General features: G+C 45.4%; 1 protein-coding gene across 2 annotated transcripts; it reads right to left on the bottom strand.

Moving 5' to 3' along the window:
• Positions 1-38,615: 38,615 nt before the first annotated feature.
• On the bottom strand, positions 38,616-106,636 carry PELI2 (pellino E3 ubiquitin protein ligase family member 2). Of its 2 annotated transcripts, XM_039712839.1 has the most exons (7): positions 106,440-106,636; positions 80,870-80,999; positions 72,378-72,446; positions 49,764-49,865; positions 44,728-44,925; positions 44,242-44,430; positions 38,616-40,792 (listed from the first exon to the last, which is right to left on the bottom strand). In XM_039712839.1, the coding sequence occupies exons 1-7, from the start codon at positions 106,514-106,516 to the stop codon at positions 40,211-40,213; spliced, it is 1,347 nt and encodes a 448-aa protein (XP_039568773.1). In that variant the 5' UTR covers positions 106,517-106,636; the 3' UTR covers positions 38,616-40,210. The 2 variants fall into 2 exon arrangements, with proteins under 2 accessions (XP_039568773.1, XP_039568774.1); XM_039712840.1 differs by lacking the exon at positions 72,378-72,446.
• Between the last annotated feature and the right edge of the window lie 37,543 nt (positions 106,637-144,179).

A 144,179-nucleotide genomic window follows, 5' to 3' on the forward strand; every position in this document is an offset into this window, starting at 1 on the left:
ACACGGGAAAGGGCATGGATATAACCATGAGTCTGGAGATGAACATTGAGATTGATTTTTACATGAGCAGATAGGGAGAGGACAAGGGGGAATGGTTTTGAATTGGCAGATGGCAGGTTTAGGTTGGTTATGATGAAATTCTTGACGCCTAAACACTGGTAGAATTGGGAATTCTCAGCCTGGAAAGGAGAAGTCTTTGTTGTGACCTAATTTCAGCCTTTCAGACCCTGAAGAGAGCCTGCAAGAGAGATGGAGAGAGACTTTGTCAATAGCATGAAGTGACAAGGCAAGCGGGAATGGCTTCAAACTAAAAGGGACAAGGTTTAGATGGGATATTGGGAAGAAATTTTTGCTGGTGGGGGTAATGGGGCCCTGGCAGAGGTTGCCCAGAGAAACTGTGGCTGCCCCATCTCTCAAAGAGAATTCCAGGCCAGGCTGGATGGGGCTTGGAGCAACCTCATCTAGTGGAAGGCATCCCTCCACATGGGAGTGACTGGAATGAGGTGATATTTAAGGTCTCTTCCAGCTGAAACAATTCTGTGATTCTGTGCAATGAAATTAGGTGTCCCTGCCCATGGAAGTGGCTGGAATCAGGTAATATTTAAGGTGAAATACCCTTCCAGCTGAAACAATTCTGTGATTCTGTGATGGATGTGCATTGAAATTAGGTCTGAATCACCACAAGGACCCTCTGGAGCCCAGCTGAGAGCAGATTCCTGCTGCCATTGGGAGCCTCTGTTGGGGCTGGGAATGTCCTCTCCATGCAGTGGAGAAGGGACAATCATTTACCAGAGCAGGTCTTTTCCCAAGGACCTCATCTCCAGTGAGCTCAGCCAAGGTAGCAAATCCCTTCCCTTGCAAGCCCCAACCCCTCTCCCAGGACCAACATCTGGGTGACAATCCCAGAAGGGAAGGAGACGTAGAAGATCCCTCTGTTTTCAGGAGACAGTGTTGGATGGTGGCTGCTTCTTCTGCAACTCTTCATTTGTCCTTTACAAGGTTCTGTGATTTAAGAATGTGTGTTAAATCTTCTGCAACAATCAATTCAAATATACAAGTTTGGCTATTCAAATTACTTTTCCAAAAGTACTTTAAAATGCATTAAGTTATTAATTGCCTGCTGGCACTTTAATCAAACGGGAAAATTGACATAGCCAGAGGCATGTATTTTTGTGGAAAGGAAATTTATTTAAGAAGAAACAGCGGCTCTTACTGCTTAATTTAAACTGAGAAAACTGTGGAAAATCAACTGCTATGGAAAATTAATAAAACATTTCCAGCTGCAAACAGTGACTAATTGTACAAGATGAAGACTGCCTGGAATTAATAACTTGCAATCTTCTGTGTGAAGAACCCCCTACCAGTTCAATTTACTGGGAGATTAAATTACTTCTAAGTTTGCCATATTAAAACAGAACATGAATAAAATGTTAGTGAAAGCACATCTATTATTTACTGTCTGTGATATGGATATAATTATTTCCAAACAACCACAATGTGACGTGACTGGCAATATTTAAATTATTTGCTAGCAAATGTAGTTTTACCACCTCGCTTCCTACAAAAACAGCCCAAATGGGTTTTTACAGATGGCATATTCCTGCCATGGGGAATTATCCCTTCATCCTGTGCCCCGTGGTGCCCAGCATCCCTGTCTTGCTGCTCTTTTAGCACCACCTCTTGTCTTCCCCCACTGTCCCACGAACTCCGCGCTTTGCTCGGTTTTTGTGTTTTTCCCCCTTTTCCAAGCTGACTGCACCGAGCACCCGGCGCCAAGGAGAGCTTTGGCGGTGGCAGAGCACAGTCAGGCGAATGTTTTCCCCGTGTGTGAGGGCTCCTTGCTGATCCCAGCGCAGAAAGCTCACCTGTGGAGACGGAGAGCTCACGCTTGTCTCTTTCAGAACGCGCCAAGCTCGTGGGGCGCGCAACCCCTTCCAAGGGAGCGGAAAATGGGGAGGTGAGCAAAAAAACCCAGGCAAAAACCCTTTTGCAAAAAAAACCCTTTTTGCAAAAAAACCCAAACAAAACCCAGCAGGATTTCCAAGAATCCTGTAAAGGAGCAGGAGGTGGGAGAGCTGCAGAGGATGGAGGAGTTGCCAGCCCTCAGGAGCTCCCACTGGGATGCCGCGTGGTGGCCCCAGTGCATTGGTAGGTGCTGAGATAATGCAAAGAAAGAGGTTGTGCAATGGTGTGGCTTAGGTAGGCTGGGTTTTCAAAGCCTGGAGTGAGCTGGGAGTGAGGAGAGACCACCTGGAACATGTTTGGGGCTGATGGGGTTGACCACATTCCCACTGCCCTGCCATGAGATGCAAGACTGCAGAGAGAGGACTGTGAGGAGCAGCTGAGGGAGCTTGGGAGGCTCAGTCTGGAGAAAAAAAGGCTCAGGTGGACCTTTTTGTTCTCTACATCTCCCTGGCAGTAGGGTGCAGCCTGGTGGGGGTCAGGCTTTGCTCCCAGGGAACCAGTGGCAGAATGAGAGCAAACAGCCCCAAGCTGCACCAAGGAAGATTCAGGTTGAATATCAGGAGGACTTTCTTCATGGAAAGGGTTGTCAGGCATTGGAATGGGCTGGCCAGGAGTCACCATCCCTGAAAATGTTCCAGAAAATACTGGACATGGCACTCAGTGCTCTCGTCTGGTTGACAAGCTGGTGATCAGTCAAAGGCTGGACTGGAGAGCATTGGAGGCCTTTGAAATGTTCCAGAAAATAATGAACATGGCACTCAGTGCTCTGGTCTGGTTGACAAGCTGGTGATCAGTCAAAGGCTGGACTGGAGAGCATTGGAGGCCTTTTCTAACATAAGTGATTATCTGATTTGTTGTGAAAAGACTTCCAGGATCTCACTATAAAACGGAGACCCCAAAGAAGACCCCAAAGTATAAAGTATGGTGTGAGAGGATGTTAATGGGCCATAGGGTGTCTTGCCCTCTGCTTGGAGAAGGCAGGAAGTGTGAAAAGACTTCCAGGACCTCACTATAAAACGGAGACCCCAAAGTATAAAGTATGGTGTGGGAGGATGTTAATGGGCCATAGGGTGTCTTGCCCTCTGCTTGGAGAAGGCAGGAAGGAAGGACTGTGTGGCAGCACCCCTGCTCTAGAGGGGGAAACTGAGGCATGGGGTGACCTGGACCAGCTCAGCTGTCTGGACAATCAGGCTTTGTGTGGAGTGTCTTGCAGTCACAGGCCTGGCAGAGAGACCACCCCATGTCCCTGTCTACCCATCCAGCCACCAAAGGGAGCTGATAGCCCCAGCAAAGCTCAGGGGACATAAGGACACAATAAAGTGCTTTCAGAACCTGCTAAAAAGGGATGAGAGCCATGGGGCTGGACAAACCACAGCAGGAGTCAGTCCACAAATCCTTCAAATAGAAATAAAAGATTCTGTCATTAAAGCTTGGCACAGACATGGTTAAATACAAGTGCATTAAGCCAAAGCTGCCCAGAGGGCAGTGTCAGAGAAAGGCAGGACCAGCCACCCTCTGCAGCTGCTGCTGGAGGTCAGAAGTTAAGCATGGAGTGGTTGGTGAATTCACACCTTTTATTCACCTCCATGGCTCTGCCAGGCCACTGCTTCCAGCCAGGAGTGGTCCTTTGGACCTTCCTGGGCTCCTGAGGAGATCCACAGCTCCATCATTTGTCCTCACCTCAGCAGGAACCATTTACTCTTGTGTTTAAAGGGATTTGGTCATGCTCTGTGGAAATAACTGTGCTGCAGGAAAGGGAAAGGGGCTCTGTGCTAACTGTGAGCACCTTTATTTGCTGTTTATCCCCACCTGTCCTGCAGTGTCCTTCCCAGCTGGAGGTGATCCCTGTCCCTCACACTCTCTGCCTGGAAAGTCTCCTGAGGAAGAATGCTGAGCCCAAGGAGAAGGCCCTGAAGAGGTGGGTCAGCCCACTGTCACACACTCTGGGAGAAGGAGCTCATGTTCACAGAATCCCAGAATAGTTTGGGTTGGGCCTTAAAGCTCATCTCATTCCCACCTCCCTGCCATGGGCAGGGACACCTTCCACCAGACCAGGATGCTCCAAGCCCTATCCTTGGGCAATTCCAGGGATGGGGCACTCAGAGATTTTCTGGGTACCTTGTGCCAGGGCCTCAGTACCCTCACAGGGAACAATTTATTCCCAATATCCCATCTAACCCTGTCCTCTGCCTGTCTGAATCCATTCCCCCTCGTCCTGTCCCTCCAGGCCCTCATAAAATCCTTCTCTGTCCACAGAGCAGTGAGGTGCAGCTCAGACCTGTTGGTTATCATAGAGAATGTGGGTGGAGATGGAGTTTCCCAAAGATGCTTTCACATGTCAATAATTGAGTGTGGCACATTTAATCGCCGTAGTCCTGTTGCTGTGCAAACCTGGGGGCCTCTCCTCCTGATGTCAGCTTAGACCTGATTTTCTAATTGCATTACCTGGGTAATTAGATAGAAATACAACAACCCTGTGCTGCGCCAGAGCGAGGATCCACTTCCTAACAGAATTAACCTGGCTTTAGTATGGAAAACTTGTACACATACACGGGCACATTCAACTTAACCTGGCTGTGATCACACAGTTTAGACTGTGGGGCTTGTTCCCTTCAAGAAATAGCTCAAAATCACACAGGTTTGGTTCCAAAGAAGCTGTAGTTTGAATTCAAGCAATTAGAGGTACCAGGCCACATGGAAACCACCAGGTTCCCACCATCCAGCCCAACAGCCCTGCCCAGCCCAGCTGGAGATGCTCCAGATTTGGGTGCACCAGACGCCAAGGAGCACTTCAGGCTCAGTGGAAGCACCATGCTGGGAAAGTCTTGGAGTGTTGTGGGTCTCCTGGCTGGGTCCTGCAGGTGTTTGGTGCCACAGCGTGTCCCCTGCAGTGGTGGCAGGACCTGGGGAAGATGGAGGGAATGTTACTGCATTCTGGTTGCCACCATGCCCTGCTGTCACCATGGCTACTGCCACCGTGCCTTTTCCCAGCCAGGGAGGAGAATTAGCTTCGCCCTGGAGTGGGTTCAAGAACAAGAAAGAAAAGAATAATCCTCCCCCCACCTCAACCCAACCCCAGCAGGGTGCAAATCTTGTAAAAACAAGTGGCTGTAACGCTCACCTGGAGACCTGGGGGGATTTGTTGGCCTGTGGAGATTTGTTGGCCTGGGGAGATTTGTTGGCCTGAATGTCCCGTCCCCTTCCCTCGTGGTCCATGCAGAACTGGATTTCCACTGGTCAGGGACAATCAGCACCAACCACGGTGTGACCAGTGAGGAGCAGGAGGGAAAAGGCATCTTCCTGCAGAGGGTGGTTGGCATTCAAAACAGGACCAGCTCCTCTTCCAGCCTTTCACTCCTGTCTAGGGCAACCTGGGTCTTTCTTTGCTTTGGAACTCCCATTTCCCATCCCATCTCACCCCTTGTCCCACCTGTCCCCACCACCCTCACCCACCCCACCAACCCTCCCCTTTTCCCTCTTTTTGTTATTCCCGCCCCGCCCTTTCTTCTTCTTTTCCCTTCTTTTTTTTTTTTTTTTTTTTTTTTTTTTTTTTTTTTTTTTTTTTACCCTAAAGAGCGAACAAAACAAAACAAGAAAAAGCGATGCCAAGCCGATCCTCTTAACCCAGCGTTCCTACCCCGGGGAGGGCCCCGGCAGCATCGAGGCACACGGCGAAAACCCCCACGCATTTTGTCCTGTTTCTTCAGAGCAACTCGAGCAAATTGAAAGCCGCGGAGGGGTGTGTGCCCCCAGGCACTTGGTAAATCCACTTCCTTTGTCATAACAAGAACAAATCCCACCTTTGAAGTTTTTCCTTCTTGTTACAAGGGGAATGTCTTTTGTTTAATCCATTTTAGCCTTTAATGCCTGACCTGGATCAATCCTGTTGGGTAGATTACACACTACTCACGCCGACTTTAAACTACCCTACAGGGATTTTTATTCTTCCCCCCCTTCTCCCCACCGCATTTGTGTGAGAATCTCAGCAATAATCGGCATTACGACTTTAGACCATCACTCACTTTGAAGGAGGAGACTGTCCTTTAACAAAGGGGAGGGAGGGGGAGGAAACCCGCAAATATCAAACAGATTTAATCAGCTTTGAGGCCTTTCAATCTCATATTCATACTGGATCTTTATTAGTTATGAAAATCAGTGCAGAACTTGGCTGGGCTCTGTGTCTCCGTGTTCTCCTCCCCTGCTTCATGCTCTGTTCAGGACTGAACATGCCAGTGCTGGTCCAGGGGAAATCCAGGGAAATATCCACCCGGGACTGCTGCAAACAACCTACCAGGGTGTCCCTCACCCACACCACACCTGAACTGCCTTGTTCTCCTCCATCCCATTGCTCATTCCAGTGGAAAAGGCTGAAAAATTCTGCCAGGAGGAGCCAGGTGGCCCCCGTGGTGACCATGACTTCCACAGTGGATGGGTATCAGCACAGAGGATAAATCTGTGTGTGAACCCATAACCATCAGCCCCTTAAACCTTTGCACCAGGACTTGATGTAGGAAGTGGTGACCCTCAGTTCTTGTCATCCCCTTATTTTTCAAGACAACCTTTAGCATGGGCTTCCTGTGTCCCCTGGTAATGTTCCCTGGTGGCTCCTCAGAGCAGGAATATCCTGTCCCAATTCCTTCTCCTGCTGGAAGCCTCTCCCTTCTCCTGCAGCACTGGGGCACGGGCTGTGCTGTGGGTCTTGTTGCCAGGTTAACCTTGGCCTCACTGCTGTTCCTCATGGTTTAAGGCCTTGTGCAGAGCCACAGGGCTCAGGCACATCCAGAGCTGCAGGAGGGCTCCAGAGGGGATCACAAGGAGCATCTCCCAACCCTCCCCAGCTGGTACCATTGGCCACGAAGTGGAGAAGATCTGAATGATCCAGTCCCTCCCCAGGAGCTCCCTGCTCTGGGAAGTTCCAAGGCAGAGGCTGCACGTGGTCCCCTCATCACGTCATTGCTCTTCCAACTCAAACCACTTTTTCCTTGAGTGCAGCTTTGACCTTTCCCCAAGGAACAGGAGAGCCAAATCCTACTCTGTTGGATTATTCCCAGCTTTTCAGAGACGGGGCAACTCAGAGGCATTTTAAAAGATTTTATTCCATTATCAGTCTCAATGAATAGTGAGACACAGGAGATGTAAAACTCAACCCCATTCTATCAGAAGCCAACCTATTTCCTGGTCACAATACCTTATAAGTGTTTTTCAGCCTATTAGCTTTTGCCACACAATGCTGCTAATACTTCTAACACCAATCACTTGTATTTTTACCCCATGTAGTCCTGCTACAATGCATCTTTCACAGTTCTAATTCTCTAAAATATCTGGGCTTTTTGCAAGGCCGTATTTTGACAGTTCAATCTCTCTCTCAACAATGTCATCTCCATTCCATGGCCTTCTAATCAGCACACCTTATCTCAGAGTTTGCTACACATGGACAAGGCTGTGTGAGCTTTCTGCCAGATTTTGAGAATCCCTTACAAATCCATTTCTCACACTATGCCAGGAGGCTCGTAGCACTTCTTCCCTCACCAGCTATGGCCAGCAGCACTTCTGCACTTGTTGAGACTTGTTTCTTGTTCAATCTCTCTCTCAACAATGTCATCTCCATTCCATGGCCTTCTAATCAGCACACCTTATCTCAGAGTTTGCATACACATGGACAAGGCTGTGTGAGCTTTCTGCCAGATTTTGAGAATCCCTTACAAATCCATTTCTCACACTATGCCAGGAGGCTCGTAGCACTTCTTCCCTCACCAGCTATGGCCAGCAGCACTTCTGTTCCTTCCCTCTGGACTCTCTAAAGTTGCTCACAAGGTTTTCAAGTCCTGAGCTGGACACAAGGCTTCCCTCATGCCTGGTAGGAGCACACAAGGCAGGACCAGGCCCTGCCAGGTCTCACATGTGAATCTCTTTATAATAAACTCCTCAAATAAGTTTTTCTTTGCTGTCCCATCAGCCTTAGGCTGTGATTTGTTCTGCCTTCACACCCAGTCCTCAATGATGCTGCTTTCCCATCTCTTCTCTATTTCATACTTGTGTGCCTAATTTTGCTCTCCTAAATGTACCCAGAAGCCCTGGGCTTTGAGAACCTTGTAACAGCTCATTTCTCACCTTGGTTCATCCAGGTCTGTTTGGATTCCGGCAGAAAAGCTCTGCTCTCTCCCCATCTCCAAAAGTCACAGGTGCACCAGCTGCCTTAGGCTGTGATTTGTTCTGCCTTCACACCCAGTCCTCAATGATGCTGCTTTCCCATCTCTTCTCTATTTCATACTTGTGTGCCTAATTTTGCTCTCCTAAATGTACCCAAAAGCCCTGGGCTTTGAGAATCTTGTAACTGCTCATTTCTCACCTTGGTTCATCCATGTCTATTTTGGATTCCTGCAGAAAAGCTCTGCTCTCTCCCCATCTCCAAAAGTCACAGGTGCACCAGCTTGGTGTCTCGTCCATCCAAGCATGGGAAGTCAAATAAAAGGGATTAAATAACCCAAAAATGCCAGCAACATCTTGTATTGCAGGCTTTAAATCTCCCATGCCTCTTGAATGGATGTTTGTGATGGATTTCTGCTCCTGCCTCATGGGTAGATGTGGAAACTGGGAAGACTGGGATCATGAGGACATTGAGGAGACTGATGAATGCCCAGACAAGATTTGGCTGATTCAATGACATCTCCCACCCAGCTCCCAGCCAGAAACCAGCCAGGGTCACCACAAAAACACACCCCAAGAGAGGTGGGAACCATCTGCTCCTGCCACCACCAGTGCCCACATTTGGGGCCACAGAACATCCACCAGGACCCTGCCACCTCACCCTGGGGGATAAAGCAGAGAGTGGGACCATTTTACAGCAAAAATACCTCCCTGGGTTAGAATGGCTGGGGTCAGAGTGCCAGGGTTACAGTACCCATTCCTGACAGCATCAGCCTGAGGGATAAAGTGGTTTTTCCTTGGTTTCCACAGGGCCAAGCCTTAGCAGTGGATGTAGCAGAGCATTTTGGCATGTGGAGCCAGTGGAGGGCTCAGGAAGGAGCCAGGGAGCCCCCAGACATCCCCCAGGACAGCCGAGTGAGGAACCATCTCCTTTTGCTTTTTATGAGATTGATATGCTTTGAAATTAGTAACCCTCCATTAGCTCTCCAAATAGCTCCGAATCATTAGGGTCAGTACGTCTGCACTCCTCAAAATGAGCTTTTACCTGAATTAGCATCTCAAAGAGGCAGGGCTCCCGTCCCCGGTTTGAATTCCAGCCTCGCTCCGCACATCAGGATGGGTTTGGTGGCCAATCCGAGCCCCGCATCCCAAATACATTCAGGGGAACCTGCTGGCTTGTTTAAAATGTTCTTTTTCCTTCCCATTCTTTACTAAATGCCTATTATATTAATGTTTAAAATCCATTTAAGTTCATCATGGGTGGCTTTGTGAAAGGACAGCGGCTCCATCACTGTAATTAGATGATTTATTGCCCTCTCGTGGTGACACGCGCTAACTAGAGAAGCTGTGATTTAAATTGGATGATCCTTCCAAGACTGTTTGAGTGAGAAATAAAGGGAGAATTATTAATACTATTAGAGAGCAGCGGCGTGTTCGTGCAAGGGATGTACTGTGCTAGGAGAGGGATTAGCCAAAACTTGCTGGTTTTGTAGCTGAGAGCAATTTTTCCCTGGTGTGGGACCAGCATTGCCCTCAGCCAGAGCTGGAGCAGGGTGAGCTGCTGGCACAGCCATGGGCAGGGTGTTAAAAACCAAGTGTTGGCCAAAATCACTGGGTTTAGCATTGGAGACTGTGAGGAAACCACCCCCCAAGAGGAATTGCTGCTCCATCCCAGCCCAGTGTCCCCTCTGCCCCATAAATTGGGATAACTCTGTCCTCCCTTCTTTTCAGAGGCTGCTGACCACAGGAAAAAAAAAAAGTGAAGAAGTTTAAATGTTTTTATTTTAATTTAAATATTGGTTTCTTTCTTCTCCCTGCTGATTAAAATACTTTAAGCACTCCCTGGGCTGACAGACCCTCTGAGCATGCAGCTCTCCTCATTCCCACTCTTGGGAGAGCTGGATGACTCCCAGAGCTCTCCCACTGTAAGACAATTCACCCCCAGTGTAAGTGAATCCACGTGAACATTTCTCACTGATTCAATTAAAACACCAGGCAGGCCTGAGCTGCAATAATTTGGTGTAGAAACCAAGTATAGACCTAGCCTGGAGCTGTTATTTAAAAGCCTGGGTTAATACAGTGTAAACCCATGAGCACATCCTCTTACGGTGGGGCTTAAATCTTTTAAGAGTGGCTTATATCAATCTAGTTTAAGTCAATTCCTCACCCAGTTAAGCTAAATTGAAAGAAGCACTCAGACCCCAAACACAGAGCTGGTGTTACCTAATCCCTGTGCACACGCTGCTGGGAGGGGACAGGGCACCAGGGCACAGAGTGGCACAGCTTGATCCCCACAGCCCCATCCAAACACCCCTCAAAGGTCCCCTTTGCTGCAGAACCATGCTGTGGCCCTGTCCCCACAGAGGACGAGGTCACCATTCCTTCCCAGTGAGCTTCACCCAAAAAATACAAATATCTGCTCGTCAAGTTTTGGAGAAAACCTCTTTTTGTGTGGGGCTCATTCAAAGCAATAGGCAAAGATTTTAAAAAAATTGTTTTCTGGCAGGAGGTGCAAGGGAAGTTTCAGAAGCAGTGGATGGATGTCCTGTGACCACCAGAGGTGTGTGTGCAGATGAGAGTTATAGAGTGGGGAAGGAAAAAATAAAGGAAAAAAAGCTTTTCTCCTACTTGGGAGTAAGCCTGGAGGCCACAAACTGTTTCAATGCCCAATTCCTTGATTTTTGTGTCATTTTGGGGTCAGCTGACTGGCACAATGCCCAGGAGCTCCCACCAGGAGCACTATGACCTGCACACAGGTAAAATTCCTTAAGGCCACTAAAGGAAATCGAGCCTTGATTTTGGGCACGGTCAAGGGAAGTGCCTTGGGTGGGACCCATGACCCCGTGGCCCACCAGCCCCAGAGGTACCAGGAGCCTTCATCCCTGCCCTCCTCACCCCCGAGGTGAGCAGCACCTTCCCAAAAGACAGAGGCCACCCTGAATGTTGTGACCTCCAAATTCTGTGTTTATTTGTGAAAATAAACGCAGAATTTGTGAAAATTTTTGTGTTTATTTGTGTCCAGCCACACAGACCCCACGCCCTCTGCATCTTCCATGGAAATGTGAGATCACCAAAATCCCTTGGAAGGTTGCCAGGAAAGCAGACCCCACTCTAAGGGTCTCTTTGGGAAGGACAAGAGCAGGTTTTAATCCATTTCACATCCACCCACGCTCATTTTGGGGAGTGATGATTGTGAATATTACAAAAAATCGCAAAAAAAATAAACCTTCTGCAGAGGTGACACAACGGAAGGAACCTGCCCTGAGCAGGTTCAATGAGTACGAAATAAATAAAAAGTGATTACAGATATCAACACTTCTCAGATACAGAGATTAATGAAGATCTGACTTGGAAAAACTCCCTTCTCCATGCACAGATGTCCCTTCCAGCCCATCATCCCAGCCACCAGGAGGTTGCAATGAGGTGATCCCTAAGATCCCTTCCCACCCAATTAATTCTAGGATTTTATGATATAATTTTATCCAAGAAATCATCTCCCCCTCCCTGGCAGAAAAGGGCAGGGGGAGCAGCCCCAGCAGGATGAAATCCTGCCTGTGATGAGCTGGAGGGTGCTTTTCCTGCAATTTTCAGCTGTCCTCAGCCAAAAAAAAAAAAAACAAACAAAAAAAACCAACTAAAAGCACCCCAGGGTAGCCTGGGTCCCTGCTCGATGCTCGATGCTCCCACCACTCGCAGTTATCCATGAGGTCGGTACTCGGGAAAAGAGCATCATTTCCCCGCACAAACAGCACCTCTGAAAGGAGGAGCATTCTCCCTGTCTCAGCTCCCAGGATGTTCCTGCGGGGAGCCGGCCGTGGGCATTAGATGGCAGCAGCGCTCAGGGATGGAGGAGCCGGGCAGGGACAGCCCTTCCCTGCACCTCCGAGGGCTGGGAATGGCTTTGGGTGAGCACCAAGGGCTGGGAATGGCTTGGGGTCAGCACCAGGAGCTGGGAATGGCTTTGGGTCAATACTGAGAGCTGGGAATGGCTTTGGGTCAGCACTGAGACTGGGAATGGCTTTAGGGCAGCACCAGGAGCTGGGAATGGCTTTGGGTCAGCACTGAGACTGGGAATGGATTTGGGTCAGCACTGAGACTGGAAATGGCTTTGGGTCAGCACTGAGACTGGGAATGGCTTTGGGTGAGCACCGAGGGTGGGAATGGCTTTGGGTGAGCACTGAGAGCTGGGAATGGCTTTGGGTGAGCACCAGGAGCTGGGAATGGCTTTGGGGCAGCACCAAGGGCTGGGAATGGCTTGGGGTCAGCACCAGGAGCTGGGAATGGCTTTGGGTCAGTACCAGGAGCTGGGAATGGCTTTGGGTCAGCACTGAGATTGGGAATGGCTTTGGGTCAGCACTGAGATTGGGAATGGCTTTGGCTTTAGGGCAGCCACTGAGACTGGGAATGGCTTTGGGTCAGCACTGAGACTGGGAATGGATTTGGGTCAGCACTGAGACTGGGAATGGATTTGGGTCAGCACCAAGAGCTGGGAATGGCTCTGGGTCAGCACTGAGAGCTGGGAATGGCTTTGGGTCAGCACTGAGAGCTGGGAATGGCTTTGGGTCAGTGCTGAGAGCTGGGAATGGCTTTGGGTCATGGCTGCAGATCAGAGGGGTTCGCTCCAGCCCTGCAGCACAGGCAGCACTTTGGGAAAGGAGAGGAAAGTGTTTTGGGAAGAGCTGTGGGTTGGCAGAGTTGTCCTGGATGCAGATGAGTTGCTGGCTGTGGCCTCCAGAGAATCTCTGGTGTCAGGAACAGCGTGGCCAGAGGGAGCAGGGCAGGGACTGTCCCGTGTGCTGGCACTGCTGGGACACCTCCAGCCCCGGGGACAGCTTTGGGACACTCAGGACAAGGACATGAGCATGTCCAGGGCAGGGAACAGAGCTGGGGAAGGGTCTGGAGCACCAGGAGAGGCTGAGGGAGGTGGAAAGGGGCTCAGCCTGGAGAAAAGGAGGCCCAGGGGGGACCTTGTGGCTCTGCACAGCTCCTGACAGGAGGGGACAGCCGGGGGGTCGGGCTCTGCTCCCAGGGAACAGGGACAGGAGGAGAGGGAACAGCCTCAAGTGGCACCAGGACAGGTTTAGGTTGGATATGAGGGACAATTTCTTCACTGAAAGGTCAGGAGTTGGCACAGGGTGTCCAGGACAGCGGTGGAGTAAAACAGGTAATTCCCACGAGCAGCCAGCCAAAAAAGGAACGTGCTGAGAAGTCTCAGTCCTGAGCTGAGAAATCCTCCAGCATCTCACCCTCAGGAGGAGCTGGGGGTGCTTTCCCCAGGCCCAGGTGTGGCGGAGGTGACGTGTCCACCAGCTCAGGGTGGCAGCAGGACGTGCAGGCACAGCTCCATGAGGATCCCCGAGCTGGCAGCTGGCTCAGAGCTGCAGGGCAGGAGTGCCCTCAAACCCTCCCGCGGGTTTGTGTGTGTGTCTCCTGGCAGAGTTTGGTTTCTGGAGAGCCCTGAAGGTGTTCGGGCAGAGCTGCTCAGTGAGAAGGTGCTTTTCAGTGAGAAGAAACAGGGGTTGCTCTGGGCAGCTCAAAGTGGGATGCCAAAAAGAAAAGAAAAAAAGTGTCAGGAGCCAAAATGTTGAGAGCTTCCAAAAGCCTGGGACAGACATCCCATGGGACAGAGCCTGCCACAGCTTTTTCCCAGGTCCCTGCAGCTCCCTCTGCTTTGTGGCAGGAGCCAGAGAGCAGCACTTGGATGGGTATTTTCACAAATAACCATGTTTTCACCCCCAGCTCTCTGGTTTTGTGCCCATCAGGAACAGATCATGACTTTGTAAAAAAAAAATTGGAGGAGGGGAAAAGGTGTCTGGGCTGTTGCTGCAGCAAAATCATGGATGTGGAAGGGGACTTGCAGAGCACAATATTTATATTTTTTATCTGACACAGCCACTCTCTCAGCCTCACATTACCTTATCTGCCATCCTGATAAGGGCCCCAGAGAAAAAGCCAGCAGAGAAATTAGCAATCACAGGCTGTTTTATCAGGTCTGCGTGACAAACACAGGCACAGGGAGCAGTGTGTCCTTTGGCCCCTCCGAGATAGGGGTGCCTGGAAACCACCAGGCTGTTTTCCCAAAGAGGTCAGAGACACGACGTGACTTTCAGTTTTGTTTTTCCTGGTCCCACCTCTGCAAACACCCAGCCTCACCCAAACTCCTGCAGGGAGCAGCAGGTTCAGGCCCAGAGGGAACCTGGCCATGAAGTGAATCTGGGAAGTCTTTGCTTCAGCAAAAGAAAAATCACTTTTCTTTTTTTATTATTATTGTTATTATTATTTAGAGATGGTTTTTGCTCCAGGAGCCTAAGGAAAGATGCTGATCCTCTGTGTCTGCTGTATTAAACCCAGAATGATTTGGGACCAAAATCTGGTTCCAACCCCCCTGCCATGGGCAGAGACACTTTCCAAACCCCTTCTCTGCAAATACAAACCCCTGATAGAGGAAAAAAAAACACAAAAAATTGGAGACATGGCAGAGAAAACCATGGATGGGATGACCCAGCCTCAAAGGCTGGGAAGCAGCCCTGTCCCAGGGCTGGGGCTGGCATCCCTGCAGAGTTTGGAAAAGCCAGCAGGCTTTTGAGGAAGAGACTGAGACTGAGACTTCTCTCTGACTGAGAGAGGTCAGCCAGATCAATACTAACCTAATTTATATTTAAAAAAAAATAGAGAGAGAAGAGCTTGCCTCTAACCTTGGCTGTGCCCTTTCTGGGTCTGGCTGATGAGGAGTGCCGGGATGTGCCAGGCTCCAGGCTCGGGGGATTTCGGGATTTGTCACAAGGGCAGCGGCGGGAGCAGGGGGTCACATTCACCAATGTGTTGGGGAAAAAAAAATAAAAAATCCTTAATTGCTCCCCCAAGGGCCGTTTCAGAGCTGCTGCCGGGCCAAAAGCGAGACTGAGAAGGTTCATTAAGGAAGTTGGCAGACAGATGTGCCCGAGTCACAGTCACAATGTGGTCCCTGACCTTAAAACAGCGAACCTGAGCACCGTGGAGTGGAAGGAGGGGGGGAAGAGCTTCGAATCTGCCCTTGTCCAGCAGGGAGGGAGCTGCAGACAGGAAGATGCTGTCGAGAAACGTGGATTTTTTTTTTTTTTTTTTTTTTTTTTTTTTTTTTTTTTTTTTTTTCCCGGGGGTTTTTTTTTTTAATAAATAATAAATAATAAATAATAAATAATAAATAATAAATAATAAATAATAAAACTTTTGAAAGAAAGGAAACTTTTGAAAATTAAATTTAGAATTAAAATTAAAATTTAAAATATGTTTCTCTTGATATATAAATATTTATAATATATTTAATATACTTATATATACATATTTATAATATTTATTTTATATATTTATATAAATTATTTTATATTTATATATTTTATATATTTATATAGTTATATATTTCTATTTTTTAGCAGTGCCAAGAGAGGGCAGCCTAAGCCACCACATCACTGCCTGGCTTTTCCCTAGGCTGTACACTGAGGTGTTAAGATGCAAGGAGCAAGGAGATTCATTTTTTTAAATTAAATTAAAAATTAAAATTAAGATATATTTATTTTTATATATTATATATTTATGTACGTTTATATATATATATTATATATTTTTATATATAATATATTTTATATGGATATATAATATATATTTATATTTTTATATAAATATTTTATATTTTATATTTTAAATAGATAACTATTTATATAGTTATATATTTCTATTTTATAATAATAAATAATAAATAATAAATAATAAATAATAAATAATAAATAATAAATAATAAATAATAAATAATAAATAATAAATAATAAATAATAAATAATAAATAATAAATAATAAATAATAAATAATAAAATTTTTGAAAGGAAGGAAACTTTTGAAAATTAAATTTAGAATTAAAATTAAAATTTAAAATATGTTTCTCTTGATATATAAATATTTATAATATATTTAATATACTTATATATACATATTTATAATATTTATTTTATATATTTATATAAATTATTTTATATTTATATATTTTATATATTTATATAGTTATATATTTCTATTTTATTATAATAACTAATAAATAATAAAAATTTAAAAGAATGCTTAAAAAAATAAAAAGGAAAAAAGGAAAAAGGGATGGAAAGGATTTTTTTAAAAAGGGGTTTTTGTGCTCACAGGGACGGGTCTTGGCTCCCTCATTGGTTACCCATGCAGGTAACCCTGGGTTTGGGGTTTTGGTCTCCCCCAGGTGCTTTCCTTGTGGAAAGAGGCTGATTTGCACATTTCCAGAATTCCTAATAACCATGGCACTGGATATTTTCCTTTCTGAAAGAGAACAGAACCTCAAGTTCATTTGTTTTCCCTTCTCACATTTCCCAACCCAATCTGGACACGGAGGATATTGAAGGAGGGTTGGAACTGGATTTTCCTTTAGGTCCCTTCCAACCCAAACCATTCCAAGATTCTATGACTCTGCATCCAAGCAAATGTTTGGAAATGGCCCTGGTGAAAATCCAGGGCACTGAGCTGAGGATCTGTCCCCCAGCAAATCTGAATTTTAAACAGACAAAGTAAATTAACCAGAAAGAAAAAGAATTGCCCAGAAAATTCCTTCACCTCGTTGTGGCAATTTAAAGTAGCATGAATGTTGATTTATTGATTAGGAGAGGTACTTACATTTATAAAACAGCAAGGGCTTGTCTGCAGTGCCAATAATGTAACACACACCTGATGGCTCCAGGCTGGCAGTCCCTTATCAGCACCTGAAATTCATCAGGAGGGAAGGATGAAAGGGGAAAACAAACCAGAAAACTTTATTTTTCCTGCAAAATTAAGCAGGCTAAATCTTCCAGCAAAACTGGGATGTCATGAGCCAAACACCCTGCAGAGAGCCAAGGAGTGAACCAGGATGGGAATCAAAGTGGGGATCAGAGGGAGCAGCGAGGTCTCGGGCACATCTGAGGCTTAGGGATCAACACCAACTCCAAAAATCCCTCAAACATCCCCAGAAGCAAAGAAATTTTCCCCAGGGATCCAGGTGAGCAACTGGAAAGAGGCAGAATTTCCCATCAGGAAAGGTGGGAGCAAGGAGCAAATCGTAGGGACAAGGGGTGATGCTTTAGGGCTGGAGAGGAAAAGCACAGAGGGTCTGTGAATAAACTTGGAATGCTCTTCCCTGGATCCAGTGGGCTTGTGTGTGTGTTTTGTGGCAGAATTTGGTTTCTGGAGAGCCCTGAAGGTGTTAGGTTAGAGCTGCTCAGTGAGAAGGTGCTTTTCAGTGAGAAGAAAAAGGGTTTGCTCCAGGCAGCTCAAAGTGGGATGCCAAAAAGAAAAGAAAAAAAATATCAGGAGCCAAAAGGTTGGGAGCTGCCAAAAGCCTGGGACAGACATCCCATGGGACAGAGCCTGCCACAGCTTTTTCCCAGGTCTCTGCAGCTCCCTCTGCTTTGTGGCTTGTCCAGGAGATCCATCACTGGATCAGAGGAGGAGGAAATCCAAACCAATAACCTGCTCAAGGCTCACTCTTAAGACAGGTGTAGGAATAAAGGCAGTTTTTCAGAATAGGATGTGGAAAATACATAGTTTCTGAAATTAATTTAGAAAATTCTGAATTAATTCAGAAAATAAATAATTTTCATCATGGACCAGGTGAAATAGGCAGCGTAGAAAGGATGTGCCTGGCCAAGGAAATCCATAGAATTTCCCCACAGTTTGATCCAACTCCTCACCAGATTGTCAAAGTAAGGAGAGAATTGAGCTTCTTGCACAAAATCTGCCCCTGGGATTATTCCAGGCTGGACCAAGAGAGCAGAGAAAGGCAGGAAAACCAGTCCATTTTCCCAGCCTGGTCAGCTGCCCTCTGCATCCTGTGGAGCTCCTGGATGGATTCCAGGATGGACTCTCATTCCCAAATGCATCCCTGGAGGATGGGATACCCTGTCTGCCACAGAAAAAAGGGATGGTGTTGTCTCAGCAGGAAAATCACCCACAAACTGTACAAGCCACAGTTAGTAAATTATTAAAACATCTGATCTCCGCAATGGGGATGGTGAAAATGGTTTGAAAAACAGGATATTTGGGCAGGGGGAGAGAGCTCTGAGAGCTCCTCCAGCATCTCTCTGGGGGCTGGGCCACAGGAGCCCTCCAGAGGAGCCCCAGATAAGTGAGACATCATTAATAAATGAGTGACAGGGAGATGGAAATGGAAGTGGGTGAATGAGCGAGCTGCTGGGGTCACAGATGAAACCAGCGCAGCTGCCGCCGCTGTCGGTGCATTAACAAATAAGGCCAGTGGCTCAGACACGCTAATGCTGGGAATAATGAAGCTTCCCAACCGATTAGAGCATAAATCACTTTTTTAAAGCATGGCCAGGCCCTCCCTGGCCATCGGGAGACAACATTCGCTGAATCCCTCGGGTTTCCCGGCAGAGCCGCTGCCCCGGCGCCCGCGGGGCTGATTCCAACCCTTGGGATGCACAGAGCCACCTCCATCCATCTGTTCCATCCACAGCCAGGATGTGGGAACGCCTGCATGGGATGGATGGGATCCCTTCTTCCTTCCCCTCTCACATCCCTTGTATGGCTGAGCCGACGGGGCTCCCGGGACGAGGGAAGAGATCTGAATCTTGACTCCATGTTTCAGAAGGCTGATTTATTATGTTATGATATATATTATATTAAAATTATATACTGAAACTATACTCAAAGAATAGAGAGAAAAGAATTCATCAGAAGGCTAGAAAGAACAGGAATGGAATAGCAAAAACTCCTGACTCCCAGAGCCCGAGCCAGCTGATTGAGTGGCCATTAATTAGAAACAAAAACATGCACCAGTCACAGATGCACCTGGGGGTGAACCATCTCCAGAGCACATCCCACAGCCATCAGACAGTTATTGTTTACATTTCCTTTCTGAGGCTTCTCAGCTAGAATAGGAGAAAAATCCTAGCGAAGGATTTTTCATAAAATATCATGGCTACACCCTTGGGGGTTTTATTTGGACCAGAGAGCAAAATAACCTGCTCCTGTAGAATTCAGGATACTCGGGAAAAGGAATTGTGCAAGATTCCATGGGAAGTCCTTTCTGCCCGCCTAGGTGGGAAAAACTCTATGGTAAGTCTTTCCAATGCTCTGGGGACTTCTCCAAGGGGAAAAGATTCAGATTCCACATGCTCCGTGTTTTTGGATTTTGGAAAGGAAGACAAAGCAGCTTGAGGGAGCAGCCCCAGGCTTACCCCGCAGGGTGTCCCTGGGGACCTCGGGGCTGGGTGCAGGGACACAGGGGTGGCACACAGGGGACGCTCAGCACATGTGGCAGGCTGGCACTGAGCAGCCACAGCTCCCGAATTCCCGCATTTGTCCTCCTCCTTCCCATCCCCATGTCCCCGTCTCGCCACCATCCATCACAGTGGAACTCTGCCATCCATCCACTTGGGAACTCTGATTCCACTTGGAATCAGAGTTCCCAAAGATTTGGGGTCTCTCCATTTTTGGGGTCTCTTCAGTGCTCCCAAATCCCAAAATCCCATTAGCTGAGGGAATTTGGGAACATCCCAAACTGAGACTTCAGGGGTTTCCGTTGTGGGATCAACAGCTCCCGAGGGTTTTGGGGTCTCTCCAGTTTTGGGAACAAATCCCAAAGTTTTGGGGTCCCTGCAGTGCAGCTCTCCTCATCCATCAGCTCCAAAACCAGCCAAAAACCATCCTCCCAGGGCGTTTTGGGGACAAAAACCCTGGGTCACCGGACACCCCACACCCCATGGCTGTGTCCCAGCTGCTCCCCGATTTCCCCCCTGCGCATCCCCACCTCCTCCATCCCCTTCCCTGGGCTCTCAGGCAAACGAGGAGATCCATAAGCTAATCAAGCTGCTTCCCCTCCGGGCTCGGTGGAGACACAGATCGTTATGGGTGCTGCTATTTTTAAATGCCCGAGAAGTGCCGGGATATGGCAGCAGTGGGATCATCTGTGATCCCGCATCCCTGAGCTGTGCCCCCGCAGCCCAGGGGGAAGAGAGGCACAGCCCGGCCCTGGAAACCCAAAATACCCGTGGGAAGGGGATCTTTGTGACCCTAGAGAAATCACCAGGAATGAAAAAAATGGAAGCTCCAGCTGCTGGGATGGGGATTCAGGCATCCATCCCAGCTGGGAATACTCTGAGCTGACCCTGAGCTCATCCTGACACTCAGCTCCTCTGCTCAGCCCCAAAACAACATCCCCCCAGAATTATTGTTATGGCCACACCACAAAACAGCAGTCAGAGCTCCTCCAGCCTGGCTAAATCACAATTAAACGAGGGCAGGCCCCAGCTCGGGGCTCTGCAGCTCCGGGATTATTGCAGGACAAGATTACAGATCCATCACATCCCACACCCACCATAGGGCTTAAGCACAAAGGCTCTGAACTCCAGCCCCTGGTGCCAGCAGCAGCCACGGTTCCACGGGCTGGTCTCTGCCAGGGAAAAGCAGCCAGGAATTCTCCGTGGGCAGGGAATGCTGGCAAGGCCACTGCCACTGCCAGATGGCAACAGGAGGGTGCTGGGCTGGGCACCAACAGGGGATGGTGTCAGATGAGGCAGAGGCCAGGAGCTGCTGGGGGATGTCTGTCTCTGGTCCTGAAGGAAGAGCTTTGCTTTCCCTGTTAAATCCTCTGTTTATTCCCTGTGTTTGTGTGTTGTATTCGCTGGTTCCCCGATGAAGGAAGGAATGATGAATCTGACTCCATGCTCTCAGAAGGCTAATTTATTATTTTCTGATACTATATTATATTAAAGAATACTATACTGTACTAAAAAATACATAAATTATAGTTAGTGAATGCTAAAAAGATAATAATGAAAACTCGTGACTTTTTCCAAAGTCCTGATACAGCTTGGCCCTGATTGGCCATTGAGTCAAAACAATTCCCAGCAGAAACCAATGAAACAATCACCTGTGGGTAAACAATGTACAAACACATTCCAAAGCAGCAAAACACAGGAGAAGCAAATGAGATAAGAATTGTTTTCTTTTTTCTCTGAGGCTTCTCAGCTTCCCAGGAGAAAAATCCTGGGCAAAGGGATTTTTCATAAAAGGTGAATGTGACATTTGTGTTCCCATTGAAAGGCAAAGGACCAGCCAGCCACACTGGTTTATTAGGGGGAGCATCATGGAGGAGCCTGCTCGGGCTGTGATTACCTGTTTGCAAGTGATATTAATCACTGAATCAAAAACTAATTATGTGGTTCACCAGTTTTCCCTTCTCCTTCTACAGCTCTGCCGTGAAACCCTTGGACTTGACAGACAGGGAGCCACAATCTGCCACTGCTGTGACACAAAATGCCTCCTCCTCCCAAAAAAGGGACAGACCAAGGGATTTAGGATGAGCCTGGAGGAGTTGTGGGAGCATTCTAGGGTTTCTATGTCAAACACAGAGCTCTCTGTGACGACTGGGATGTGATGGGAAGTGTTTAAAAATGCATATTCTGACCTAAAAAGAGCTCCTTGGGGCTGCTTTCTAAAAAATGCCCATCCTTGGAATCTAAAGGATCCCTCTGTTTTCCTGGTGTGCCAGGGCAGGTGATCCCAAAGGAGCTGGGGGCTGCTAGAGGGGAGCCCCAACAAAGCAACAGAAAGGAAAAATGGGAGAGAAAAAGAGAAAAGGGGAAAATAAAAAGGACGAGGGTAAAGGTAAGAGGGGGAAGGAAAAGGAGGAGGAGGAGGAGAAGGAGGAGGAGGAAGGAGAAAAAATGAAAAGGAGAAGGAGAGAAAAGGAAAAGGGGAAGGGAAAGAAGAAAGGGAAGGAGAAAAAGAAAAGTAAAAGGGGAAAAAAGGAAGGCTCAAACGTTTTGCAATCCTGGAAGTGAGGCAAGGGTGGGAGCAGCCACAGGAACCACTGGGGCCCAGCAGGGTCTGTGCACCTCGAGTCACCTCTGAGCACTCACCAAGGAGCAAGCCCAGAGCAGCACTGATTAAGTGGGTTAATTCCCATCCCTAAATGATTATTTTATCACAGCAGCAGCAGCAGCATTCCATGGCAAGGCCCAGGCCCTGCCTCCTCTGGCTGCTCCCCAGCCTTCCCCCCAAGAGCTCCAATCTAGGTCAGAGCCACGCTTTGCACGTCTTTCAATATTAAACAAAACTCAGGCGCTGCGAATAACTCATCTGCAGGGGGGTGGGGGTGGCTCCTGCTCCCATCCATCAGCTCTCTGGGAAAGGCAGCCTGCAAAAAATATGGAGAAAAGGTTGTAGGGCTAGCAGGGTCTCTCACACCTGGCAGAACCTGGAGGAGTAATACACCCTGTGAATATTTGGTGTATTGGAATCGTTAAGGTTGGAAAATACCTCTGAGATCCAGTCCAACCTTTCCCCCAGCACTGCCAAGCCCGCCCCTAACCCATGTCCCCTAACATGGCTTTTAACCCCTCCAGGGATGATTCAGTTTTGCTCAGCCTGGCACCACATGATGGTGGTTTTGCGGCAGGAAAAACCCAAGAGTTCATTTTCTGTGTGAGCTCCATGGGCTGAAGGAGGGGCAGAGCCACCTCCCCAGGCAAAGCTTTCCCCATGGCACGAGAGTGGTGCTTCCAGCAGTGCCAACCTTCCAGGGATCACATCCCCAGAGCACAGGGAAGAGCATCAATTCCCTGTTTCCATGAGCAGTGACACTGGAATTGCCATGGAAGGGCTGCTGGTGAGTGTTGGGATCCCCAAGGTGTGGCTTTGCTCTGTGCCCATTCCACAGCCTGTCCAAAATTCCAGACCTGATCAATCCAGCCTCAACTCAGTGCCTGTTGCACTCTGCAGGGAGAAGGACTCTCCTGTCCAGGCAAATGCACTGGCTGCTTTTCATCCTTTTGATTTATGGAGCTCGTGGTTTAAGAGATGTTCCTCTCCTCTCCAAACGGAGCAGGGCTGACAGCTCCATCCATCACCCGGCCTGTCAGGAGCCCAGCGCTTTAAAGAAGCTATTAAAGAGAGATCTAGCTGGTTAACAGTCATAACAGAGCAGGAATCAGAGAGTTTACTTACGTCAGTGCCTGCTGAAATTAATTTCCTTTTAATGACCGGGCACCGGAGGGAGAGATCACTGCAGGCTGGAGATGCAGAGAGAGCCCTGGCACCAGCTGTGAAACACCTTCCTGGGCCTGCTCTGCAGGGAGAATCTGTTTTCTTACTCTGGTAAAGGCTAAGGAACAGCCTCAAACACCCACAGCGCTGGGCTGGCAGAGGGAAGTGGTGGCACTTTCACTGTCACCCCCTGGGGAACCTCTGTGACCCAGGATGAGACACACTGGAAGTGGGCACCTGCAATTCATCAGCTTTAAATATTTCTGTGGTGGATCAGCATCACCTGTTTGGCTGTTTTTTCTCCTAAAATAGACGTTCACTGCTTATAAAATGAGTGTTGCCACCAATGTTGGAGATTAAAGTGGTTTTTTGCATGATTAACCCTTGAACTTTCCTCTGTAAGCCCTGAAATTCCAGTGTTAAAACAATTAGTGATGTAATATGAAGTTTATTGAGTATGCACAGCTAAAGAAAGAAACACGCTCTAAGTGTGATTATCTGAGTCCGACAGAAGATTGAAATTTAATGTAGGAACTGTAATTATCCAAAAGGAAGTCTATTACTCCAGGATAAAACTGTCAAAACAATGATGGGAGCTCCTACAAATCACACAGAAAATCAATAAAGTGAATTCTGCATCATAGCTTGAGAATTTGGAAATTACATTTTGACCTTAATTTATGATGCAGCCATTCAAAACATATTTTAAAAATGGGCTTAAGTGCTTCTTCATAATTAAAAATTGAACTGTTCCTGCTGGGTTGGGGTCACAGGAGGGCCAAGTGCTGCCGTGCTCTGTCCAGCAAAGCCCATCACATCCCAAAAGGCCCACCAAAACAACCTGGTGTGCCTTTATGGCATTTTCTACCCCAAAGTGGCCAGGCATCAGTTGTTCCCAGCCCTTAAAATGCTGCTTTGCTGTAGCAGAGACACTCACTGCTCAGGAATATTCAATTCCTTCAGAGCAGCAAAGTCCCTTCCAAGCTGGGATAGCGATGCCATCACCCCACAGCTAAATGCACAAGGGATGCTGAATCCACAGCCCAAAACCCCCAAAGGTTTGGCTCCACAAAAGCACAGAGTCACAAAAGCTCCTGTGGAGATTTTGGGATCCACAGGTGAATATCAGGATCTGCTGCCTCCATGGCCAGGGGCTCCAGGAGAGCTGGGGAGGAATTGTGGACAAGGGATGGAGGGACAGGACATAGGGAATGACTTCAAACTGACAAAGGGCAGGGTTAGATGGGATATTGGGAAGAAATCCTTCCCTGTGAGGGTGGGCAGGCCCTGGCACAGGGTGCCCAGAGAAGCTGGGGCTGCCCCTGGATCCCTGGAAGTGTCCAAGGCCAGGTTGGACAGGGCTTGGAGCAACCTGGGACAGTGGAATGTGTCCCTGCCCTTGGCAGGTGATGGAATGGGAAGGGATTTAAGGGATTTAAGGTCCCTTCCAGCCCAAACAATAAAATAATAATAATTAAAAATTAATAATAATAATAATAATAATAATAGACACAACATGAGGGCAAACAGCTCCTTTTGGGCAGAGATGGGGCCAAGTGAGGGGTGATGTGCCCAGTGGGGAGCAGCTGGGCACCGGGGGAAGCTCAGGCAGGCAGTGATGAATGGGCAGGGGGATGAAAAGCTACAGCTGCATTTATTACCACTGGTCATTTCTGACAGCAGAATGTTAATAAGAATACTAATAGTCAATATTTCTTTGGGAGAGGCTCCATCCATTTTTAGCAGATTGCTGCTCCCAGCAGATGAGCTCCTCATGGGCTGCTCCCTGTGGCTGCTGACACGATGTGATGAAATCTGAGCTCCTCCAGAGCAGTGGCACAACTTTATTGGGCTTTCAAAAATCCAATTTTACTGTGTCCAATATTGTGAGTTGATTAAACCTGATTTGAATCGACAAACGTCCGGGAGGGTGGGTGGTAGCTCACTGTGGAAGAAGGGAGAGAGTTTAATAAACAGGCTTGCGAGATAAAAATCTGCTTTTATTCCAATAAAACCCCCGTGTCAGAAAGCTGATGGTAGCACGAAGGGTGAGAGAGAGAGAGAATGAAAAAAAAAGACATTTCCAAGCCAGTGAAGACTCAGAGATACCAAGAGTACAGGAGATTAAAATGGAAAACCAGCCAGGATGGCAGGACCTGCTTGCAGGACTCGTGGGCAGAGTTTGGGGACAAGGTGCAGAGCTGGGGGTGCTGCAGGGCAGCTCTCCAGGGTTTCAGTGTGCTCAGGAAAAAGGTGAATTTTGTGAGAAAACAGCTTTTATTGAGCTCAAGGTAAGCTCAGCCTTTATCCCCACCTGCAAAAACCCAGCTGGGCTCAGGAATGGGCGGCAGCTTTGGCTTGAGGGGATGGAGCACAGCACCCAGAGCACTGCCAGTGCTGGGACACAGCCTGGGGGGGCCAGAGGGAAATGCAGGCACCCTCTGCTCCTGTCCTGCACCTCCAGCCAGCCTCGCTCAGGGTTGGGGTGCAGCTCCTGGGGTGCTGGGCATCAAATCCCACCCCAAACCCCTGTTCATCTCTCCCCTCTCCCCAGTGCAGCTGCCTGGCATCAGAAAATTTTGCTTTTGCTTTTCCCCTGGATGTGCTCTCCGTGTGCCCCTGCTCCAGCCCTAAAATCCTTCAATTCTGCAGGTTAAACTGCTTGATCCAGGAATATCCCCAGCTGGCTCCTGCCTTGCCTCTGTACTCCCTCTCCCATAAATCCAGGAATCCTTCACCGCTCAGAGCCCTGCCTGAATGTTCGCTGGCAGCAGTCAGAGCTCCATCAATTCCCTCATCCCTCTCTGCACAGCCACATAGAAACCCTTCCTCCATGCTTTAGGTGGAGGTTAAACACAAATTTAGGGGTTAAACACGAACTGAGCTCCCTGTGGGGGATCCTCTTCCCACAGCTCCCCAAAACCTGCTTGGCACCACCTCGATGGCAGGAATGTGCTGTGCCAAGCACAGGGGCTGAATCCATGGAAAACTGTACCTGGAGGTGAGGAAGGAGAAAATCAGTGTCGGATCCTGGTACTGAGCAGGTTTTACTGCCCTGCAAAAATAAATTTTCCTGCCCTCTGCAGCCGCCGCGTCCTTATTATTCCAGCGGCATCCGTGTGCCCCTGGCTCTCTCCCAGGCAGCTCAGGATCACAGCCAGGGCTGCTCCACACATTGCTGTGGCTTTTTTCACCAGGAGAATGTTGTCAAAACCTACAGGCTTTCTGCAGAAAGGTTTAAAAGGGTTTTTAAAGGGAGCGAGGATGAAACTGCTGTTGCCAGTTGTCCCAGAGAGACGAGTCAGGATGAATCCTCCAGGAGGATGCTCCTGGCTCTTGGGACAAACTGCAACCAGTGGGTCCCTTCAGGCCACCAAACACTTGGCTTTGCCCACATTCCTCTGCCTTGGCACCTGGTTTGATCAAAGAGGAGGCTTTTGGCTGTGTCCTGCCCCTGGATCTGGGCATCCACAGAATCACAGAATTCACAGAATTGAGGGCACCCCTGAGTCTCCTTTTCTCCAGGTGAGCACCCCCAGCTCCCTCAGGGTTTCCTCACAGGGTTTGTGTTCCCAGCCCCTCTCCAGCCTTGCTGCCTCCTCTGGACATGCTGCAGTGTCCCAATGTCCTTCCCAAGCGGAGGGCCCAGAGCTGGGCACAGCACTCCAGGTGTGGGCACAGCAGGAACAATGACCTCCTGCTCCACCCCCATCTCCCAGAACCACAGGAAAACACCCTCATGGAGCTCACCCTCTGACCAGACACATTTGGTGGGGGCACGGGGGTCCTGTCCCCTCAGTGCCAGGCACAAGGGCACATCTGCCCCACCCAGGACTCCCAGCCCATCCCAGTCCATCCCAGCCTGCAATCCCACCTCTCCCAGATCTAAATCGGATGGGAGCAGGAAGAACCTTGCATGGTCCACAAAAATTCCTCCCTGTGAGGGTGGGCAGGCCCTGGCACAGGGTGCCCAGAGGAGCTGTGGCTGCCCCTGGATCCCTGGCAGTGCTCCAGGACAGGCTGGATGGGGCTGGGAGCAGCCTGTGATAGTGGAAGGTGTCCCTGCCCATGGCAGGGGTGGAATGAGATTAATTTCAAGGTCCCTCCCAACCCAAACCCAACTATGAGTTTGGAGAGATGCAATTGGTACCAGCAGTTTTTTATTGCCCCCTCCCCACCTTTCCCCTCCTGTCCCCTGGACAGATTCCAGGCCACAGATCCAGATGGAGGCAGCAGCACCTGGGGAAGGAGATCTCAGCCCCAGGCTCCCTCCCAGCCTCACACTTGTTTTATTGCCCCCCTGGTTATCATAACCTCAACGTCCCTCCTTTCCATCCTCCCCCACCCTTTCCCCTCAACATCACATTTTCCCTCCATCACTTCCAGCTCCCTCCCCCTCTGCCAGAGAGCCAGGAATGTTTCCAAACCCCTCAGCCCTCCGTGGGTTTGATGTGCACAGTACCCAAATGTATCTCACTGAAACACATCCAGCCCCTCCAGGTACAAATCCCTGGGCTCTGGGCACCCACCCTGAAAGGAAACAGCAGAAATTCTTGCCAGGAGCTTCAACCCACAGCCCTGGCAGGGTTAAATGTCCCCGTGCCAACCCTGCCTGGCCCCTTGGTGCTCTGAGTCACAGGACAACACGGATGGACCACAGGAGAATCCCACTTTGGTTTATGCTTCACTTATAGATGGGAGAATCCTTCCCCAAAACCCACAGGTGTGCAACAGCTCCAGCATTTTGTGTGGTTTTGAAGCACTTGCAAAAAGAAAAAAAAAAAACAAACAAAACAAAACAAGAAAACCAACCTCCCCCCCCAAAAAAACCAAACACCACCACAAAACAAAATAAAAAAACCCCCAAACAAACAAAAAAACACGCAAAAAAAACAAAAAAAAACAAAACCCCGCCCCAAAAAACCCAAAACAAAACAAAAAAACCCACCACAAAAAAAAAAACCAAAACCAAAAAACAAACAAAAAAACCCAACACAAAACAAAAAAAATCAACAAAAAAACCCAAAACAAACCGAAAAAACCCACAAAACCCCCCCAACATTTGATGCCCATCTCCAGGGCAAACAATTAACAAAGGGCATTTTCAACCCCAGTTTTCAAACTACCCAAGCTTTCCTTGGTGGGGCACAGCTGAAGGGGAATCTCAAAACTTCCCTCTGCTGTTTTCTATAAGATGAGGCTTGAGCAAAACTTTTGATTTTTGGGATAAAGTTTCATGTTGGAATAATTTTGCTGCCTTAAGTGTTGCATTTTGGAAGGTCCATAATCAAATCCCTGGCAGGGAAGGGGAAAAATTAAATTACTCCCCTCAGATTTTGACCACAAATGTTGCAGGGCTCAGATTTTTCACCTCATCTGAGAGCCAGCCCCTGCCCAAACACATCAGGTTTTCCTGGGAAAGCTGCATTTTTCACCCACCACTGAGCCAACAGCCCCAGGTCCATCACAGCAATCCCAAATCCCTGCAGAAAACACAGATTTTTTGTTTTGTTTTGTTTTTGGGGGTTTTTTTGTTTTTTGTTTTGGTTTTATTTTTTTTTGTCTGGCAGGGAGGATAAAGAGGGAAATGACAGAATTAGCAACTCTTCTGGTGAGAAGGAGCTGTGGTTTTTTAAGGAACCAAACAGCATCCCTGGCTCCAGCATGGGCATGGGACAAAATCCCTGCCTGATAAGGAGATCCCCTCTCTCCCCCACATCCCTTTTCCCTCTTTGCCGAGTCCCATCTGCACAAAAGGTCACTCAGTTCACTTTTTTTTTTGTTGTTTATTCCCTTATTCCATTTTCCTGTCCCCAAATCCCTCAGCATTTTTGAGCCAAACCAAAGCCCCAGTAGGTTGGGTTATTTTTTTTAATTACTCATAATTAAGTGATTCTTGGCAGGGAGGATCATGGAAAGAGCATTATCCCACAGACAGGAATTCAGCTAGGAATTTCCTCTTAGCCTCCTCACCCTAAATACATCTGGAAAAACCTATAATCACTTTATTGCAGCAGTATTTCCTTGGGAATAGAGCACCCCAGGACCTTTATCACAAAACCAACAGCAAGGCCCCGAGCTGCACCTTTGGCTCATTATTTGCTCAGCTCCACTTTTTTTCCTGCCAAAGTCACCAGGAAAAACCCCCCAGATTCTTTCTGGGAGGGGTTTTTGAGCAGCCTGGGGTGGTGGAAGGTGTCCCTGCCCATGGCAGAGGGTTTGGAAGGAGATGAGCTGTAAGGTCCTTTCCAACCCAAACCGTTCTGGGGCTCTGATTCCCCAAGCTCTGAAGGGGAAATGAACCCCAAATTGCCCTCTCCTCACATCCCACAGCGCTTTAGGAAGACCAGGGGGGTCTCCTAAGGATGCAGGAGGCTGAACCAGCTCCCAGTCCCCTTCCCAAGCTCAGGACCATAATCCAAAGTGCTCAGAGGAGCAGTTTTCCAGGGTGGGCTGCTTCCCAAAACCCCAGCGCCCCTGGGTGGGGAAGCACAGGGTGCCCAGAGAGGTTGTGGATGTCTCATCCTTGGAACTGCCCAAAGCCAGGTTGGATGGGGCTTGGAGCAGCCTGGGATAGAGGAACTGGATGATCTTTAAGGTCTCTCCCAACCCAAAGCATTCCATGATTCCATGGAGTGGTCAGACATCAGCCTCCCTCTAAACCCCCCACAACCAAAGGAGCTGAGTTCACACAGCTCTGGCACCCTGAGCTGATTCGAGCTCATCACTCACTGGAGTTTAGCACCACTTTCCCAAATAAGCTCAAGAGAAATCCTGTACCCAGGACTGTCAGCTCTAAATATTCAAAAATCATGAGACTGCCTTCAAAGTCGGCAGATTTTTTTAAAAATCTCACTCATATATTCTACTATCCAAAATTGTCTTTTTTTTTTAATGTTCTATATTTGGCTTTCTTTTGATGTGTGTCCTCTTTGGGGTTATGTTTCCCCCTGCAACCAAGTGGGCTTTAAAAAATGGAAAATAAAGATAGCTGCAATTCTGATACATTCACACAGCTCTAGAGGTTAATCCTTAAAACAAAACAGGCAGGAGAGGTGGGAAAAAAATCAGGATGATGGCATAATAGCTGGTGGGAGCTCCAGGAATCAGCCCCCACATCTTGCCTGGAATGCAGGGTGCTCTGGGGGTCCATGTCCTGTGCTAAGGGCAGGGACAGGGACCAAGGTGGGGCGTGTGCCAGGTTCCTTCTTGTTCTGACAGGTTTGGATTTGCTGGAAAATCAGGAGCTGGCCATAAACCTGCAGGTAAAATCCTGGGAAAAAATTCTTTGGGGTGACAGGGATGCATGTGGAATGAGCCAGGAATGAATGAGCATCCCAGGAAGTGGAAAACAGGGACAAGGAGAACCCCCCTGTCCTGGGTTGTAAGGCAAAGTGTGTTCTGTTCCCATCTGTCAGAGCTGGGGCAGTCATCCTTTAATTTCAAAATTGTAACAATTTGGAGAGAGGGGTTTTTCATTTTCCATTTCAGGGGAGGCTCCTGCCTCCCTTAGCAGACACCTGGCTTTTCAAACCAAGACACCCCATTTCCTCCAGCCAGGATGAGGAAAAGAAAACCTGCTCTGATTCCTGCTCCCTTTGCTGAGGGAATTAAAGGAGATCCCCAGGCATCCCGGGGAATGCACCATGCCCCCCTTCCACCATATCCAGCGTCTCCATCCCCAAATCTGAGCTCATCCCAGGTGTCTGCCTCGTCCTCACTGCAAAACACTTTGCATAATCCGATTAAATAGGATGGCTGAGTTGCCTGGCACGGCACGGGAGCACCCAGCTAATCGCCAGGGAATAAAAACCTGCAGGGCTTTGATGGATGCTGGTGGATTCTCCAAGGAGAGGCTTTACCTTGTAAATCCTGGAATTGAGATTGGTGTTATCAATGGGGGGAAAAAAAAGACAGAAAAGTGAAAAGCAAATGTTGGGTGCAGAGTGAGAAACCTCCCAGAGCCATCACAGTACTGTTAATGACATCTAATTAATTAATTAATTAATTAATTGTGGATAGCAGGCAACTTCTGGAAAAGTAGAAAGGTGGTTTAGTGTGGATCCAGCACTGAATAAGGCAAAAGGAATCACCCAGGATTTTTCCCCACCAGGTGTCTGTCCCAGGTGGAAAAGCACAGGTATTAGTGCAGGACTCAGCTCAAAGGATAAAGAAATGCAAAACCAGCGGGCTCCACTGGGAGGATGTGCAGGAATAAGCACCAAACACGAGTGTTCTCCTTCCTCAGGAGCTCTACCAACAGCAGGGAATTGAATAGAGGAATTCTAGGAGGATTTTGAGTAGAGAAAAGCCCTGACATTGGAAAGCAGAGCTGCAAAATCCTTACACTCCGTGATCCTGAAGGTGTTTTCCAACCTGAGTGATTCCATGAGGGAATGGGGGAATTTGGCAGGTGGGGGGGGATTCCAGCCCCATGGGGTGGGGATCTGCAGCCAGGGGAGCCTCAATCCCACCAGGTTCAGCTGAGCTCAGCAAAAGCAGCAACTCCCAGCAGTTCCCAGGTGGGAAGAGGGGGATTGCAAGGCTGGGATGTGACCCCACACCCCAGTGTCCCACTGAGCAGCTCAGCAGCAGAGCCACACGCCCAGATCCAGCAAGGGAGCCTGAAAAGGCACAGAAAAAGCACAGAAATGGCCTTAAGGGCAGAGGAAAAGCTGAGTGGGAAGGACCACAAGGATCTCATCCTGCTTAAGGGAAAGAAGACTGACAGTGCTGGGCTGTGTCTGGGGGGACAGGCTCAGCCCAGAGCAGCTGTGGCTGTCCCTGGATCCCTGGAAGTGCCCAAGGCCAGGCTGGACAGGGCTTGGAGCAGCCTGGGATGGTGGAAGGTGTCCCTGCCACGGCAGGGGGTGGGATGAGATGATCCTTGAGTTCCCTTTCAACTCAAACCATTCCATGACTCCTCCAGGCCCACTCACAAGTAAGATTTGCTAAGCCACATCTAAAGCCAAATCAGACTCCCCGTGTTCAGACACAACTTGGACAAAGCTCAGCTTAATCCTCATCTGGACCCTCTCATCAGGGGAATTACCCTGGCCTGTTCTCCCTTCCTCCAGCCCTTCCCTGGCTCCTCACTTCCATTTAATCAGGGAGAAACAAAGAGGGGAGGGGATGCTCCACAGACCCCAGATGTGCCAGATGTTGCTCCCTGCTCTCCCTGCCCAGCTGAGCTGCATTTGTGACCTTGGCCCAACAGGCACCTCAGCCCCAATGCTGTGGCCCCTGTCCCTGCTCCCACAGCAGAGCCACAGCTGGGTCCCAGCAGCCTGGCAGGGGCACAGACACCATCCCTGAACTCAGAAACCCACACAGCACATCCCATTTCTAGCCCCTGGCTCCCTTTCTGTTCCCCTCCTGTCTTTGCAGAGGACAATTCCTACCAGAATTTTCAGATTTTGGCTCAGTTCAGAGGTCAGGCTCCTTTTAAAATACAGCATTTAAGGGCAATACTCCCCAAAGAGTATTTCTTTGCCTATATAATTATTGAATTATTTACAGGCACATCAAGGATTTCAAGCCCTGATGTAACTGGGGTTCTACAGAATTCCTTTCTGCTGTGAAGCCTTTTCTCATCTCAAGCCTGTCTTCAGACAGGAGTTTTCAGTGAGTGGAAAAGAAAAGAACTATCAGGCTCAGACTCCTCTGTCAAACTTCTGTCTGCCTTAGTTTTACATGAAAGAGATTTCTTAAGTTCCTCCTAAAAATATGCACCCATACAGCCTTGCCTTGAAAGGCAAAGAAAAGCAGGAGCCACAGACACCCTGGAAAGCTCTCACAAAGATGATTTCCCAGCAGCTCAGCTGCAGTGAGTGAGTAGTGAAATTTTACAGCCAGGTAACAGAGATAGGAATCGATGCTCCCTTCAGAAAGGAGTGAAAAAAGAGACCACAACACCTTTAATCAGGGAGCTGGAGGGATGAGGAGAGAAAACCAGCGAGGGAATGGGATCATTAGGATGATGTGTGGTCCTGTTGTCTTGCATAAATTGAATGAGAATAGGCTGAAAGCCGAAGGTTTCAATTAAAAAACAAACCTGTGACAGAATTGATACAAAATCCACACAATCTGCAGAACAAGCTCACAGGGGGTCAGTCCTGGGGGTACTGAGGATTGCTGGAGGATGGGCTGGGACACTTCTGGGAGAGCTGGGAGTGTCCAGCCTGGAGAGGAGAAGGCTCAGAGCCCCTGGCAGGGCCTGAAGGGGCTCCAGGAAAGCTGGAAAGGGATTTTGGACAAGGGATGGAGGGACAGGACCCAGGGAATGGCTTCCACTGCCAGAGGGCAGGGATGGATGGGAGATTGGGAAGAAACTCTTCCCTGTGAGGTTGGGCAGGCCCTGGTACAGGGTGCCCAGAGAAGCTGTGGCTGCCCCTGGATCCCTGGAAGTGCCCAAGACCAGGTTGGATGGGGCTGGGATCATCCTGGGACAGTGGAAGGGGATGAGATGAGTGGTTCCCTAAGCCCTCTCCCCCGCAGCTCAGCTCTGAACTCTCCTTGTCCCTCCCTCTCAGCCTTTTCTCCTGCCTTGAGGCTCTTCCCCTCCTCTGAGGAGCAGCAGAAACTTCTCCCTCGCCCAGGTTCCCAGAACAGCTCCAAGGCTGCCTTGGAATCCTGGGATGGTTTGGGTTGGAAAGGACCTCAAAGATCCTCTCACTCCAACGCCCAGCCTTGAACTGCTTTAAACCAGCAGGGCCTGTCTCTGCCCCCTGTGCACTGCCTCTCTCCAACACAGAATTCCTGCCAGGAATCCCCCAGGACCACAGCCCTGCCCTCATGAGGGCATTTTCAGTGTCCTGGAGTGAAGCTGGACAGAGCAATCCCACAGGAAAAAGGGTTCACTGCTCTGCTGGGAGGTGAGCACAGTCACACCCAGGCATCCCAAAGCTTCCCCCTCACCCAGGAGCATTCCCTGGAAAGGAATTAGCACTCTTGACTTCCCTGGAAGCACAAGAGCCAGCTGGCGGGTGACCACATCTAGAAAACACTCCAGCTATCCTTATTTCCCTTCCCTGTGCTCACACCAACACTTATTTTTCCAAGTTCCAAAAAAAGCTGACAATTCATTTTAGCTCCTTTAAAAAAACGAAGCTCCTGTACTCACAGGGGCCACCTGCAAAAAGGGATCCAGAATACACAGCTGGAAAACAAACCACTGAATTCCCATTATGGAAATTAATTTTAAGAGCCACAAAGCATATTATTCCTGGAAATTGCTTTTATTTAGCAATTACGTTAACACTGCAAGGAGGCAGCTGGCACTGAAAACAAACAGTTCAATTTAAAAATCAGGGAAGGGAATTAACTGAAATTCCAGGGCACTCACACCTGAATACGCTCCACTACCTGCAATATTTAAGAATCCTCAATCAAGGGCTGCAGGTTTTGTTTGCTGAGTAGAAAGGGGATAAAAGAGTAAAAGAAACCATTTATTTTTGAAGTTGTTTACATGGTTTTTGCAAATCAAAGTCAAACTCTGACAACCAACCAGCAGGGAAAATAAACTGAAGGAGTCAGTGACAATACTGAGATAATATTTTAATTTGTTTTATAATTTTTTTTTTTCCTGTAAAATGGCTTGTACTTCCACAGGTACAACAGCAAAAGAAATTATTCCAGTCCATTTCACACAGCGTATAAAAAGACCAATTTTACAAATATACCCAGAAGTTGAACAGCTGCTCACACTTTTTAAGGTAAACATCACCCTCCATCACACAGGGCTCGCTGTGGGAGAGGCTTTTCCTACAGCTGTGCTGCCTTCCAAGGGCTCTCCATGGTGGATCCAAGAGCCATTCCTATCCCTAAATCCCCAGGACAGCAGCAGGAAGGATTTCAGGTGACTTGGAGACTGGCTTGCCCACCAGGAAAACATAAATATTCCCCCAGTGAGGGAATCTGGACAGACATTGGGGTTTTTTTCTGGTGTTTGGGTGTCCAAGCAGCTCCTGTTTTTGTTCTGCTGCCAATAAATGAACGCTGAGCAGCACAGACAGTGAAGATCTGTCTCTGCTGCCTGTCCAGGGTCACTCCACTGCTGTTCCAAGATCCATGCCCACTGCACCCAGTGGGACACAGTTCACAGAGCCACTGTGACCCCATCCAAGAAAATACCCCCTCTCCACCCCCCACCCCCAGAACCAGCCTTACCTTCTACATTTGTCCTTTCACCTCACAACACTAAGTGTGCAGACCTGTGACCAGTGCTCAGAAAACCCAGAATAATGAGAAAAATCTGTCAAAAGACACTGCAACCCTGGGATGTGTTTTCCTTCCAAGCTGTATTTATTTGTGTATCTGCAACTGCACGGATAAATTGAAAATAAGGAGCCAAGGACTCACAGGAGGGTGAAAAACTGAGGAAATTAGGAGGAAGAGTCAGGTCAGTTTTCCTAGCAGGCTAAAAATGGATTTAAATGCCTGTCAGTCCTCAGCACAGCCACATCCCTACCAAGGGTTCTCCAACCACAGGAAAGTGTCAAGAATGTGGGATGGAGGAACAGAAACATGATGGTCTTGGAGAAATTTCCTTCCACTTCCAGAAGAATGAAAAATGGTGAGGAATCCACCAACTACTGCAAGAGCACTAAAGGGAGAGTGACCACAGCCCTAAGATAGAATTAAGCACTAAAACATAATTAAGTTCTGTTCACAGTTTCTCACTATGACACGCTCGGCATCTCTGACTCCTCGCTCAGGCTGTGAAGCCAAACCCTCAAATTCCAGCGACTGCCACTAAAACACCAAGGACTGTCTCACTGGGAAGGCCACAGGCTTTCCAGAGCATCCCAGACCTTCCACAAACTCAGGAGAATCCTCTGCAGGGCATGGATGAGGTCTGAAAGCAGGAACAGCTCCAGTCACATTTCCAAGCAGGTCCTTTGCTTCAGGGTGGATCTGTCCCTACTGGAACCAGTTCCATCATGGCCTTCTTCTTCTCTTCTGATCCCCATTCCCACCCTCACAATGGAAAAAAAGATTCCCCTTTAATTACTCAGCCTGTACAGTACTATGAGTGTAGCTTGATGCACAAAATGACCACATTTGAAAAAAATTAATGAATAAAACACAGTCTCATGTGAACAATCCTGTACAACTAGACACAATTCCCTGCAAGAACAGCATTCACCACTCATTTTCTTTAGGCTCCAGCACTCTCCCAGAAAGCTGCCAAGAAAAAGGGAAGGGTTCCAGCTCCAGCGTGCATGGATTTGACAGATATCTTTTTTAAAAAAAATCAGACTAGAAAAATACTTTTAATTCTAAGTTACGCAGTCAAAGCTGCTTTTGAGGCATTCAGAGAGAATCACCAGTAACAGGTGATAAAAAAATCCTTATGGGATACACTGCCAGCATTGGAAATGGGATGCAAGGAACACCATAACACTGAAATAATGAATAAACCTGAGGGTGGTTCTCAAGTATTCTGACTCTAATTTTATTTATCCATAAACTCCTTTTTCCTACGGAGGTACCAGAGCAGAGGATGTGCTTATGGAGCTGGGGGAAGGTGAGGGCTAAGAGCTGAATGCTCCATCATTTCACCAGAGCGGGGATTGAGGAAAATCATGTTACAAACTCTTCTGCCTTCCCAGCAAACCCAACTCTGCAGGACTGACCCTGGATTTGAACAGCAAAGTCCCTGAATTTCACAAAGCCTTGGGACATTGCTTCCCAGAAAAGACTCCTGCCCCTCTGCTCAGCCCTGCTGAGGCGCACCCAGAGTGCTGTGCCCACTTCTGGGCTCCTCAGGACGGGAGGGACACGGAGGTGCTGGGGCAGGAACAGAGGGAAAATCCTCCCATGAGGATGGAGGGAGTGGAGCCTCTCTCAGGAGGAAAGGCTGAAGGACTGGGAACGTTCAGCCCCAAGAAGAGACACTAGAGGGGACCTCATCAATGTGTATAAACATCTGAAGGGGGTGCCAAGAAGATGGACCAGGCCCTGCTCTGGGGACAAGAGGAACAAGCAGGAACTGATGCCCCCAAATTCCACCTGAACATGAGGAAGAACTTCCCTGTGCAGTGACTGAGCCCTCAACACACAGCAGAGAGGGTGTGGAGCCTCCCTCACTGGAGATGTTCCTGTGCCATGTGCTCCAGGATGGCCCTTCTTGAGCAGAGCTGGGACCAGATGAGCCCCTGTGGTCGCTTCCAGCCTTGCCCGTTCTGGGATTCTGAGTTTTCCTTGTGTTATACAGAACTGCCAACAGCAAAAGGGAAAAAAAAATCTTGTTAATCAGTTTCAAACAGACACTTCCCTTGGATACAAACCATCATCCAGTGTTCTGCTTCACACAAGCCAAACACAGCAAGCCTGATGGTGTGCTGAGTTTCCAGGGAGGATTCTTCCAAGACGTACATTCACTTTCCAGAGGGAACAGAAGGGAGATGAAGCCCTGAAGCAGCAATTAAACTGCACGGTGAAGGGAAGGAGTGCAGCAGCTGGGGGAGGGAGGTGCTGCCTGGGTGTTTCCAGTCTGTGGGGGCTCAGAGGAGACAAGCCCACGTGCAGACCCTGCTGAGCCCAGCCTGGGGCTGCCAGCAGAGCTGGGAATGCTGCACACACACACACACAGCCAGCGGGAGCTGCAGGCCTGAGCCCAGCTCTCAGCAGGAGCATCTCTGGGTCCAGCAGGGAGGGGGCAGCCAGGCTGCCTCTCCCAGATGAGGTATCTGCTAACCAGGAATGACTGCGGCACCTGAGGAACCTGCAGGGGCTCAGGGCTGAGCAAGAGGCACCTCTGTGTCCGGATTTCTCCCCCGCCTGGCTGGGCTGCTGCTCTCCGTGGAGATGAGCCACAAGGCTGGGAGTGAGGACTTGGAAAATGGAATCACAAGAGGATCTCTTTGAAAAGGCACTAGGAAGAAGCATATAGTTGTAGGTTAACAAGGTTTATCCTGTTTCAAATCACTGAGTGGGACAAAAACTGTACAGTTTGGGGGTTTTAGAAAAAAAAATGCTGCAGTTGTACTTTTTTAACAGCAAAAGCACGAAAAGAAAAGCTACTTTCAAATTATTAAAATGCTGAACATGTATACAGCAAAATTATACTAAAAACAGCAGCAGACAAAATCCATCCCATCACCATTGGCAAGGGACATGTAAAATGTTTATAAGGTTAACTATAAAACAATTTTACAACCAAAATATGAACAGGCCAATTCAAGTATATATATACAGAATATATTAAAATCATATAAATTATTTATTTATACAAAGGGCACAAATATAGCAAAAAGCTATAGTTGATTAAACAGAACTGAGCTTGAATGATCAATTTCATCTAGAGATGTTATAGATTTCTCCCAAATTTTTTTTAAACCTGGATAGATTGATACCTCAGATACCAAGAGTACAGAAAGCATAAAGAAAAAAAAACAAAAAACCAAAAACACAAATCAAAGAGTTATCATTCTGCATGAAATGAGCCTAACAGTGGGCAGGGTACATCTCATATGAAATTCTGATTTAATTATTTCCATAGTAAACATTTATCAGCTCTCTTAAAAAGTCACGAATTTCAAGTGATCCACTTCAGATGTACCACCCTGGTGCATATATTTGATTACATTTGAATGTTGTTTGATTTGCAAACATTTGGGGGGAAAAAGAGATACAAACACAACTCAATCTGCAAAAGAAAAGGTGACAGATGGCAGCAAGTTGAAAAGTGAACAAAAATGCTGAGCTGAACTGGAAATGATGCTCTCCCTTCTAGTGAAAATGCTTTAAAGTGAGCTTAAAAAATAACTTATTTTAAATTGCCTTTTTTTTTTTAATTTCAAAACATAACAGCAAACAACCTCAATGCACTGAAGCTCTTGAGAATCTAAACAGTCCCAGCCGTGGGCGTAGATTTAAGGACAGACTAAGTGCTTTCCTGAATTCAGGTTTATGGAGACAAATTCTGTACCAGCTGTACCTAAACCTCATGTGTGCTGTGGCACCACCCCTTCATCACTGCAGCAAAGCCTGGACTCCACCAGGGTGCCCAGGGAAGCTGTGGCTGCCTCTGGATCCCTGGAAGTGCCCAAGGCAAGGATGGAGCAACCTGGGACAGGGGAAGGTGTCCCTGGCATGGCAGGGAGGGAAACTGAAGAGCTTTAAGGTCCCTGACAACCCAAACCATTTTGGGAATCTGTGGCCTCCACTCACCCAAAGGTCCTGGGTAAGGAGCACTGAGGGCAAGCAAAGCAGAAATAAAAAGGCCAGACTACACACACACAGAACATCAGCTTAAACCCAGAGCTAAGTATGGGAAAGAGCAAAGTGGTTTCCCCATGGTTAAATGGAAATGGATGCAGGTTAAATGGAGAAAAACCCCAGAAAATAATCAGCCATCTCCCATACCTAATAGCCAGTGGATATCTACTACACTGAAAGGAAATCAATGCAAACAGGATTTCCTCAGTTTCAAGTAATCTTTGATGCCTTTTTGGCCAGCTGTGTTATACCATAACAGATATTTTAATAGCTCTTATCCTCTACACTTTAGGCAGCTAATTTTTTCTCTTACATATCCAATTATCTCTAGTGAACATTCACCTGTGGTTGTCCACACATTCTGTATTTGCTCCTTGAGAAACTATTCAAGTTAAATTATATTGCAAATTAAAGACAGTTACATTCTGTATGTTCCTTCTAGATTTGAAAAATAGGTTTTAAAGGCTTGTCAAAGTTTAGAAGAAAAAACCTTTCCATTAAAAAATCTTAGCTTAAAAAAATCATTTAAGACACCTTTTTCTGATCCAGGGTACTAATAAAAAGATTACAAATATACTACAATTGGACCAAGGAGACTCCATGAATATGCTGCTTTCGAGCATGCAACACCACTGATATCTGTCAAGTTCCAGGTATCAATGTATCCCAAATCCACCACAGTCCCTCCATCTCCTCATCGCTTCCCCCATCCCCGCCCTCCCACCCCGTTATTAACAACATTATAAAAAAAAGGGGTAAAATCTAGAGTTAGTGGCAAAAAACCTTCACAGTAAACCGTTCAAGACAACTTTTATTATCGTGGTCATTGCCGTGCGGTTCCTCAGTCGATGGGGCCCTGAAAGATGAGCTTGACGCAGTTGTTGCCGCCCGAGAGCTGCGTGGCGCAGAAGGGGCAGGCGGCGTGGAAGGCGTGAGTCCCGTGGGGCAGCGGGATCTGCGACCAGTACTTGGCAGTCTTCTCGGAGCACACGTGCCCACAGGGGGTGAAAGCGTGCGTGGGGGGCCCGGCGTCCACGTAGAAGCCGGCCTCGCAGCCCAGCCACAGAGGCACGTAGGGGCCCACGGTTCTGCACATGGGGCACTCGCGCTCGTTGGCTTCCGTGTCGCTGCGGTGGCCCCAGTTGTGGTAGCCGTGCACGTGGCCGCAGCTGAGGTAGGCCCAAGGCTGCTTCTCCTCCACGTCCTTCTTCTTCACCACGTCCTTGCGGGTCATGCTGGGGAAGGCCAGGGTGTTGAAGCCCACGGGGCACTGGGGCCGCGCGGCGTTGATCTCCTGCCGCAGCGCCTCGATGTGTTTCTGCGTCGGCGAGCGCAGCAGCCCGTCCGCCGTCCTCCACAGCAGCGTGGCCCCGCACAGGTCGATCAGGGAGCCGTCCTGCAGGATGTTGGTCTCGTTTTCTACCTGGTGGAACCACACAAAGGGAGGAGTTTTTACAGACACCACTGTAGCCATGATGTTTTATCAAAAATCCTTTGATTTTTCTCCTATTCTAGCTGAGAAGCCTCAGAAAAGAAACATAAACAATAACTATCTGTGGTCCGGACATTGTTTACCAACAGGTGCATCTGTGATTGGTTCCTGTAAGTTTTTTCTACTTAATAAGCAATCAAAGATGCAGCTGGCTCAGACTCTCTAAGAGTCATGAGCTTTTGTAATCTTTCTTCTCTTGTCCTTTCTAGCCTTCCAATGGATCCTTTTCTCTCTATTCTTTTAGTATAGTTTTTAGTATAGCATTTTAATATAATATGTACCATAATATAATATATAAGCCTTCTGAAACATGTTGTAAAGATTCCCCTCTCTTCCCACATCCTGGCACCCTCAAACACAACCACGCACCACATCACATTTCTCAGCATTAACCTGCTTAATTTTGTCTTACTGTTGTCCTGAATCCACCTCACCTCCTAACCTATATCTAGGATTATGATGAGCACTGCTCTCTTATTCTGTGCTTGTACAAGGGATTTGCATTTGCAGTTGCTATATAAATTATTATACAGTCTTTGGGCCCCTGAGCACGCATTTTTTCCTCCAATATTGATTCTCTGTGCCTTTGTCATATTTCAGTAAGTCCTGATAGACTGAAGAAAAGACGTGCCATTCCCTGAGGGCTGCATTAGCAGATTCTCTCCTGGAATTCTTTGCCCATACAACGCTGACAGAAGCTGCTCACACAGTAATATAAAAAAGTAGTTTTTGGTCTAAAAACTGCTACCCAGGTCAGGCCAGCTGTTCTGCCTCTCAGATGCCATTTGTTCTGGGGTGGTGGCAAGGGTCAAGCACTGAGCTCCCAGAGTGTGCCTCAGCAGCAGCACAGGTACCTGCATGGCTTAGACTGCAGCAGACAGAATACCAGTTCAATTTCTCAGGTGACAAATTTGAAGCCACACAGGCTCAGCTTATGAACAATTACCCACCCCACTCATTAGCCTTCTTATTTAATGAAGTATTCCAAGCAAACACAGCCCCAGTGTGCACTGCCTAAAGGCTTCTCTCTGATTAAAAGCAGGTACTTAAAACATTTTCAAGGGATTATGCCAAACACACGCTGTACTTCACTGAAATATTCTTTATTTTAATGTCACAAACATATAAGCAATCCATGCTTTTGCTATCAGTTCATTAATGATGAATATATATTAAAAAGGCTCTTTATAAAGTTAAAGAGAAAATAGACCTACTGCCTGACTTCATGCACAGAAAGCATGCACAAAATACCACTAATGCAGAACAAACAGCCAGATACAAACAAATACATTAAGTAGGTCACATGAAATCATCACATCTGCCTAAGAATACTATAAATGACAACCAATTTAGCATTTACATTTTAATCCAGTTTAAATTCACAGATTAACTGTGGATCATCCTTGCACAAAACACCTCAGCGGTACAATAGACTACAGATAAGAGGCCACCAGTGCCAAGTAATTCCAGCAGAAAAAAATGTAATGGTTCAAGTAGAGATGAGAGAAGCCTTGATCTGATGTTCTTTTCAGGTAATTCTTCACAAACAGCAAAACAAAAAGCTCCCTCATATGCAACGTGTTCAGTTCATTATACAGCCTGCATTTGGTTTTATGAACCCAATCAACGAATACTGATCACATCAATACCAGTGTGCCATGCAATTTTATTTAAATGAGAATTCAACTCATTTTGGATGCAGGGAGGGGGACTCATTTGTTTTGCCGTGCCTCTCTTTAGCAGCACTAAAAAGGTGTTTTGCTAACCACAAAGGCTGCAATTGCCACATCATCTGTCCAGGTCCCCAGGCAACATCTGCCTGCCACCATCAGTGTGACAAAGCAATATATGTGCTGAAGGGTGTCTGCTGAAAGCAGAGCAGCCCAACTCCATTCCCCTAACTCTTCCTGCAGTCAGTTTTCTGCAAAGCCAATGGAGAGTTGCAAAGTCAGTTCACTGAATTTCTCTCCTGGTTTTACGTGTCACAGGCCCCTGGCAGCTGAAATCTCTTACTTCTGGGAAAAGCAAAGCTCATCCTGCCTCACAGGAGAAAACAGGAATATACTTCCAGGCTCCTCTTATCTTCCCAGTGGTAAGATAAATCAAACAGAAGCTGCCTTACCCAAACTGCTTTTGCACAAAAGTGGACTCTTTTGGCAGTACTGCAAAAGACAGCTCCCCATGTCCCAGGAGAACACTCCAGAGATGGAGATTCCAGAGCAGAGTTTATTTTGCTTTTACACTCTGTGCTGTTTCAGTTGGAAAAGTGGAATTAGCAGAAAGTTCTGAGTGTTCTCCCACACACTCAGGAACAGAACAGCAGTGCAAAATCTGCTGTAACACCCAGATTTACACTCTCACAGTGCCACTGCTCAGGGCCAGCCACCCTGTACCTGCCTCCATTCAAAGCCAAGGAAACAAATGCCCTGTCACTGTTGAGCCAGAAGTGACATGGATAAAGGGTGACACACACTCCATGCATTTTCAGAAGGCTAATAACAACTTTATTAGGAACCCATTCCTTTTTATACTCTAGTTCTCTACAAGTGGACATGATTGGTCCTTTAATCAAAACACCTTCACCATTGGCTAATTAAGAAGACATCCATTTGTAAACAACCCTATGGGAAAAACAGCTTGTTACAAAACAGCACCTGTGGATTGTTTCCATTTGATTATCATCCTTTGTTTCCACCTCCCTGCAACTTCCCAGACTGATTCATGGGAAAGCTGATCTAGCTTTCTGTCTCTCTGACCACACTGTCACATCCACAGTACCCCTCGACTAATTTCAGTCACTTCCTGTTGGAGTTCTGGATGTTGAAAATTTTAGACTTTCTGTACAGACAGACTCTGGACTCCCAGGAGAGCACTACATTTGACCTGAAGCCGTGGAACAGGCTTCCAAAATTTATTGATAGCACTGAGATTATGGGTGTGTAGTTGGTTAGAAGTGTGTAATATCATGGAAAATTTAAGAGTCTGGAGTTTTAGAATACAGTAATAAATACAAAGTACAATAGAAGTTTTAGGGCAGAAGCAGGTTGTTCTTCTTTACCTTTTCTTCTCCATGGGTTTGAGTGGTATTTTATAGCTGGATAGAAAAGTCTGCATTGCGGACTTTGAGAGATTAGGTATTGGGTTAAAAGTGAAAATAATTTAGATTAATTAGATAGTTTAGCCTTAAAAGACCTTGTAATAAGAGATAGTTAACCATTTTTGTGCCTTGTTAACAAAAAACTACAGAATTGTAGACTGTAACACTGATGAAAAATAACACCCAATTCCGAACGTGAACTATCGCCTCAAGTACCTTCACTCCCAATCTCAAAAAAAACAAAAATTAAAAAAAAACCCAAAACCCAACAACTTCCACTTACCAGTTTGCCCCTGTGCTGAGCAGACCTGGTCTCCCGGAGCGTGTAGACGTCCCCACAGACGGAGATCTCCCGCCACACCCCGGGCTTGGACTCCTCCGTGAAGCCTCCCTTGGGGTGCATCACCAGCACCCCGTTGGTTGTCAATCCATCCATGTGGCCATCAGGGTTTTTCCACTTGGCTGCTTTTTCCTGCGTGTGACAGTCACAGTGACTATCAGAAATACATCAAACCATCCTAAAGAAAATCCTCTAACATTTACTAAAGTGCAGCTTCATTGTTAAAGACCATTATGACCACGAGTTTCTGCTGGTGATAACTCAGGCACATAAAATGCAGTTTCTACTTAACACTGCAGCTGGTGCCTTGGAGTAATAAAAGTCTAATGACAGTACAAGGTATCAACCAGTACAAGGAAATTTGGGGGCTTGAAAGTAACAGAATATAAACCAGAGCTTGCTTGTAACATCATTATTAGCAGTACTTACACCAAGAAATATATTTTTAGATGAGTCAAAGCCAGCTGCAAAGATCCTTGCTGTGTATGGTGGGTTCCTGTCACAAACAATCCTGCAGGCGAATCGGGAGATGGTGCTCTGGGTAATCTGGGTTTCATCACTGTTTTGATTTCCTGAAATAGTGTCTGTTACTACAAAGTCTATGGGACTTTCTGTAGATCTCCCAACCTGCAAAAAAAATTTAACATAATGGTATAAATAGAAATACCCACAACAGAAATACAAAGCATTGAGGACACAGTTTTGCATCAGCAAACTTCTGTCTACTGAATTTTTGGATGACAAGATCCAACTAGAGACTAACCTGTATTTCCACATATGTCCTAGGCAGAAATACATCACAGACATGAAATGACAAGTTTTCACTTACCACAAGTGATGTTCATGTTTGCTTGAAACAGATCAGCTGATCTGTTTGGTAAGAGTATTGTCACCAAAAAAAGTATTATCACCTTGCCTTTCCTCATCCAACCACAGCAAAATACTTGCCACTACATTCTGTCAATTAAGAAAGCACTAGCTTGGACTGACAAGTTTTATTCACATTTTCCAATTTCAAATACATTTGCTGTGAAAATAAAGGACTTTTTTTAGACCCAGAACTTGGTTATTTTGGTATGTCATAACAAACATCTACCCACCTTCATGTTTTCAGGATTTGTAGTCCCAGAAAGAAGAGCTGTCAGGCAAAACCCACCCTATGTTGAAATTTATTCCTAATCATGCACATGCATGACTAACAGAATTTAAAAACTTTCTTGAGTTAAGCAGAAATGAAACACACCCAGTAGTGTGTAGACAGGAAGACTCAGTAGACTCAGTAGTAGACAGGAAGATTTTTCTGTCTTGTCAGCTAAAAATTTTAATTCTAAATCTGCAAACATCTGGGACAGAAAACTTCATGACTACATGGATGGAAGGATCTGACTGCCAGACAGACAGTGAGGCTTTATCAATATTTCTACAGGCAAATTAGTGTTACACCAACTTTGAGCTTAACTGGGAATGTGGAGCTGAGGAACAAGAAGTGAACAGAATATTAATTTTACAGACAACTTGTGATCAAACAGAATTAGGAATACTCTTCACATGAAGCTACCTTCAGTTATCAGGTATCTACATTGATATTAAATAACCCCCTCACTAAACATGATCTTGCTGTCCCCCAAGAAGTTCCACTGTGCTCAGATCTTGCTCTTTAAGCCAGCCATGGGGAGCCATGTATGGTTCCTTCATTAACAAACATCTCTGCAAACTAAACCTGCTTTAAAGAAACACTGTTCAAGAGTCAAGGAAATGAATATTATCCACACCTAAGCCTTGCCACAACTGGATTGACAGGAACAGTGCAGGGATCTCTGCTGTGCTTCTGTCTGCTTCAAGCTCTGCTTGCAGGGCTGCAGTCTAACACATGTCAGAATTCCTGTCTCCAATGACACATCCAGTTACTGCCTCCACATCACAGGGCTCAGCACAAGCAGAAAATGGGATCAGCTCCCTGCACACGAAATACTCAACAAGGCCTAATCAAAAGTCCACATTTCAATTTCTCACAGAAAGTGTCTTCTAGAACACCCAGGAGAGAGAGTTTAGAAACTATTTAATATGGGATATTCCTGATTTATGTAACCTGACAACTTGAAGCTACATCTTACAAAGCAATATTCTTCTTCCTTTTACAGTATTATTTCTACCAGGCTTCAATTTTCCATCCAAAGCAATTCCTGCTAAGAGTCAGCACTGAGCAGCAGCAGGAACCTCATGAATAACTTTTGACTAGTCTCCATCTGTATGTGGAGTCTCTTAAAGGATAATCAATAACAAATATGAAATTAATTTGTTCATAACAAGTTTCTGCCTCATGCAGTCTCTGAAATAGATAATTCTCTCAAAACTTTTAGATGCAATTAGAGAAAAATCTGCCTCATTTTTCCTTAAAGGATGACAAAGCACACAAGTGTGCGCTCCCAGCCTTACATCACACTAATCATTCACCATGAAATTCCAATTTCTTTAGATACAACCATTATGATCTATAAACAATGAATCTATGTGCTTTTTTAAATCTCTAGAATGATATGCAGTATTTTATATAAACATGTCAGGACTTATTTGTGTCACAAGTATGTCTATGCAAAATCAAATACTTTAAATATTTGGGTTTTCTTCCATTTTTTTCCAGTTCAGAAAGCCTTCTAGAAGATCAGTCTCATGTATTGTGCTACTTTTCAGCATTCAATTTATTTGAAAAAGCGGCCTTCAAAATCTGGCAATTTTCTCAAGCTCTGTATTAAATAATGAATTTGGGTTTGAGATCACCTGAAAACCAAGTGCCTAAGGAATAAATGAAAAACTTCATGTTATCAACATCCACCCTGCAGAACTTCTACCTCATCTGCAGTTGCAGCCAGACCACAGTCACTACAGACCCAGTCCATTATTCAGAGCTGCTCTTCACACACTTCATTACTCATTTTTCTCCCATTTTCTACCACAGCACAGAAGACTTTCTTCTTTCCAGCAACTTCAGGCTGTATTTTGGGACCCTTTTTGTTAACTGTATCATCTGATTCCCCTAAGTTACTTCCAACAAGAGCCCACAAATGTGCCAGGTGCAGCAGGAGTTGTGTCCTCTGCAGGTGATTGTGAAAGCTGTGTGAGAGGCAGGCAGTGCCTGACTTTGCTGTTCCTGACAAGGCAGACTCTGCCAGCACAGAATTTAACAGCTGCAGGTTCAGCTTCAACAGAATTTCACTCTGGTGAGAGTGAGAATTGGATTCTACGTCTTCTGAAGGGTCGTTTTTCAGAAAAAAAATCAATGCTTTGTATTGAGTATACCTACTTCTTGTATAAACTTGTGGTTATTTAGGGTAGGAGCTGAACATTTTGGGTTTCGTAGTGGCATGAGCAGATATAATCAATCCATTCTCACCCCATCAAAACATGAAGGAACAGGTTCAACTTCACCTAATGCATCATCAACAGAATGGTTAAACTCTGAGGAAAATCTTCATTTACAGCGGCACATGGATGCTGCAGCATATAGAGCCTGGGAGATACCAGAGGAACACACTTGTGCATTCTTTTCTGTAATTAAATGAAGAAATCTGACCTGGATGTCACACAGACAAAGCAGCATTTGCCCACAGATTTCATAATATAGTTCCACTTAAAAACCCCAAAACCAAAACTACAAACAACACAGCAGAACACCAGCTCAAGAAGCACAGTGGGAATCAAGCACAGAAAGCCGAGTGATTTGCCCAGGAAAATACATGTTAACAGCAGTCAAAGTGGGGCCTGAAGGCTCAGGATAATCCTGTGGTCCAGGAATTATCCTTCCCTTTTCAACTTCCACATCCCACACAAGCCAAGAACACACATTTTAAAAGAAAACATCCAACTCCAAGGATTGTCTGTCCAAGTGATGCCTGGCCAACAATGAAACTCTACTCTGTGGATCAACAGACATGAATTTTGTCATCACGTACCACAGGGCTGCACTAAACATCCTCAAGGAACTTTTCTCCAACAGATTCATGAGAACAGTTAAAATCTATTGGCTCATATAAATAATGGAAACCTCTTCAGCTGCTCTGGTGCTACTTCAGGGGGAATTACTGCCACAGTCCTCAGACCACTCCTGCATCAGCCCCTGCAGGCAATGCATGGAATGCAATCCTCAGGAAAGAGCCAGAGAGCAGAAACCTGAACCAGGACACTGCACTCGAGGTCACACTGAGATCAAGCCACAGCAGGACCTCCCACACACCCCAAGACTGAAATGGTGTCTTATTCCCCCAAAAAAGCTGTACCCACCACTAGGACATTATGCAATAGATGTCTACACAGTATTCCCAGAAAAAGAAGCTGTTCTGCAACTCTTTATTCATTTCTTACTCTACCCAAAAAGAGGAAAAATCCAGCTTTCAAAAATGGCTTTTCAAAATTTATATACAGGAAAAAATTTTACTGTAGCTACTCAAGAGCTGAACAGTAACCCCAATGGATAGGTTACATTTTTCTTTCACTAGTCAACACAGAAAAACCTATTTCAGTTCGCCCTGGCTGTTCAATCCTTCATTCTGCAGCAAATGAATAAGACTGGGTTTTAATCAATTCCTATTTGGACCTAATAGTTTCAGTCACACTGGGAAATTTAATATAGAGCAAAACACAGAAGTCAAGAGAAGCAACAACACCTGCAAAGAGTTATTTCCTCTCTGTCAACAGCACTCAGCTGCTGACCCTTCTAAATATGAAAGGCTGAATGAGGAGGGATAACAATTCCTGGTGAGATGCTCTAGGTAACACAGACCTGACCAGTCTAAAATGAGAAAGGTTGTTTCTTTGGCATGTTTGGGTTCCCCAAGTTTGAAGTCTAAGGATTTCTGCTCTCTTATTATACATAAAAATAACCATGGCACAGAAAATCAATTAGGTTACCAGACTGTTAAATGATGCAGAAAAACAGAAATGCAGACAGGGGACAATAGATGGGAGCTTAGAGAAACTCAGCCCACACCACCTGAGGGATGTGCACAGCCCTCAGGAACTCATCATAATGAGTTGAAATTATAAGTATCATTTATCACTGGTTTGTCTCCCCTACTGCCCAGCTCCTTTTACTTTCCTCCTTCCCCATCCCATGTCCTACTCCTTCCACTTCGTTTTTACTCCAGCTACATGATTAACTGGAGGGTGGTGGGTGTAATTCTGTGCTCACTCTTGAATCCAAACAGAGCACACATTTCTCTCCAGTACTGTTTGTCTTTGGAGAAAAGGCAGAGTACAATTAAAGGAGGAAGTCAGTAAGAAGATTAACAGATGCTGCTGTGGGTTTGCAAAGAGCAGAATAATGCCAAATTTCAAAGTGCTCCCATATGAATGCAGCTGGGTCAGACTGTGGAAATCCCACAGGTCACAGAGAATACCCAGAGGATAAGGCAGAACTGGGGTTTCTTATGTTGCTTTTAAAAAACAATCCAAGTATTTTAGAGCCTTACCTGAAACATGTCTGTATCTCGGTCATGAATATATTCCACTACAACTGTCTGGCTTCTGGATAATGTGTAAGAGATGCTGTGGTGGCCTTTTGAGCTGATTGCCTGGTGGATAAAAAAAAACCAAGATGTCTATTACACACAAAAATATTGTAATCAAATCATTTTTCTACATAAACACCTTTGCTGTGATCAGGAAAAGCAGTGTATCGTAACGTGTTATTACAAGGTTGGGTAAGCACATACAATAGGATTTCTTTTGTTTGTTTTTAATGGAAAACCCAAGCTGCACTTGTTTGTTTCTAGTTCAGAAGTACCCGATACTTTTTTTACATTTTTATACACATTTTTTACATTAAAAAATGTAAATTTTTAATGTAAATGCCATTTTATATGGCATTTTCTATGTAAAAAATACCGTCTTTTTTCCAAATACCTTTTTTCTCTGAAATTACATTAAATTCCTAACCCTTGCAACAACTTGTACCCTAGCAAAGACTAGGAGTTTTGGGAGCTTTGGCTTGTTTTTGAAGTAAGTGAACAATAGAACTGATTTCCAGTTAAGAGCCAGGACTTCAGGTTAAGAAAATTTCTGGTTATATCAGAAAGAGCCCAGCAATTTTATATAACTGGTGACAAAATCCAAACACTTTCAGTGTGGTTTTCCTCATTAAAGGGTACTTCTTACTACCTGTCAATGTAGACTGGTGTCTACAGATATGGATTTAGCATCAAAGATTAAGAAGGATTTCAGTATTTAAAGGAAGACAAGAGGACAGCTCCTGTTTTCTGCTTTATCTCACAAAGACTGAGGGAAAAAAAGCTGACAAAATCTATTGGCTAACAGGGAAATAGATGTAAATATAAAGGTCCATATAACCACACACAGTTATGGAAGGTAATGACTGTTACTGCTCAGAAAACACTTTGCAGACACTTAAGCAATGAATTAATAAGTTAATTAAGGCTTCCTCCAATTTTCAGGGATAATCAGTTTTAAGGGGATAATTTTCTCCAAGAGGTTCTCTCACTTGCTCCTTTCCTTTGTTCTGCTTTTCACCTAAAGAATTCACAGATAGGGATGGTTAAACTAAACAACTAAATATATTCTACTCATCTGCCTGCCATCCCTCACAAAAGCCTAAATTATGCCAAAGCTCCATCAATTATTGAACAAATCATTAAAAATCCTTCTGAATGCTGGAGGTATTAAAAACATCTATGTGCATACTAAAAGCCTACTAAGGGTTAGCAAGAGTATTTGACACAGAATTATTGAAAACACGTAATGGAAGAATTGTTTCTTGCAAACCTCATGCATTTAAAACCACACAATGCTTTTACAATATGCTGGAAGTTCTAGCACCTGCTCTAGTGGAAAATGTCCTTTCCAATGGCAGAGGGGTGGAACTGGATCATCTTTGAGGTCCCTTCCCACCAAACCATTCTATAATTAGGCAATACAACCTTTCCCACTACTTCTTTTCTGTAATAAAGCTTTCAACAAAACTTGAAGACAAAGTCTAGGCATTGTAACAACTGAGAAGCGATGTAAACACACTTGATAATCAGTAATAGCCAGATTCTGAATTTCCCAGATTATTTATAGTGTTTTGTAATAACCACTACAGTGGCACACAGTTGCAAGCACAAACAGCACCAAAATACAGTTTGGATTAAGTCACTAACACTCTGTGACCTGCCAGGACACTGAGCTGTGCTCTCAGAAGTTTCTCCTCTGTGCCTGTTTGACACCTAAAAAAGGGATCTCAAATCCCTGGCAGGTCTCAGGTGCTCCTAGGATAGAAAATAAATAAAGGTGTTCCTAGGATATAAAGAAATAAAGAATGAAGTGAAATAAAGAAATAAACAGGAGACCCTTACACCTTAAGTTTTAAGCTTAATATATCAATAATCAGTTCACACTCATATTAACAGCTATCACCATTTCAAAGATCAGAAAGCAGTAGCTTTCCTACACAAGATTTCACTCATTTCCACAAATCTCTGCTGCAGCTGGAATACAGCAGAGGACAGAGTGTGAATGTGACAGTCCTGACTGCAGCTCCGGCCACTCTGTGCAGCACTGGCCACCAGCACCCAGGCAGGGACGTGGCCCCACGCTCATCCTCGTGTCAGACAAGCTTCTGCATCACCTGGAAGCTTTGCTGAGAACCCAAGCTGAAAGTTTTAAGGTCTGATGGATAAAACACAGAGGGAAACACAAAGACTTCCTGAATTACTGAGTCAGGTCGTGCCCTACGCCTACAGAGCTCAGGGCTTAGATATATTAATAATACTGACCAGGGTCAGTGTGTCCTCTGAAATTCCAGGGTAGGACATAATCTTCTTTTCTCTGTGTGCTCCTTTCCCCTCTCAACTTTTCTTTCCCATCTACTCCCCCTCCCCTTTGTTTTCCATTATTTATACCCAGTTATTTTCAGTGAAGAAACGCTACATTTAATTTCCTGGAATTGTGTAATCATTTTTGGAAAAAGCCAAGAATGTTATGAGAAATGTTTCAACTTGTGTGCTTTCACAGCCTGCTCAGCACCAAGTTACTCCAATTCAGACACTTTACAGGTATTTTAAGTGCTGGTCTCAAAGCAATTGGCCACTTCCAAGTCAAGAAATAAAGAAGTGACAAGTAACAGTATTTTAGGAACTACACAAAACAGTGGAAATTAAGACTCCTAATAAAACATTACTGCAAGTGGAATGCAGACACAGGCAAAATCATGAAGGATTTTGACTGCTTGAGGAAATATAGAACCACACTTCAAGTCCCAAAAGAGTCTGGAGACTGATTGCACAAATCTGTGGAGTTTTTTGCAACCAAAAAGTGAGTTGCCCCTTTTTACTGCTTTTTGCATTCCAATTTTCAGACTGTTTTTCCTGTCAGCAGGATTCCCTCCTCAAAACTCCTTGATGCTGTCACGTAATTGTCCTGGTGTAGCAACAAGTCATGAGAAAAGCCCCAACTCCCACAAGAATTACAGCAGCTTCACAAGTTCTAGCAGATAAATTCAGAGTTTCAGGCTGGACAACACCATGTCCACCTTCCAGGCAGGAAACAGGGCAAGAAAAAACAAGAACCTGGCACCAAACTCTGCTTCTGTTTCTTCACCTCCACTCCGAGGCTGCCAAGATCCACCATACTAGGTATTTTCAAAGCTTTTTCTCAGAATCCACTAAGCTTTTGAGTGAGTGGAATTGTAGAATCGTTTTAGTTTTAAAACACTTTTAAGATCATCAAATCCAACCATAAATCCCAGGATTGTGGTTTCACCTGAGTAGTCAAGGAAGGGAAATCTTCCTTCAGGCACTTCCAGCATTTTGGGCTTCTTTACTCGAGCAGTTTGTTCCTATTTTTTAGGTTCTTAAAAGTGTAATGAAAGTTATCCATTGAACAGGGAAAAAACAAACAAACAAACAAAAAAACAACCCAACAACCAAAACATTATCCATTAAACAGGGAAAAAAAGGCAACCAAACAAAAAACCAAACAACCCAACAACCAAAACACTCTGAATTAGTTTCTAACAGGTACAAATGTTGGAAAAACCTCACTAACATCCATAGCCTGAGCCTACCAAGCCAATCCAGGCTGGCCACAGAAAATCCCACTCCTCGTCCAGTAGGAATGTTGGTGAGGAAGCACAGGCTGGGTGAATTCAGCTGCTACACAACACTTGGTTTTCTACATTTAACTGTCTCAAGGTGCCGAGTTCAAATAATTCCCTTTGGAGGAAACAGAGAGCAAGTGAAGATGAACTGACAAAAACCCTGTGGAGGAATAGGGGAAACAAACAGCAGCAAGAGATTTTTCCAGAATAATTCCAGTGCTAGTGACTATGTCCACAGTGGGGCTGAGGGATTTTTAGAAGTCCAAATGCCAAACAAAAGCAGTAGGGGAACCCTGAGTGCCATATTCTACATGCCATGAAGGGACAGATTTGCCCATCCCTTTTCCAAGACAGGGCTCATGTTTGCACAGCAATCCATCCATCTCCATGGGGCTTCCCACATGGAGGCTCCAAGCCTCACTGGTGAGCTGGAAGATTCCCCCCTATAGCTCCAGGCAAACCCCACAGCTCCCCCCCACCTCAAGATTTGTGTTCTGGTGATTTTGGATCAAAACGGCCCAATTTTAACAGAGCCTGAAAGGAGAAGGCCCATCACCTCACAATAACATGGCCCAAGCGAATGTTCCCTTTTTTTTTATTATTCTTTTTCATTTTTCAGCTTTGCTAATAGCTCAAGTTTCCAGTTATATCCTTCCTGCTGGCTGGAATTACACTTGGCCTTGCAACATGGCCCAAGCAAATGTTCTCTTTTTTTTTATTTTATTTTTCATTTTTCAGCTTTGCTAATAGCTTAAGTTTCCAGTTATATCCTTCCTGCTGGCTGGAATTACACTTGGCCTTGGTTTTTCCCCTGCCTCCTTACACACACTTTTTCATTCTTGCTCCTTTCTCTCTGTTTTGAGAACAAAACCTCATTCCAGCACTTTGCCCTCACAATCAAAGCAGCAGCTAAAGGCTATGACTTACAAATCTGTCAGGTCTCAGAGGAGCCAAGATCAAATAGAGATCAAACAGAGTCTGCTTTCCCAGCAGCAACACTGCAACTCTGCCAGCTCCTGGAATATCTCAGTCCATCTGAATTCTTTGCTCTCCACTGACTCCCCTGGAAAGGGGATGCTATCAGTTTTATCATCATTTCCAGAAGGGAGAAAATCAAATTGCCTCACCCCACATAAAGGCACCTCGTAGATAAAGGGGATAAAAATATATAAAGGTTATATTTAAAACCAGTGTTTTTTAGTGCTCTGCTTTTTAGCCAAGATACAGAAAAATGGAGGGAACAAAACTAGAACTTAACAGATCTTCAACAGATTATCCCCAAGAGCAGAAATGGCTCTTTAGTCAGAATTTCCACCTTTTTCTCCTACACTGAATTTATATCTGTGCTCAGCCAGATGTTCCCTCCCTGGGACCATGTCCTGGTGTGCCACAGCAAAGCCCTGGACACTGACAGTGCTGCTCATTCCCCTGAGTCACCTCCAGCCCCAGAGTTCAAGAGCAGGTCAGGAGCTCACATCAACTTAACACTGTTAAGTCAAACCTTCCGTGTCAGGAGGGTGTCAATGAACTACAGAAGCGGATCCCAAAATTCTCAGAGCCTTTACTTGCAAAGCTTGCAGGGAACAAGTCTAATCCATTTCTAGAAATAGAGATTTTATTGCTTCCTCCTGGCTTGCAAACCATGTTTCCAAGGAATGAAAAAAAAACCCTCTGCATTTGGAAATTTAAAATTCATTCCCTTGTGGCAGGTGAGCTCCCCAAAGAGGGCAAGAGGGACTTAATGTTATTATGGTCACCAACTCTTGTGCACTATAGCAGAAATAAAAGCTAAAACCCATTAAGAAAGAGGCAGATGTCTCACAGGAAGGGCTGCTTCATCAGAATAGGATTTTTAGTTTAGTTAATTAGGTTGGATTAGGACAATAAAATGATTTATGGGAACACTTTAGTTTTCTTTGTTGGTAGTCGAGCTGACCGACACCACAGTGACGTGTTTAAAATTAATGACAGCAGAGCCTTCATGAGTTAAATGCTTTCAGACTTGGCTGCCAGCCTTCCATTGCTTTTATAAAAAGAGAACACTAGAAACACTCAGGGATGTCAGACAAAAGATCTTGCAACTTAAAAGGAAGCTTTAGCCAGCAAGGAAGGAAGCCTTCAAAAGTGAAGAACACATCCCATTTCCACTGGATTTTTGGACAGACTGGCTGCCAGAGCCAGAAGACTCTGAGCTATCATAAGAAAACACAACAAAAGCTCCTGAGCATGAGCCACTGATATTTTACCCACATCAGAAAAGTATGTCCACCACTTGGGAAGTTTCCCAGCAAATTAAGACAAATGCCAATAGAACATTAGCTAAAGACTGTTTGCAATTTTACTCTGTCTCAAACCTAACAGTAATTGCCCAGAATTACTGCTTCTCTAAGACAGCATTTCAATAAATTTACACTGACCTCTGCCTATTGATACAGCTATTATACATATATACTGTAATTTTCCTAGAGCCTTCTGCAAAGAAAGACACATTATTATGGAAAAGTTAAGGGTTCATAAGCCTGTAGGAGAGGCTGAAATATCTGAATCAACCAGAACCACTGGCCCAGCTCTTTTAACTCTGCATGTGCTTCCTGCACAGCTCCACAGCTCTTCCAGGATTTTCCCTTTCCTTTCCTTATAAACATTGCAACTGCAACAATATCTATGCAGTCATTTTTGAAATATCAATGTTAACACCTTGTCTGTCTCTAATATTTCAGCTGTCAATATTCTCTTGACAACTAAATGAGTGTTAGGAAATGGCCAAAAAAAAACCAAAAAAAAACAACCAAGAGCCAGCAACTGCATGTAGGGAAGGAAATGTGCCACCACAAAGAAATTAAATTTTGTCACTTTGAAACGACCTATGTGTGGCACTGTCTGCAATCCCTGTCACAATGAACGAGCTGGAGCATGAAAATATCAGGTCACCCACCCCACTTCCCACTATTGAAAGCAGATCATCCCCAAAACTCAAAGCTCAGTGACTACACAGAAACAAAGTCAGCAGAGTGTGGTTTATTTACACTTCACATTTTTCTGGCATTTGAAGCACTCCCAGGTTTGTTCTGTGCACCCTTTCCCGCTGAGGCTGGAGGGGACAGAAGGGACAGCACATTTGTCTCGAGCACACATCAAAGCCATCTGCTCCAAGTGCACATGTGGGGTTGTGTGCTGCCACTCGAGCACGATTTATCAACTCAACAGGCAGATGTTAAACCCTTTTCTCCATTTGCTGAATCTGTGCTGTTTAAGACAACCAGCCAATAGCACACACAGCACCCTCTCTAGAGAGGCAGCACCAAAACATGCCATTCCCTAATTCTCTGGCTGGGTCCTGCAGCAAGGAAGGAGGCAGAAAGGGAAAAGTTATCCTAGATAACTGTAAAGCTAAGTCAGGGCTAATAAGACACTTGGCTATACTCCGCTTTTCAGAAGAACATAGAGTAGACCTCTCTTCAAACAACAGGGAGTATTCAAACATCTTCAAAATGCACAGGGGGTGTGTTGGTGAAACTGCACAGATTGTAGTTAGGGGTCCAAACCATCATTTTGCAGCCACTGACCAGACCAGAGTCCCTCCTCATTCCCAGGACTCCTGACCAGCTCTGCAAGCGCAGTTGTTCCCCTAAGTAAGCAAAACCAGCTCAAAGTAGACACCAGTTTATACCAACACACACCAACTTTATGACACAGTAGTTCAGGAGTTGCTCTGTAAATCACCAACTTTTGGTGGTTGTGAACCAACACTTTACAGAACCAACCTATGAATCATTCTCCTCCCAGTCTCACCTTTTCACTTTTCCAGCTCTTAAGATCTTTCTTCTGTCTTTCCATTTTCTTCTGCCCATGTTCAGTATTACAAGTGATCTTTCATCTGTCTTTGGAATTATCTGTGTCTTTCCTCTTTTAGTCAGTTTGCTGAATTTCCTCCCCCAAACAGACCACAGCCAGAGACAGCTCAGAGGAATCACACAAAGGTGCAGCAGTGTCAGACCCAAATCTTCCTTCCCAAAATCCAGAACTCTCCTCTGGACACATTTGTGCCTGCACACTGCTGTGACACTTTCTATCACAGCTGCTCTAGAGCTGCCTCCTGGGAATCCAGTGTTGAGGACACATTTTAGCTGCTTTGAGCCTCAGGAGACATCTCTGTTTATCCCTGTCCTATGCAGAGTTTCACGTTTGAAAGGAGGCCTTAAGTGGTGTTTATCAAACTGTCACATGCAGATTTTTGGAAGTTTTGAAATTTTTTTTTTGTATTTTTAGTCAACAATAACTAATCCAGACTTAAAAAAAAAAAGTCCCACTACTTCTTATTTACTCTAGCATGGATCCTCTTTTCGTTGTCTTAACTGATCACTACAGACTACATGGGGATCCCTCACTCTATTACAGGTTAGATTTCCATATTACTCTCAACACAGATTACACTCAAATCATTAAGATAATTTTTGGACACCACTGAGACCTTCCCTCATGTGTGACTTTTTGGAAAGCAAAACTTCTGACCCCAAAACTCCTGACATTAATTTCCTAAGAGTAGGATTTCTCCAGGAAGACTGCAAGACTATAGATTTAAACATGAAGGCATAAACATGATTTTGTCACTGCAGCTGGATCACATCCCCAAAACTCTTGACACACCCACAAAAATATCAGTAATTAGAGAAGGATGCAACAGTGTTTGCAACTGAACATTCTGGTGCCAACAGTCTACAATTCATTTATATACATCAGAACAAAAGCAGCAGATGCCTGGCTACACTCATGTATTTGGGTATGCCAAGCACACAAAATAGCCACAAATTAGAATCCTTAACTAAAAGCCAGACAAAAAAAAATACAGTGGTAAAGTCCCCTCAAGGGCTTCTATCAATCCACAGCCTGAAAGATTTGTACACTCTGCTCATCAGCAGTGAATGCTTCTGTGAATCAAAGCACCCCTGAGCACCAAGCTGTGCCTGCCTGCCAAGGAGAGCACACAACACCAGGAGAAGCTGTAGATCATTCCACAGCTCCCAGAATCCATAAATTGCATCTGACACAAGTCAGTTTTACATTAAGACAGCCAAAGACTCTCCAGACAGTTACCTTAACAAACCTGTTAAGCAGCTGCACAAAACTCTCTCAAGAGAAAAAAAAAAAAAAAAAAGGCAAATTCTTCTTGCCAAAAAGCCATTCAGTGCTTCTAGAAAGCAGTTAGATTTTATAGAGCCCATCAAGGGACAGAAGCTGCTTTCTAGAAATCACACTATGGAATATTGTCCTGATAGAAAACACTCTGACAGAACAAACCCAAAAGCAATCAGGTTCTTTTTTACTGGCCTGGGATTGCTGCAGGAACTGCAATAAATCATTGCAAACTGGGACTTTTTGGCAATTTCCTCTGTGGAGACTTTCAATAATAAAAAATATCCTATAAAATAGTTCAACTAGTGCTTGAACCAAGTTGGGCAAACTTGACAGTAGCTCTGGGCAAAAGTATGTTAAGCCCACTTTTCAAACAGTGTCTTTACTGCAAGAGATTTCTGGGGGCAGAAGGCACAAGCCAGGTAAATCTGTAGGATCTGTCTCCTACAGAGATGAAAGGGATGATCTGAGCTCTAAGTTCACTGACAAGTTAACAGCCCACATCTTGCATGTGGAAAAAAAAATCCCTTTTGGTTTCTTTAGCCCTACAAGTGCACAGTGAACACAGTATTTGTAACCTTTCCAGTTCTCATTTATACACATTACCAAGCATCTTCCTGGGCACAGTTCAGAGCTTCCTCACATTCCTTACACACCTTAGTGTACTTAAAAACACACATACACACACTGAACTGTGTTTAACTGAGCTACTTAAGTGATTTAAGTCAACAAGATAATACATTAAACAGCAGTCAGAATTAAACCCTGATTTATGTGCTGCACAGGAGTTGAAAAATCAAATTGCTAACAAGTGGGAAGCAAGGAGCTTTCCTCTCCACATGTGCAGCTGCCAAGCTCATTCCAAAACATAAGTGACTGTAAACCTCTCTGGTGCTGTCTCTGAATTTGTGCAAAACTGAAAACAAGGCTGGCCCCGATACCCAAACCTTCTAAATTACACAAGGGAGAAGAAAAAAAGGCAATCTCTGCAGCCAGGAGGTGTCAGGGCTCTGGAGGATGAGACCAGTACTGCCTGTCCACCCTGCAAACTGAGAAACACTGAGAAAGCAAATCCCATTCTCAGTCACCCACCAGAACTACAACAAAGTGTCTGCAACAAGTTTAGGATTCATTTATCCCAGAATGTTTTGTCCCTGAGTGTTACCCCAGAACTTTTAGTGTCCAAGACACCAGCCAGGTTCACAAAACACAAGCAGCACCAGCAGAGGGAGGTTCAGCTGAAAGCCACACATTTAACTTCAGCATCTTTGTGTTTACTGAATAAGGAAACTGGAATAAGGACTGGGGAAAATACCAATAGCACACTAGTGAGCAAAGCAAGCACAAAAGAACTGGCTGAGAGCACTTGAGCCAAAATACAGGTCACATCTGCCACTAAACAGCTTTGATAGCAGCGTGCAGCCAAAGGGAACTTTACAGGAGAGTCCAACACAGTCACTTCCTGATATAGGCTGGATATTAGGAAAAAGTTTTTTACAGAAAGGATGATAAAGCTCTGGAATTGTCTGCCCAAGGAGGTGGTGGAGTCACCATCCCTGGGTGTGTTTAACAAAGCCTGGATGTGGCACTGGGTGACCAGGTTGAGTTGAGGTGTTATGGGTTGGACTCGATCTTTAAAGCCTCTTCCAACCCAGGGATTCTGGGGAAATGTGCCACAGTGAGTTCTGTTGTAAATGTGCCACATCCTCAGCCCCCATGCCCAGAGCAGAGGACTCTGCCCCATGGTTTATAAAATCACGGGATTGTTTAGTTCCATTTCAAACCCCAGGGTGTGAAAGGGTGAGCACAGGGCAATTAAGAGGCAGGAAAATTCAAATCTGCAGACAGGCCTTCACAGAGCAGCCACATCTGCTTCTCTCCCATCAGATAAAGACCACCACAGCCCATTACTATTCTGAGCTGGTAGCAAAATCCTTCCCTTTACCGCTTTGCAATGGAATAAATTTAGCTTACTCTAGATTGTACTGAAGGATATTCTGCAGCCCAATTCCCAGTGTTCAGAGAAAGTAATTAGAGGATTAGTGGCCTCTATTGCTCTCCCTTCCTGTTATTTTCATTGTGTTCTCAAATTTGAATCTTCTGTCGTTTTTCAGTAAGATTGATACAGACAGAGGAGAGGAAGGGAAATTTATTTCCCTAAAATTTAAATCTATCATGCTAGCTTAAAAATTCAAGCCACAAAGATTCATTTTAAAATTTATGATCCTGGAATTTGGGTTTAGCAGGCTCTACTAGATGCATCCACATCAGGAAATTACCACTTATCTTTCCTACAGTTTATTAAAATTTAAAGCAAGCTTTACAGGCAACTTGCTTTCTATTCGTATGTAATGTCAGATAAGAGAACAGCTCATCAGAAGCTCTGCACTTCACACAACATGATTTTACCACTGATATGACCTGCTTTGCCCCTCTCCAAAACAGGCTGGCTCAGACAGAAGCACAACTCCATCCCATAATAACACTTTTTTCTCAGATATATCTTTAGTAATAAGACCCAGATTATCTGAACACATACCCACAGAGACAGAAAGATTATAATATTTAAAATTATACTTTAAAAATATTTTTATTTTAAAAATAAAGACGTAGACCACAAATTTAGTGTTGCAGGAGCAAAATTATGGGATATGTCACTATTTCTATGAAAAATACAATTTTCCCAGTGGCAGGTGGGACTTGGGGCTTTATATTGAATGAAACAAACACTGAATAACAGTCTTAAATAATGACACAATGCACTTGGCAGGCCCACAGTGTTAATAAGGCACAGTTTTAATTAGGGTTATAGAATATCCAGTGCTTCCACGGATAAAGCAGCCCACATTTATGTGGAGAACAGGTTTATGAAATTACATACGGCAAAAAGCACTTCAAGGACCTTTTTTTTTTATCCCCACAGCATGCCTGGGTAGAAGTTCTTGACATAAAAATTAATTGTGTTTTCCAGTATTAACTGATTTAAAGCACAGCTTTAATTTGGTGTCTTAAACTACTTGATTTCTTAAATCACTTGTTTAAGCTAGGCTTTAGCAAGGAGGAAGGAAAATCTTTGCTGGGGTGATTCTTCTCCTGGGAGATATCTGAATCCCAATCTCATGACAATTAAGGGTATTTAGCACACAGCACTATCAGAGGCTGCTGATAATAAAGATGATAAATGTGTTCAACATTATTGCTTAATTTTAGACAAAAGCATGAATTTACACACGTTTCTGAGAGCTTTAAGAGCAGTATTTGGTATGTTTCAAACCACTCCACTATCCACAATTTTATAGGTTTACTGAGAGCAGGACTTGGAACAGCCATTACACATTTCACACACAGCTCAGGAGATCACTGCTTATCCATCATTTTTATGCTGGAGATAACAAAAAAGTTTCCCTTCTGCAACCCTCTGCCAAAAACCACATTTTGACTTTCCAGAGAGCTGCCCCATAAATCCCAGAATCATTTAAATAATTTCTACTGTCCCTTTCTTCTGCACCAAGCTCCATCTCCAGACCCACCTGCCCTTCACATTCTCTTGACCAAACACCTACAGTTGTTACATGATTTGGAGCACATATAATATATATACAGATATATAAAATTAAAAACACTGAAATCACATGCTTTGGGTGCAATTTTAGTCACATTCCTGTGCACTTCTGGAATACTTGGATGGCATCCAGAGGAAGCCCCAAGACACTGTGGGTGAGTGAATTAAGAAGCAGCTCTGGTGACTCCTTGGAGCAAACACTGCCTACAAATAAATTATCAAATCTCATGCAGCCTGTAGAAAAATCATGAGTAATCTGTTTGGGTTTTTTTTTTTTTTTTAATAAACAGTAGTGGCTGTGAAGATCAAATTGCAAGAACTCTGCCACCACTCTGCTGAGCTAAGAAAGCAATTTAAGAATAGTAAGCGTGGGAATCTGCACTGAAATCAATTGATTCTTTCACAAGGTATGAACTGTAAAGCTACAAAACTCAGCAGGAAGCCTAATTAAAGACAATAGATGAAAATGGCAATCCAGATCAAATGCCAGATAAAAAAAATAATTAAGAGCTTACGTATTTTTAGAGCAAATATAATAAATGGAAATCCAAAAAGATAATCTCTTCAAAGTCAATATAAATGAAGAGTACATTCAAATTCACATTTAATATAATTATAATGAAAAACATTACCCATTTTTCTAACAACCACCCAGCAAGCTGGTACAGATTCACTGATCCTTAAAAACAAGAACTTAATAGCAGAGCAATGCTGCAGAAATGCAGACCACAGAGTGCAGTGCCAACACAAAAATTCTTTTAACCTACAAATTGTACACCAATAGTTGGCTTTACTTAAAGAATTCCTTTCAGAAAACAGCAGCAGAAGCTCTCTTGGGTTCCATAAACATTGAAGGAAAGATTGGAGTGTCTCAATAACGGAATGCACTCCCCACTTGCAGCGTGACTTCCAACTACCTCTGTCCCAGTTTATCTTGTCCTATCAAAACATTCATTTTTGCACTGACCTTCCAATGTTTTATTAAATCTCTGGGATAATGGCATGTATTCTTTAACAAGCAAGGTAATATGTAGAAAATATTTCACACCTAAAAGGTGCTCTACTCAGCTACATTAACCCATCCTGCTCTCTCAACCTCTGCTATTATTATTAATACAGCTATTACATGTAATAGGTAATTCAGAACACCTTTTATTACAGTCTCTCATTTTGACCTTTTCGTTTCTGTACGTGGCAACTGATGTAAAATTATTTCCACTCAGGAGATCTGCCGTCTGACTGCTAAGTCAGGTCAGGGAGTGTGGATAACAGGGATTTTAAATGATGGCACGGAAGCCATAAACCAAAATTTGTGGTGGATTATAAACTCCATTTTACACTTTATACAGTATCATTCCAAATTTACAATTCCCCAGATGAAATAGAAGCTCGAGTTTGAGGTCTTTTGGTATTGGATTTTGTTGTTGAGCGTCTGTAGGAGTAGTAAATAATCCCTTAAATCTCACATCTGCTTTGCCTAATGAAGCACCAGGAACAAAAGCCCCAAGAGCTGTGAGGGTTTCCCTGCATCCATCAAGGCTCAGGGCTCTCACCCCCTTCCCTGATGTCTCTGCAGACAGAGCTGGAGCTACAAATCACATATGGGCTCTAAAGATGGGATCTTCCTTTAATCTTCCCACACTAATGCTTCCCAGGTTTGTTTTTTCCCCACATTATGTACACGGAGACTTTCCTCTCACTACAAGCATCATCATTTTATACACCTAAAAAAAAAAGGTTCCATTTCAGCACTTACTCACAAACAGCCCTAATTTATTTTTACAACAGCCATTATCCTCCCATTCCACACAGTGCACACAGTGCCTGCTACAACACACAGGAACATTTTCCATCATTTTCAAAACCCTGCAGTTACTGGGATACAACTCACTCCACCCAGATCCTAAAGACAACACTGAATACCTGCTTCAGAATAACCAAATGATTTTGCACACTTAGTATCTTCTCCAAAAGAGCACAAAGAAATTCTAATTTAGATTTTTAAACAGAATTACCTAATCAGGTTAAATTTTCCCCATACCAGCTATTTTCCAAAGTCCTCCTGCTGTCCCCCACACTGGTTTAAGTGTATCACATTTGACTAAAATATATCAATCTGCTTCCAGCTTATTTGATTTCATCAATGAAGTGTAAAATACACTAAATTGAAAGCAAACCAGATTTCTTCAAGTAAATCAGTTTTCATACAGCAGCATGTGGAAACTCCTAGGCAGTTGCTGGAGTTCAGAATCAAATTGAGGCACTTTGTGCCAGGTTTCTCGGGCAGTTGTGGTGAGTAACTTGTGCAATAGCTCATTTCAGCTGCCAGTTTTCATTTGCTGCTACACCAGGCAGAGTGTCTCCACTCCCTCCTTCAAATCAGTTTTGCTACTCCTGTTTGAATCCTCTCCAGTATTTCAGAATCCTTCTGAACACCTGACAGCAGGTCTGTACTGGATAAGGCAGCCTCATCAACACAGACTCTTCAATTCCACAATTCCCTGCTCATCCCAGTCCAGAAATCCATTTTTACAGAATTACATTTTTACCAATAGGAGACAACTCTCATTTCCAAGGCACAGTCCCTGCTGCAATAGCTATAGGCCATACTGAAATCCTCCAAATATTTCACTTTGCTAGTGTTTTGGTTATAGTTAATTCTAACCAACATGTTTTTTAAAAAAGCCTATTTTTAAATGGGCAAATAACTCCACGCAGCTATTTCATTTTATTTACCCTTCTAACATTTAAGCTGCTACCAGTTTTATCAAATGAAATTTATGGGGTTTGTTATTTGGTGTTTTCTCTGTTGTTTTTCAAAGGTTTTCTTTCATGAGATGCATTAAATGCTGGAAAATTGCTTATTACTATGGAATCCAATTAGTAACCAGCTCAGGAATTGCAATTTCACAAATAATTTACTGGTATTTAAATTAATTAATAGCCAGCTGATAACAGTGAAGATAATATCACCTACAGCTCCTTTCCATTTCTCTCTTTTTGACTTTTCATAGCAGTGTTCAGTGGTGCCATATTCCCATCCTGCACAGAGACCCGGGCTCTTGTTATCCCTTTCCAGCTCTAGAGGACCATAAAAGCTCTTCAGGAATTCCCCACTGTTCTCACTCCAGCAATCAATTACCAAGCCAGCAGGTGCTCTCTCCCTCTCTCTTTAGCCACTTAGGATCCTTGGGAACACACTCATTTAGAAAATGGTATTTCTAGGAAATCCTCAATAAACCAGGACTCACCTTATAACCCTGCAGTGAACAGACACCTGCTGTTCTGCTGGTTTCCCCAAACACAGGGGGAAAATGTGTGCAGAGGGATGAAAAGGCAGCAGGGAGGTGCTGTGCAAGCTTTGGGGAAGGCACAGCCAGGCTCTCTCCTGCTCCCAGTAAACTCAGAGAATGCCTCATTACAGAAAAGGGATCCAATGTAACTCAAATGGATGAGGAACTGATCCCTCCCTCATGAAAATGAGGATAAATAGTTTAGAATTCCTCACTCCCCTTTACTGCATCCTCACACACCTTCTCAGAGTGTCCTTTATTACACCAACATCTCATTTACACTCAGCAAGTCACAGAAATGTCAGATTCCTCACATTATTATGTAGGCAAGCAAAGAGTTTTTGGGGCTACAGCCTGCTACATGGGTTTCTCCCATTTACTGCTTACCACAGACTGTTCACCTGGGTACTTCACCTTGTCTTCAACCCCAGTGACAAATACCACCTGCAGAAGGTTGGGGTCATGCCTCATATAATCCATCTTCCATTGAAATGCAACAAAATAATGCACAACACCAGAGCATTTAATTCTCACTAGTTTTGGTACATTTTTTCCCCTTCTCCTTGCTGAGAGCATCTGAGAAAGCCAGGATTTGCATCCTGCCAAATCTATATATTGACATACCCTCTTTCAAGTAAAATATTTTGAATAGACCTCTCCACATTACCACAATTTCTAAAAATAAATATTGAACAATAGCTAAAGCTCGCTTTCCAGGCAGCGAGCTCTGTGAATTGCAGGTAGCTACTTAAGTACATTCTTTTCAAAATATTATAGACATTCCCTTAACAAGGAGTTATAAATGCATGAATAAACCATTCAGTTCCCCTGACTTGCACTCAATACTTAAATGCTGGCAAAGATATCACTACGAAAAAAGAACTATGTCCTACTAAAATACATGAGAAGAGAAAAAAAAAAAAGATTTGTTAAAAAAAAATCTAAAGGATCTTGAAATAACAGGCATGCAACAGAGAATTTTCTGCAGTGGGAAGTATAAATATAAGACAGTTTGTGTGTCTGTAACCAAATGCATCCTTATTACAGTTTTGTGCTGCCACTCAAGCCTCAGGTTTGATAGCTAAAACTGTCAAATTAAAGGAGGTTTAAGTGTTATGAAAAGACAAAGCACTACCTGAAGAAGGAAATGTTAACTATGAAGTGTAACTAACAGTCTGGAGGGTCTCAAGCATTAAGTACTTGCCCTCAGGGTTGGATCAGCAAACCTAAAACTTCAGGAAAGCCCACTTAAACTCACACTAGTCCATCATGAAATTGTTGTTAGAGGCTTTAAGAGTTACAGCATTACGTGCCTGTCAAATTGCATTAAGCAATATTAGAAACAGAGCATTTTAAAGCCATTTTGGGGCTGAAGTGTCCCTGTCTTTGGCTGACAGCAGTGGAGGAGCTGATGCAGCAGAACTGTCGATACTTTTGCCACACCACTACTGTCTTAGGCTGGAAATGGGTTGTGTGTTCTGTTCCTATCTGTGGAGCAGTCATCCTCTGTCCATCAGGGTTGTTTTGTATGACTGCCTTTTTCATTTTATTTTCTTCCCTAATAAAGAACTGCTATTCTTGCTCCCATATCTTTGCCTAAGAGCCCCTTAATTTCAAAATCACAACAATTTGGAGGGAGGGGTTTACATTTTCCATTTCATGGGAGGCTCCTGCCTTCCTTAGCAGACACCTGGCTTTTCAAACCAAGACAACTACCAAACAAGTATTCAATAATACAAGGTCTGTCTGAACTCGCACAGATTTTCCTGTTACTACAACAACAGCAAGGAAAAAAAAAACAAAAAACAAACCCCCAGTTAAATGTTCCATCAGCAGGGATGAAATACTACACACACAGAGAAAATAATAATTTGTTGTGTCTGTTGAATCCTGAACCTCACCTTGCCGGGACACGGCAGCAGGGAGAGAGGAGCTGCTGTAATGAAGCCCCTTGGGAGTACAAAAATAGAGATAATTGCAGCTTTGTCTCACTGCACATCAACCTGACTAACTTCTGTTAGGAAGTTCAAACACCATTTCACAAATTAATTCAAGATTTTTCGTTTTAGCGAAAAACAAACACAACAACCCACACGGCACTTATGGGGAAAGCATTCAGAAAAGAACAATGAGTTTTAAGAACAAAAGGCACACGTTCCTTCTGGAGGGAAAAAAAGCCGAGTTGTTACTATGAGGCTTCTCCAGTGCAAACACTCCAGGAGAAATGAGCTGAAATTCTGTCCTGACCTGGAAAGATTCATTTTCTTTGTGACACCAGGAGATGACACATCAGTGTTGTGCCACCAGACACACAGATCCATGACTGACACTTTCTGCTCAGACTGGCTTCCAAGGAAAATAATAATAGTTGTGAGGAAATGAGAGCTATGAAAGAACAGCATGTATCCTACATTTTTCCCTTCAGCAGTAAAAGGCCTCAGTACCAAGGAAAATATCAAGACAGAGGAAGAATTTGAAGTGTAACATGTAATTTTTAGTGCTTGTCTCTGTGCATCTCACTTAGCAAAGCATGAAAAGCACTGATTTTCAGTAAAGCTGAAAGAGGTGATCTAGTGTAACTAATATTCTAATTACAGAATCATGTCTCTTGGGCCAGGATTCCCCTTCACAGAAACGTGAACAAACAGCAATGCTACAAAATCCTCTCATTTCCTGCTTTCCAAAGTTAAGATCTGTTTATTCATGAAAATTCAATCCTAGGACTCAGTGAAGATTTTAGGATTTAAGCCAGAACCATCAGGGCTCTGAACAACTTTCATGAACACGGGCATTCAAAACAAATGATGAAGAGATGAATTTGTAGTTCTACATTTTTTTTAGATTACTAAAAATCTCTTCTGGATCCAATGTTAGTATATTCCATATACTGTTAGTATAATCCATATACTATTATTTATCATAATAGTATATAGAATATCCTGTCAATACATCCCCACCATTGTGCTGGTGCACTGCTGCAATTTGTGTTCAGAGACCAGCAAAGAAACTCTCTATGGCAAAAACAAAGGTTCTCCTTTTGCCAGCTCGAGAGAAAGGAAATAAAAATCAAAATATTACCAACATGTAGTGACAGACTAGCACAGTGCAAGTGTTGTTACAAATAAAAACTGGGACATATCAAATCTCACAATTCCTGAGCACACCAGCCTATTTTTACTTTATGTGTATTCCAGTAGGAGCAAGGCTCTACACCAGTAGTGAGTGCTAAGCACAGTGTATACATGTTTTATAAATTAAATGCAAAATGAGAAGGAAAATTCTCTTTTAAAGCCCCATGAGTACAGTTTTAACATTTTTCTTTCCAAAAAGAAAATGTTCAGCAATGTTTTCCTAAAAAGCTCAAAGGCATCCCACTGATAGGCCAACCAGAAAAAGCAAAAACCAATGTCTAGACTCACTTCCCAGGGACAAAGGAGCAGAGGAGCAGCACAGGACAGGTCAGTGGCAGGAGACAGGAGAGGGGAGGTTTGATGGGAAGGAAAATAAAAGCAGGATTTTAACCCAGGCTTACACAACAATTAATGAAATTAATTTCTTCTTTACACTCTATATTGTGTCTGCATTTATAAGATGCACAGAAAGTGATGCATAAGGGGAAGAAGATGAAACACAGGCTTCTGTCTCAGTTTTTTTCCACATTAAATGTCATCCTCTCATAAAAAGTTCATATTATACATCCTTCCACAACCAGATTCCATCTGTCAGTTATCAAAGAGCTCAATACAACACCTTCAGCCCCAATTTTTCATGCTTTAAAATCCTGGTAAAGTTGGAATTAAGTCCCAGCCCAACAATTTTGCAGCAAGAACACCACATCAGAGAGCAAGTCTCACTGTTTACACAGACAACCAACCCATCTGCCACTTGACAAGGAGACACAACCTGCCTCAGACAGGTATTAATCTTAGTTTCTGCCAAACTCACTTGAATAGAACCACAACTCCTATTTTCAAGGCAAGGTGTTTTCCCCAATGTAGAGCAAAACATACTTTTGGTATAAGAAACTATTAATAGAGAACTAGTACAGCAAGGCACAATCAGAAATTAGATTAATACAGTACTGATGATGCCAAAACATTCAGCACATTCTTGGCCTTTCCACTTTGCATGCAATTTCTTGCTGTTGACAAAGTTATCACAGTGAATTCCAAAGGTGAATCTTATTCCACTTCAAGTCTCCAGAAGCCTGCATGAAAAAGCATTCAATCATCATCATACTGCCTACAATTAGCAGACACTAAATAAATAGATTTAAAAGTAGTGAATGCTTCATGGGAAAGAATTATAATTGTAAATTACATTCTCCCTCCCAATAGTTTGTAAGTCTTCTTCAATACTGCATATCTATTTCAATAATAAGAGGAACATGGTATCTAGATCCAAACATAAACAAAAAAAGAAAAACAAAATAAAGAAAGCACATAAACAGCAAACCATCATGGCAAATAAATGTGCAAGCTTTTACCAGTCTGGAGACTGTGAATACATAATATTTGAATGAGGAGGATTTTTGTTTCAAAGAAAATCTACTTTTTATCGTCACTGTTCTTCAAATACACATTGATACACAACAGGAAAAAAAGTTATATAAGTGATAAAGAAGAGACATCATGTACCAGTAACAAGTGTCCTAAGTGCTCTCTCCTTCCTGTTCATCAAGCCTGAGAAACACAAGACTGAGATAATCCTGGAACACTGGACAGGCTGATTAGATACAGATTCTATCTGTGATTTATGAACTTCTACTGGTGCTAACAACACATTTCACAAACTGGCAAGTGAAAGCTGGGAAAGTACTGCTAAAAGACAGCCTATGCACCATTTATGTACAATTAACAAATGATTCTGGATATGACATTTCCTTGAAGACAATTTCCTTGACTTCAAAACAAAGAGTACCCAAATCTTGGCAGGAGTTCAGAAAATGACTCTGCAGACACTCAAGGTTTTGGCAGAAAAATGACTGAAGGACAATGAGGCTCCCAAGCTGTCAAACATCCCATGTACACAAACTGGCTACAGTTCCTTCTGGAGTGACCTTCAGCCAGGCTTGTATCAGCAACTAAGCTACCAAAATTGGTATGGCCTTCTGGACACAGCTGAGTCACTGCAGCCTTGACAAATCCATGAGCTGCTCAGCTGAGCCCCTCTGAGCCTGCAGAGCCCAAACCTGCCCAGCCAAGCCTTCAGCATCTTCCCACAGAGAAAATGTTCCAACACAGGCTCCAGCTTCAGCCTCCATGACCCTGACACTGCTTTTTCCACAAGCTTTCTCCTCTAGGCTGCCACAGGGAAGGATGGTCTCCACTGCTGGACCCTGAGCATTGTTGTTGTGGGGTTTTACCTAGTGCAAAGTTCCTTATTCAGAATAAATCTAGGCAGGACTGTTACCCTTGAGCTGAGAGCAAGACTCTTTGGGTATCAGAAATCATCCAATTCACATTCTTGCTCCACACCACCAGCACATTCTTGCTCCACACCACCAAACACTGCCTGGTAAACACTGAACAGAATGGATTACAGCTCCAGGGAAACTCCAACATCCACCTGTGGAGGCAACTGTCACCTCTCAGCCTTTGCACAGCCCCAATCCAACCTGAAGCAGAAGCATCAGTTGCTACATTTCAAAATCTTCGCCTTTTCACAGATGTGTTTGAAGCCATCACAGCCTTTGATTGAGGAAGGTGCCTCCACACTTCTGTTTCAAAGTGGTTTGATGTTTTTAAGGCTGAATGAGGTAACTCACTGCCACCAAGTAAAAACCAGTTACTACTTCAGCCTGGAAAAACCTCAGTGCATTCATAGAGCCACACTGTACGATGGTGTTCCCCCTTGTCATGCTGTATTTGGAATGCACACACAGATTTTTATTTAGCATTATGGTTCAATTTTAATCAGAGAATTGCTACACAGAATTTCTCAGCAGTCAGAGAAAAATCAGAGCCTTACCTCTAAATTTAGCAAGTACATCTTCATCTGGAGATGAAAAAAAGGTTCCTCAGAAAGAGCCTTGTTTTTATATGCATCACATAATGGCACAGTGATACTTTCAACCCCAGCAGTATTTGCTACTACAGTGCAAAGATACCTTGGTTATTTAATGTTGTCTCTCGGTATTTTTAACCAAGGAAATGAGAGTTAGAGTGTTTCCAGTTAACAGGCAAGATCATAACATAGGGATATTTTAAGACATTCAGCATGGGTTGTCTCTCGAACAAAATTGCAAACATTTTGTTTTGACTTCTGCAGTTTATTTATTATACTCAAGTAGCAACAGAGTCAATTTTTGTGACAAAACACCAAACAAAGACTTGAGAAAGCTTGGAGGAGGAGGAGGCATGAGTTAGGGAGAACGCTTTATGTGCTTTTACAAGTTTCACAATCCAGCTTTCCAAGGCCAGCTTTTCTTTGGGAACAATCTGGGAGCAGCTGCCTGTGCAGAAGCAAGGTCAGCTTTGTCCTCCCTGCCTCCCAGCTGGACCACCAAGGCACTGCCTCATTCCTGACCTTCAGCACTGGAAGATTCTTTGGTGGGCTGAAGAAGAGACAGAGGTGTGGAAAACCAAATGCTAATGTAAATATAACAGGGAGGAGGAAAAACTTCTGCATGTTTTACACTGTAGCCTCTTGTCCAACGTTTATAATGGTAAATGCCATTATAGGAAGGCTACAAGTCAAAAGTAATCCACAAAGACTCCCCAAAATTTTTTTCAGGCCCCCTTCCAGCTTTTGTGCATTTTCTCTCACTGTCCTATTCAACATTTCCTCATTTTTGTAGAAATTTCAAAACTAGGTGGGGCTGTATATTTAAAGTTCAGGGCCACATAGGTGCAAACTACAGAAATCAGCCCATAACCACTGAAGGGTTTCTTGATCATTCAAAGAATCTTATCTGCATTTATAAAGTACAGAAGAAATTCTGCTTTAGTAATACTCACAAACTCTTTAAAAACCTCAAGCACAAAAAGCACCTCTCCCTCACCTTCTCTGTAACATCTGATCTCTTTAATTGCCTCTTCTGGAATTCTGGACTCATGCAGCTGAAATGAAGCTGAAAGAAACAGCAACAGCACTGTTAGGAAGAGCATTGTCTGGGGAAGGGAACAGAAGCTCTTATCCTCAGAGGCTCTAACTTGTTACCCAAAGGACAGCTTCCACTGAATTTCCCAAAGAGCTGGAGAACAAGCTGCTACAGGTTCAGAAATTCCCTGGTCACCAGGGTGTAAATGTGTATGCTCTGGTCCCACACAGCCCTGATTTTCAGAGGTCATCTGATACTTCAAAACAAAGCATCTCCTCTGTTAAACTTCTCTGGGATTTGAGGTTAGCAATAAAACCCAGAAATTTGCATTGCTGTAGTGCAAGTATAAAATGTGGTTTAGCTCACCAGGGAAGTTCCATATTCTTTTCAGATTCCCCTGCTCAAGAACCCCCCTGACCAATGCTTGACAGAATTGTTTTAGACACAAGAGTTATCCAAGCTGCAAATTGGGTGTGTTGTGTCACCTAAGCCTTTGATCAGTTGTGAAGTCTGGGAGGAAAAAAAAAATTGTGCAGCTACAGGCCCTGGAAACAGCTTCTTTGGCCACATGAGCTTCATGAAAGAAAACTAAATACATTGAAATCAAACCTGTACTTGCTTCCCCTTTTCCTATCCTTAGGGTTAGGGCAAAAGAGAAAGAAAAGTGTCTCTCAGTATCTTAAACTTACAAAACATGAGAGGTTACCAGGAAAATCTCTGGGACCACAGAAGTGGTAGTTGTCAACATCCCAGGCTGAGAGTGCAACAATTCAGTATGACCCCAGTTTGAGACAGATCCCTGTTCAGACACTGGCTATGTTGTCAGGCCACAGTCCCCAGAGTGAGTCTCAGGAAATGGTGCAATCCTGAGCTTGGTGCACCAAGTCCAGAGTTTTTCAGGTGGCCAGAGAGTGATACCCCCCCTCCCTGGTACCAAAAAGCAGAGAAGAAAGCATCCATCATTCCCTGGCTGTGGTGAACTCAGTGGAAGGGAGATCCCTCAGAGCCGGGGGAAGACTGAACAGAGCAAGCTGAGAGTGCTGGGCCTTTAATGAGCTTCCTCAAGTCAAAGTGATAGGCATCTGCTGGTACTGAAATTAGAAGCCCAAAGTATAGATTACCACAAGCATTATCTCACAGCAGGCATCTGCAGAGTCCAGAACTTCTTGAAGAACTGGCAGAATCACTGTGGACAAGAGACATGCAGAATTTCAAGGCAAGTCTGTACAGAACACACTCAGTCTGACACAGAGGTCACCTAAGTACAAGCTCTGATGTAGGTCCAGTGGCTGGACTCGTTTGTTTTCATGGAAGGACACCTCAGGGATGATAAAAAAAAAGAAAAAAAAAAGATAATGATCTTGTAGAAGCAAAGCCACAGTGCTGAAGAGTTCTGGATTGCTTTATGACTGCCAGGGAATTTCTGCATGCAGAGCTGAAGGGCTTGGAGCATCCAGCCAATGAAGCATCACCATAAGCACTTTGCTGGGGATACATCCCTTCTAAAGAGATTATCAGGATAAAGTACTCCCTTGCTTTCTCCTAAAATATTTGTGAGGTCTTTGGTGTTGAATAGGAACAAACCAGCAGGATCTCAAAACAAAGTAAATCTACATCCAAAAGAAAGCATAAACATGTCTCAAACAAGAGACCTACAGAGTGGAAAGAGAAATCTTTGAATGCCACAAGAGAGTCACCCCTCTTAGTTCTTCTCTTGGCAAACAGATAACATTACTCATTTTACAGATGGAGTCATAAGAGACTCCCAAAAAGAGAAATATTTAGATTTTCTTCTTTCCATCAACAAAATCTCTAAGCACTCTGGAAAACAAGTATTTTCTAATTTGTAAAACAGGAGTAGCAGCTGTTTGTTTCTTTGGAAAGTTACTGTTGGCCCGTGATGCTTCAATTGCTTTCTGTGTTTTCAAAATAATTGCCCCTCTCAACAAAGCCCTGGAGCAGAGAAGTCTCATCTCCTCTTTGATGCAGTTCCAACTCCCTGTTCCAGGAGAGCAATTCCATACTCTGAGTACACAGTACCTGACTTTTCCAAAACACAATACTCCATCCATTTAAGACAATTTTGTTTCAGATAACAGGAAAAGCATATCCATCAGCTGCCATGTTCCCCTTGTCATGGCACTTACTTTTGAGCATGAAACAACCTTTACAGAGAAGAGGAATTCCTGTATTACAGATGCTGACAGTGCCAGGCTCTAACAGTTTGTATACCAGGCCCTGCAGTCACCAGGCTGCTCCCAGCTGTGCTCCAGCACAGCCCACCCAACCCCTGGAACATCACAGCAGATCCCCACCACTTTAATGCTCCAAAGAGAATCTCCCTCAGTACTGCCAGCTTGCAGAGTGAGTTATCCCCAACAAGTTCCACAGGCAGTACCAGCACACAGGCAGAAATACTATGTATGCTCAGGCCATCCAGCTTCATTTGATCCACACCAGACTGCAGAGTTTTCCTGACCTTTAGGAAGCTCAGCTCTCAGGAGACACACAATTCCAAGACCAGGTCCATTCCAGGCAATTGACAGTCCAAACAGAATCAATATGAAACAGGACAGAGCTTCACCACTACAGCAGGTGGTCCAAAATTTCCACTCTAAATTCTGGGGAACAGTGGGGAAGCATGCAGGAACCAGTCAAACTGGAACAAGACAGTTTTAAACAAGTCATGCTACATTAAGCTCAAGCTGTGAAGTTTTCATCTTCCAGTGAAACAAGTGGCTCTGCCATCCCCAGGACAAATCCTACTCCTCACTTTTCCCGTGGCACAAAGAAATCCAGGACATTCTGTGATGGGCAGCAGGATTTGCAGCGTCTGACCTTACACTACAGCATTTAAACCTCAGCTGAGATGCAGCCTCTCCTTTTCCTGGTTCTGCATTCTCACAATGCCAAACCCTCCAGGTTATTTCTGACATGGCCAAGGAAGCTGCAAAGTGACAGATCCTGCACAGCAGTGCTTCCACAGCCTGGCTCCCTGCAGGAAGCCAAGGAAGCGTATGGGGAAATGAAATGTTCTTCAGTTTCTTGACACCAGCCCTGTGTGTATCACTGTATCTTCTTCTGCTTTCAAAGGGCAACACATTCAAGTAAAATCTGCTCTAAAATATTGATTTAGAGCAGATGTAGTTTAAAGAGAGTTTACAAGGAAAGCATTTTTTGATCTTTTTTTTATCCTCTGAAGGGAGAGCATGAAAACAAAAAGCAACATTAAGTCATAAGAAAATAATTGTTGTAGACCTCAGCAATTTTTAATTCCCCTTCCTTCACTAAACATCTGGATTTTGTTAGAAAACACTATAAAATGATTTTCCAAAACCTTTGACATGGACCCAAAAGCTCAGGAGGGAGGGTTTCAAACCAAGTAAGGGTTGTTATTTATTCAGCCCTAACAGTGAAATTGGTGTAACTATCTTCTCCTACCTAACCATTCCCTGTTATTTGCAAGGGCACAGGGGTAGGGAGTTCGCATGTTAAGGTGATGCTCATTTAATAGAAGAAAAGGACATTACACCAAGGAAACCATTATTCAAGCAGACTCAGTCTGATGAGCCAAGAAAAAGCTGCTTCTGCACAAGCCAGGGCTCTTGAGACACCTATGCGATTAAGTTACTTCAGAACAAATTAGTGCTCCATGAACTGATTAGACCATAAATAAGCCCAACAGGAAAGAGAGAAGCCACTGACAGACAGAGCATCCTCCTGACAGCAGCTGAGCTCTATAGCTCTCATTCAGCATGAACACCAAAAAGCTGTCAGTGCCAAGAGGATTTGTGGCCTCTTTACTCCCAATTCCAAGTACGTCAAAGCAGATGCAATATCTACAGTAGATAAGTAATCACAAGGATCCTATACTTGCATTTTCTCTCGTCACTCAAAGCACAAATTGCAGCTCTCTCCCCGACCTAATAATTATTCGTATGGCTGTGTTTTGTTCTTCTCCAGCAGCAGCAGGAAACTTGATGAGAGCTGCAGGAACCCAGCCAGTGACTATCCAAGCTGCTGTTGTGATAGCACAAAGCAGAAGCCAACCCGGCAGGTAATTGGACTTGGAAGTCAAGAGAGATCTTCCTCAGTCAGCTTGAAATAGTAATTTCATAGGGGAGAAAACAGGTTGCCTTTATCTACCACAGGTTACCAAAGGAAATCTTTGATCCTAAGAAAGACAGACATAACAAATACCAAGACACACCGCCATAAAAAGGTATTAAAGGTGGGGTTTTTCAAGTCTTCAGCAATTCAAAAGGCATTTGGAATCTTCTCTGGAGTCAGTATTACACATGAAATCACTCAAGAAAGCCCAACATTTCCTTGTTAAAAAGGAGTCCTTCCAATGCTCAGCAGTTATATTCTCTTGCTCACTGACTCAATACTTTGGAGTCTCAATTACCATCCACGCTGTAACAAGGAAATTCAGTCACATTTCCAGAGTAATCCTGGGGAATCCTGGAGGGCTACTGGCAACAATTCCTGCTTCCTAATGCCATACTTTAAGTAGTTCATATGCACATGAAGCCCCTTCTTCATCTCTTTAAACTTCACGTCCATGGAAATAATTCTGAAACATCAGAAGTCGACAGAGAAATCCAAATGCTCACAGAGCCAAAGTCATGGGGGATTCCAAGATCAGAGTTTCCAGTAACAGCAGTGAGCTCTGTGTTAGTGCCAGCTGCCAGCACTCCCTCATAGGGGACTGGGGCAGTTCTCTCCCGCTGTTCCACAAAAAGAATCCCAACTAAAAACATCCAGCAAGAAGCCAGGGATGGTCATGAAGAGGAGCAATGAGGAGTGAAGATTCACCTGTGCTTGTACAGGGCAAAGCGTTAAGTTAGTGATGCACTGAATCGAGAGACTGGATGTGGACTGGAACAGGAACATCCACACTTTGCAGCAATTGGGATTATACAGTTTTATTTCCACAGCATATTACTGACCTGCTTAAGATCTGCAAGAAAAACATACTGTCCTCAAATATTATTACACAGTGGTATTAAGCCAGTTTCATTTTCAGTCAGACACCTCTTTCCCTGTCAGACTCAAATATCTCCAACCAAAAAAAAATGTCAATTCCTCAAAATATAAAAAACCCTTATGAAAGCCTCCCCTATTCCTCCCAAAACCCAGTGAAGTCCAGTTCAGCAGCCCATCATTTCCAGGTGATTATTCTAAAGACAACCTTTTATCCCACTCTCACCTGCAGTTTAGCACTTACTGGAATATTTCTACCCAAGTAAACCCTGTAATCATTTCAGACACCAACAGACATTGACTGGAGTTTCACAGCACTAAATATTGTACATGAAAACAACAGTTAACACAACTCAACTAAATGAAATAAACATTATAGTTGACTTCTGACTTGGTTGAACAGCTCCAATAGCTTGAAAATAAAAATCACCAACCCTAACTATGTTATGAGGAGCCAACAGCAAATTTACACCTGTGAGTTTGGTAGTCAGAGGAAGGTTTTCACAAATTCTGTTGTTATGACTGATAAACCTTCCTCTTCATCATGATACCCAGGTCAAGAGGCAAGGAACGGCCTTTCCTGTGATGGAGATGATTTTGAAAGAAACAACAAAGGGGATTATTAAAATCGTAAGATCCATACTCAGTTAATGAAGACTCAAAGTCCCCCATTCCCCAAACCCCTACCCCAGACATATCCACACAGACAAGCTTAGAACAGCAGAATAATTTTAAGCTCTTTCTTACAGTAAAAACAATTTTGACAATGCTGGAAAAAAACCAAATTGGGGACACCCCAAAATTTACTGAATGGTGCCTAAGCACAGAGTTAATAAAATAGGTTTTAAAGTCCAGTGCATGATGTTGAAGAGATTCCTTCGCATTTTAACAATAACAACAACTCTGAAAAAACTTGAGACTTAATACCCTATGCACTGCTTTTCCCCTAAATATACGCATACCCTCAGAAGGCCAAATATTTCTGAATTTTCTTCAGCACCTCAGAAGGCAGAGTGGCAAAAAACAAGTGCTCAGTGGAAAAAAACAAAAGGCAGTGATTCACAAGCAATTAGCTCAGCTAAATTTACTACTGAAGCCATTGCTACTCCAGCTGTCCTTGACACCTGCACAGCAGGGACAATGGAACATGACAAGCATCCTCTTCCCATCTATTGCAGTGTTCAGGCTGACACACGAACTTAAAATTGGTGACAGCTACAGTTCTTGAGCTGCTGCATTAATGCAATCAGCACAAAACCAGCCACGCACCTTATTCAAGTCTCTGTTGGTCACAAACAAAACCAATGGAGGCAGTCAGGGCTTCTCCCTCCTCTGCTAAATCAACCACTCAGAAATCATCAGTGCCCTACACTTGTCTTTTTACTCAGATTCAGTTTACAGTGACAGACAAGCAGAAAAAAACCAGAAAATTGCTACCTGCAAAGTTAAAATGAATGATGCAAAGGCAGGAAACTTGTTAACATCCTATGCAGCACAAGTTTCTGCTGGTTTATCTTCCTTTAATACAATTCTGAAAGACTGAGAGCACAACTCAACTTCTGAGGTCAAGTTGCCCATTATTTTCCAAGAACTAAGCAGCTCACTCTTTATTAGGCTATGTTTCTTCAAGCATTTACACAAGTGACATGCAGAAACAATTCTCAGTAAAACAATTCAGGCTCTGGTGCCTAAGATGAGAGAAAAGCTGATGACAGCATCTTTAAAATCTAAGTGTCCTTTCTGTGCATGGGAAGAGCACTCACTGAGAGCCACTGCACCACTGTTCTGGCACACATCCACCAGCCCTGCCCCAGACAGCAGCACAAATACACAAAAGCTCTTTTCTAAGGGTTCAGAGAAAGTGCAAAATACATTCAACTTGACACATCTACCCGAATCCAAATGCTCAGAGGAAAGGCTTTAATGTCCCAGATCCTCTGCTGTCTTTATAAGGGCACTAATTTGTACAGCACACATATTTTATCTGCACTACAATAACACCACAGATGAACATTAACCAGATTCCTTGTGGTGTCTGCCAGGTGTTTAAATATTTTGCAACTCAAGTGCTGAAATACTACCTGCAGTCCAAATGCTTAAGATCATCCAGTGAGAACATGTGTACATTTTCATCCACTATGTAAAACACATTATTTTTCCCCACTTGTTACATTTTAAGCAACAAACCAGAATTACTAACACATACTACAGCTCTATTCTGAAGGTTGATTTCATCAGGAAGATTTAACTCACAAAAGCTTTCATTTTGATAACAAGAACACTGTAAAATATTTCCTGTAACTTTTAATCCAAAAGACTCCACATTTATCTGCAGCAGGCAAGCCCTACACTGTGTTCAAAGACAACAAGCTCTGATATTGTGTATTTTGATAAATTTATTTTCATCCACTATGTAAAACACATTTTTTTTTCCTCACTTGTTACATTTTAAGCAACAAACCAGAATTACTAACACATACTACAGCTCTATTCTGAAGGTTGATTTCATCAGGAAGATTTAACTCACAAAAGCTTTCATTTTGATAACAAGAACACTGTAAAATATTTCCTGTAACTTTTAATCCAAAAGACTCCACATTTATCTGCAGCAGGCAAGCCCTACACTGTGTTCAAAGACAACAAGCTCTGATATTGTGTATTTTGATAAATTCAGGCATATACCATGTATCAGAAAATAAAACAATCCCATACTATGTATTAAACAACATTCTTCTCTTGGTCCAAGTCAGACAACACATTTCTGAGCATGGTGTAGGTTCCCTCTCTCTCTGACCCAAGAGATATTTCAGTGAGGTACAATTCATACAAACCATCCTCTTGTGTGAATGCCACCACAGAACTCCCCCTCCAGTTCAGCATGAACTCTACTCACTTCTTGCTTCAAGAAAAAGGCTTTGAGAAGAGAGATAGGAATAGCTTTTGTAGCCTGAAATATATTCCACCACCAGAATTCTGACCTGGACACTTCTACACATTAATATGTTACTATGTTAATATATTAACTTTGCTGCTTTTCCTCTTTCACCCACACTAAACTTCAGGTAAAAACTTGTACAGTACCATTATTAGCAAGAAAAATGAAAGGCCCAAAGGGATCAGAACATTTTTTATAGCATGTCAGTTATGTTCCCAAAGAGGAAAGAAGTATCACTCCAGTGAGAAAGAAACTGAAATACTTTTTGTGTTTTTATCCCATGTACTTTATGGCTCAGATAAAACAGTCAGCACTGACAGCCAGCCTTCTGAACAGGGGCAGGAAGGTCAGATTATCTCACACCTGAGCTTACAGACTATTTTAAACAGGTAACTGGATTAAAGCTATATACCTCAGAAAGCAAATGCACTGCAGCCTCTTCATTAAACAAAAGTATCCTACAAGCAAGGTAAATCAGCAGCTGCTCTCCACTCAGGATCATCAAAACCCAGGATTTCCCAGTGTCACATACCTTAGATGTTTGAGGAGTAGAGATGACATGGACAGTGCTGGGTTTAACTCCACTTGCTCTAGATCGTTTATAAAGGGCAAATCTGCTTTTCCTGCGCCCCCTGTCACCATTAGGGAGGGATCCATTGTACCTGGAAATAAAGAAATAAAGCTTAGCATAAAACACCACCCATTTGGCAAGCAGCAAAGGAGAGAGAGGTGATCTGGCCACAATATTCTGGTATCATCAAATGCATGGGGCAAAACAAAAAAAAGTAACAATCAGGCTAAGTTTTGCTTCCTGAGTTGAGCATTCAAACATTCTTTACCTACCAATGGTTGAAATTTTATTCTCATTTAAAAGGTAATTAACTACAAATGAAATACTTTGTTTTTCAGCCACAGAGACACTTCTTCGCCTCTTAAAATCAAAGGAATGCAGAAGAACAAATTCTACATCTTCACTTTCATTTCAGAACGTGCAGAGTTCTAAAATGTTTTTACTCTACCACCTGTCTGCCCACACCTCATGCAGGATTGGAGGAAGAAGAGAGGCAGCATGGAAAACCAAAGCAATTTAGGGGCAAGCAAAATTATGAGAAAGGAATTTTACTCACACAATGTTTTTCTAGTTGTGTCTCCCCCCCATTTTTTACAAAACTTTAATCCTAAAGGCTTCATCTATTCATTATTAAGGAAAGAGAATGCAAGTGTTTTTCATTTATGTGACTATCTAAAGCCTCACTAATGACTTTCTTTATCAGGTGTAACACAGGAGCCCTTGACAGTTCTTTCATCTCTCCCTGAGGACACAGACCCAATGGATTAATTATTCAGAGAAGTCTGAAGCCTCAAGGGGACAGAGCTCCTTCCCCAGGGAAAGGATCAATTGGAAATTTCTCTGCAGTGCACAAGCAAGGAATTCACCATCACCTCACCCCCAAGATTTGGGTCAGGTAGAGGCTTTCCACCACTATTCCTGCCAACTCTCAGCTGGAAGAGCTTTCAGGGCTTTACTGAATCTTCCATGTCTGATCCTCAGAGATCTCAGACTTTTGCCCAAGAAACTACAGATGTTATTCCACTGATAAATCTCTTCTACCTTACAGGTGAGGTATGCTCTACACTGATCTCATGTTTCCCTCTCCTACAGTCTTTATGATTACAGGGTAACACTGCAGGCAGGAAAAGAATATAAAAAGGAAAGAGGCAGCAATGCACTAACCCAGAATATTTTTTTATCATTACATCCTGTGTATGTAACTATCTGTGTAACAGGAGAAGGCACGTGGAGAGCCTCCTACCCTTCCAGGAATCCCAAAGGCAGGACTGCTGAATGACTGAGCACAAGCCAGAATGGATTTAAGATAAAAATTATCTTAAATCTCACTGCTCTAGAACTTAAAACCCAGATATTAAAAAAAGTGCACATTTAATACATGATGCTAAAGCCACAGAGAGTTGAGAGACTTCCAGCTTAATCTGTCCTCTCCCATTTTCATAGGGAAGACTACTGGGTCTTTCTGGAATATTAAAGGAGATTCCCTAACACACACAAAACCAACAGGAGTAAATCACTACTGTTTCATGCCAGGCCTCCTTGCACCTTGGAAGTTTGTTATAAACTCTACTCCAGAGAAGCGCAACCTGTGGATCCTCATCACGAGGCCAATCTCTAGAAAGATACATCAAAATATTCCACAGGCAGCTTAAATACCAGCTTCAAATAGGAGTTATTTGATTCTGCACTTGAATCTCCCTGGCTATATGCACATGCCTTCTTTCAAAGACATTATCATCAGGAATATCCCAGCAAGTTTTAACTTGTTAAGACAACATTCTTTCTACAAGTATTTTTATCTGGAAACCTAAAAAAGTAACAATTCCCTTAGAAATAATATATAACTGCTATAGATTACCATTGCTAGCTTTATATCCTCTAATTATGGATTTTTCTTATACTTGTGTAACTGCTAAACAGTACTGAATTAAAGCAGTTCCACTGGAAGTTAAAACCATGCAAGTGGGGTTTTCCCTCATTTTCAGAACACAATTTTAACTGGGGAAGTCTACTGTATTTCATTGCAGGTCTCTGTGGGGTTTAATTACTTCTGAAATACATAAATAAAGAAGCTCAAGGTTAAAAGACCTCTTGGAGTCTTCAAATAGGAAGGAAATACAAGCAAAGTGAACACTGAACTCATTCACCCTGATTAGCACTGATAATTTCTCAGGAAGGTTTTCCTTATGCCCATTTCAACACTTCCACTCTACAAAAGGCAGGAGGAATTAAGTGATAGTTTTATGATTTGTTCTGCTTCAATTATAGACCTTCAAGTTTGATTTTGATCCAAAGGTGGTAGAAAGAGCCAGGACAATTCCTAGGGACACATACACGTTTTAAAAGAAGGAAAAAAAGGAGGGTGTGAGAAGTCGCCTCTTTCCACAACCAGCAGATATCTTCATTTTTCCTAGACCAAGCCTCTCAAGTTATTCCCTACAAACTAACCCTGCCCATGGCTCTGCAGCCACACCTTTGCTTCCCAGCCCTGAACAAGCTCCATGCCCAGTGGCCTGGCAGTGGTGCCCTGGGATCCTGCCAGCCACAGCAGCTCCCTCCCACCCTCCATGCCCTGCTCCTGAGCAGCTCCACAGCCTTGCCAGTCCCTGCCTTCCTTCCCAACAGGAGCTGGCCCACAGGACACAGCTGGATTCAGCACCCTGGAGGAGGAATAGCTGCCCACACCTTGCTGAGTCAGCTTTTCTAAGCACAGGCATGAAGAACTACAACAAAACCTGCCCTGCCCTCTCCTCTGCATCGCTCTCCTCTCTTCCACTGAGCAGAGCCTGGGTGAGCACCAAGTGCCTCCCTCTGAGCAGCAACAGGATGGAATCAGGTGTGGAGAGGGGACAAGGACTGGGGACACGAATTCCTCATCACCAAACACCTCCTCTCACAAAGCCATTCCACAAGCAGGAGCCATTTCCCTTCTCCTTTGCACTCCTCCCATAGCTCCAGGATCAGCTTGGGGATCAGCATATGAGCACACAATTTTTGCTTCACAAGAAGGCCAGTACTACCAAAAGAACCTGCAGCTGGAACTCTCCTTCACCCACCAAAACCCCTGGAACAAATGTTGTTTCCAACTAATAAACAAACTAGGAAAAACGCAATTTCACAGTGACAGAACAATCATTTCTGAGAGCACCCTGTTCACACATGGATCTGTGGGGCTCTTTGGAAGTTCTCCAGATGTTCATCAGACCAACACACATGGAAGGAACAGTCCTGTACTTTCCCAAATGCTTCTCAGTGACAGCAGCACTGGGACAAGCTGCATCATGAAACCTCCTGGGATAATTATCTCAGTTGATAGCACTATTCCTTGCAAATAAGGGAGTGGTGCTGGCATGGGCTATGGGCACCATAATTACCAAAGCCAGTTTCCTACAGATTTACATCAAACACTTGAAGAGTTTGGTATACAATGAGCTGCAAACTCCAATTAAGCTTTTCCCATGGCTGGGATGTGTAATGAAAGCCTCTCCTCCTCCTGGATTCAGGGCTGTCTGGAGAGCAAGACCACACATGCTCTCTCCCACAGTCCACTGTGGCAAGCTCCTACTTTCTACAAGTCTTGTACTACTTGTACTACTACAAGGACTTGTCTGCTTCAGAGATTAGCAACAAGCTTTGAACTATTTGTCAGAAGGCTTGTTACACAAGCTTTTTTGGTTTATGTTTATTTTGGCTTTGTTTTTTTAAAAAATCCAGCCTAGACAGCGTTAAGAAGTAAATGACAGTTCTGTTACTTGGTACAACAGCTCCAAATCTTGACCTGCACCTCGGAAAGTTTGACTTCAACTCATGGAAGTCATCCTTAGAATTAAGGTATTTATTGGCTTACATTGAAGGTGCTGCATGTAGCTAATTTTTTTTTTTTACAATGCTGTCAAAATGGAAGCCATCATAAACTTAAATACTCCTGCATATCAATGCAAACAAACTACCTCAAGACTAAAACTGAACAACTCCTGATTTTCACTGGTAATATTTCCCCCACACAAAAAAATTAATTTTGTTTTGCTTTCCTTGTCTAATACTAACAGATCTACAGCACACCTTGTCATTTTTGGATAAAAACCATCCCAAATGACAGACTTGGCTATAAACAGATGAGATGCTGCAGTTCAGTTGTTTCCATAGTTTTAGTGAGTCAAACAGCACATCTCTGCTCACTAGACAATAAAGCTGCAGAAGCAAAGTCAGACTTGAGTAAATCTTCCCTTGTAAGTACATTCTGATCCCATATTTGGCAGAATCCTGTAGAACATACTCCACACATGGCAAAATTCAGTTTTCACCTTCCCTGAACCAGTGTGGTCCCACACTGCTGCCAAAAGCAGCAATCTCACCTTTCATTTTTTAATTCGTTCCCACTACTTCTCTGCCTAGTTCACATGAAGGGGAAACAAAACTAGATTTATGCTTTAAGTTCAGTTTTAAAACCACATTCCTCACTCTCCAGCCCACTGCAAAGCCACAGAAGCACTTGTATCAGCAACACTGAAAACAGCAGGGAGCAGGAGAGATTCCCTTGGAAGCACTGCAAGTCTACAGCTTTCATGACATCCAGCACATATGAAGGCTAAAGATACATTATTCACCTTTGCAACACCCAGTCCCAGAGCTTTTCACAGCTCCACACTCCAGTGCTAAGTGGAAAACCCTCTGCTGTTGAAGCACCCAGCACTCCCTCCCTTGAGCACATGCTAAAAGGGAAAAAGTCATGTTTATAGCAAAACACAAACAGAAAGCTTCAATATACACAAAGCTGACAACAAAATAAGAGTATTTGTGTCTCCCTTTATATAATATCACTGCCAGTACTTCACAGTCTTTACGCCCTCTTCCCTTGTATCAACCTCAACAATTCATTTTGTGTCTAGTAATATTCCAGCAAAAGAATGGCTAAGGATTTCCTTTTAAAAAAAAAAAAGGCAAGAATTATTTCCAACACATTTTTCTGCATCACAGCTTCAGAAAACAAGCAGTTGCTGTCTGCCAGTTATCTGAGAATTTCAGTGAAACAGAACAGTGAAGTTATTCTCAAACTCAGTCTCATGGGGAAGAGTTGCCAAATAGCAGAAGCAAAGCTAAGGAGTACTTCTGTGCCAACGGGATACTCCTGCTTCATTTCCCCCTTTGAACTGTGTGCTCTGCTGCTCTATCAGTGCCACAGATATATTAACTCAATATGAATTTAGGTCTCAGCTTGTCTCCAGCTGATTGCATGCAGCAGTGTGTGTCCCAGAAGCAGCTCCACCACCAGAGCTTTGCTAATCCCCTTCGTCTCAGGGAGTTCTGGCAGTGAACACACGGCTGCTCCTTCAACAATCAGGGCTTCACAGATCTCTACAGCAGATTGCAAGGAACACCTTTAATGCTGAGGTTTCTTGGAGGCTGGAAGGAGGATACTGTCTTATTTATACTGTTTTTTCCTTGTTGCCCACATCCCCAGGTGCTCAACAAGCCTTGACTGACCAGAAGGTTCCCTTTCCCCACTGCACCTTTGGAAAAATGTACAGCTGCTTTCTGGCCACAGAGTGACAAAACACAGAGCTGGCAGAGTCACCTGCTCCATCCCAACCCAAAGGCTTGATCCAGTCAATCCACGACACCCTTGTTTGAGTTAGTCTGGAAAATCCAGGCCTCCCCACTGCGTTTCAACATCTTTAGAGTTAAAACTTTCCCCACGCACACAGCAAGGGAGATCCAGGTCACTCAAGTCTCCTGCACTTCCTGCCAAATCCACCAAACAGCTTAAACAACCTGTTCTCTCTTCCTTCTCTCAGCAGGCTCACGTGCTAGAAGACTAATTCCCACCAGATTTTGCTTTCTTTCTGAAGGAAAACGTTTTAAGTAGTTACAAACACAAAACTGAAGTAGAATTAAGAAGAAAGGCTACAGCAATAAGCAACTCATGGATAACCAAAGGGCTTCCATCCTTGGATTAACAAAAAACCACTGACTTTTGTTTTTTTGCAACCTGGGAAGAAGTCCTGAGTGAAAGACACAGTCCCACCTCAGACTCTGCTGGCTAAGACATCTCCATAGGCATAAATGCCTCCTAATCACTACCAGTCATACAGCTCAACAAAACCAGTCTTCCTGCAGAGCAAGAAAATCCAAACCAACAAGTTCCAAAGTCCCAAATAATCTCATCTCTTCACCCAATTAAAAGCACTGTTTTTGCATCTGTGGACTTGATTATCCCTATGTTGGAGTCATTAATTGTGGCTATAATCAGTTTGGTGGTGTTTTTTTTATTCTTTGCTTCTGAGACAGTGTTTGTTCTTACAACTTGCATTTGTGAAGTCATTTTACTATCATAAAACACTCCAGGAAGCATTCCCTTCTGCAGCATTTTTGGAACACTCGTTGGCACAGTGATCAGCCCTGTGTGCTCACCACAAGCCTTCTCCTCCCCAGCACCCAATTTTAGTACTCCTTGCTTTGTTTACTGCTCCCTGTACTGTCCTCCAGCCTTCAAAGGGGCTGCAGTGATTCAGTGAAACACAGCCTGGCCTGATCTGTGACATGACCCCAGATTTTTTCAGAGAAAAGGCTGATTTGCATCACTGGCTCATGATTAGGAATTACTTTTAATTACTTCTTTTAGCTACCTTTCAAAAGCTGCTCCTACCATCAGGAACCCAGCAGTGAACCACCCCAAAGCCCTAATGTTACACTCCCAGAACTTTCATGTTCACATCTACCCAGCCAGCCCCATGGATTAGCTGAGCACACAGTAAAAGGTTATGTACACCACAAAAAATAAACCAAAAAAAGCTTTCAGAGGCACCTACTGCAGATCAGATAAGCCAGAGCCTACTTTCCTCCTTCCCAGGGTATACAAATTAAGTAGAACCTTATCTGCTGGAAACACCACAAGAAGTCACACGTGCACTAGCTGAGGTTCTCCAGGGTGACCTTAATTATTCCCTGGTGTTCTGGAGCAGAACTGGTCATTCTGCTGGTTTGGGGAGGAAAGGCTATTCCTGGCTGCTGTGGCCTCCTCCTGTTCCCCCCCACCTCCACCCTCCAAGAGATGAAAGGATCTGGTACACTACAGATCAGGTTAACTCATTTTTTTAATTATTCCACTCCACACATCCCATTCCAGCACCAGCAGGACTCCCCTGCTATTATAACAGCTGTAACATACAAGTAATAAAAAAAAATCAAGTTTGTTTCAGGAGAATATTTATAGAAAATACAGCTGACTAATCCTCATGCATGTTTAGCTTACGTAATACAGGCACTTGAAGAAAAACCCACCTGATCTGTATTAACTTCACTCTGCACAGAAAATTAAAGGCTGCTCTTGGCTTGCAAATACCAAATTAATTGTGTAAGAACTGCTTTGAAACAGCTTTATTTACACCACACATCCAGCTTCCTCCAAAATTCCCAAAACTCTTGGCTATTTTGATACTCTTCTCCTCTGGAGTAAAATAATAGAGAAGCAACCAGTCCCCAAGCGAGGGGCACAGAAGTCAGGGCTTTATTACTGCAGCTCCTTGGCACAGAAGACCAGGGAGATCCAGTCAGGAATACAAAAGAGCTGGTCTGATGTTTCTCCTGGGCTGGGAGAAACTTTCTGCAGAAACTTCTTCCTACACTCCTTGATTTTTCTCAGCAAGTGGCTTGTTACTTGTCCCAGATTACTTTTCTGGGGAAAAAAATAAATTGTTACCTTTGTTTTTGTGAAATCAAAGACAGCTATATAAGTAGCACAAGAGTTTGATTAAAAGCTGACACTCTGGAAGAACCCAAGAACATGCTGATGCAGCCTGCCAGAGCATCAGGATGAGCTTCAATTAAAGCAGCCAAATAACTTGACAGTTCCAAACAACAGATAAAAACTCTCTAGGCAGGGATGACCTGAGCCTCACAACATAAAACATAGGTAACCATGATACGAGAAAGAAAGATAGCAACTTTAACAGAAAAATCCCCACATTTAAGATATTATGATACCAACTCCAACAGAAGTAATATGCCAGCAGAACATTAGAATGCAAGAAGTTTCCTTTTTAGAAATCAAAGGGTAAGGGGTAAGGAAACTTCTTCTTTCACATAATTATTTCCTTAACAATCCTTATTTTCAACATTTTACTGCTCCCCCCAGCATTCATTTAACAAGGAGGCAATTTTATTGAGTGCTTTAAGCCCATCTCCAAAGCTGTCAGCTAAATCCATTCACCACTGCAGAAAACCAGCAATGTTAATGCACAGCAAAACACAGGGTATAAACTAATCAGGTTCATTTCAAAGCATGCTTTTTATTCCAGCTAAAAGAGCACAAGAGTTGGGCAAAGCACCATGTTTAGAGAATCCTCTTTCCAACCCTAAACCTCTCATAACACAGAGGAAATGCCACTCATCTGAGAAGGAGCCATAATCCACCAAATGTCACTGGAATTGCTGGATATGGTGAAATACACACAGATACAGCAGAAAGTGAGACCTGACTTTCACTGCACTCAAAACAAGTCAGAAAAACACAAAATCCCTTTCAAAGCAAAGTACTACACACAGCTGGGTTTTGGTGCGCAGGAGAAAAGAAAGGAAGGAGGAATCCTGTTGATCCACACCACCAGAGGCTTAGGAACCACACAGCTTTGTTTGGAAACCATTTACAATCTGCTCTTAAACATCACATCAAGAAAAGGCTGCAAGTTTAAAACTGAGACAAATTAGACTTCATAGCATGCAAGGGGACGAGAGACTCAAAACCCACCTGCCCTGACATTCTTGAACATTTTCCCAACCTATCTGTACTTCCCGCATGCTCTGAGGTGCAAAACCAAACCTCTCACATTTTAGCCTGAGGAATGAACAGTAGTAACACCACAGTACAGCTGAAACTGCAGTACATTAAACATTATGGAGAAACTACATTTCACTCAAAGGAACATTTGAGCCATTGAAAATAAAAGCACAGTCCCAACAGTCATTTCCTAAGAAATCAAGTGCTTTCCCTAAAAACCTATCAAGGACTATTTGATAGTTCACATTTTCATAAGAAAAGGTGATAGCTTTCTTAAAACTTCAGTTCACCTGAGGTGGCAATGTCATTTTTGTGATTTCACAGACAGTGGAAGAAGTTCCAGGATGTCTGTTACAGCTTTTTCAAACACTCAAGCATAACAAGAATAGTCTTAGGTTGGTTTCAATACCATTTAGCACAGAGGAGAGATAAATGCATCCATTTTGTGAATATAGGTGATCTCACCAGCAGTGCATCGAATAGAGAGGCACTCAACTACTGCATCCTGAGCTGCAACATCCAAGTCTAATTCCATCAATTTTAACATTCCTTTTAGTTTCCCAGGGAAAAGACACCCTTACAAATGCACAGCTCCCAGTTCAACCCCAACTGCTGAATAAAATCCCAAATACTTGCCTCTGAAAAAGAAAATAAATAACTGGGTTTCCTTCTTTGTAGCACTTGTAAGCATTGCTGCCTGAACACAGCAGCTTTCTTAATATCACTGATTCTGCATTATATCAACTGCTCCACGGCACAAGCTGTCAAAGGGAAGATAATCCACTGCTATGCCTGCTCCTAGCACATTTAGAGTGGGTAAGTAAAGAGAAAAAGCAAAGAATTACCTTTCTGCCTGTTCTTGGTGAGCAAGTGTGTTATGTGCCCTAAAATCCACACAGGATAAATTACTCCTCATACACTGTCTTAAAAGAACTGCCTGAAACCTATTGCTACAGAGGCATCACAGCACTGCTGTAACTGTGGGGCTTTTTTTAAAAAGTCTTAATAAACCAGAAATTAACAGTGCAGCAGTGCAGAGAGCTAGACTTCAATATATCTTCTTCAGACTTAAAACACACTGACAGCTTACTAATTCCCAGCAACCTTGGGTGTTTGCTTTTATCATCATCTATAACAAAGTTAATCAGACATCTCTAGCCAGGAAAAGATTTCTGCAAAGCTATTAGGTGTTTACTGCTGATCAGCAGAATGAATTCTGATCTATGTACCTTCATGACAGCAAAGTCTTTTGGTTTCACACTTTCACCGACTGAATTTTGAGAGTTGCTTCCCTTAGGAGGGCTTCCCAAAATGCTACATAAAGTAAACATTGACCTTTCACAGGCCTCAGAAAACGCCAACTTACTAAGAATGAATCAAAGCAACAGAAGTGATGAATTCCTAATGTTTTTTCACCTCCAAATGCTCAGAGATTCTGATCTCTGAAGAATCTCACTACAGAATTTCATGTAGCAGTGCCTGAACAGGAGATCTCGCACTGCTGTGCTCTGCAGATGGGAAGGAATCTCCTCCTCACTGAAGCAGCAAGAGACTTTTATGCAAGACAGCTACACAAGACTGTGTTCATACACAGATGCAAGCTCTGAAACCACACTGAAGGCTCTAAAGCAGATACAGAGATGTTTCCTAGAGCAAAAACCATCGCTCAGCTCCTTTGCAGGGCTATTCCAGCCTGCCTACTTCTAGTTAAACTCTGCAAGCTGAAGTTTCATTCCAACAGATATTAAGTAATGTGCACAAGTGGCACAATGGCTTGTAGAAAAGAAAATAAGTTTAAAACCACAGATAGTTCTCCCTCAAATTATTTCCTTTGGAAATCCAGCTCTTTTTCTCTGCCAACACCCACAAAGACAGACAGCATACTATTACTATTTTTGTTCACCAACTTTCAAGAAAACAAGCCACCCCATATGTTTCTCTCTATTTCTCTAGACTCCTTTGATTTTAAAGGCAAGGACGCCCTATGGGGCAAACCAGACCAAGAAAACAGAGGATCTGTTTAAAGCAATGTTTCCCCAAGTACAGGCCATAATATCAAACAGCACTACAGGACTCAGAAGTAGCTTTTGCAAACAAAATGGAAATTCAGCTGTGGAAATAAAGCTCATGAGCCCAAGACTGAAATTGGAAGTGCATTGCCCAGCAAAGCATGACTGCAGGAGCTAGTTCAGAGACACAGAAATCAAGTAATTGATTACAGCTGCCTGGCTCCAGAGATTCCCTATTGCCCTCAAGTTTTTATACCTGACATCACTCTCCATAAGGGCACCTTGGCCATGCTGCACTGTTTCCAGCTGAACAGGGGAATGGTACAATGCTGAAGAGCTTTAAAGCCACTGCAGTGCAGGAGGATGTGCAAGACTCAGATTATGTCCGTACTGTCTCGTTTTTATGTGGGTTTTGCAGATACCAAATTCTTTCCTGTCCTCCTTTTGCCCAGCTAAAGGTGCTGCATGTGCATTTCAGAACATAAACCCTTGCAAATCTGTCAATTCTTTGGCATGATACCCATAGGAATATCTCTAAGGGTGTCTCACAACTGTTTTCCTTTCCTCCTACAGCCCTAACAAAAATAAGCATTTGTAGAAATCTCTCAGGCTGCACCACCTTGAGGGGGAGCAGAAGATAAGGATGACATCCAGAAATACTCACACCCCATCAGTTTGTTTCAGTATCTTCACAGAACTCAGAAGCAATACTCTTGGAATTGTCCACTGGAAAGGAACAAGCCTGAAATCTACTGGAGAGGCATTCATGTCTGGACAAATCCCAATTTTTTTCATTTTGGAGTTTTAGCCAAGGACAGAAATCCTCCACTAGGCTATTTTACAACCACTAAGAAAAGAAGACTTTCCACATCCAGAAAATTTAAATGTTTGAGTAACACAGAATACTATTCTTAGCTCTGAACTGAGCTCATCCATGAGGCAAAATGAGGCTGCTAAACTACATGAGACATGGTTGATAATTCTCAAAGCAGTTTCAGGTTGTGGTCAAAATTACTCCAAAAAGCTGGTTTTCCTAAAAAAAGACAACATTGAGAGTTATTCTCTTCTACACCCGAATCTCTCCTACACCCATCCCTCAGTTACCTGGGGTAGCAGAACATTTGTGTCCATTCCCACTCACTCCAACTCGACATCCCAACACTGTTATTACTACTGCAGGCAGCAGAGGTGAAGCACTGGTAGTGACAAGGAGAACAATGAAAAAACAAGGAGTTTCATAAGCCAGGAAACCAGCAAAGCATGATTTCCTCTGGGTACATGTCTTGCAGTTGGATTCCTTCTTTGTCTACTGAGGTGACAGCTCCAATTGAAGCTTTTTCTCAGAGGTGAGAATCAGTCACATGGATTCCCTGATGTCTAACAAGGAAGGGGGTAGGAATCTCATTCATCTTTACAGCCTCTCCTCACCAGAGCTCAAATAGCATCAGGAGGCTGTGGAATAAAATCAGTTCAGTGACATCCTTCATTTCCAGTTACAGACTACAACCTCACCTGTCACTACATCTCTCAGTAAATCACAGCATATTCACCAGAGGCAGATGGAAAATGACTGGGAGAGGGAGCCCGTGGTACCAGCAGAGCTGAGGCTTCAGTGTCCTGCAAGAAAACTGCCTGGGCAGCCAGGAGCAGTGACTGCTTTCCTCCAGCTGTGGCATCACCATCCCAAAACTGACACCTTGTTCTGCCCCAGCACCACATCCTTAGACAGCTTATCCCACACCACAAACAGCAGCAGTTCCAGAGGCTACAGATGCCTTGTGAAGGCTGACCTAGAACAGAGACTGGACAGAGCTAAAGAATAAAGCAGGGATTCATTGGGAGGCCTTAATGGATCCACCTTGGGCAGCACAAGAGCCCAGCCAGGGCTGCACCCAAGATGAACCCAAATGGTCACAAAATGCACGAGCGCTGCCGGGGTCTCTCCCTGGGATCAGCTCTGCTCCATTTGCATATTTGAGTTAATTGTCCAATTCCAGCTGCAGCCCATGCAGTCCCATCCTTCCTGTTTTTTCTCTATTCAGTCCATGTTGTTTATGCTCTTGGGCCTGAGATTTGGATCATTTGTCCTTGGACCCCAGCTAGAGAAGGAATTGTTTTGTCTACCCACTCTGTGCAGAGAGCGCACCATCCCCTTATATGAAGCTGAGACCCACACACTAAAGCAGCACAGAATCTGAAAATATAAAAGCTAAACCCTGAGGCATCCCTACAAACAGTTATGACCATCAGTGAAACAAGCACCTTTTCAGAACTTCTCCAGATTTTAACCTGGATTCGTTTAAGCCAAGACAAACTGCCCATCTGAACAGTCTTTATGTGGACATTTGTTCTTCCAAAACAAACGACAAATAACAGGAAACTAAAAGGTCAAAACTCTGCTTGCTATACCACACTTTTTAAATTTTGACAATAGCTGTCACACTGCATAGGTCTGTATATCAAATATACTCTGTATTTGGAGAAGGACTGAATTAAGTCTATGAAGAAAAGCAGGAAGAAAATGAAATGTGTGCTATCCAACCAGACCAGCCTTTAGATTTAATAATGACTAAGTAAACCAAAGGCTGCTCACAATCACTTACACAATCTCCACTTTGGTGCAGGAGGTGGAGAACATCCCTTTAGACTCATGGTTACAATAAATGAGTTGTTTTTACAAATGAATACACTGATTTTCAGGATATTAAAGAGCATCATACATTCTTATCTCTCTCAGTTTAACTCAGCTAAATGTTTTGGTCTCTTGACTTAGGCATGACAAACTGATCTTTAATGCATTTCTCAGTCTCTGCACAGCACAAAGCATCCCGCTTTTACCACCTGACATATTCATAAGTAATTTCATCAGCTCACAAAAGTGAGACAGCTGGTTTTTCTCAACTGTCATCTCTGCCCAAAACTTACAAATAAGCCCATGCTCCTTCTGGCTTGGGTCTGAATAGAGTCTGCAGCTGGACCCCAGCCAACCCCAAATCCAGTTCCTTCCTTCCTGCCTGCACTGGCCACAGAATGCCCAGAGGTCAAAGAGCAAATCACTTCTGCCTCAATCTGCTTACCCTTTCACAAAGCATCATTTTACCATTGTTCTCTCCACACCAAGAGACTGCCACTAGGTAAAGCCGTAACATAAACCAGACTCCTCCAAAGAGTTGAAGGTGCAAACCAGCAATACGTGATCAGAGGCCAATTGCAGAGTACAATTTGAAGTCACGTCGCAGATAATAAACTAGGAGGGTACACACAGCTTGACTTAGACCCTGCTAATCACTTAAACCCTGGCTTGGCTTACAGAGGGAACTGTACTTTCTGTAGTCTCCCTGCATCCTTACATGGACAGCTATTTGCTGGGTAACACCAGTCTCTGCACACTGGAAACTCTGAACTTGCAATAAAACTGGATATATGGCACTCAGTTTTGCAGCTGGAAGTGGGATTGCACAACCAGAGATAAGGCACAGCTAAGTGAGCAATGGAACTCCAGCATTTTGTGCTCAAACATGGAAAAAGGCATCAAACCTAAGTCAAAAGTTAAAGCTCTTTTGCTCTGACAGCAAGCAGACTGAAAATACTGGAAAAAACCCAGCTTAGTTATCTTTCATAGGCAAAAGAAAGAACATAGCCAGAGATTTTGGGAAAGCTCCATCAAAGTCTTTTAAATGGCCACGGGGACTCATTACCAAAAAGGGCAGAAAAAAATATCTGGGTATCAAGAAAATATTTATGGAAATTACGAGAAAAAATTTGCAGTACACATCCCTAAAAGCAAACCAGCAGCCTGCAGTTTCTACCCTGGCACCTTAGCAAGGCATCTCACCTAGGGAACAAATCCCAGCGCAGACACTAAGAACCAAGCAGTGCAGCTTCTGCCCATGGAGGCAGATCCTGCAACCTCCCAGACTGTCAGCACCATCCCAAGGGTAGCTGCACCACCAGTGCTGTTCTGAGGCATCTCTCATCTTGCATTTTCATTCTTCCAGTGAAGCCCAGCCTAAAACAAAAGTGGAGTAAAAAAACCACGCAAGGCTTGTCCATTTGGCTGTTGCCAAATTTTCTTCTCCAGTTTTTGCTCTGATGGAAGAAGTTACTCAGCTGCTCATATGAACCAGCACCTGCCTCCTCACAGATCTGCCCCAACACCAAATCATTCCATTTGCTTAATTTGCCAGCAGTTTTTTGGCAAAAGCCACCAAGGTACTGACAGCCCATTTAATTAAATCTTCTGGCAGAATGAGATGAGGGAACACTTATGAAGAATTCCTCTGAATTCTTCAGACCTGCAGCAGGGCATGGCCACCTCTCCCATCACACACATGGCTCTGGAATGGGACTTCTGCCCACTGCCCAGCACTGAAAGCCTCACACCAAACTCAAGAATCAAAATTCACTCCTTGATGCACTGAGAAACTATTCCAGCAAATTTTAAGATTCAGAATGCAATTCAAAGTAAGTATTGCATGTCTGTTAGCAGGAAGGTTAGGGCAAGCACAAGGTAATGAATCCTATCAAATCTGAAAGATTCATCTTCAACACCAAAATGATTTTGAATCCAAGTTTTGAGCTGCACAGCTATTTGCTCTCAGAGGTCAAACATGCACTAGGAAGAAGGCAACTTAAAAGTACAGCAACATTTTGGTATAGTAGTCAATGCTCCATAAAAAACACAGTCAGCCTGGGAGGTGCTGAACCCTGGCACAGGATGTGCTGGGAAGCAGGAGCCACACAGCCCTCGCTATCTTTCACCAGCACGGTGTCTCCTGTGAAAGGAGAAAACACAAACTCTACTCCTGTTTCAAAGGCTGTGCCTCCACCAGCACTAAATCAGACACCAACAATCAAAATGAATTCATGCTGTTGCACATGAAGAAATACAGCTGTGCTTATATCAAAGTTTCAGCCCATTAACTTCTGTGACCAGACTAAACAGTTCTTTCACTCTTCCTAGGGGCACGTGCTCCAGGGTTTGTACATTTGGGCTCCAGTTTATTTGTAACAGGCAAGCAGAGATTTAAGCTTTTATTCACTTCCATTTGTTTACTTTCATGCAGTGACTAACTGCCTTCACAGGAAGTCCCACTCTGTCTTCACCCATGACATTTCCATGCCTTAAGAAGATACACCTTAGGAGTTTGAAGCCTACCTGTTTGTTGAGGTAAAGCCAGCTAGTTTGAAGAATAAAATTCTTTCAAGACAGCTTATGAACTGAATTCTAAATTAAAGACAGCACACACATTTCTGGGTGAAGAGTAATTTAAAAGCCCACTAAAGACATCATTACAGTTCAGCAAGTGCCTCAGTAAGTTAAAAAGCATTCCTCAGAAAGAAACACTGAGAATTTTTTGTCCTCAATCCCTTGAATATAAAGAGAAAAAAAATAATTTTGCAACAACAGGGGTGAGTTACCATTACAGTACTCAAGGAGAAGACCACAATGCTTCCTGGCCTTCTCCTTTCAACCTACTATGTGCCAGCTGTCTCCAAACTTTTCTCGCCTGTCCCCACTCCTTTGGGGAGGCAGCACAGACATTTTACACAGTGCTTCCCTCACTGTGCAGCTGCCTGCTGGCACCTCTGGCAAACACAATTAGTTGCTACACAGCAATGTAGCTATATCATAGTTAATACAAGGAATAAATATGACAGAAGAACACCAAGTCTTTATTGACAGACACTCAGTGAGGCCACATGTGGCCTTTGTATCAATTCCCTAGAACAGGAAGCCTTGTGCTACCCAGATTAGGCACAGCCCACATCTACTCCATCCTCCTTGAAACTTGAGTTTTATCTACAGTGATGTCAGCATGCAATATTAAAAATTATAATGTTAAATGACCTGAAGTAAATTATTTCCAGAATCACAAAACAGAGCCTGCTTGCTTTCCCTCTCTCCAGCATAAACAAGCTGCTATTGAAAGCAGGATGCTAAACAGGTCCTTCAGCTATCAGCACCTTCACATCATTCCTCATCAAACAGAGCTCATCTCCAAACCACTTTGCTTTTAACACAACAAACTCTTCAGCTTTGTAGACATTGTCTGTATCCATTTTCACAACTGCTGTTTATAATGTGCTCCCTCCAGATGACATATCTGTTGTGAAACAGAGGAAAGCTTTTAGCTGAATTACTCTCTCTTCTCCATGAGCCAATAACTGCTGTACTGCCCAGCTGTGTGCGTGCTTCCCAGTGACCTCACACGAGGACTTCCAAGGCTGGAATATGAAGAACTGAGTGAAACTTCATTGCAAAACAGCTGATAGTTGCTATTTTTAGGAGCAGAGGTTGCACTAATCAGAATGAGTAATTGTAGAAGCATTGTCTAGATGAAGACAATGCAAGTCCAGTGTCACCTTGTTCACACATCACTCATAACCCCATCACACTAAGATGCTGCATCCTCCCACCACACAGCCCCTCAGTGACAAGTCTGCAAATATACCAAAAATTTAAAACTGCTCAAGTTTGGCCATACAGGGATTTCCTACAAGGACTGTCTTCCTGAATCCTAAGATCTTTTAACTCGAGCCAACAAGTGCTGTTTGTGGGAAGGGCAGGAGAGATGTTTATTCCTAGGCAAACCCAAAGACAGGTTACTCTTACTGCTGAACTCCCAGCACCACGATGCCTACTCAGACTTTACGAAAACCCTACAAACAGTTTGCTGCCTGCTCTTTGTTTGGTTTTAAATCATTATTCAGTCATGAACACTGCAGAGACCCAGGGAGAGTATTTGCACAGGAGGTGACATTACAAGGTCAAACAGAGGAGTCAGCAGAGGGGACACAGCTGGTGGGACAGCACTGCTCCTGCTCAGCCCTCAGAGCTCACTAATCTCTGCTTTGGAACCCCCACTGCACTCAACTGTACTCTTTCCTTAACATGAGCACCAAGACTATTCCAGGCTAGCAACTAATAGGATTAAAGCAGTCTAATCCCAGATGTTACTTACAGTTTTGTCAGACAAGGCACAAACTGGTCCCCCAAAGTATGGGGATGTCACTATGAACTCAAGATTCAGGACTAACCTGTATAAAGCTGCACCAGGAGATGCCTAAAAACAAATATGACGCAAAAATAAGGGAGGCATAAAATTCTGAACTGCATCTTACCAAGAGGGAAACAAGCCCTCTGAAGGAAAGGCAGGAGCCCCTCAACATATTGGTGTGTGCAGGTGAAGTGAAAAATGCAAGGGCACCATTCAGTAATGTCTTTATAAAACAGAATGAGCAGATCTGCCTCAGAAGTCTCTGGAAACGAGCACACTCCCTATGCCAGCACCTCATTCCTGTCCCTCAAGGTTTAAACTCGTGACAAGTCACATGCAAGCTTCCAGTGGTGACCTTGGGACGGAGCAAGAATAAACATAAGGATTTCTGTTGATAAAATGAAAAGCATCCCCAACACAAATGAGATTTAGGGTATCAAACAGTAAAGGCAAAAAAGGATTTGACAGCACAAAGCACACTGGAAACCAGCTCGAGATCCTACTTCAAGCTGGGAGCTTAGACCAAATCCTCCTCTACTTCACTTGCCTTGCTGACCACAGGACAAATACACCACAAGTATGACAGGGCAGAATAACCAGACTGAGATGACACCACAAGAAGCACTAAACAAAGACTGCGACTAACACACCAGAGGAGTCATCTTTGGAAGGTTTCACAGCCACAAGTGCTCAGGACAAACTGGGAACCAAAGGCTGAGCAGACAACACCAACAGGAAACATGACATTTCTGGAGGACTTTGCAAAGAGTTGTAAAACTTCTCTGCTGGCACCCTGAACTAACAAACCCCACTAGAGCAAGGCACAGGCTCAGTACTACACTCACACATCTTCTCATTAGGGTACAGAAGAAGGAGTTTGTTATCTTAAAGTATCAAGTTTATACCTTCTGTCACTACTGAGCAAGTTAGAGAGCAGCATTAGTTTGTAAGTATAAACCAGCTATAATTTCAGTTTGAACTGGATAATAAGTTCCTGACTTCTTAGGAAAACTGTTCTCAAGCAACCTTGTAATCACAATCAAAGAACAGCCTGCTGTTAAGAAGGAACACAAAATAGCTTAAGTAAGGCACTGGTTTCAGCAACAAAAAACAAACCTTAAAGGCCTAGAAAGTATTTTCTTGGTTTATATACATATTTTAAAGAAACCAAGTGGACTGTTACAGTATTTACCCATTTACAAATTTCAGCTGAAAATGGAAAACTGTTCACCCCTCATTCTTTCAGGGCACAAGAGGAACAGCTACTTGGTGCATCAAAGGCAAAGTCCCACATTTCCCAGGCTTGTTTATTCAGAGTAAACTGCTTTCCATATTTTAAGAAAAAAACCCCGAGTCTTTCACTTCCACATGTGTGACCTCCTGCCTGTACACACCAAGGGGATTAGTTTAACTTCCAGAATGCACGGTTTCCTTTTTATAACAAACATTAAAGCATGCAGACGTTTGATGCTGTGATTTGCTTCAATAAACATAGATTTTAGAGTCTGACGTTCCTGCTCTCTGATTTTACATCGGTACTGAGATGTTGTGAATAAAGCCTACAGCTGGATACAAATCTGCACCCTGAGAAAGTCAAAAGTACTCCAAGGAATAGGATAGCTGCAAAAAATCAACTCAAGTATGTTTTCTTTCTTAGCTTAAATGAAGCAAAACGTTTGCTCTATCCAGCCATACACAAGCTTTCAAAAAAAATCCACAGACCTTTCCTCAAACAATCCTTTCCAGTGTTTTTCTATACTGCAGTTAATGTTCTATTCAGACACAATTCTTCTGGTGTTTGATTAATCTCCTTGCAAGTTCTGAACTGACCCTGATCGCACATTTGCAATATGCACATATAAGATCCACCATAAACCCAGCACAAGACATAAAGGTCACCAAGAAGCTGCTGTCAATATCAAAGAAAAAAACCCCAAAAAAACAAAATTTATTTCTCCAGAGCAGCAGCCTTCCAGCTATGACTGCTGGAGCCAATGATTCTCAGAGAATCATGACCTTGAACACATTTAACTGGTAGTTCTCATTATGTGCTACAGTCATTCCTTTAAATGAAACCTAAAGTACATTTTTAAATAAGGCTTAAAGGCAGAACTCAAGTCACCTAAGCAGTTTCACCAACATATCTATAGCAGACAGTGCAGGAAATCACCAAGTCATTAAACCAAGCCTCAGTCTGGTATCGGCAAATCCATCTATGCGCAAACAAAGTCCCAGTTTAATTCCACAGCCAGGATGACTCTCCCTCCTCCTGCAGTCCATGCACAGCAGCAAACAGCACTCAAGGACAAGCAGAGATCCCACACTGCTTCTGCATTTGTTAACACCACTGGAACCTGCACTGGCTTCTTCCTGAACTGAACAGCAAGAGATGAACAGGAGCTAGGTGAAAAGCCAGACAGATAAGTTAAAAAATGGAAACGTGTTTATAGGCAGAGGATACTTCAGAAACTTTATTTACCCTTTAAAAAGGTAATGGGAACTCTGATCAGTCAGAAAAAGGTAGCATGAAAAACAGGAATTTAAAAATGCATGTCCCTTCAGATTAACACAAAAAGTCTGTTTCAGGATCGAAAGTTGCTTCAAGTATAAAGTGGTCCATCAAAGAGAGAAGAGCTTCCCAAAAATTACCACAAAATGTATGACTGTAAACACAAGTGACAATTTTTGTAGAATCCCAGAATGGCTGGGTTGGAAGAGACCTTAAAGACCATTCAGTTCCAACCCCCTACTATGGGCAGGGACATCTTCCACGAGACCAGGCTGCTCTAAGACCCATCCTTTTACTTTCTCAAAAGGTTAAATTTAAGCAGAAATATAACCTGCTTATTCAAGGATATCCAAGAATCCACATTAAACAATGCTCACATAACTCACAGTGGCTTATTTCAGCACTGAAGCCTCCAAATAAACCAATTCATTTATTTTAATGGTAGTCAATGGAAAATTTACACATAAAATGTTGGCAGCAACTTCAAAATTACTACTGTAATGACACTGAGGGACTGCCCTTAGAGTTTTGTCTGGTTAGATTTAAAAATGCATTAGATATTGCAAAATCCAGTAAGTCTCTACAACAAAGTCTTCCTCAGCTGAGGATGCACCAGGCTGCACCTCCTTGCTAAGGAGTAGGAAACACCAAGAAAGCCCTTGGTTAATGAGAAATATCCCATTTACATGCACACAACTACGAGCAACCCCATCCAAAAAAAGCATTCAATGTCAGGTACAAATCTTTCACTGTTTCAGAACTCAGCCGCTGACTACAGCTCAGGTCTCTCTGCATTTTACATCATTTTAATCAAGTGACTTTCCTGAGAGGTCACAGCTGCCCATCCCCACCGTGCAGTCCCGAAGGATTTGAGGGCACCAGGCCACTGACACCTGCCTTCAGTGACAGCCACCCCCTGCAGCCAGGGACCGGCTCCTCATTTAGCAGAGGTGACACGGCTGCAATAAAGGCTTCAGGGCACAATTCAAAGTTAGGGGACAAAGGAGCACCACGACAGGCACCTCAAAACATTAGGACACCAGAGGAGTCAAACAAAAGCTACTGACAAAGGCAGTAACAAACACCCTGACACTATTCAGGTACTTGGTACTGCATTCAGCATCTCCCCAACTCCCTCCAGCCCCACGTTCCAAGAAATATATAATGAGCCATTACTTTGACAGGACTTCAAACAAAGCTGCTTTCTTTTTTTTTCTTCAAAAAGAATTAGAATATGAATGTTTCTGCTTCACCAAGAAATCCAGAGCCTTTTGTGAGCAGATGATGCTACGAGCAGATGTACACAAGCAGATTCACAATAAAGCAGATGATCTCTTCTTTACCAGCCATCTTGACCTGTCTGGCTCGATTTACATAAACTGTTTCTATTCACTACAACATTGATTATGTAAACCTCGGCAAAACCTTCACCAAACACACGCTGCCACATCACTGCCAGCACAGACGTAGCAGGGAAGGTTATCAGAAGTGTGTTTGCTGCACACATGAAACGCCTGGGGCTTTACTGGGGCTCACGCTGAGGTGCAGACTGAGCAATCCCAACTATTGAGACAATAAGGAACGTGCCCTGCTGGGAAAGCCACCTCCTGCCAAAAAAACACCTTCCCCTTCATTTAAAGGTCAAGGTACAGCAACCCCACTTTAATACTGCTAAGGCAGAGCGAGAGCAAAAGATAAAGGGAAAGTTTTGTCATCTTAAAAACAGGAGCTCAGCAGTTTGCCAGGTACGCCAATTCCTTTGTTCATCATCCTTTTCACCACCTAATTTAAAAGTCTCACAGTTCAAGACACAAGTTATTCATCAACATCACAATCAAGGCTTTAAAAAAAAAAACAACACAACCCACACAGTGTCTCAAAACAGCTTTTTTCCTTTTTTTTTTTTTTAAACCTAGCTGCGAGGCTGCTCTATCAATTTTAATCAGGCACTTGTAACAGGAGCTGCAACAGTACGCTTCTGCTGGTCCCCAGGTCTCAGTTTCACTGCAGGGAGGAGAGCAGATTTACACTGTCTTATTTAAATGAAACTCCAGATTACAAGATTTTAATACAAAACAGGTATTAAGTGGTTTTTTTGGCAGAGCGAGAGCAAAAGATAAAGGGAAAGTTTTGTCATCTTAAAAACAGGAGCTCAGCAGTTTGCCAGGTACGCCAATTCCTTTGTTCATCATCCTTTTCACCACCTAATTTAAAAGTCTCACAGTTCAAGACACAAGTTATTCATCAACATCACAATCAAGGCTTTAAAAAAAAAAAAAAAACACAACCCACACAGTGTCTCAAAACAGCTTTTTTCCTTTTTTTTTTTTTTAAACCTAGCTGCGAGGCTGCTCTATCAATTTTAATCAGGCACTTGTAACAGGAGCTGCAACAGTACGCTTCTGCTGGTCCCCAGGTCTCAGTTTCACTGCAGGGAGGAGAGCAGATTTACACTGTCTTATTTAAATGAAACTCCAGATTACAAGATTTTAATACAAAACAGGTATTAAGTGGTTTTTTTAGCATACTGAACAGCTTAAGCTGTTCCAAGAGTTCCTAGTCACAAATGTTGAATCACCAAAGAGAGGGATGTTTGCATTATTTATGGCACTACAAACATTTAAGACACCTCTGATGAGACACGCAGTAATAAACTCCTGAAGTGGCAAAGGGCTCTTAAAACAACAATCTTCCATCTAAAAATTAAAAATACAGTTACTGAAGTCATGAGATTTCCTGGGTTGCTTCCATCACGTTTACCTAGCCCTACATCCCATTGTGTGAGCAGTGACAGGCAGTGCCCCATTGTCTGAGTGCAGCCACAGGGACACTCAGCTCCCTTGCACAGACTTCTTGTCCCTGGCTGCACTGCAAGGACAACAGCATCTGTTTGCGTTTTCAGTACGTCTCACACCTACAAGATGCAGCCTCAGTAGTTTTAGAGAACGGCTGCAACTCAAACAGGACCTAAACTCAGCCATATACATTTTATTTCGATTTTATTGGCGTGTTTCAACACACACAGTGAAGATCAAGAGCCCAGCAGAACCGATAAGCCGAGATCAATGCGTCCCCATATTAAAGGCAAAGCGCACCAGACTCTGCCAGGTTAAGATCAGAGCCAAAACATTTCATTCTTCTGCACTTTCAACTGCTGCTAAAAATAGTAAAGCAACAGAAAGGAAAATGCTTCCAGCTGTGCACAAAGAGCCTCTGCAGCACAACATCAATTTATGCACTCTAATTTAATTAAAGATTCTGCGTTATACTATGACTTTATTGTCAGAGACAGTGTTGCACAGCTGAGCTCACCCTCCATTGCCAGGAATGAAACAGTAAGAACATTTCTTTATTAAATTCAGTGTGATATGGGTATTCCTCACGAATCAAGGGACTTAAATTCAAGGATTTCAAGTGCCAGCTACGCCACGTTCATGACAGCAGCTGTGTTTTATTCCACGGTAACTGCGTCTTGACCCAGTCTCGTGACAGGAAACATTCAGCATCCCTTAAGGAAAAAGGTGCGCTGCTGGATACCCAGCCTGGACTGCTCTTTTTCAAACACTTCTTCTGCAAAGGTGAACACGGCTCTTTAGGAAAGCACCGAAACACAACAAAAACCCCGAAGAAAACCAGAACAGGGTTTTCTACGACCTTGCAGCAGATCTGTAGCAGATTCCGGGGGAGGCTGAGTAACGCAGCGAGGCTGTGACCGTGCTGCCTCGCGGCTGGCTCCAAAACCTTTCCGCTGCGTTTAGCGCTGAAAAATTACTCCATTGCCCACACGCTTCCACGTACCGAGCCACCAAAATTAAGCATCTCTCCTGAGGTTGGCGAGGGCTCTCAGCAAGCACGGCTTAGACGCTTCTCCCTCATCTGCCTCCGCGGCGCTCAGCAGAGCGGCTGCGAGCTTTAACAGCAGGGCAACAGCGCGATGCCAAGCGGATTTACTTTAAGATCCATATCAAGCCGAGAAAATAAGCATTTCCACGGCGAACCTGAATGTAAGCGCTTCAGCCTCCCGGTTCCAAAGTCATCTCCCTGCCACCGGCAAGGAGGACGCCGCCTCCCGGAGCCAGCGGCCGAGGGACGGGGTTCGCAGCGGGGAGCGGAGGGGTTTGTGCGCCATAACCCCGCACCCCCAGGCCCCGCAGGAAGTTTCTGCCCCAAGCCCCGCCGATGCCCGAGAGCGGCCGGACCCCGCTCCGCCCGCCCGTCCGCAACCGGGACCCCGCAAGGGCCGCGCCGCGCGGGCCCCTCCGGCACCGGGACCACCCCGCTTCCATCCCCGCTCCATTCCGGCACCCGGCCCCCGTTCCAGCCCTCCCCGCTCCATTCCGGCACCGGGTCCCCGTTCCAGCCCTCCCCGCTCCATTCCGGCACCGGGTCCCCGTTCCAGCCCTCCCCGCTCCCCTCGGGCACCGGCACCCCGCAACGGCCGCACCGCGCGCCCCGTCGCGCACCGGGACCTCCCCCCCTTCACTCCTCCGCCTCTCCCCGCACGAGAACTCCGGGTTTGTACGCCATAACCCCGCACCCCCAGGCCCCGCAGGAAGTTTCTGCCCCAAGCCCCGCCGATGCCCGAGAGCGGCCGGACCCCGCTCCGTCCGCCCGTCCGCAACCGGGACCCCGCAAGGGCCGCGCCGCGCGGGCCCCTCCGGCACCGGGACCACCCCGCTTCCATCCCCGCTCCATTCCGGCACCCGGCCCCCGTTCCAGCCCTCCCCGCTCCATTCCGGCACCCGGCCCCCGTTCCAGCCCTCCCCGCTCCATTCCGGCACCGGGTCCCCGTTCCAGCCCTCCCCGCTCCCCTCGGGCACCGGCACCCCGCAACGGCCGCACCGCGCGCCCCGTCGCGCACCGGGACCTCCCCCCCTTCACTCCTCCGCCTCTCCCCGCACGAGAACTCCCCCCCCCCCCCTGNNCCCCCCCCCCCCCATCCATCCCTCCCTACTCCTCTCAGGCAACGGGACCCCCCCTAATCCATCCTTCCCCGCTCCCCTCGGGCACCGGGGTCACCCCCCCGCTTCCAGCGGCCGCGCCGCGCACTCGGCCGGGGAGAAGGCGGGAAGCGCCACGCGCCCCCTCGCGCCCCCCTCCAGCTCCGAGCGCTCACTCGCAGCGCGGAGACGCGGCCGGCGCTGAGCCGGAGGCTGGCAGGGGGCAGCCCCCCGCCGCTCCGGGACCGCCGCGCTTCTCCCCCCCGAGCTCCCCGGAGCCCCTGCCCAGCACTCACCCCAGCACCACCAGCTCCCCATACTTGACGGGCTCCTTGTTCAGCGCGCACAGTTCCTCCTCGCTGGGGGAAAACATGGGGCCGCCGCTGTGGTAGCACCGGCCGCCCCCGTCCCAGCCGCCGCTGCGGGAGCGCGTCCCGAGCGGGCTCCGCTCCGCTCTGCTCTGCGCCGCCGGCCACCGGCAACATCCGCTACACCGCGGGGGGCGCGGAGGGCGGGGCCACCGGGGGGACGGACCAACCCGCCGCGCCGGGGGGGCGGGAGGAGCGAACCGGTGCCGTCCCCCCCCACGGGGCTACTAGTAGCCCCGCCCTCCCCGCGCCCATTAACGGCCGGCGGGCGGGGCGGGGCTGGGCGCGGGTGCGTCCCGCCCCCTCCCGCGCGCCGCGCCCCCCCGCACAGGCAGCAGTGGTACGGCCCGGCCGTGTTATGTAAACATAGAGTAAAGGGGACCCGGCCGCTCTTAAAGGGGCCGCGCGCCGGCGGCTGCGGCTCGGGGTCACCGAGGGGTCCCGAGCGGGGATTCGGGGTCACCCCAGCCCGGGCTCCACATCACTCCTGGGGCTCTAGATCCCCTCCTGCCCCCGGCATCCACGGCCTCCTGTCTGGGCTGGGGGTTCTGAGGCAGCTCCCCTGCAGAGCGCCCGGGGCGGCTCCTGCCCCTGAGGGAGCGGCGCCGCCGCCGCCAGCCCCTGCACCGTCAGAGGCGGCCCTCGCCCTGCTCTGCTGTCCCACCTCCTGTCTCCCATGGAGCCCGGTTCCAGCCTCTTCTGCCTCCTTCTGAGGGGACAGAAATTTCTGTCTGAGGGGACAGAAATGCCCTCACCCCCTTTGTTCCTCACTGGTCTTTCAGGTCCTTCCCAGCCCTCGATGACTTCCATTCTTCTGCCTCAGTGTCTGCCCCACCGTCCTTCTCTCCCCTTTGTCCTCTGCACCTGACTGAAGCCCAAAACCAGCAAAGATTGGCTTGATGTTAATCCATGCTGAGGACTGAAACTCTCATTAGCTGATATTTGAGGTTTCCAACCCATTATCAAAGACAAAAGCAATGGGAGCATCCACCTTTGCTGAAGAGCATCCTTGGGGCCGGCACAGTCACAGCTGCTCCTGCTGAAAGCTTTTCCTCTGTCAGAAATTGTATTTAGCTATTAATTTTACTGGTAATATTATTTTTCTGTCGTTCCGGTGAAGAGGTGAAATGGAAAAACACAACCAATCTCAAAGGGCTGCAAAATGGAGATCTTCCCAGGGGCTGTGTGAAGAAGACGAGATTTTATTGAAGACAGGGAGCTGAATTATTATAGATTTATCTTCTTTATTGCTCTAACAAAATAGAAAAGAAAGCCAGGCCATAAGTCACTGTCAAAGGAAACAAATTCCCAAAACCAGCGTGGAAAACAAAGCTCCTGGCTGCATCCTCTTCAATTTCTGCATTTCTCCCCTGAAAGCAAAACCTTCCCAGCAGCCCGGCTTTCACATGGCATTAACAAACTCCAATAATCTTCCAAAAAATGTTCCCAAGCAGCTCAGCTCAGATGGGCTTGCACAAGTCAGTGATGGGTCTGGACTTGGAGCATCTTTTACAGCTCCCACCTGGGGATGGAGGGATGAGGAAGGACCTGGAGGTCTGAGTTTGCCCCTCTTTCCACTTCCTCATTTTCTAACACTGCTCTTTTTGGAAAACGGGGAAGTTGGGCAGCTCTGCACCCTTTTCCCAAACCTGCAGGTTTTTTTCCTAGCAGCAAACATTGCATTTGCTGTCATTAAACGCAGAAGTGACTCCCACTCCACGACTACAGAAAATGCACTGGTTTGCACTGCTGAAAAAATTCTTAAATACAGAAAATGCTCTTCTTGGCATGCTGAAAAATGAATGAGCAGGGGGAAAAAAAACATCCCAGTGGGATTCACAGGAGAATATTTATATCTGTGGTGGATGAGCTGTGCTGGAGTGAGGGGCACTCACCTGCCATGGACCTGTGGTGGGAAACTGTGGCATAAACCCTGAGCTTGGGCTGTTCCATTATTTTTGTCCTTGGAAATGTGCTTCATCCGCCCATGTCCAATCTCTTCTTTCTGCCCACGGGATGTTTTAGGCTGAGGGAAGATCAGCCCCAGCCCCACAAGGTGTTCTGAGGGCTGTTGAGTCTTTTCTTGCCAAATTTTAGGTTTTCTCATTTGAGTTCCCAAGGACCAATAGCTGCCAGCACTGGAAACCTGCTTAGAATTGTTTAATATTTAAAATGTCTACGTTTTGGCTAATGAAGCAGAGCCAGGAGGAGGCAGCAGCTCCGCCACACATTACACAGCTCCCTGTGCCACACAGATCCCAGCCCCAAATCCCAGCCCCTCTATTTCCACCAGCTCCAAAAATTCCTTTTGCAACTGGTACGAGCAACACTTGGCTGGCATTTCCCCCCAAACCCATTGAAATAATCCAGAAATAAGCCCACAGCTGCAATCTGCTACTTTCCAGCTCAAAACATCCTTCCCTTTTGGATTTGGGGTGTCTCAGGGTGGCTTTTCAGGGCAGTGAAGGGAGGTTGGGTTGTTTTCCAACCAAAAAAACCCTAAAAGTGGGAGTCACAGATAACTTGGAGCTCCTTCTAGGCTGCATCAACACTGAAAGAGGGATTTTGCTCCCAGGTTTAGCATGAGCAGCTGCTTGGCTGGGTGGAGGAATATCCAGCCAAGCCAGGCAAGCATTAAAAAATCAATGTTTGGGGGGAAAAAAAAAATCCCAAACATGAAGAAATAGCATATGCCCATTTATTTTAAAAATGTAATAGAAAGTTATTTTAAATGCAGGAAGATTAATAAGTCTCTAATTCAGCAAAGTACTTCCAGATGTGCTGGACTCAGAGTGTACTTCAGTGCTTTTATGAATCAGGGCTTAGAGAATGGGCTTCAAAGGTACTGAAAGAGGTTTTTAAAGTAAAAAAGGGGAGATTTAGATGGGATATTGGGATGAAATTCTTGACTGAGATGGTGGGGAGGCCTTAGCACAGGTTGCACATAGAAGCTGTGGCTGTCCCTGGATCCCTGGAGGTGTCCAAGGCCAGGCTGGACAGGGCTTGGAGCAGCCTGGGACAGGGGACGGTGTCCCTGCTATGGCAGGTGTGGGATAGGATGGGATTTAAGGTCCCTTCCAAACCAAACCGTCCTGAGATCCTCTAAACAGCCCCTGAATCACACCTGCAGCTTTCACTGCACGTGGAACTCATGGCACATGGGATCAGAGCATAAATAGGGATAAAGGTTTCCATTCCCAGTCCTGGAAACCTCTCTGTGAACCAGGACTGGGATCAGGTTTATGTTCAGCTATCAGTGGGGATGGTTTGGGCTGGGAAAATTAAACTCTGGGATGGAAACAGCCTGGATTTGGTGCTCCAGAGAGGGGAATAAACCCAGGAAAGGAGAAAAATTCTCTCAGCTCTAAGGTTAGGATCAAGCAGGTATCACCTGGCTGGGTGATACCTTTCAGGCTGGAAATCTCCAGCTGGCAGGTGAGTAAGGCTCTCAAGCAGCTACCAAGTAGAACTAGCAGAAGAAAGAGCAGCAGGTGTATTAAAAGTAGATTTGATAAATAAATTACAGGAAAAATAAGATGTGATTGCTCGTATTGATGCAACGCCAAGATTAGCATGTTTGGGGGAGCCTCTCAGTCCACGTTTCAGGGGTTCAGTGCCTAACTTAGGTCAGGTTAAAACAGATTTCCTTTTTCTTACTCCATGTGAGAATCTCTTCTGTTGTCTTAATTTTCCACCATGGCATGTAATGGTCTTGACTCATAGTACCACCTAAAATTTAGAGAGGAGAATTGCATTAAAAAAGAAGTGGAAAAGCTAAAAGGATAAAATACTTTCAAATACCCTGGCAGCAGCTTAAAGATATGGTACAGGCTCCAGCTTAATATGTAACACTCCTTAATAAAGACCCTAAAGGAATTTTTAAAAGCAAAGAAGTTAAGTAGCAGAGTGAGGAAGGCTATTAGGAACAAAAAAGATAGCTGTCAAAAATGAGGGAAATGGAATATAGCACAAACACTGGCAAATCTAAAACCACAGCAAGGCAAGTGGAGAAGATATTTCAAAGCAGTTTACCAGAGGCATAAAATGCTCATAAAAAAAAAGCAGAGACAGAAAGTCAACCAGGGACTCGCTGGGACCAGCAAGCAGTGAATGTGAGAAGTTTGGGATGAAATAAAACACTGGTGGGTTTGGGCTTGAGACTCCCCATGTGTTTGGGCTTGAGACTCCCACAGAAAAACCCTCCTTTTCTGCAGTGGCTCTGATGAGCTTCTTAAATGTAAGTAACACCAAGAAAATTTTGGAATAAAAAGGTAAATCGGCAGAGGAGCAAATTGCCAGAGTGTGACGTCACTGGCCCAATTAATTAGAAAGAGATTCAAGTACAATATGAATAATTGTGTCATTATATTCCATAAAACATTGTATATATGTATTTGCATTTGTACAATTCTTTGAAGGCTTGCACTTGTCTGCAGGATGAGAAATAACTAACTTGCTATGATGAAGCAAGTTTAAAAACTTGAAGAGTCAAAGTCTGACCTGCACTACACCAATGAACATTGAATGAAGTTCAGGTAAATATGGATACCTGGGATGCACTGGGAAGATCTGATACACCAGGGAAAGGGCAATAGGAAGTTTTTTTCAAAAAGAAGTCAAAGTTTATAACGCATTCACACCCCTTAAAGCAGTCAATGAATATGTTGGAGGAGGTGATTGCATGTGTATCACATACCTGGGGTTCAGCAAAGCTTTGGCACCACAAGAGCTGTCAAAGAGATAAAAGTTGTGTGAGATAAAGAAAGGGCTGCATGGAATAGCAGCTGAGACAAGAGAAACCAAAGGCTGGAAATCAGTTTTCATTTTCACAGTGGGGAGAGGTTATTGCTGGGATTTTGTGGTATTGTGGGGCCCTGGCCAGGCTGCTGACTCCTAATGGGAAAGTTTGCTGACAAGCCAAAAAAATTTAAGCTGACTGCAAGGAGTTCTAGAAGGACCCAGCAAGAAAATATCCAAGTAAAGTAGATCCAAGATGACCTTAGCCATATCTGTCTAATGGCTGGCTCTAATTGAGCTATTGTCATTCCAGAAAGGCATCCCCAGGTGTGACAGGCACTACAGGTCCTTCTCTTGAAAGAGAATTATCTAAGTCTAAAACACAAAACGTGCCCAGATGGTTCTGTACATCTTTTACAGCAATTTGGGTGATTCCAGAGGGATGCTCTGAGTCCCTTTTCCTGTGCCCCACAGCCAAGCCCTTCCCTGGAACACCAGCACTGTGCACTCACTTTGCAGCTCGGTTCCTGAAGACTTGTGTTAGCTAAGGGGCAATGAAAATAAACACCTTTTGTGTGTGTCTGCCAGAATCAGAGCACTGGCATCCCAAATCTCGGTGTTGCCTTTGTTGCATTTTTCCCAGGAAGATTCAGGTCCAGCCACAGCTCCAACTCCTGCTGAGGACCCTGCAGCCCAGAGCCAAGTCCCCTCTCAGATCACCACATCCCTCTATCCTATCCCAGCTGCTGGTTTGGGAATGGACTTTTGCTCTTCAAGATTTCACCCCTTTTTTAATTTTGCCTTCATTGCAAACTTAACGCAAATACAAAAGATGAACAGAGTTTCCCTGTAATTTACTTGTACCTAATTTAGGGGAAATTCTGCTATTCTGACCTTTATCCCAGCAGACAAAGCTGGTGAGTATGGATCCCTAGGCTTGGACCACATCATCCTCCTGCAGGAGCCATCCCTGGCAGTGATGGTCCCCATCCCCCAGGGGAGCAGCTTCCAGAGCAGATGGCCGGGTCCCTATGCACAAAGAGAAATTCAGCCATCCCATAAATCAACCAGATTTCCCCCAGTCAGACATAATGAGAACACCCAAATCATTGCAGGATATGGGTAAGAGAGGAACTCTGCCTTCCAAGCACTGGAGCTCTGGCACAGCACAGATCTGTGATCTCAGCCTGGCTCTGGTGGGAAAGGCTTCCTTGGTGAGGGTTTGTCATCCAACTGCACTGATCCCTGAAAACCCTCTCTAGCTGCTGGTATCACCCTACCAATTTTTATCAGCCAAGAAATCCCCTTTTCAGGGGGTGCTCAAGGAGTTTCAGGATGATGGGAGCCATCAGTACCAGCACTATGAATCTCAAACCCAAAACTTCCCCAGTCTGCAGATGCCAAAATATTTCACCCACCAGCAAAGCATGAACACCCACAAAGACACTTTAAAATAAAACATCACTTCCACATATTTCTGCTACGGAGAATGAAATGCATTTTAGAAATTACTGCATATTAGAAATGAGAGACATTACCCTGGCTCCCATTCAGCCAGCAGATAATCAGCAGGTTACAGAAACCTCCTCCACACCTCCAGTGAGATCCAGCCCGGGTGTTCCCCAGCAGGATTCAGCTCCACAGCCAAAAGCACTGAGCCTGTGGGAGCCCATCCCCTTGTCTCCCCAGATTCCTCATCGCTGCCTTTGGCAATCTTTGCAGCACTGATTTTGGAAAAGAAAAACACTCTGGGGCTTGATGGGACAGAAGGGGCTGTGGGATCTTGGTGGTGTTCTTTGAGGAAGGTTTTATGGTGGGGGTGGTGGAGCACTGAACAGGTTGACCAAAGAGGTGGTGGGTGACCAGCACTGAAAACATTCAAGGCAGAGGTTGGACAGGGCTCTGAGCAACCTGCTCTAGTTGAAGGTGACAAGATAACCTTAAAGGGTCCCTCCCAGCCCAAACTACTCTGTGAATCCATTCTGTGGTTAAGAACAACTTGGGAGTTCTGTCTTCGTGGGCAGCAAGACCTGACAATTCATCATTTCCTCCTCTACATCTTGTTAGGGTAAAGAGATGCCAGGTCATACCTGAATATGTAATAAAAGCAGCATTTGGCCTCCAAAGTGTATACACCAGTAAAGCCTTATAACTCCCTCCCAGCATCTGACATTCTTTTCACTGCTGTAATTTACTGAGTGCATTGCCAGGTGCCCCTGGCAGGCTTCCAGGCAGCCTTCAGCCAGCCAGTGCAAAAACTCAGGGAAAAAGGGGAAAGAAAAACAAAAAAAGGCTGCTGCAGCCCCCAAAACCCTTGAAATCTGAGCAAGAGAGGGGAAAAAATCGGAATAAAAAAAAAAAAAACCACAACAAACACACCACCAAAAAGCAGCGACCACCACCGGCGCGCAGATGTCGGGAGGATGTGGCAGCAGGAGCGACATCCTGCAGCATCCTGTAACATCAACGAGCAGCGGCAGCTCCCAAAACCCGGAGCTCTGCCTTCCTGCCGGCTGTGGGAGCTTGCAAGGCTGGTTATAGATGGTCACTTCTCCTCCGTCTGGGTAATTAGTAAGTCATTATCGTTACAAGCTGAAAGGCTCGCTGTTGTCGGCAGCGGCCGGGATTCCGGTCGAGTTGTCTTTATTATGGGCTCTTTAGGAGATGGACGGCTGGAACGGTGCTCACAGCAATCAGGTAATGGCTGAGAAACACGATCCTGGTGGGCCCCTGATTGCTGCAGGAATCGCTGGGAGATGGAGATGCTTGTACCTCATCAGATAATGCCTTTCCTTCACAAAGGAGCTGAGTTATCATGGAAGAGGCTGAGAGCCCCTGCTTTTTCGGCAGGGAAAAGGCACTCGCGTGGCTGAGATTTACCAGCTCTGTTAAAGAGGGGGAGATTTTGTATGGAAACACCAGAAGAATCTGTGAAAAGTGTGTGATGCATTTTTCTGGTACAAAAAGACCGCAGACATACCTGCTCATGCCATTAAGAGAGAGAAGATGAATGAGGAAAGCCTTTGAGCTGAAAGAAAATCAACATGAATTCATTGCTAAGGGTTAGCAATCATATACAGAGAGTACATCCAACCCCAGCAACAGAAAATACATTATTGAAGGAATCAAAAGAACAGGAAACCACTTGCTAATAAAAATGGCCATCTGCCTTCTGGAGTGAAGGAGTCCTCAGGTCAGATGTTTTAGTCAAATCCAAGCATCCAGGAAAGCAAAAGCAACCTTATAAATCCAAATCTGGTGGTGGGAAAACCACAGGGTTGTGGAATGGCTCGAGTTGGAAGGGACCTTAGAGCCCATCTTCTTCCAACCCTCTGTCTTGGGCAGGGACACCTTCCTCTAGACCAACCTTAGAGCCGATCATCTTCCAACCCTCCGTCATGGGCAGGGACACCTTCCACTAGACCAGGCTGATCCAAGCCCTATCCAAACTGGGGAAAGCAAAAACAACCTTATAAATCGAAATCTGGGGGTGGCAAAATCACAGGGTTGTGGAATGGCTTGAGTTGGAAGGGTCCTTAGAGCCCATCTTCTTCCAACCCTCTGTCTTGGGCAGGGACACCTTCCTTTAGACCAGGTTGCTCCAAACCCCATCCACCCTGGCCTTGCCCCAGAAGTTCTCATTTCACAAGATTCATTTTATGTATTATCTTATTTATTTCGTGTTTTGTTCTCCTGATTTTGGGGAAGAGGTGGGAACAGAGCCATAGGAAGCCTCCTCATCCAAGAGCTGACCCAACCTGCAACTCATTAGCGAGGCCCTGCACAGCCAAACCCTCTGCTCGTCCCATCTGCAGCAGCCAAAGCCTCGGTGACCTCAACCCCCCCACCTGGGGTCCCCAACCTTGCCACAGCTGCTTATAAATCTTTACATTTGAGATAATCGATAATTCCAGGATGCAAATGGAGCATATGGAGACTGTGGCAGGCAGCACAAAGGCAGAAGCCACAGGCCATTTCCATGATCAGAAAGAGAAAGAGCTGCTAATTATGCAAAGGTCATTGACTGAGCATGGTGCTACATTTAAATATTTCAGCGTGTCTGTGCCTGGATCCTCTCACAAATGTTGTGTACATGTGGGCAAATGCTCCTCTGTTTTTGGGAAGATAAGGAAACACAGAAAAAGTGCAGATGTCTCTGTTTCGTGCCACATGAGAACTTTAAAGCAGACTGAAGCGTCCTGAGGGCTTTGGGGTTCTTTTTTTTTTTTTTTTTTCCTTTTCTTCTCTCACTGTAGTTAGCTATTCATGCTTTGACTCCTGCTTATTCCACTCAGTTTCCAGCATGAAGATAAACATTTCTACCTCCCAAAATTCACATCGTCTCTGTGCCTTGCTGATGGATGCAGCGATGGCAGCTTGGTGCTGCGGGGTGTCACCTCCACCCCAGCCACCCTGTCACCTCCTCTATGCCCACAGGGCACGGCTGGCACGGGCAAGGCGAAGGAGACAAAGTTTGACTTTTATTCTTTCCCCTCCTCCTCCTTGCAAATGCGTAACAGTGAGAAGGGACATTGTCCGCAGGTCGTGGGAAGCACAAAGCCACGGCTGTGCTGACCTCCTTATAAAAATTCAAGCCTGTCCTCATTTTTCCTGGAGGTTTTGGTGGTTTGCACACACGTGTCTTTGTCCTCCCCCCACCCCCAGCACTGACCAGTCCCACAGCCTCCAGTGCAGCCCAGCCCTGCTGCCCACACCAGCAAATCCTCACAGAGCCAGCCAAAAATTCAACAATCAGGGAGAAATTTGGAAAAAAAAACCTCCCTGCTTTTATTTCCAGTAATGCTGCCAGTTCAGTTCAGTGAAGCTCTGCTGCCAGTGCTGACAACTCAGCTTTTCCCAAAATCAAGCCCTTGAAGCCTCTCTGGCTGGTCTCTCATCACTGCAAGCACAGGGAAGGGTGGGATGCTGGGTGTGTAATTTGGAGATTTTCACTTAAATTGATTCTCTGTGACCACTGAGGTCCCTGGCTGGAGTCTGTGAATTTTAAAAAGGATTAATGCTGTGGGAGCCTTCATCCAGATGCCGCCCAAAAAGGTTTTGACCTGGTTGTGTGCTGAGTACTTTGCTCCCCTAAACCTACCGCTTCAAATCCCTTTTGCTTTCCCATTTCCAACCCCATTGTTTGGGGGATTTACCCCTTTTAGGCATTTAAATATTGAGCTCTCTACCGGTATTAAATTTTTTTAGAAGTTGTTGATTTAACAACCTCACACATATATTTTTACATATCATATTTTTGTACCTAAATAAAATAAAATACTGTACCTTTTATATTTATTGTGATGTTTATATATTATACTGAGAGGATGGATGCCCACATTTACACAGGGGAATTCCTGTTCTTAGGGTTGACTGAGCTTCACCCTGGGATATGCATGAAGGGTCCTCACCTCTCTCTGCCTCCTGGCAGCATTTTTGGATTGATGCAGGGTCCTTTTGCTCTGCTCCTCTCTGAAAATTTGGGATTTAAGCAGTATTTGGGAGTTCCACCATTGGTAAATACATGGGATACGCTGGGTTTCTTCCCTCAGCCACAAGCAGGATTAAGGCCAAAGAGCTGCTTCCTGCCAAAAACAGGGAGAATAATCCTGTCATAAGCCATTAATATGGAGCTGTATTGGCACTTGGCAGCAAACCACCAAACCCACAAAGTTGTGTTTAATTTGCTGTTAGAGGACAGGCTGAATCTTCTTCACTCAATTATACCAAGACAACATTTCAGCACCAAGCCGCCACCTCTCAGCTCTCCAGGGCTCCACATCTCCATCCCAGCATCACTGGCATTGCTCATCCATTGCTGCTCTAATGGAAATTCCAAGAGCTCTTGGTTGCTAGGATGGCCTTGGAGCAATAAATCCCAGTGTTTTCTGTTTATGCTGATGCTGCTGTGGGAAGCAGAAGGTGTTTTGTCCCCCCACAAGCCAACCCAGCCCTGGAACCCGTCTCATTTTGGCCCCATGCACATGGCAGAGTAGCAAGAACAAGCAGAAACCACCCCATCCCCGCCCCAGAATAACGGCCAGGTTGGATTTTTGACTTTCCACAAGGTTTGTTCTCCCTCCTCCCATCCCAGCCCGCAGGTCCCCATGCAAGCCAGGCTCCCTGATAGTGCTGGGCTTTGCCTGGTGACTTCCTGCCTTCCCTGGCTTCCCACCGGACACAAAGCCTTCCCCCATCATCCAGGATGTCGTTTTCTATTTTTACTCAAATCCCTTTAACTTTTTGACATTTTTAAGGCAGCAGCCTGGAGGAAATAGATTATCCTGCCGGTGGTACTGCACGGCTGCAGTCCTTGGTTAAGAAGATAAAACTTCTTCTCAGGGTTCATCACATTCCTGAACTGTCTGTGACTCCTAAGTCACCAAAAAAGCGAATAAAATGCCTGTGAGCTTTTGTTCCATAAAATTTTATGGAACTCATCATATCCTTCATGTGGATGGGGAACAACAAGCAAGGAACGTCTCTCATTTTAATACAGATAGCCTGGGAGACAACTGCAGCCTATTATCTCAGCTCCTTGGATGTCTCTCCTGGCTTCTCCAAGTCCCATCCGAGCTGTTTAGCTGTCCTCACATTGTGTGGGGACATGAAAAGTGGGGCTGAGGGTCTTTCACAAACTGCAGTCACCAACACAGGGACCGCTGCTCATATTTTGTCACAGAATGGTTTGGGCTGGAAAGGACATTAAAGATCAACTCATTCCACCCCTTGCCGTGGGCAGGGACACCTTCCACTACCCCAGGTTGCTCCAACCCCAATCTGGAACACTTCCAGGGTTGGAGCATTCATGGTTTCTCGGGGGAACTTGTTCCATCGTCGTCCTCACTCATGCAGAATCGGAGTTTGCTATTTCCTTCTTTTGGTTCTGTAACTGCAGGGGCAAATCCTGCTTTTAATTTTGGCCTGTATTTTTTGCCAAACAAACTTGCTGGAAGGTCTCACGTCTCCTTTGTTTCCAGCACCTGGAGATGTGCAGAGCAACCACCGCCTTAGGAATATTTTGAAGCAACAAGAGGAGAAACTCAAGAGCGGCTCCAGGGAGAACGCTCCCACGTTCCTGAGATTCCTCTTCCAACGCTCTCAGACAGACTCACAGTTTTATTTGCAAAAACTGGGAATGCTTCCAAATCCCAGCCTGTAAAGCCTTTCACCAAAAAAAAAAACCAAGAAAACAAAAACAAACCAAAAACAAACCATCAGAGGAAAACCACGTTTTCCCCCGCTGTAGAGCAGGAGACCCTTGCAAGCAGCAAAGCCCCTGCAGACGTGCCCCTGTGAAGGGCAGCGTGCTGTGAGTGTTCAGCACTGATCTGATGCTTCCCAGGAAGCATGCAGGGCCCAGGATTTCAATTTGCAGGCACAGCTCTGGGTTGTGTCTCCAAGGATAACATGCTTTTCATGCACAGGAAGACTTCAAGGTGGGAATAAACAAGGTTTGCTGGGAGCCCTGACAGAGCAGGGTCCCTTGGCCGAGCTCTCGAGCACGTTCTCTTTGTGTTGGTGCCCCCAGTGTGGAGCAGCTGCTGAATCCCATGCACCTGGATGACAGACTCTTGGATTTGCCCCCATTTTCCAAGCAAGTGGAAAAAATAAGATAGAAAAAAAGGGTATTTCTGCTGGTCAAGGGTAGGACACAGATAACTCCTCACACCTGCAGCCAAGCCAGCTGGGCAAGCACAGGTGTGATGCCAACACTTGGACTGATGTGAGCAGCTCTTTTAGAGGTGTAAATTTGCCACGTGGGCTCGGGGTTTGGCGGGCAGAGGTTTGACTTTTGGCTTTTTATTTTCCCACAGGAGCTTAGAAAAGACACTGACCTTGAGCACACAGTTTTCCTTCTCTCCCAGATCTCTTGTCTGTCTTGGTCAGTTTCTGCCAGTGACACCAAGAGAAGAGGGGGAAAAAAGCTGGAACAATGTATATTACATTGTTTTAACCTCATTTTGCACATCCTGAGCACTCATTCTGCTGGGCAGGGAGACAAATGAGCTCTGCCTTTTCAGATCTGATCTCCAGCTTGCTGCAGCCTTTCCTGGAGCTGCAAACTCTCAGACCCAGGGGTGACAGCTCCTCACCCAAAGGAAGGCATTTGCCACCACCCATCTGGCCATGAGTGGTGGCACCCATGGACAACCTGCTTTTCAAGGACAGGCTGATCACAGAGGAGCTGAGACAGGTCCAGAGGCTCCTGGGTCTGTCCACTGAGCTGAGCAGCCTCACCACTAAAAGCAATTAGTGTTCGTGCAGAGAGGTCTGACAGACCCTGCTCTGCAAATGCTGACGTGTTGACACTTCCCAGCAAGGTGCATCTTGTGTTACTGGCAAAGAGGAAACTACTCTGTTAGATTTGCAGGGTTTTCCTGCTACATTTTCCTGTTGTTCTTGATGCCTCAGGTTTTAGCTTTTCTATTTTCCAGATTCTGTGTTGCTTTAGTGTGGAGTTCTGAGCTTCATATTAGGGGATGGTGAGCTCTCTGCACAGAGCAGGGAGACAAAACAATTCCTGCTCCAGCTGGGCAACAAGGACAAATGATCCAAATCTCAGGCCCAAGAGCACAAACAATGTGGGCTGAAGAGAGAAAAACAAGCAGGATGGGACTGCATGGGCTAAAGCTGGAATTGGACAATTAACTCCAATATGCAAATGGACCAAAACTTATAAAAGCGTGAGACCCTGTGACCAGTTGTGCATTTTGTGACCATTTTGGTTCATCTTGTCTGTAGCCCTGGGTGGGCTCTTGTGCTGCCCAAGGTTGATCCATTGAGGCCTCCTAATAAATCCCTACTTTATTCTTTAACCCTGTCTAGGTTTCTGTTCTAGGTCAGCCTTCACAAGGCATCTCTCTAACTCAGGAGCAGCCCAGTTCTGATGTCCATGCTCAGATCTGCAATCACAGGATTATGGAATGGTTTGGGTTGGAAGAGACCTTAAAGATCATCCACTTCCACCCCCCATTCCTGGAGAATGTACTTGTGCCTCGCAGCTGTGGGGCTGCACAAATATGTGCAGTGTTGCTGTTTCACTGAGGGAAATCTGGAAAACGGAATCTGCAAAGAAATAATTCTGCTTGTAGTCTCCTATTTTATGTATTCCTGTTTCCTTCCTTCTTCTCCCCCCACTTCCCCCTATGCCCCCCAACTCCATTTACATCTAAATAGAGTCTTTGTTTTTTCTGAGCTAATATTTAGTCACTGGTTCCCATTCAAGGCTCCTAGCTCAGCTTCTCAGAGCAGAGGCACTCCCAGGGGAGAGCAGGGTCTGAGCAGGACGTGGATCCGCTGCCACCAGCTCCTCCAGGTATTCACAGACCACACTGGAAATGGCTTTTACATATGGATTTGTGACTGCATGATGCAAACTTGTTTATTACCAGCACACAGACATAAATAGCACATCCTATATCACAGAATCATTTAAGTTGGAAAAGACCTCTGAAGTCATCGAGTCCAACCTCTGACTGTCACCACCTTGTCACCCAGACCAGAGCATTGAATGCCACATCCACTAGTTCCTTGGGCATCTCCAGGGATGGGGACTCCACCACCTCCCCAGGCACTCCATTCCAATGCTTAACAACCCTTCCCATGAGGAAATTCCTCCAGATTTGACATAACAGAAATCCACGATCGAGCCCACTTTAGAGGTGGTTTATCTGATGTCACCATCAGACTGCAAGTTCACACAACTTGAGCTAAAGAGACATTTCCCAAAGACCCTGCTCAAACAAGGATGTATTTCCAGCTAATCATTTTAGATCCTCCCAGGGACTTGCATCAACTCCAGGAACTGACAAGGGGAACTGTCCATTAAGGGATTGATTTCCACTGAGGTATCAGCTCCTCTTTGTTCAGCTCCTGTCAGATCAGCCCATGGTGCTCTGTTGATTTACAAGGCTCCAGCTCTCCTCATCATCACTTTTTCTTGCCTTTTGCACTGAAGTTACAAGAATATATGTTTGTTTCTAGGCTTGGTTATGTGCAGTAGTATTATGGTCTTATCTGCCAGCTGAGCTACACCAGCTGGAAACCAAAGCTTGTTGTTATTTCAGTATAAGACCCTGTTACATCATATCCTCTAAACTGGATTTAATTTCTGTTTGTAAATAAGCAGATACTTTAAGCAAGGGGGAAAAAAAGGATATTTATAGGCTTAAGTAAAGCATCTGCTTATACTGACACTGAAATAAATGCAGGTGGGGTTACAACCTATAAACACAGCAGTTTTTCTAACCAGGGACTGTAAGGTGAGACCTCAGACTGATTCCATCCACCCTAAATCACACAGCTGCACAGACTTTTGGGGGTTGTTTGTTTGCTCCAAGTGTTTCCTGCGTTTGCTCAAGTCAGCTGGGAATGGAACTTGTCTGTACAGCAGAATCCAACTTCCCCTGGAGCAGCAATGGTTGAAAACCCAGGGATGCAGAGTTGGGTGCAGCTCTCAGGTGAAGACAAGAAGGTATCAGTCACCATCTGACTGCCTTGCCTGCACGGCTTGGCAAAATTGTCTGCACCTTATGCCAAGAATTGCCAGGAAAATAGAAATACTGGAGAGGTTATGCAGAAAAAATAGATTCATCTTTGGTATGGGAGCACCAAGAGTTGCCCATGCCACAGATGGTCCCAAATTACCAGCCCAAGAAGCACTACGATGGAGGTGGGCTCCATTGTGACCAGGAGAAAAGCAAGGAAGAGTTTGAGAGGAGAAAGGGAGGGGAAGACACACACAAGGAGCCATTTGGTGCAGGATACACATGATGGAGGCCAAGGAGCTCAGGAGGATTGTGAGGATTTACGGTCATGGAGTGGGCTGGGCTGGGCAGGACCTTTGAAGATCATCCAGCTCCCAATACCATCCCTCAAGGCACACCACTGGATGATCTCCTTTGGGACACTGAGGTACTGACTACAACACTTTGGACATGATGATCTGGGTAGTTTCTTCTCTTAGGGAAAGGCTGAATTTGTGCTTATCTCAGGGACAAGGTGTGATCAAAGAGGAGGACCCATGGTCAGAGCTCTCTTGCTTAAATAGCTGGTGGAAAGAGGGTTTTCCAGGCATGTTTTCCACTGGCATGCAGCCCATTCCCCAGCCACCCCAGAGGCACAGACCCCACCAGGCCCTGCTTCCCTCTGTGGGCCCCCTCTCTGATGGACAATGCCAGCAGAGCAATGCTCTCTTCTTCCTCTTTTCAGCATGGCTACATTTCCTTGCCACATCAGCATTTTTCAAAGTGAAATGCCAGAAAAAACCTGCTCCTACACCCCTTTCTGTGGGGAGATTTAGGACAGACCACAATGAGATGCACCCATGTCCTTCAGCTGAGCCCTGCTGGGTGCACACACAGACTCAGAGACCCACATATTTAATTCTGACCAGAAGAAAGCTGAATTCAAGATTTAAGAACATGGGCTTGGCACTTGGCTCCAAACCCCTCCTGTCTCCTCAGCTGTTGACCACTGCAGGATGATTCCACAGCCGGGCTCAGTGGAATTATTCTGCTTTCTGTCTTGAAGCCACGCAGAGATGGAGTTACAAAACAATACTGCTTAAGCACTTGCAAAATGCACAATTTGATTAATCTCAGCAATATGCCGGCCCCAGGATCTAAAAAGACAGCCATGTGCATTTTAACCAAGTTAAAGCCCAAAGCTTTTCATTTCATCCTAATGGATAGCAAAGGTCATTCTCCGTTTGATAGATGATGATAGCGCTGCTGCATTTGTCTTGTGGCTGGCAGGGCTGGATCCCTCTGAAGTTCGTGTTAATGAGATTCCTCCTACCACCACAGGCACGAAATCCTCCTGTGAGGCATTGGCACTGGATTTATCGTGGAGGTGCCCATCCTGCATCCACACAACAGGATAAATGCAACTTCCCATCATGCTGATGAGGCCCCCACGGCAGCTATGTCCTGATGGAATGGTGTTTTCCATGGCATAAATCCCAGGTGGTGGCAACTGACTCTGCACCTAGATGCATTCCTTCTCCTCCTGACTCAGTTCAGCAACATTTTTCAGGAGGAACAGGTACCAGAGAAGAATTAAAGTGTAGATTCTACGTTTTCCCCTTGGGAATAACGCCTAAAATAAAGCTATCAGCTCGAATCCTGAAGGGATGATATTTATTTCACTTGCAGAACCACTTAGCAGCATCCAGAAGCCACGGAGTTCCCAAGCTGGACCATAAATTATCAGAGAGGTGTTCATGTGCTTAATGGTGCTCTCGTGTCTCACACGGTGAGAGGTGGATGAATTAAAGCCACAGGAGATGTAGAGACTCCCTTCCAAGAGTGAAGTGGGAGCTGTGGTGGGGAAATGGGACCAGACAGCAGCACAGAAGACCCTTCTTCAGGGGAGAAGGATGTGGTGAGAAGTTCAGGAGCAGATATAGGTGCTGTAAAATCCTCAGAAGAGCAAGTGCTGTGTGACAGCCTTCATCATCTCCTCCTCCTTCTCCTCCTCCTCCTGGTGCTGAAGGAGCCCAGCAGACCATCAGGGAGGCAGTGGAAGAAAAAGCCCAGGGGATGAAATCTCGGGGAAGAATTCCTAGCTGAAGCATCAGCTGGCATGGCTACCTGGATCCCCTGTCCCAACAATTTATCCCAGAACTGTGGGGTTTGAGGGCTGTTCCAACAAGGAGACAGACCTTCCCAAAGACATTCCATGTCTTCACAGAATCACAGAATGGTTTGGTTTGGAAGGGAATTTAAAGCTCATCTCATTCCAACCCCCTTCCATGGGCAGGGACACCTTCCACTATCCTAGGGTACTCCAAGCCCTGTCCAACCTGGCCTGGACACCCCCAGGGATGGGGTAAGAACAGATCCCTGATTTCCTGGGCACTCACACGTACATGTACATAACCCTTCCTGGGAGTGCAGATATCCACCTGCAGTTTGCCTCTGGAGGCCCCTGTGTTTTCCACCTGCCTCCTTCTGCAAAGGCAGGAAAGTCCTGAGTGCTGAAGGGACTTGAAGGGATTGGGAATGCTTCAAACACAGGGGTTTGTCCTTAAATTACACGGCCTATTAACAAGCCTAAATTAAAACAACACTATTAGCAGGAGATCTGAGGGAGAAGGTGGCTTCAATTTTCATACAAATGACACATAACTGAATACCAGAAATTTAATATGCCAATAATAGCCCTTTAAATGCAGTCTTACCAACTGCTATTATTAAAGTCTACACCAAGGCCCCCAAAATCTTAAGACTGACACTGGGAAGATCAGCAAATCACAGAAAGCATTCACCTTTGGTTTGTTCTGGTTTTTGTTGGTTTTTTTTTTTTTTAAATTTGACATTGGTGTTTTGAGATTTCATCTTTTGAAACTGCTCAGTACCTATGAGAAATTAATAATACAGCTAAATACCCCATGCAGGATTATTTTGCAGGTAGTGGAGGAATTTAATTAGCCCAGGTGCCCAAAAGGTTTCTCTAACATACAGAATCATAGAATCATGGAATATCCTGAGTTGGAAAGGACCCACAAGGATCATCAAGTCCAACTCCTGGCCCTGCACAGGATAACCCCAAAAGTCACACCATGTGTCTGAGAGAACTGGCCAAACACTTCCAGAACTCTGCCCCGGGGAGCCTGTTCCAGTTCTCAACCACACTCTGGATGAAGAATCTTTTCCTAATTTCCAACCTAAACCTCCCCTGAGCCAGACCTTGTGCTGCCTCGAATGATCACAAGCTTCTGCCAAACCCCACTACTTCAAACCCTGAAGCCTCCCTGGGCTCTTTGATGGGCTGAGCATCACCCCGGCATCAAACAAACCCCTTGGCCCCAAAATCAAAGGTCAGCAATTGTGCTCAGAGCTGACACATGATGAGCCTGCTGAACACCAGGCCCTTCACATGTTGGGCAGCAGACAAGCCCCCACAATGGTCCCTTTCATCCTGACCTCCAAATTCCACCTCATTTCGGGACACCACAGAGCCTTCTCCGACCGCGTGACTTTGCCGCCTGCCTTTGCCTCGGGACAGGCAAAGAAATCCCTACAGTGGAGTTTAAAGAGCTGCCAGCACCCAAAATTCCTGCTTATTAGACATAATCATAATCCTATAATGATAATAGAGTACATTATAATTTGCAAGAGAGGGGAAATCTTGACATAAATTGCTTGCCTCTGATTCACCGACCTGAGTGCAATTCTGGCATGCTGGTTATGGGGAAGAGATTTTTTATCACAGAATCCCAGAATATCCTCAGTTGTAGGGGACCCACAGGGATCATCAAGTCCAGCTCCTGGCACAGGACAACCCTAAAAATCAAATTTGTAATCCTGAAAGGGTGAGGGCTTGGTATGAGTGCCTGTTCCACAGTAAAGGACTTATTTAAGGAAATTTCAGCACCCACCAGACTCAGCCCATCATGCTTGAGGTCACTATTTGCACCCCAGAAGGTAAAAGTGTCCCACTCACAGGCCAGGACTCACCTCAAGCCATTGTACAAACAAATGGAGCCAGAAATGTGGCCCTTGGGGTCATGGGTGAGAGGTGGGCTGGCAGTGCTGGGTGAACAATTGTCTGGATGACCTTAAGGGTCTTTTCCAGCCTAAATGATCCTGTGGTTCTGTGCCATCAGCCTGGCCTGTGGAGCACTGAGAAAAGCAAGGGGCCAGTTTTGATCCAGAAAGGTGCCTTTTGGTCCTCACTCTGACTGAATTCCCGCTGCCTTTGGGTTGCTCCAGGCACAGCCCTGGCACCACAAGGATCGGCTGGGCAGAGGCTCCCTCCAGGTGCTGCAACACTGCAGCAAAGGCTCCTGGAGCTGCTGGAGCTTTTGAGCCTTACAACACAAATAAGATTTACTGGGGCTTGCTGCAGCTTGGGGAAAGCTGAGTTATGGGGCTCTCTCCCCAGGGAGGGTGCATTTCTTGGGGGATCTCCTTGGAACCTCCACATTTCGCACCCCCAGCACTGTAACTCCATCCTGGTCCCTGCTAACAAAACACTTAAAATAAGGAGCTGGGAGAGTCCCCAGGACACGTTAGAGGTTATCCCAGCTCCATTACTCATCCCAGAGGGGAAGGCAGAGGGAAGGACCTGACTCACATCACGGCACCACCGAGGGAGGGGCTGGAGACACCAGAGCCTTGAGCACAGACCGGGATTTTCCCCCACAGCTGCTCCTTTTCCTGCCTGCTCTCCCCAAAGGATGCTGTGACAAGCACCAGAGAACCTTCATTTCCCCTCTGCGTGTGTGGGCATGTGGTAGAGCCCTGATTACTGAGAATTTATACTTTCTGTGCTGACAGACACTAACCCCCAAGAAAACACTACGTTTAACCTGAGGCCATCAAGAAGGCTTCAAAAATTGAATGGTTGAACTGAGATTATGAGTATGTAGTTTAAATAGAAGTGTATTATATCACGTAGTGAAAAACTAAAAGTTTAAAGTTTTAGAATATAGTAATATATATAAAACAAGATTAGTTTTAGAGCAGGGACTAGTCCTTCTTCACCTTCTTCATGAGTTTAAGTAATATTGTGTAATTAAATTAAAAAGTCCACATTACAGATCACAAGTAGTTAGTTATTAAGTTAAAAATAAAAATAATTTAAGTATCATTTCTTAATTAGACAGTTTATCCTTAAAAAACACCATAGAGAAAAAAAATACAGCTCCATTTTTAATTTGTTAAAATAAAGTACATTAGAATTAAAGATTCTAAATTGAAGATTCTTTCACAAATTGGGTGTTGAGCTCACAATTTGTGAAACTATAATATAGATAAAAACTAATAAACATCCAAGTCCAAACTAAAAATACCATCTCAGACATTTAATCCCAACCTTAACCAAAAAAACAAAAAAGAAAAAGGAAAAAAAAACCAACAAAAACTCCACAGGCATGTACCTGCAAGGGGACATTCCCACTTTTCCACCTGAACATCAACAAGCATGTTGACAGTCTCCACATGCCTCGTGTAGCCCTGGGGTCTGAGCCTCTCTCCAAAACTTCCCCCACATGCTGCACATCCCATCCTTACCCCAGCTCATTTCCTGCTCTTTACTAAGGGAAAAAACAGCTGTCAAGCATGTACAAAAATTGCCCCAAAGCCATGAAGGCTCTGATCCGAGCTAGAAAAGCCCAGACACCCTAAAGGCCGTGCCAGAGCTCTCTCCCTGCCGTGGGCAGGCTCAGCCCTGCTCCCAGCACAGTCCAGCAGTGGGGAAGGAAGGCTGCAGGCAGGAGGGTTGAAAAAAGGTCATTTCTTGGTTTGGCACTGAGTCAGAGCTGTATTTTCTGCCTTTTGACAGCATTAACCAGAACACTCACATGTCCAAAGTGTCTCTGGAAAAAGGAGCCCATAAAGTCAACAAATTCTTGGTTCAGGGCATGGCCAGGGTGTAAAAGCAGGCTCCTGGGGGCTGTTTGTACCCAAGCCTGACCTTTCAACCTTTATTACTTTATAGCAGCCATTTAAAATCACCCCCATGTCTATGCAAACACCATGGGTAACACCTCGTGGGAATGGCATGGCTGATGGGGAGCTGGGAGAGGGCTGCAAAATAAATATTTCTTGCCTTCCCCATGAAACAGAGCAAACTTCTCTCCCAGCAAAGCAGCCGTTCCTTTTTCTTTCCAGCCGTCTGTGTTATTTTTGTGTCGTGTTGCTGGTTAAAAATACTCCAGCAAGAACAGAGTTATTTGGAGCTCCCTTCTTTATCTTTGTTTGGGAAGAGCGCACGCCACCATCAGCTACTTCCTTCCTCCTAAAAATCATCTTCTGCAAAAAAACCCCAGCGATCCCGTGCCTACTCTGTGGCCTTGGAGAGATGATTGTGGCCATGAGGGGATTTCCAGGCCTAAACTTTCCAACAAAGAGAACAAGGACAAAACTGCCTGTCACATGTGGGGTATGGGGGAGACCTTCCAGTGTCCCTCCTGGATGCCAAAGCTTGTGGCTTCTGAAGGGGATCCTGCAAGCACATTACTGGCTGCAGGGAAAAAAAAATAAATATATGAATCTGGACATCAAGATGAGCTCACTGGAAGGTTTTTGCTCGTGGAGCATCTCCATGACGCCAAGAGTGAGAAGCCAGTAATGACCATAAATAATTTGTGAGTGAAGCTGGAGTCAATGATGGAGCCAGCACAGCCCCAGAGCCTCCCCTGCCCTCCCACAGCTGTCACTTCAGAGGAACAAAAAACATGGGAAGAGTCCTTACACGCCCACTTCCATGGGGGTGTCAGGAAACCCAAAGTCCCTTCAGGATCCTGAACAAAAACAATTTGATAGTGCCAAAAGCCCAGGATATTCATTAATAACCACAACTGTTAATAGTGTCCATTGAGCATCTCCCGAGCTTCACTCACCCAGAAAGCATCCTATACCTTGTTAATATGGGCAAAACTATCTCCCTCAATCTTTAGCAATCTTTGGTTGTTTTTATTTACTGCAGGGCATTCTGAGACCTAAAAGAATTCTTGGGGAAACTGTGGCACCCTGTGCTCAGCAGTGCCATCCCCTCATCTCTGAATCAGGCATTTCTTTCCTCCCTTTTTTTTTCAGGCTAAAGTAATCAGGGAGTAAAAGTCTGGAATCCAACCACAAGGAGCATGAAAATATTTGAACAAGCTGGTTTAAATCAAGGCTTTGACTTGCCTTTGTAATGGCCTCTTTGGTCAAGGCTTGAGCATGATGCTGCATTTTGGAGTGCAAAGCAGAGGATGGGTTTGCTCCATCTGCTCTCAGGGTGAGCACAGAGGCAGAAGCATGGCCTGTGGTCTCCAATATTTCAGGCAGGGAAAGAAAATGCTTTAATCCTGTTTGGTTTTTTGGGTTGTTTTTCTTTGGTAGTTAATCTGAGCAGGATGGTTTTGATCCAGCCTATGGCCAGCTGGGTTTACACTGCTCATCCCTCTCCGTCCTGCAGCTCCCACTGAACATGGGACAGTGTGGAAGAAACCCAGAGCACCAGAGGCGACACTGACCCTCCCAGTCACTCCAATTTCATCATTTCATGGGTATTTTCTGTCTCCATGCACCCAAAGGAGCCACTTGCCTCTGCTTCCCACTGTCCTCCCTTTAAAACACATCACAGCCCAGCCCTGCACTCAGCAAAGGCTGGAGCAGCCCAGTCTCCAGCTTTCCAAGGTAAATAATGACTTTGATTAGCAACTATGCCTAATTAACCACGTGGAGTTGATGACTCAGCTGGCTGTCAAAAGCTTTTTTGCTCTGCTTTCCAGTTTTCAGAGCCTGACCCAGCGTCTGCCCCTGTGTGCATCAGTACAGACCCCAAACCTCGAGGAAATCCCAATTACACCAGCCAGGCCCTTTGGGCTGGCCTCAAGCTGTGACACCTCTTTGAGTGAATTTGGCAAAAACCCCTCCTGCAGGGGCCTGCTGGCCTCCTGAAAAGGAGATTATTTTTGCCCTCATTTGAATTTTGAAAAGCAAACAGGCTCTGTTGATTCAGACATCACACTTAGGCTCGGGGCGGTAAATACTGCAAGGTTTGCTCTTTTTATCAGCTTGCTCGGCAAATCAATAGGAGGACTCAAAAACGTATTGTCATCATAAACGAAGGAATTCATTAATGCCCCTTGTTTGCCTCCGTGTTTTAATGCAATACAGAGCAAATACATCCAGAGGGTGTTCACTGAGGCCAGCAGCACCAGCCAGGATCTCCGGCCACTTGGAATTTGCCTGGGAGAAAGAGGTGAAGAGGTGGCAGACCTGGAGGCCTGGGATTTGCATCCCTCTCCCAGTGCATATCCTGAGGGAAACAAATTCATCTTTTGGATGTGCCTTCCAACACCTCCACTCCCTGGGAGGCATTTTGGGAGTGGAGGGATGTGTCTGGCTAACTCTCACCCCTCGCAGAGCCCGTTATCTCACCTGTGGGAGAGATCTCATCTCAATTAACGCCTCTGGACAAAACATGTGAAAACTGCATTGCTTAAATATTCCCTGCACCCTCCAGCAGTCCTGTTCCCTTTCCATGAATCACCAGGACCCAGCCAGAGCAGATGTCCTGGAGGTTATATGCGCTCAGCAAATACATTTCTTGGCACTGAGATGAGCATTTTCCCTGCAGCCCTTTTGAAGTGTAAAAGGGGAAAGATGCAAAGCGTCAGCTCCGCTGCCATCCCACGGCTCCAGGAGCGATAACCCACAATCCCGTCCACTCCCTCCAGGCAGGAGTGTGGGCATGCCAAGAGGTTCATGTGTCCCATTTCTTAAACAAACCCTCCTTCCAGGCATATTGGGGAGCAGGGTCAGATCCAGACGCAGTGTGGGATCCAGCTCTTCTACCTTTGCCTATGTCCCATGGATCCTCCTGGGACTTCAGCAGCAGGAACGAGGGAAATCCATGGCATTTGCCCAATATCCAGGTACCTGCAATTATGTTTGTCTGGAAGGCATTGCAGATTTCTTAATAGATTTCAAAATCTTTCGAAGTTTTCTCCCCACTTGTTCAGTAGAAGAAGTGACCAAGCACAAGGTTCTGCACTGGGATTGGGGCAACCCTTAATGTTACAAGCTGGGGGTTGAAAGCAGCTCTGCCAAGAAAGGTTTGGGGAGCTGGTGGATGAAAGGCTGGACATCACCTGGCAATGTGCAGTGGCAGCCCAGAAAGCCAAACGTATCCTGGGCTGCATCCAAAGCAGCTCAGGCAGCCCGTGAGGGAAGGGATCCTTCCCCTCTGTTCCATTCTCATGAGACCCCACCTGCAGTGCTGCACCCAGCTCTGGGACCCCCAACAGAAGGACGAGAACTTCTTGTAGACCAGAGGAGGTCATGGAAAAGCTCCCAGAGCTGGAGCCCCTCTGCTCTGGAGCCAGGCTGGGAGAGCTGGGAATGTTCCCCTGGAGTGGAGAAATCTCCAGGGAGAGCTCAGCACCCCTGGCAGGGCCTGAAGGGGCTCCAGGAGAGCTGGAGAGGGACTGGGGACAAGGCATGGAGGGACAGGACACAGGGAATGGCTCCCACTGCCAGAGGGCAGGGATGGATGGGAGATTGGGAAGGAATTCCTGGCTGGGAGGGTGGGCAGGCCCTGGCACAGGGTGCCCAGAGAAGCTGTGGCTGCCCCTGGATCCCTGGAGGTGTTCCAGTCCAGGTTGGACAGGTTTGGAGCAACCTGCTCTAGGGGAAGGTATCTCTGCTGATTGCAGTAATTTTGGAAGGAGAGGCCTTTAACCCAAACTCTTCCATGATTCTGTGACCCTTCTGCTGTCCCCATGGTAAATCATCCTGCACACTCACTTAGGGATTAATGTGGCCCCATACAGTGCCTGCCTCAAATGGAGCTGCCGCCAAAAACAAGCTCATTTGCACATATTTGTCATCAGGAAAAAAATAGCCCCTCACTGATCCAGAACATTCATCTCTAAATATTTACAAAGCATTATTTATCCGAATAAAAGAGACATTTTTCACTCAACAGACCAGGCATATGGTAGCAGCGTGCGGTAGGAGACGAATTGCGCTGAGTAATTCTGAACAGATTTAATGCCAGCAATAATTATTTTTAATCAGACAGAAAGTTCCCTGGGTGATAACCCAACATGCAGCATTTGAAAGCAATTCCGTCGACCTGTGTTGTTGGATATTATTTGTTCAATTGTGCTTGTTGTGTCTTTTGGTACTTCAGTGCAACTTCCACCCACCTTCCTATCTCCCTTGGGGAAGGAAAATAAAAAAAGGAGGGAAAAAAACCACAAACCCCAAGCCCTCTGTCATTTATTTCAAGCATGTCTTTTAATTACAGCTCTGCATTTAGATAGTGTACAAAATATTCCGGGCTGGATGCCTGTTTAACAGACTCCCCAGTTGCTGCTTGAAGCTGCTCAGCAGAACACAGTGTGAATCATTATGAAATCTCTCACTTCAGTACCAGGGAAAATGGAGAACCAAATGTACTGATGGCAAACATTTAAGAAAGAATGGCACAGGAGGGGGGATTTTGCCAGGCTTTGGTTTTTTGGGGGAGTTTTGATAGATGCTACAGGTAAATGCAGCAAGTTCCCAGCCCCAAATCGCTCCCTGCTGTGCTGCAGGCCGAGGTGTTTTGTGTCACCCACCTGTCCCCATGTCAACATGCTCACAAACACCCTCCCCAGGGGTTTTTGTAACACTGGGAGACACAGCTGGAGAAGATACAGAAGCCTTTGGTATCTCTTGCAGTCATATCATAGCTTCATAGAATGGTTTGGGTTGGAAGGCATCTTAAATCCCATTTCGTTCCAACCCCCTGCCATGGCAGGGACACCTTCCACTATCCCAGGTTGCTCCAAGCCCTGTCCAGCCTGACCTTGGACACTTCCAGGGATCCAGGGGCAGCCACAGCTTCCCTACTCTCACAGGGAAGAATTTTTTCCTAATATCCCACCTAGACCTGCCCTCCTTGAGTCTAAAGCCATTCCCCATCATCCTGTCACTCCATCCCTCATCCAGGAATGGGGATTCATTCCTCCATAGCCTTGGGACTCTCACCCAGTGTCACATTTGGGACACCTCTCAAGCCCCAGGATCGGGTATGGCCATATCCAGGTCCCTGACCAGTTATTGCCATCTGGGAAGGTGAGGAACAATGGGAACAGGATGCCAGGGACAGGCGGGGCTGGAAACACAATCCCTGCACCAGATGAGGATACAGCCAGAGGTGAGCAGGGCACACAAATGAGGCCAATGGCATATTAATGAGCAATAAGATCTACCTGGCAACAGCTCGTCCATCTGCTGAATAAGCCCCTGTAACGAGCTTACCTGGGCTCCTTGTCATGCTCTGGGGGGGAGCAGCAGCACCCAGACCCTCCCTGCCAGCTCTGGGATCAGGATTGATCCCCTGCCACCACGAGAAGAGCAAATCCCCACGCTCAGCCCTCAAAAGCAACAGCTCAGGAAAGATTAAGTTATGTTCCTGGCAGGGCTCAGGGTTTCCAAGTCCCCTGCAATTACAGTGACAATTACAGGGCTGCCAATGGCTGCAGCTGGAGTCAGGGGAGCAGCGTGGGAGCTGCTGCAATTTGAGGGTTGGTTCCTGTCATTTCCAGCACTAGGGAATGTCAGTTCCTGCCGAGGGGTGTAACCAACACCAGGACCTCATTGCCTAAGCCTGCACTGACTGTGGGGTTAATCCCGGCCCTGACAAACCCTCAGTTAGAGGGTAAAGATGCAGGAGGGATGAGGAAAAGCAGCCTGGAGGGAGCATGTGACAGCTTTCATTTCTAACCCAGAAGAATACGGGCCCAGAAGGAAAATACTTTGATCTGATGGTCTCACAGATGCTCGGAGCATCAATCTCCTTGTCTCAAAGGAAAGTTATGCAGGAGAACCATGAACATCTACATCACCTGGAGATATCTGACTGGACATGTGTCTCAGAGCTTAAAACCTCCTCCAGGAGTGCTGAGGAGCTCAGAAAATCCTTCTCAGCCTCACTTGGGGGATCCAGCAGGGATTCCATAAAGACAGCTCCACTCCATTAATCCCTGAGGCCCTCCCCAGGTCTGCCAGCCTATTTCCATTAAACCAAAGGAGGTGATCACCAAATTCAGAAGGCAGCAGATAAGAAGCAAGATTTTCATCTTCAGTTGAAGGAGTGGTAACAAAAAACCACCTTGTTCAGTAAAATGCATCCCCTGCACCCAAAAATTGCCCCAACCTGCTTCTAAATGGGATGGAGATCTCTGATCCTCCAACTGTTTGCAGTCAGGAAAGACAAATGGGATTTTGCTTTCATCCCTGGAGCCTTTGCACTCAGCTGGGCACAGCCAGCACACACAAGTTGTTTCAGCAAGGAGAGAGCTCAAGGGGAGTCATCTTGAAGTGCTCTTGTCAGGCTGAGAAGGTCTAGGGCTCGAGGCTTCATAGTCAAGATTATTTTAGGCAGGAAAAAAAACAGCCCTGCTTCAGCCCATCTGGGCTTGTTCTCCCCCATGGCTTGTGACAGGCCTGGGTGCTGAGATGCTCCTGGGGAGAATTTTGGGAGATGCTGGGAAGAACTTCCCATGCAGCCCTGGGCTTGAACATTAGCACACTCAGAAGAGACTCACCTGCCCATGCCAGCCCCAGCAGGGCCCTGCCAAAAACCTCCACCAACACTGACCATGACTTTCAGCCAAATCTCAGCCCCCTGGGCCTCATGGTGGTTTTGCCATATTCCCAAGCAGATTAATTTTGGGATGAGGCTCAGATTTACCAGTGCTGGGCTCAGAGGTGAAATGACTGCTCCATATTACCAGCATCAAAGCTGTGCTCTCCCAGTGTTCCCAGCAGTTCATTATCCCTCCTACCCTCCCAGCCTCCTTGTCCTGCTATAACAAGGCAGGAGGCAGAAGTCAAAGGCATCATTCCAGGGAAAGCTCTCAGGAACTGTTCATCAAACTTGCCCTTTTCTAATGAGAGTCATCTCATTTACATGCTCATTTAATGCTACATTCCACATCTAACAGCACATTCCAGCCACCTCCTTCCTTTACCTAAAAACCCATTTACAAAAAACACCATTTCCCCTAAATCCTAATTAGGCCACTGTGACCCCACATAAGCTTCAGCAAACCCCTTTTGTGCCCAAACAGCACAGCCTCCCAAAGGCTTTATCCAAACACCCTCATCACGAGGTTAATTCCAGCCCAACGAATTAACAGTTTGTCTGATTAACAAAACTGAAATGCCTAGGGAAAAAAAAAATAGGGAAATCATTCCTGGGTCTGTTCCTACTGCCCCAGGGGAGCCTCTCCCACCTCCCTCACACGACCCTTTCCAAAATCTCAAGCGTGGCTGGCAGCCTACAAACCTCCCTGGGAGGGCCTCTCCCAAAAAACACCAAGAGCTTTGTGATCCAACTGTCTGGAGGCTCTCAGGTTGCAGGAAATGCTCAGATCAACTGAGAAAAAAGTAAATTTTTGCTCACTTCTGGTCTGCTACCATAAGGTGGTAACACAATATTGTGGTTCCCAGGATAGGAGCAATATGCAGCTGCTCAGAGTGGGTTTGTGCCCACATATCCTTGCCTCAGGCAGGGCTGAGCATCCCCCAGCACGAGCATCTTCTGCTCATCAGCATGGGATCCTCACAAGCTCCTTTGTGCCTACAGCAGGGACCTTGCTGGAAGCCCCTGTGCTAATCCTGACATCCATCCAGCCTGGGGCAAGGAGGCATTTTCAGATATCCCTGTATTAATTTCAAACATTCCTTTTTTTTTTTTTTTTCCTTTCCTTACAAATAGCATGGGATAGGCATGGAAAACACAAATAAAGAACCTCGTAGTGCTATGAATAGTCCCTACTCCTATTACCATGGGCTCAGGGTCACTGGGGTGCTGTGGATGCAAGGCAGGGAGCTCACAGGAATTCACCCCCAAAGGGATTTCCCAGCTCAGCCCCCACTCTGCTGCCAGCAGAGAACAGCCCCGTCAGATCTTTCATCAGTTTAACAAGCTCTGCCTCAAAATTAGTTTTGAGGTCTTTCAACCTCAGCAATCCTATTAGCCCCAGCCACCCCAGGATCCCACAGCCATGTGCTGATCCCCTCTCAGATTTATTCCTGCCCACTTCAGAGCCATTTGGTTTTCTGCTGACACAGCCCTTCCAGTTAAATCAGTTTGCTTCCCTCCCTGGTGTTTACATTCCCTCTGTATTTATAGACAGGCACCGTGTCCTCTCCCAGCATCTTTGGACAAACACAGATGATATTTTTCAGCTCCTTGCCTAAAATAGGCCCTTTTCCCCTGCCCTTCCCAACACCCCCTGTGCTGCACCTGTTGTGATTTCAACTCACCCTTTTGGGGGGTAACCACCAGAACTCTGTGGCACATTCCCAAGGAGGCTTCCCCAGCATTTAGCAGAGTCCTTAAATATTTCCTCATCTTTATTTTGCCTTTTTATGCTTTAGGGTCTCATTTTCCTTTTTCCCAGCAGCATCCCATACCAATGCCACATAGGGAATGCACCAAGGTCCTTATTCTCCTTTTAATTTCTACTCACCAGCCCCCAGTTTAGCAGAAAATCTGCTTCACCTCCCAAATTCTTGAGCTCACCCTTTGCAATATGGCATTTGCCCTGTTTTACACCAGCCCTAAACCACCCCCTTGCTTTCACAGCCCTTCCCCAGGCCTCAGTATCATCACTGACCATCAAAAAAAACTGACTCTGCACCCTCCTGCCAGCACAGGTCAGTGCTTTAGGGAAGGCAGGCAGACTCCAGACTCTGCATTTGCCTTGCCTAGAAACTCTGCTCCCTTTCCAAGAAAGAAATCTGGTGACAGCTGGCATCATCTATGGCAAAATCCCATTTTCTAGTACCTGCTGGCAGCCAGCAGGGGAAAAAAAACCAAAACCAAGGGGGAGCATCCTCACAGCGAGTTCTCGTGCCGGGGATTTAATTTTCATAGAGCTCATTAACTTCCCCAGCAGCAAGCTCGCTGCCCACACTTCATAACTCCAATTATTCCCTCCATCCCCTTTCATCCCACGGCCTCCCAAGCCTTGCAAGCTCAAGAAAATGAAATCATTTCGATGACTAGCTCTTTTTATCCCCCTATTTCAAGTCTTTTCTGTTCTCCAGTCAGATGATACCACCTCTGACTCCTCTGTCCACAAAAGGCTACCGTAAGTATTTGATGTAAATGCTGCAGGGAGAAAACCTCACTCCATTTGTGGTTATTATCTCACCAGAATGCCATATATTATCCAGCAATCTCCAGCCAAGCAGGGGGTCTGCTGTATCTCTGTATTATCTTGTTTGGAGCACACAGATTGCTCACTATGTGGTTCTCACCACAAAGAATACACACACAAAAAAAATTAAATAGAAAGCATCCACTTAGGCTGCTGATACTATCCTGGTGGAAAAAAAAAAATTAAAAATGAGAGGAGCTACTGCTAATGGCCCAGGATTCATTCTAAACACACAGAATATCCCGAAGTCTGGCTTTGTAATTCTTGGTGCCTGTAATTCTCCATGTGGCTCTGCACAGGCGTGTGTGTCAGAAAGGGATGCTGAGGTTCCGAGCACAAAGCAGAGTTAAAACATCAGAGCTGCCTGAATACACCAGTGAGAGGATGGTGCCTCTCACTCTATTTCCTCCTGGAGCTCAGAAACCACGAGGAGCCCATGAAAGTATCATGGGCTCTAGTATCACAGCACTAGAGCCCCTCTGCTCTGGAGCCAGGCTGGGAGAGCTGGGGCTCTTCAACCTGGAAAAGGTTCCAGAGTTGCTTCAGAGCCACTTCCAGGACCTGAAGGGGCTCCAGGAGAGCTGGAGAGGGACTGGGAACAAGGGATGGGGGGAGAGGACAGTGGGGAGTGGCTTTAAGCTCAAGGAGGGCAGGTCTAGGTGGGATATTAAGAAAAAAATTCTTCACTCTCAGAGTGCTGAGGCCCTGGCACAGGGTGCCCACTGAAGCTGTGGCTGCCCCTGGATCCCTGGCAGTGTCCAAGGCCAATTCTTCACTCTGAGAGTGCTGAGGCCCTGGCACAGGGTGCCCACTGAAGCTGTGGCTGCCCCTGGATCCCTGGCAGTGTCCAAGGTCAGGCTGGACAGGGTTTGGAGCAGCCTGGATAGTGGAAGGTGTCCCTGCCACGGCAGGGGTGGAATGAGATGAGCTTTAAGTGATCCCTTCCAACTCAAACCACTCTGTGATTCTGTGAATCTGAGTGTCTCAGTATCCCAGTGCTTCCAGCATGGCTAGGAGTGGCCAGTCCCACGTTTTCAGGCCAGAGGGTAGAGGTGAAGCAAGGATAACCAGCACTGCTGAGCTGAGACACACCAGCATCAGCCTCATCCCAGCAATTTAAAAGCTGCCTTCATGTTCTCCACCACTATGGACAAGGACAAGTCCTACTGACTGGAGCAAGATGGAGCCACCTGAGATGGAAATCACAGCTCCCTGCTGGAGAGGCAGCAGGCAATGGGCAGAACTCCCTGGATTTTGTGTTTCTCAAGGGAAGGGCCCCCACCAGCAACTCTGGTCTGGCACAACACACCTCAGGGACTTCACAGGTATTTCATAACTACATCAGAGTGATCTTTATAGACTTAAAGAGATTAGAAATTTTTCATGGCCATGATAATCAATTGCTCTGCTCAATTAGCCTCGCAGATCTAAGAAAATATGAATCTTTTTTCCTAGGGAAAAAAAATCCAGCATTTCTACAGCAAAGCTGCAGTCAAGGAAGAAGCTCAACAGCAGCAGCAGCAGTGTGATGGGCACCAGCCCTTTGCCCTCCAGAGAGTGGCAGAGTCCAGCTGCCAAGGAGGGCAATAAGGTGGGAGCAGGGGCAGATGGAGCCACGATCCTGCCCTGGGGCTGGGAAGGTGTTCAGGTTATCCCTGGAGGCAGGAGCCCATAGTGCAGACCCCGTGCCTGTCCCCAGCCTGAGCTTCACCCATCATTTGCCTTTGCTGGAGGGAAGGACTCAGAAAAATCCATGTCCATGTCCTCGGAGACCATGGCTGGGGACAGAGCTGGGGCTGCAGCTCTGCCTTCAGTGGGCTTAGTGCCAAGAGAAAGGGGGAAAGGGATTTAACCTGCCAAGTACGAGCTGCCAGGGAGAATTTCAAATACAAAATAAAGGCAGAAAAGTGCTTCTAGCCCCTGCCTTGATCCCCTCCTTGAGCTGGCTGGACTTTGTAAGTCTCTGTCCATGCTGGACAAGAGGCTGGGCCAGTGTGTTTTCCCCAAGAGTGGGCAGCACAGACAAGGTCTCAGAGCCCATTGTCCCCACATGTCCCCAGTGTCATGGGTCACGCTGAAACCTCAGCCAGCAGTCCCAAATGCAGCATCTTCTGGCTGCAACTCAGAACCAAAAAGAAATAATGAAAGCCTCCAGCACACAGAGCTCACCCCGCAGCCCAGAGCACAGCACCTATCACAGTCCCCTTTGCATGGCAGAGAAATAGGGCAGAGGAGGGAAAACACTGGGGTTAGGGGGGTGTCTGCCTGATCCCAGACTTCTTACAGCTTCTCCACAAACATCTGGCTGTGGCCAGTATCAGTGCAAGGTGCTGGAGGAGACAGACAGGGGATTAATCCTGCCCGGCAGCACTGAACATCCCCACTGGGGCTGGTCTGATCCCTGTGGATGTGTGCACCCTGATTTCATTAATCACAGATGATTTCTCACTGCTTTCCCTCTCTGCCCATCTCCAGGAGCAGCTCTCCGGAGGACAAAAGCCGACGTGTCCAGTGTTCCTGTGGAGCAGAGCATCTGTGCTCGCCCCCTGGATCCCCTGCAGGAGCTGCACAGGGGTCAGGGATTAGCAGAGGGCTGCTTCTGCAGGCACCAGGCAGCTCAGTGGTTTCTGTGCCTGCTCCACAGCCCAGTTCTGTACTTTCCTAATGCCCGAAAGCAGCTCAGAGCAGTGTTTCCCCTGGATCAAGGATAATTTACAGCCTCTGCTCCACAGCTTCCACTCCACTGTGCCAACCTGGAGGGGTGCTGGCAAACCAAATCCTTCCTCTGTAGGATATTTTGGTTCTCTTTGCATTAGTGAATTAACCACTTGCACCCAGTGATCCCAGTTTGGGAGGGGAGGCAGGGGGGCCAAGTGCTGCTGGGCTGACTGGGAAAGCTAGAAAAAACCCTATTGCTTTTGGGGCTGGAAAGCAGCAACCCTCAGGTGCTCCATCCCTCCTGAGAGGTTTCATCCTAACATCCAACAGAGAGATGTAATTAAGCTTAACCTTACACTTAATTCCATGGCCTCAAATACAAGAGGGACATGGATCTGCTGGAGTGAGTCCAGAGGAGGCCACAGAAAAGCACCCAGGGCTTGAGCCCCTCTGCTCTTCAGCCAGGCTGGGAGAGCTGGGAATGTTCCCCTGGAGTGGAGCAATCTCTAGGGAGAGCTCAGCGCCCCTGGCAGGGCCTGAAGGGGCTCCAGGAGAGCTGGAGAGGGACTGGGGACAAGGCATGGAGGGACAGGACACAGGGAATGGCTCCCACTGCCAGAGGGCAGGGATGGATGGGAGATTGGGAAGGAATTCCTGGCTGGGAGGGTGGGCAGGCCCTGGCACAGGGGGCCCAGAGGAGCTGTGGCTGCCCCTGGATCCCTGGAGGTGTTCCAGACCAGGCTGGACAGGGCTTGGAGCAACCTGGGATAGTGGAAGGTGTCCCTGCCATGGCAGAGGGGTGAAACTGGATGATCTTTAAGGTCCTCTTTAACCATTTCATGATTCTATGAAAGCTGGGAGATTAATATCCCCACCGGCTCTTCCATTACCTACAACCATTGCAGTTCCAGGTTCTCTCATTTTCCACTACAGACCCACACAGTTTTGAACAGGTCATACCTCAGCATCAGGAAATCTTGACACTGGCTGCATTCCGCAGCATTTCACCTTTCATCAAAACTGACATTTCCTCAGCCCCCAAAATCCTACCTGAAAAGCATTCAATGCCCTGCCTATGTCCCTCTCTCAGATAATTATCATCATCCCTGTGACTCCATAGCCAGGCCAGTGGGACATCCCCATCTCTCTCTGCCACTGGCTTCAAAATCCAGCCTTGGATTAAATAATCCTGCAGTTAGTTGGAAAATAATTGGTGCCACTCTGTTTGTGAGCTATTGCTTTTGGTAATGAAAGCCTCTGTTCCAACCCAATTAGCATGATACTCCTAAAAGGCAAAGGACAAAGCTATGATAGCTCAGGGATAAAAATAGTTAGTGTGTTTGGATTGGAGGGGCAAAAAAAGATTATAAAAGTCCTACAAAGATTATAACCTTACAGCAGACCTTGTCCCAGCTGTGCCATTCTGGACTGAGTGGAGAGAGGATTCACCAAGGACCTGAGGATGCTGTGAAAGGGCTTTGCACCCCACGGCAGGGATGTATCCCCCACCATTCCCACTGGGATGTGCACCAGGATACACCAACTGAGGGCAGACCTCATTGCAGCCTCCAAAATCCTCACAAGGGGAAGCAGAAGGGCAGCACCAACTCTTCACTCACACGAGTGACAGGACTCGAGGGAATAGCTGGAGCTGAGTCAGGGGAGGTTTAGGTTGGATGTTAGGAAAATATTCTTCACAGGGTGGTGGATCTCTGAAAAGGCTCCCCAGGGAATGGACACAGCCCCAAGGCTGCCAGAGCTCCAGGGGTGTTTGGACAATGCTCTCAGGAATGCACTGTGTGGGATTTTTGGGGTGTCTGTGCAGGGCCAGGAGCTGCACTCTGATCCTTGCGGGTCCCTTCCAGCTCAGGATATTCAGTGACTCCATGAAATGCCTTCTCCAGGCTCCCTGCACTGAGGGGTATCCCCGGGCAGGGAATGCTGGAAGCTCAGCTCCTTTTTTCTGTGCTCTGGGCCCTGTGTGAGCGGCCTCACGGCCCAGCGCTCGCTGGGGCTGCTAAACCCACATTTCCAGGGGGTTATCGCCTGTAATCCCGGCTGCCATCCCGGCTGCCTTGCATAATGGCTTGCATTACATGTAATCCACACTCTAATACGCTCTGAGCGGGAGCCAGAGCTGATTTTGGAGAGTTTTCCTCGGAAAAACCGCTCGGCCTGCAGCAGGCGGGAGGCTGGGGTGTGCCTGAGGACAGGCCCCGGGGCTGCCTCTGTAAAATAAACCAAACCTGGGGGTTCTGAGCAAAAATTGTCATCCCTGGGAGTGTTCAAGGCCAGCTGGGATGAGTTTTGGAGCAGCCTGGTCTGGTGGGAAGTGTCCCTGCCCATGGCAAGGGTGTTGGAAAGAGACGGGCTTTAAATTCCCTTCCAACCCGAACCATTGTGGGAATCTATATAACAATTATAGAATGTAAATGTATGTTAATATATGGCTACACAGCACACAGGCCATGTACAGCAGACAGAGCATATATAACACAGAGGCAATATATAGCACAAAAACAATATATAGCACAAAACTAATATATAACACATAATATATAGCACATTTCTGTGGCTGCATGGAAGTGTTTACACAGGGAAGGAGTTTGAAAGCTGGAGGGTGAGGGCAGACATTCCCTAGAGCAAACCCCAACCACAGCTCCAAGAGGATTCAGAGCAGAAATCCTAGGGGGGAAAAAAAGGCAAAACAGCAAATATAGCTAAAACCCCATCCGTGGCAAAATAAAACTGACCGGATTTATGGATAGCATTTTAAATTAAAGGCTTTGCATAATGCACAGGGTTTTGTTTTATTAGACTAGAAGCCAGAAGCAGGAGAAAGTTGTGGCAAGAGGGAAGAAGGGGAGGGCACAGCTCAAATTCCCAAACCTGCCCACCTCCCATGCAGGCTGGGAATGTGAGGGACACCATCCCAGTGTGGAACAAATGAGCTCTGGATGATACAGGAATGAAGAGCAGGAGATTTAAATTGCTTTGAAAAACTTGTTCCAGCTGTGAAAGCTCCCTGTCCCTATCAAATTAAAGGTGACCCCTGACGAAGGGGAGAGAATGATGTATTCGACTTTATTGATATCAGAAGGCTAAATATTCTATTATATTAATTATATTTAAACTGAATTTTCTAAGCACTTACTCTGCACACAACTGCACTCCATTGTACTCATTTTGTGACTTTCTCATGACTGTCAGCTGACAGTCCCAACACACACACACTCTTGGCCTTGATAGGCCAAGGAAATAAAACATTATTACTCTGGGTAAACAATTTTTATATTGTATTTTACTTTGGTATAACACAGATATAGCAAATCATATAAGAATTGTATTTTCCTTTTTCTGAGGTTCAGAGAACGTGAATCTCAGAAATCCTTGGGAAGAATTGTGCCTTGCTTTTCTCTGTGAGAGAAATGTGGCAACATGTCCATGCCTCGGGGGGCAAAGTGCTGCTGCCACCAGACCTCCTCCACAGGCACAGCCTCTGCATCCAGCCTGCCTTTCCCTGGGCTGAAAGCAGCTCTGTGCCTTCATGGCAAAGGCATTTGTAACCAAAGGAACCCAAATAAACGCTCTGATGATCACAGGAGGACATTAGCACTTTACAACCTAAATTATCCCTGCCACCACCCACCCCCAGTTTTCCAACCCTCCCGTGTCAGTTTGATAAGATCAGCCGTGTTGGCTTTTTTCTGCTGATCCAGGACAAAGTGAAAACTTTGAGGCTGAAGAAAAAATTCTTAATTAAAGAGCTCATTTGAAAATAACATCCCCCACGATTTTTACTGAGGGAACGTGTTTCACATGGCGTTTCACACACTATTAAAACTGAAGAATTTTTGACCAGCCAACAGTTTTGGTTGGGAGTATCTGATGTTTTGCTTATATCAGTGTATCTGATGTTCTGCTTATATCTTACTCCTATGTGCCAGCTATTGCCATCTGGAAACAGCCTTTTACTACAGTGGATTTATCACACAGAGAAATAAGCTCAGTTGTCAACTTCTCTAATAAAGATGAGAGGCTCAGTACAGATCTAAAAGCAAAAATGCTGTCCCATATTCCCTATTAGGCTGAATTCTGTCAGGTTTCTCCTGTGTCTCTATTTGTGTTCCCTTCTCCCAGACATAATGAAAAAGAAACTGTAGGGCTGTAGAAAAAAAGGAACAGTGTTGCTTAACCTGGAATGAAAAGTCATTTTTCTTTGCAAGGAAGCCCATTTGGCGAGCAGTTCAAAGATATTAAAGATTGGGAAGGAATTCTTCCCTGGGAGGGTGGTGAAGTCCTGGCCCAGGGTGCCCAGAGAAGCTGTGGCTGCCCCTGGATCCCTGGCAGTGTTCCAGGCCAGGTTGGACAGGACTTGGAGCAGCCTGGGATAGTGGAAGTGTCCTTGCTCATGGAAAGGGGTTGGAACAAAATTTTCTTTTAGGTCCCTGGTTAGAAAATGCCTAACCTTAAACATATGTTTAAGGAAAACCTGTTTAGTAAGGCTGAAATCACTGGGACTTCAGCATGTGCTCCAATCCATGCTCTAGAGCCAGAGCTTGCACTGCCACAGAGCTGGAGAGTCCCTGGAAAAGAGGTTGTCTTCC

The sequence above is a fragment of the Passer montanus genome, unplaced genomic scaffold, assembly GCF_014805655.1.
Source record: "Passer montanus isolate IOZ18808 unplaced genomic scaffold, ASM1480565v1 scaffold27, whole genome shotgun sequence".
NCBI lineage: Eukaryota > Metazoa > Chordata > Aves > Passeriformes > Passeridae > Passer > Passer montanus.

Bases quoted from the DNA above. Each gene is read 5' to 3' on its own strand.
- PELI2 (XM_039712839.1), bottom strand. From the start codon at position 106,516: ATGTTTTCCCCCAGCGAGGAGGAACTGTGCGCGCTGAACAAGGAGCCC. The intron at 81,000-106,439 runs GTGAGTGCTGGG...CTTTATTTCCAG, and splicing joins GGGGAGCTGGTGGTGCTGGG to GTACAATGGATCCCTCCCTA. The intron at 72,447-80,869 runs GTATGTGACACT...TGTTTCTTTCAG, and splicing joins CTACTCCTCAAACATCTAAG to CTTCATTTCAGCTGCATGAG.